The sequence below is a fragment of the Nilaparvata lugens genome, chromosome 9 (genome assembly GCF_014356525.2).
Source record: "Nilaparvata lugens isolate BPH chromosome 9, ASM1435652v1, whole genome shotgun sequence".
Lineage (NCBI taxonomy): Eukaryota > Metazoa > Arthropoda > Insecta > Hemiptera > Delphacidae > Nilaparvata > Nilaparvata lugens.
The window spans coordinates 31,948,729-32,088,728 of NC_052512.1; the positions used below are offsets into that span (position 1 = coordinate 31,948,729).

The window sequence follows — 140,000 nt, forward strand, 5'->3', positions numbered from 1 at the left end:
TATGGATTTAAGAAAACTTAGAAAAATTTCTACATTAACATTATTAATTAATCTAAACTTAGTGTTATTTACAGTACTTTTTACATCCTTATTTATGAAGTTGAGTCTAAACAGAATTCCTTCATGATCAGAAAAGAGAGAGTGAATGATTTCATTGCATATCACAATGTCAGCACATTGGTTATGCTACGATCGGGCTACTGATCAGTACAGCTCTGAAAGCTTCTATTTACTATTTCATTAGCGCGTCAGTCGACCGATGGAACGGATGCGCACGAGCTCGACCGATGGTATTCGTACGCTGTATAAAACGCATGGTCCTGACCGTGCGCATGCGTGCCGTCAGTCCTGCTCTGTACGGATACATGGAATATCTTTGGAAAAGACAAGCCCGACTGAAGTACGCACTGACGGTCGGTAAAGCTCTGTAACCGGCCTTAGTGCTCATCTATATAATAAGAGAGAGAAGGGTTGTGTTTGTTCGAAACAAAACATGTCAACTTATGGATTGCTTACCGGAAAAACGGGAATGGATTAGATCTCAAATTCTGCACATAGATTCTACAAATATAATAATTTTTGTATAGTAGCGCTCATCGAATTTCCATCTAGTTGTTTACCCTGTTTGCAGCAGCAGAAGTCTTCGGGGTGATTTACAGCATTTAATAAGGATTTCCGTTTAATAATAATTATCCATTAATAAGCATTTGAACAAACGTAACTTCCAATTCGTTTACATCGGTAGAATATACTTGAGTGAATGATGTATTTAATGTTGTGCGCGTCATGGTGCAGAAGACAGGTCATCCCCTGGCCGGTTTTTTGTGGCTTGGAGTCTGGTTGGTTTGACGTCATTGAGAAACTGGTCCCAATTCTCCTCATTTTGCCATCTCAAACAAGTGCAAAATGTGACCTGTGACGTCATCAACTTCAAAACGCTTGCAAAAAAACCCGATAAAAGTCTTCTCAAAGTTCGAACCGAGCATCAACTTGAAGCTACGTTTAGGCCTACGCCAAACTTGTCAACAAAACGCTTCGTCTTGCTTCCCTATAGATACTATTAGATTGAACCATAGAGAAAGCATAGGAAGATGAAGAAGAAGAAGAAGAAAATAGGAACCCATGGTATAGGGCGTTTATGTTCTAATTTCACTGTTAACTCAAGACTCAAGCCGATAGTCCACAAAGTTCTTTTTACTTTCCTTGCCCTATTACCATAGGTAAGGAAAGTATTGCTTTCCGAAAAAAATTAAGGTACCCCAATTTCTAAATTTCTATGTGTTTCAAGGTCACCTGAGTCCAAAAAGTGGTTCTTGGGTATTGGTCTCTGTGTGTGTGTGTGTGTGGTGTGTGTGTGTGTGTGTGTGTGGTGTGTGTGTTGTGTGTGTGTGTGTGTGTGTGTGTGTGTGTGTGTGTGGTGTGTGTGTGGTGTGTGTGGTGTGTGTGTGTGTTGTGTGTGTGTGTGTGTGTGTGTGTATGAGTGTATGTGCGTCTGTGTACACGATATCTCATCTCCCAATTAACGGAATGACTTGAAATTTGGAACTTAAGGTCCTTACAATATAAAGGATCCGACACGAACAGTTCCGATCAAATGCAATTCAAGATGGCGGCTGAAATGGCAAAAATGTTGTCAAAAACAGGGTTTTTCGCGATTTTCTCAAAAACGGCTCCAACGATTTCGATTAAATTAATACCAAAAATAGTAATTGATAAGCTATATCAAATGCCACAAGTCTCATACCTGTAAAAATTTCAGGAGCTCCGCCCCATCTATGCAAAGTTCGATTTTAGATTCTCAATTATCAGGCTTCAGATAAAATTTAAACAAAAAATTTTGAGTGGAAAAGATTAAACATGAAAATCTCTACAATTAATGTTCAGTAACATTTTCACTTAAAATTGAAAATAAGCACGAAATTCGATAAAATGTTATTATTTTAATTGCAAACTGTTGGCAACTGTTGATTCTATTAAATGATTCACTATGAAGAGATAGCAGACCTCGTATGTCTCCAGCGTTATTGTCCTGTCACCAGCTGGCTCAGATCTTTTATTTATAAGTAGTAGACTTGAGATGCGCGTGCACACTAGCGTCAGGTGATCAATTTTCATAACGGCAAGGAAAGTTGTGTGAGTGCGCCACACCAGATTTTTCTTGAAGCTATAGCCTACTATGTGACGCCGGTAATCTCTCATACTGTACCGTTCTTACACTCTAAATAAATTATTAATATATAAATCTATACTATAATAAATGAAAGACCTGGCTTATACACGTACGGGATAGGAAAATTATGTTTGACGCATTATCACGTCTGAACTACTCAACTGATTAACTTGAAAATTTGCATATAGATTCTTAATTAACCGAGGATGGTTATAGGCCTGTTTTCAATTCTTCAATTTTTTAGTTTGTCAAGTTTAGAACAGACCCTTGCGGAGCACAGGTTAGCTGCTAGTGTGAAAGAATAAACCTCTGAAACAGAACCCGCTTTACAAGTAACCACGTTTACCAACTAACATCACTCTATGTAGGCTTCAAACATTAGATGATTAAACTACTCAATGTATAATGAGGTCCACGTTGGCAGTGGAGAAAGATAGGAGAACAACGTTGCTGATTCTCTGTCTTGTCGATGCCTTCTATACAGATTTATTGATGAAATATTAACTGTTCACTTTCGTTTAAAATAATCAATTATATTTTATCAAGCAAGAAATTATATTTTCCAATAATTCAATAATTAAGATAAAATATTTTGTTAACTAATCATCAATTCTACATTGTTAAAAGACGATCTGGCAACAGAGCAAAGCGAGAAAGAGATAACACTAACTGATTTGTTGAATGATACACAAGGATAGCAATACCATTGCTGATCAAACACTGCCATTATAACGTGGACCTCACCATAGTCTTATTGACATGTATTTTGTAAGGTATAAATTCAAATAAAATTGTCGAATCAATTTCAATGTAGAACCAAACCTCGACTTAAACCTCTGAAACAGAACCCGCTCTACAAGTAACCACGTTTACTCTATGTAGGCTTCAAATATTAGACGATTATAGACCACTGAACGTAGGCGTCATTACCTGCTCAGTTTCCGATACATTTAATCGAACGCCGATAACAATTTCGGACCAATCAATCCAGTTTGAACACATCTTTGTGCTCTGCACTTCAAAATTATAATTGAACCGGTTCAACAAGTAGAACATAAAAAACAAGAAGCAAATCCAGAATGTAGGTATACTACGATGAAAAAACGACATTTCTACGTCAGAGGTCTTAGATGTAAATGCACTAAAGCCTACCGTTTCCTCTCTTAAGGTCACCACAATAATTATTAAGTTTATATTCATTTGAGAGATTTTTTCAGTGTTCCATTCTGGTAACTTGTTTTGCAAACCAGTTCAAATCCGATATTACTCAAAACAGTTTCTCAAAGTGGATGAATCTTGTACAATTTATCTATACTATAATAAAGGAAAGAACTGGCTCATACACGGCAGGGATAGGGAAATTATGTTTAACGCATCATCACGTCTGAACTACTCAACTGTTCAACCTGAAATTCTGCATTTATAGATTCTTAATTGACCGAGGATTGTTATAGGCCTATTTCCTATTCTTCAAGATTTCATTACGTCAAGTTTTCAGTTTGTACAGTCAAGTTTACGCAGAACGGGTTTCCTGCTAGTCTATAATAATTGTCGGAGTATAGAATCTTTTTTTGTTGATGTAATAATATGGTTTGTGGTGGGGGAAATCAGGATTTATCTTTCAGGTTTCGGGGTAGAGTTGAGCTTTCAAATATTAGTAAAGCTGTATCAGTGACAGTTGTGCATATCAGTTAGTCGGTTGGTCAGTAAGAAGTCAGTACTGTTTTGAAAGTGAACCATCTCTGATCTCTCTCACTCACTCTCTCTCTCTCTCTCTCTCTCTCTCTCTCTCTCTTTCTCTCTTCATTGGATCTGTGCGTTGAGTCGAAGTGTTATGACAATATTATTCTTTAATTATTTGACCCTATAGTGAGGTCCACGTTATAATGGCAGTGTTTAATTAGCAATAGTATTGCTATCCTTGTCTATCATTCAACAAAGCGGATAGCGCTACCTCTTATCGCTTTGCCAGATCGTCTTTCAACAATGAATAATTGATTATTAATTAACAAAATATTCAATCTTGATTATGAAATTATTGAAAAATATAATTATTTCTTGCTTGATAAAATGTAATTGATTATTCTAAACAAGAATGAACAGTTAATATTACATCAATAAACCTGTATCAGCTACTGTCTATAGAAGGCATTGACAAGACAGGATCGGCAACGTTGTTTTTCCATCTTTCTCCACTGCCATTATAACGTGGACCTCACTATAGTTGTATTGCTTTAATACTTCCAGTTATTGAGAGTTCTTTATCCAAATTTTTCTATTTTCAACTCCATTATTTATTGGTGAAAAAGTTCAATTTATTCGGGAACTTGTGTAAATACATTTAGTGCTGTCAGTGTCGTTGAGTGTTGGTCTCTACTGCCTTTAAAATGCCTGAGAATGTGAGTAAATTTATTAATTTTCATGTATATTTATGTAATTATTATTATTAGCGTATGGCTTCGAATGGTGGGGAGACCCAAGGGTAGTTCCACCTCGCCGTATATAGTCCAAAGTTCCCCAATGGGAAACCGGACACTAAGGTTATAGTGAGCACAATACTTTAAATTTACACTTTTCACTTCGGAATAGAGTTCATTTTCATGTTAAAAACACAAAACCACTATATATTTATATATTATTCACTCTATGAAGAAATGATAATTGACGACGATGTTCATATGTTCAAAAATTGAATTTTGATGTCAATTATTTATACATTTCAGAACATCTAAGGGCCGGTTTCTGAGCTCGGGATTTAGTCAAGTTCTAGACTTTGAACAGCTGGAGTCAGGAAATTGGCTTTCCGAAACGGGGCTCAGTAGTAGTTTTTATCACAATCTTTATTTTCTCATTTCTGTAATTGGAAACGTTTTTCCTTGACGGAATGAAACATTCCTAAATAGTCAAAATCAACTCAAACTCTACACTATTTTCTCATTATTCTATTTTGTGTTCAATTTTCTAGTTTCTCGAATTCTAATTTAAACGTGGACTACAACTACGGCCCGTTTCGGAAAGCCAATTTTCTGACTCCAGCTGTTTAAAGTCTAGAAATTAGCTAAATCCCGAGCTCGGAAACCGGCCCTTAAGGCTGTGCAAGGCTAAAAATAAACTTTCTACTCGTGATATTTTTCAAAGTTTTTCGATTTGTATATCATCAAGCTATCAACATGAAAAAGTTTTCTCAGGACAACATTTTTTTCTGATCATTAATTTTTCAGATATGAGCGCCTAAAGTTTAAATTTTTGGGACAGAACATGTCGAATTCTGTGAGAGATGAATCCATGAGATTTACAGGATAGATTCTTCATGGTATTGTTGATCTAGTAAAACGAAAATTTTCTGAAAATATCAATTTTTAAGATAGTTATTCAATTTACTAGGAATAACATTTAGTTGAGTTATTTTTGGTAAATTGAATCAACAATACAGAATCCATCTCATGGATTTATATCTTACCGAATTTGAAATGTTCTGTCCCAAAAATTCAAACTTCAGGCGCTCATATATCAAAAAGTAATGATCGAAAAAAAATGTTTTCCTAAGAAAACTTTTTCATTTTGATAGCTTTATGATATACAAATCGAAAAACTTGGAAAAATATCACGAGTAGAAAGTTTATTTTTAGCCTTTGCACAGCCTTAATGTTGAGTGTGAAATCTCCAGTCTAGTAAAAATGGATCAGAGAAATTTCAATTCAATTCATTTTATAATTGCATCCTTAACATCTGATAATCAGACAGAGGATAAGTAAAAAAAGAGCAACCTTGGGAAGGTTCTCAACACATATCACAATCACAATGATAAAATACTGTAATTATTCATATATCAAAATTTTGATTAAAAACATGGGATAGTGATGAGGACTTTTGAAATGTTTACCACCCAACCATCCTCAAAACGGTGTCAAAAATTGTGTTTCAAACTTTTTTCTTTATCACATTTTGTTGACTAAACTATACACGGAACTGCTAATTTTCATGAAACTGGCCCTAGATGAACGATGCTTATCAATTTAACTTCCTTATGCTAATAAATTTCAGTTTGAAGGTAGAGGTCAACTGGCTCGTTGTGAGCGCAGAGGTTTACCTGTATTTAAACATAATCTGAAACTGGTTTCCATTCACTGATGTTATGGGTAGCTTATTAATTTTAACAGGCATTTAGGTGAATTAAAGTGTTCACATCAACAGATCTCTTTGCTAGAAAAAAACTGGAAGCAAATCTCATGATCAACCCCATAATTGAACGAGCGTTAGCGAGTTCTCACTTGTGACTTACTAGAGGCCAAAGTCGTTGTCCGTCTGTTTGTATGTTTTACAATAACTCTGGAAAGAATTGATCAATCAGCTCAAAATTTTAAACATGTATTCTTTGAACCTTTTTAATGGTCACGTTCGTTAGACAACAAAGTTGACTCACTCCTTCGTCCTTTTGCAGGATATAACTGATAACATTGAAAGTGCATAAGATAAACAATAATAATTGTAGTGATTTAGTTAGCTGAAGAATTCATTGCATGCAATTATAACAGTTTTTCCATTCATTCATCAATATCGGGGACCGAGCTTCGATCTGGAGTACAAAAGCATAAAACATGTATTACGAAAGAAGAAATTATACAGTAATAACATTCATACAGAAATGTTCTATCTAATCACAGTAAGATTAATTCCCAAAGGGAAGGCAAAAATTTCCCTCACAAAGGCTCAGTTGCACAAACGCCGGTTAGATTTTAATCCTGATTAACTTTACGTGAACCAAATCAGAGAAGACCATTTCAAAAAGATGGATCTACTGGAATTAACCAGGATTGAAAATAACTTGCAACCGGCACTAAGTACATGATTGAATGATTACAAAACTTCAACAGCTGAGTCATAATTTTGACATAGTCCACCACACATGATCTCGCCCACTCACTTCCATCACCAACAGACGACAAAATAATTATTATCAGCTGTTTTTCCAAGGATGATTAATAATTATCCTTTCAATGTCCTTCAGCGAGTTTTCCTAGGGATGAGACCTAGTTCAATCGAGTCTTTATATTATAAACCTAATATGTTCTGAATTTTGTAGGATTCGTTAGAGCCGTTTTTGAGATCCGGTGAAAAACAAACATATAAACTTCTAAACATCCAAACATCTAAACATATGAACATGAAAACAGAAGTTGCTCGTTTAATAGTATAGGATAACATCAACTGAGGCTATTTGGCAGCTATCACACATACAGATATTCATGCGCTGACACATGATTTCAGCTGGCTAATATATACAACATAATTACCAAATTTCTAATCAACAAACTGATACGGGTTGAGATATCAATGTGCGGTTTTCGCCATTTATTTTCTCTTGGAACTCTGTATCGAAATCATTTATCACATGACCACCTTCTCATCAAATACATGAATTTGGATCTATCCTATTATATTAAGAGAGCAATTTCTGTATTTTTATATATTTATATCTGGTTATTTATGTTCAACGGATCTCGAAAACGGCTCTAACGATTTCCACGAAATTTGGAACATAGTAGGTTTATGATATAAAAATTCGATTACACTAGGTCTCATCCTTGGGAAAACTCGCTGAACGACATTAAAAGGATAATTCATCCCTAGCTGAAACAGCTGTAGATAGTAAAAAAGTGCTGAGTGGGCGAGTGAGTATATGAGAAAACAAAATATCGCATCCCCGAAATTCATAAGATGACATATAGCCAGCTGTAAAATATAAACACGATCATTTCAGAAAATTGTGTTCTGTTTATCAATAAATAAAAATAACGAGCGAAGCTCGGTGCCCCGATATTATACGTAACTATATTATGAGGGTCAGAGATTTTGAAGCGACAGTGTAATTTTCTATTTCAAATAGAATTCCCAATGGAACCTACAGTCAAATTATTCTTTTTATAGAAATATTCAGCTGTTTCATTGATTTTCATCAACTCTGTATAATTAAAAGTTGCGGGTTTCAAAAGATTACAATACAACAGTTCTTTAGCGAGTTCTCCAGCCCAGTGGGTCACTAGTCGATTCCTTTCAAGTTGAGTCGTACTCTCTTACTCAAATTAACTGATGGGGAAAAGAATGTTCCAAATCTTCTTAGTAAATAATGCAATAATTTAGTGTTATCTGCCATTTGAAGTGATTGGAGGCTGATCTATTTTGTTGACAAGTAAACTATTTATTCTCATTAATACTGCTTTAGGTGACTTATGATTCAAATTAGACATGAAAGAGAGTATTTTTGTAGTTAGACTTTCGCTTTGTAGAAAAACATCTCCGCAGATTCCAGTGGGAAACAGTTATAAATAATTTCAGGCCTAATACAGGCTGTTGGAGGGACAACTCAGATCAAAATTGAATAGAGAATTTAACTATAGTTACAGTTTTCCAAAAGGATTCAAGAGTGAATTTGCATAATTCTCTAGGAACTCTGTATCGAAATCATGTATCACATGACCACCTTCTCATTAAATAATAATGAATTTGGATTTATATATTATGAGGGTCAACGATTTTGAAGCGACAGAGTAATTTTCCATTTCAAATAGGATTCCCAATGGAACCCACTGTCAAACTAGTAGTTCTGTGAACAGTGGACCTCACGCAGTAATCTCATCCACAAGTACATGATTGAAACTATAGACCTTAATATGGAAATACAGCAATAGATTGGCTTCTCCACACATCTGTGTAATCACTTGTCAGCTGATTTATGATGAATAATTCTATAGACTGATTTTTACTCTAATATTGGCTTATGAAGGAGGCTTCTTTTTCCTCTTATATTATCCTTGAAATGCAAAATTTCCAAAAACCTTGTATATTCGTCGACGCGCAATTAAAAAAGGAACATACCTGTCAAATTTCATGAAAATCTATTACCGCGTTTCACCGTAAATGCGCAACATATAAACATTTCAACATTCAAACATTTAAACATTTAAACATTTAAACATTTAAACTTTTAAAAATTTAAACATTTAAACATTTAACATTTAAACATTTAAACATTTAACATTTAAACATTTAAACATTTAAACATTAAACATTAAACATTTAAACATTTAAACATTTAAACATTTAAACATTTAAACATTTAAACATTTAAACATTTAAACATTTAAACATTTAAACATTTAAACATTTAAACATTTAAACATTTAAACATTTAAACATTTAAACATTTAAACATTTAAACATTTAAACATTTAAACATTTAAACATTTAAACATTTAAACATTTAAACATTCAGAGAAATGCCAAACCGTCGACTTGAATCTTAGACCTCACTTCGCTCGGTCAGATTGTCAGATTTGTTAGATAAATATTTAGCTGATATTTTGTTGATTTTGTACTTTTACATTGTTTGTAAAAATGAGAACTCTACTGTCGGCTCGTGACTTGTCTATTGAGGTTAGGACCCGTCTCTTTAGGTGCTATGTGTTCCCTGTTCTCTTGTATGGGTTGGAAGCATGGACACTAAATAGGGAATGTGAGACCAGATTTCAAGCATTTGAAATGTGGATGTGGAGCTACCGGCGGATACTCCGTATATCGTGGACAGATAGAGTCACGAACGTAGAAGTTCTCAGAAGAATGGGTAAGCAACTGGATATTGTGCGTGACATTAAAATACGAAAGTTGACTTATCTTGGACACATTATGAGAGGACCCAAATACATGATTCTGCACCTCATAATCCAAGGTAAAATAGTTGGTAAGCGCTCGGTGGGACGCAGAAGAATGTCTTGGTTGAGGAACCTGAGGGAAGCGTTTAATTGCACAACCAATGACCTATTTAGAGCAGCTGTGATTAAGGTAAAAATCGCCATGATGATTGCCAACCTCCGAAATGGAGACGGTACTTAGAGAAGAAAGATTGTTAGAAAACGATTTGGCAACGTTGCGGAGCTGGAAAAGGGTAGCGCTATCTGCTTCAAAACTCAAAACTCATAGTATTTAGAGCAATTCCGACTGTTTCATCCCATAAAATATCATACTCAGATAAGACAAGAAGAAGGTGATGATGAAGAAAAAGAAGAAGAATTTGAATTGCGCCTTCATGAATGTGTATGGTTTATTGAAATTTTGCATTTTTAAGGATGATATAAGAGGGAAAGGAATTATCTCACATACTCATGAACCATACTCAAGAGGAAGAAGAAGAAGAAGAAGAAGAAGAAGAAGAGGAAATGGAGGAGGAGGAGGAGGAGGAGGAAGAAGAAAGAGGAAGAAGAAGAAGAAGATACAAAGAGTTTTGTGGTAAATTTTCTAAAAGGAGGATGAGAAGGAGAAGAAGAAAACAAGACAAGAGAATGAGCAGAAAACAAGACAGGAGAAGGAGATGGCAAGACAGGAGAAAGATATGGGAGGAGAAGTGGAAGAAGAAGGAGGTGGTGGAGGAGGAGGAGTAGAAGAAGAAGAACGAGGAGAAGAAGTAGAAGAAGGAGGTGGATGAAGAAGAAGAAGAAGAAGAAAAGAAGAAGAAGAAGAAGAAGAAGAAGAAGAAGAAGAAGAAAATGGAGAAGGAGGAGAAGAAGAAAAAGATGAAGAAGGAGACGAAGGTGTAGTTTTTTGGTATATTTTCCGCATGATTCGATAACAAGCCTATCGGATTGATTCTACATACAAATACAATATTATCATTTTTTTATTTTTTTTATTATTGCTTAAGGAAGCCGCCTCAGTTGATTCTTGGTTGAACTGAAATCAACGGAACCGGTTTCTTAAATCTGAACGCAAATTTCTGACATTTGACCAGTTCTGAATTAATACACGTTGTCTGCTCCATGGAGAGGAAATCACAACAATAACTACTATTGAATACAAGAAAAAGTCAAAAATCCAGTTACTTAGGCTATCTATTGCCAGGTCCGTGTTATAATGGCAGTGTTTGATTAGCAATGGTATTGCTATCCTTGTCTATCATTCAACAAAGAGGATAGCGCTATCTCTTTCTCGCTTTGCTCTGTTGCCAGATCGTTTTTTAACAGTGTAGAAGTACTAATTAATTAACAAAATATTTCAACTTAATTATGAAATCATTGAAAAATATAATTTCTTGCCTAATAAAATATAATTGATTTTTTTAAACGAGAATGAACAGTTAATATTACATCAATAAACCTGTATCAGCTACAGTCTGTAGAAGGCATTGACTAGACAGAGAATCGGCAACGTTGTTCTCCTACCTTCCTCCACTGTCATAATAACGTAGACCTCACTATAGCAATTAGGTGGTACTGTGTTTGTCTCCCGGGCTGTCAAATAATTTTTGAATAGCAGCGCTCATCGAATTTCCATCTAGTTGTCAATATTCGCAGTAGCAGAAGTCCTCTGTGTGAATTACAGCATTTAATTAGGATTTTCGTTTAGTAATAAAATTTATGGAATTTTTGTGATTTTGCAGTCAATGTGGATGCCTGGCTGGAGAACGTATTGCTGATTGTGAAGAACTCGATGCTGCGAGCCAAAAGCATGATAGACATCTACCTCACCGCTCACAATGTTGGCCTGCAGATCTTCGGCAACCGAGATGTCAAGCTTCCCGAAATGCAAATGTCCTATGACAATATGTGAGTACAACTCCTATTCTTATCATTGACAAGCGTAAGCGAGTTCTCACTTTTCACTTACTAAATACCTAAGTTGTTGTCCGTCTGTCAGTATGTTCTACAATAACTTTAGAAAGAGTTGATCAATCAATCAGCTTCAAATTTTGAACAAGTAAAGTCGGTTTCCGAGCTCGGGAGTTAGCTAAGTTTTAGACCTCAAACAGCTGGAGTCAGAAAATTGGCTTTCCGAAACGGGGCGTAGTCGTAGTCATAGTCAAAATCACGTTAAAATAAAATTTCGAAAAACTAGAAAATTGAACACAACAAAAAATAAAGAGAAAATATTGTAAAGTTCCAGCTATTCTGAATTATCTAGGAATGTTTTATTATATGTCAAGGAAAACGTTTCCAATATTATAGAAATGAAAAAATCAAGATTTATTTTGCAGCAAACACGCCCCGTTTTGGAAAGCCAATTTTCTGACTCCAGCTGTTTAAAGTCTAGAAGTTAGCTGAATCCCCAGCTCGGAAGCCGGCCCTTAATCTTTTTTGAACCTTTTCACATGTCAAGTTCTTTGGACAACAAAATTGACTCACTCCTTCGACCTTTTTCAGGATATAACGAATTGCATGAGAAAAATAATTTGTTGTGATTCATCATTTAGTCAGCTGAAGAATCATTTCATGCAATTACTACAGTTTTTCCATTCATTTTTCCTCAGCTGAGTCTATTTGGGAACTACCACACAGACATACCTTCATGCGCTGACATATGATTTCAGCTGGTTATATACATCATAGTTTACAACTTTCACATTAACAAACTGATAAGGGTTGAGACATGGCCATCTACAGTGTGTATCTATAGTTCTAGTGAGCTATAGATGGTCATGGTTGAGATATTAATGTGAGGTTTATGCCATTCATTTCCTCTTGGAACTCTGTATCGAAATCATGTATCACAATACCACCTTCTCATTTGAAAAAATGCATTTGAATACATATGAGGGTCAAAGATGTTGAAGACACAGAGTAATTTTTTATTCCAAATAGAAACCCCAATGAAACCTACTGTCAAATTATTCTTGTGAAAGAAATATTCAGTTTTTTTCATAATATTCTCATCAACTCTGCTGAGTATTTCAAAGATTACAATACAATTGTTCCAACAGTTCTTGAGCGAGTTCTCCAACCCAGGAGGTTACTAGTATTGTATAGATGACCTACAGGAGGCGATGGAAATTCTAGGATAAGATTGTTCCAACAAACATGACATACATAGACAAGGAAGGAAGACAGAAATGGATTGAATAAAAGAGAATGTTGAACGTAAGTCTCCGCACACAAACATCGATTCTTGTTTGTATGGAATTCTGCCGTCCTTCAGCCTCTTACACACTTCCAGACCAGACCACAAACAGTCTGAGTCTTGGTCTGGTCTGGAAGTGTGTAGGGCTGTCTTCACACCGATTTATGATTTTCAAAACGTCTGCCGGTCTGCTGACTTGAACCACAGACAACAGACTGTCTGCGCTTCCCGGAACACTATTTTGGTCTGGTCTTGTAGTGTGTAGCGCTGTCTTCAGACTGCAGACGGTCTCCAGTGGCTCATCGGAAATTCAATTTGCGTAAAAATGAAGATAGAGAAATTGTGATTTCAGATTCGGATTCAGCGCCCTCGAATTGATAAAATGCTACTCGAAAATAATCAAAATTGAGGATTTTTTTTTATTGCATATAATAATCATCAAATCACTATAAGGTTAGCAGATTATAGATGTAATAAGTACCGTAATAGAAGTAATAGGTTAGCAGATCATAGAAGTAATAAGTTATAAGTTATAGAAGTAATCAATATTAGCCTCTGCCTTTACAATTTATCACTTTTTCATTAATTTTTTATCATTACTGGCAAGGCACCCATGCTTCGCTACGGGAATTGAAAGGTAGATTATTTTTGAGAGATATTCATGATCAAAATTCAATCAAATCGTTTTAATTGTGTCTCAGATTTACCATGCAATCAAAAGTTGCTTGCTGAATAGAACTGGATTAATAAATCAATTATACAGTTTCGTCACTGTTATAGAACTTTGTATCCGGAAAGGTGCTTTCCCTACATGAAAATTTTAACATATATACATGGGAGATGGAAAGAAGAATGTACATACTATAGGAGCCGAACCGCACCTAGTTTTATTGGCCTATTCCAAACAGTAGACTGCTGAAAACGCAGAGGCAGCCACTAACACAGGGTCTTTGCTTTCATAATTGCCTGCCACATGAGATAATATTTTTTTTGGAAAGCAATACTTTCCTTACCTATGGTAATTGGGCAAGGAAAGTAAAAACAGCCTAAACAATTTAAGGAAGCTCTAAAAAACACCTTTCAGACAATCCACTCTAATTACTGAAGGAATTTCCAGTGAAGAATGTGATTGACAAGTAGCGACTTCCTTGACGTGCCCCTCATCCCTGTGGGGATGGGGAACGTCGATGGTGAAGTAAAAATTTAAAAAAAAAAATGAAAAATGTGCCTCATACAAATACAACAGTTTTTGAACAAGTTCTCCAACCCAGGGGGTCGATAATTTAATATTTATAATGAAATCTGAATAAATTATCTAATTAAAACTATAATTGTAATTTCAGGATGCTGTTCTTCCTACCGGGTCACAATAATGACGGTAGCAAAGTGGCCATCTTCAAGCCGCTGAGCTCGGAGCGAGGAGACCATCTGGACCTGGTGTCAACCATCAAGCGGTGCGTCATGCACCTGGACCTCTGCCTCAAGGAGGGCGTCGACTTCAGCAGCCTCCACATCATCATCGACGCATCCAGCGTCAAGTTGGCACACCTGGTCGCGGCCTTCAACCCGCAGGGCGTCCGGGCGCTCACACTCTGTATGGTTGGTAGCACTTATAAATCACTATCTGTCCAATAAATTTACAATTACACTCTGTATAGTTGGTAGCACTTACTAATTACTATCCGTCCAGAACTTGTTTTCCTTAGCTCTACATACCAGTGTAGCTTTGGCTTCCTCCACAACATTCCTCCAATCTTCTCCATCCTAACTTACATAATTCGTGCAATAAATTTACAATAATTATGGAAGTGGTGGAAAGACAAAACACTTTTTCATCCTCTCCTCCTCCTCCTTCTCCTCGTCTTCCTCCTACTCCTCCTCCACCTTCAACTTCAACTTTTTCTTCTTCTTCTTCTTCTTTCTTCTTCTTCTTCTTCTTCTTCTTCTTCTTCTTCTTCTTCTTCTTCTTCTCCTGTCTTTTATCTTTTCTTGTCTTGCTTCCTTCTTATTCTCCTTCTATCATCATGGTTTCTTTTTTCCTTCTCCTCCCACTCTTTCTAATTCTCCTCCTCCTCCTGACTCCTTATTCTTCATCATCATCTTTTTCTTCTTCCACTCCTCCTTCCATATCATTCTTCTCTCTCGCCTTCTTCACCTTCTCTTGTCTTGTCTTCTTCTCCCCTATCCTTCTCTTGTCTTGTCTTTTTCTCCTCCTCCATCTCTTCTCTTGTTTCCTTCTTCTCCCTCTTCCCCTTCTCATCATTATTTCTATCCTCCTTCAACACCAATGTTCTAATCAAATACTGCCATTCTTCTTATTCTTCTTCTTTCTCCTCTTCTTCTTCTTCTTCTTCTTCTTCTTCTTCTTCTCCTCTTCTCTTCTCCACCTCCTCTTCTCCACCTCCTCTTTCTCCTTCTTCTTCTTCTCCTACACAATCTCATCCTCCTCCTCCTCCTCTACCACCTTCTCCTCCTCCTCGTTTTACTTTTTCTTCTCCTCCTCCTCCTCCTCATAGTGACTGGACTTCAGTCACTAGATTCTAGCTACTATTTCATTCATAAGAGTAGATTATTTAGGGCCGGTTTCCGAGTCCGGGATTTAGCTAAGCTCTAGACTTTAAACAGCTAGAGTCAGAAAATTGCTGGCTTTCCGAAACGGGGCTTAGTAGTAGTCTACGTTTTAATTAAATTTCGAAAAACTAGACAATTGAACACGAAAATAAAATAAAGAGAGAATAGTGTTGTAAAGTTTCAGCTATTTTGAATTATTCAGGAGTGTTTCATTTCATCAAGGAAATAGTCTACGTTCCCAAATTATAGAAATGAGAAAAGAAAGAAAACTATGACTTCGGAAAGCCAATTTTCTGACTCCAGCTGCTTAAAGTCTAGAATTTAACAAAATCCGAGCTCGGAAACCGGCCCTAAATGTAATGAGTTAATATGATATGATAATGGTTAATGCTATTGGACAGTTCACTATTACAAAAAGGACTTCTTGTAATTAAGGCTGTGCAAAGGCTGAAAATAAACTTTTTACTCATGATAGTTTTCAAAGTTTTTTGATTTGTATATCATCAAGCTATCAAAATGAAAAAGTCTTCTCAGGAAAAAATGTTTTTTCTGATCATTACTTTTTGAGATATGAGCGCCTAAAGTTTAAATTTTTTGGACAGAACATTTCAAATTCGGTAAGAGATAAATCCATGAGATTTAGAGGATAGATTCTTCATGGTATTGTTGATCTAGTAAAACAAACATTTTCTGGAAATATCAATTTTTGGAAAAGTTATTCAATTCAACAAAAATAACAAAAAATAACTCAACTAAAAGTTATTTTTGGTAAATTAAATAACTATCTTGAAAATTGATATTTCCAGAACATTTTTGTTTTACTAGATCAACAATACCATGAAGAATCTATCCTCTAAATCTCATGGATTTATATCATACCAAATATGAAATGTTCTGTCCCAAAAATTCAAACTTCAGTCGCTTATATCTCAAAAAGTAATGATCGGGAAAAAATGTTTTCCGGAGAAAACTTTATCATTTTGGTAGCTTGATGATATACAAATCAAAGAACTTTGAAAAATATCACGAGTAGAAAGTTTATTTTTAGCCTTTGCACAGCCTTAATAGGACTATAGGTTTAATAGGACTCATAGGCCTAATAGGACCAATAGTTCACTATTACAATAATATTTTCTTACTTTCTCTATTATTGTGTGTTAATTTGTTGCAGAAAGCCTACCCGGTGAGAGTAGCTCAAGTGAATGTGGTCAATGTCACTCCAAACATCGAGCGCATGGTGGCTTTCTTCAGACCGTTCATCTCAGCCAAAATCATGTCCAGAGTGAGTAATAAATCCGTTTATTATTCACTATTAGTTATTAACTATCCTATACTACTTTTAAAGAAGCAATTCCTGTTTATATGTTTGTATGTCACTGGATCTCGAAAACGGCTCTAACGATTCTCAAGAAATTTGTAACAAAGTTTACGATATAAAAAGTCTATTGCACTAGGTCTCAACCCTGGGAAAACTTGCTGAATTAAAATGATCATTCATCATTTGAAAAACAGCTGAGAATTTCGTCGTCTGTCAATATGGAACACTACACCTCTATAAACAAAGCCATAGTGCAAGACAGGTGGTTGATGGTGACGTCAGCACAGGTAGGGCTCCTACACCAATAAAAACACTAGCTGATATAGATCAGCTGAAATCAACAAATTGTTATTGGTGTAGGAGCCCCACCTGTGCTGACGTCATTTTGTTTATGAAGGTACTGTATGGAAATGAGTGAGCGAGTGCGTGTCTGAGGGACTGAGACAAAATCATGCCTCAGCTGTTGAACTATCCCATTCAATCAGCTGATAATCAGCTCAGTAACTTTTGAAACACTTGTGTCACTTCACATTGGCTTTTCATCAAAGGAGAAGTGATGGGTCATAGTTTTTTTTTCTAGAAACAATTATTTCTGTTCACCAACTTGCCTAATAGGTAGCCTACTGTGACTTTTTACATAATTATTTCCTCACTTAATATTCATATTTCTTTCCACTTTGTAAAATAGGTAGCCTAATGTTAAGCCAGTTACAGACACATCGATTTTTGAACGTACAATTTCTTGCCGTCCTTATAAATTCTAGCAGATTAAACAGAACTTGACAAATATCATCTGTTTTATCCAAAGAATTTATAAGGACGGCAAAAAATTGGACAAACAAAAATCAATGTGTGTGTAGCTATAGTGAGGTCCACGTTATAATGGCAGTGGAGAAAAATATGAGAAAAACGTTGCTGATTCTCTGTCTTGTCAATGCCTTCTATAGATGGTAGCTGATACAGGATTATTGATGTAATATTAACTGTTCATCCCTATTTAAAATAATTAATTATATTTTATTAAGCAAGAAATTATTATTATATTTTTCAATAATTTCATAATGAATTTTCATAATTAGGATTGAATATTTTGTTAATTAATCATTACCTAAATCTACATTGTTAAAATAAAATCTGGCCACAGAGCAAAACAAAAAAGAGATAGCGCTATCTGCTTTGTTGAATGATAGAAATACCATTGCTAATCAAACACTGCCATTATAACGTGGACCTCACCATAGCCTAACTTTGATATATTTCCTTCATTTGTATTTTTCTCTTGGCAGATTTTGTCTGAATATTGTAATTTATATTTTTCTCAATGTTAATTTATTAATTATTTTGACAGGTTGTTGTACATAGGGAACCTCAGATTCTTTTCAAGGACATCAGCAAAAAGACATTACCGAAGGATTATGGTGGCGATGGACCCAGTCTTGAAGAATTGAATGGTGAGTGAGGCTACTTTAGACTCTATAATATTGTGACGGGTAGTACAGGGCCAAGCCACACAAAGCATTTTTTTTCTGACGAGTTGGCAGGACGGACCAGGAAGTTCTCCAATTGGCTGATTGTCAGCTGATTCCTGAACGTTAACTCAATCAGCCAATCGGAGAGCATTCTGGTCTGAAAACGCCTGAAGAAACGCTTCGTGTGGCTTAGCCCCAACAGTCCAGGCAATGATTACCGGTACTCAAAAAACGGTTTAGAGGGAAAAGTTTGGAACTAAATTTTTGATCCCAAATTTCTTTAAAGGAAATTACTTATGGGGTAAACAAGTCCCAACCATTGTTCTGATAAGTGTGTACGGTATCAAAAATTATGTATCAGAAATGCTAACATCAAAAGCTCATCTCGGTCAGCCCGAGTTGAAAGCAGAGAAAGGTCAAGAGAAAATACTATGCTACTTTCAGTTATCAATTGGATGTAATTAATAATCCACGTGACAACTGATTTATTATGAATAATTCTATAGTCTGATTTCTTTGGTATTATTGGTGTTCGAAGGAGACTCATTTTTCTTATGTATTATATCCTCAGAATGCAAAATTTTTAAAAACCTTATATATGTTGACACGTCTTGTTTCAAAGTACTTCTATATCAAATTTCATCCAAATTGGATAATAACTGCAACTGTAACTGCGGTACTTACAAACATACAAAAGCTGATTGAGTCGAAACTAGCCTGACTATAACCTGAAACTTTCAGACTTCAGCTGGAACTAACCTGACTAAACTAAAACTAAACAGACCTTATCTCACCTTTGTTTGATTATTTTTTCTGTAGCTTATTTTTATTGCTGGCTATTGATTGATAATTGATCACTGTAATGCGTTTTTCAGTGATGTCACAACAGCAGCTGGCCTCTGAGAAGAAATACTTCGAGCTGTGCGATTCGTGGAAAACTGACGAGAAGAAGAGAGTCGGCAAAAGCCAATACACCAATGCTGAACTCAGCGACATTGGATCCTTCCGTCAACTAAGCGTCGATTAAGAATAAGCGAAAAATGTGATAAAACGACCGATTCTCTCTATTTATGAACTTAAATCTAAGATTAATTTCTATTTTCTATTTATAAAGGTGTCGACTACTATAGCGGGTCTTGTTTAATTCGAAAAATAGATGACAATAATATAATTTGTTGAAAGATAGGCGAAAAATTGAAAATAATTTTCCCATGTTGTAAGTTTACTATTTGTCTATTTTCTTAGTAGAACCTTGATTGTATTTATTTGATACTCAAATATAAATATTGTTATTTGATCGTGTGGTTTTAAGTGTTGTAATCCATAAAATATCCTATTCCTCCTATTGATTGGTAGGGCCAACAGTATTATTATTCTATTTTACTTGTACCGGTAGTTAACTATTGTGAACAGTAGACATCGCGCAGTTATAAACAACAGCCTCCTCTATTCAATACTGTACATCAGAGTAATAATAATAATAATAATATCGAGTGACCTGGCTGGCTCAGGTCTGGTGACAGAGTTTTCAGGTCGCAACTGATCAATTTCAGGGCCTCTGACATGACCTAACGCCTGCTTTTTAGGCAGCCGGGACCGACGGCTTAACGTGTCCATCCGAAACACAGAAACATCAAAGTAAATATATACTGTAATAAATGTAAGAACTGGCTTATACAGGAACGGTATAGGAAAGTTATGTTTGACGCACCATCACGTCTGAACTACTCAACTGATCAACTTGAAACTCTGTATAAATAGATTCTCAATTAACCGAGAATGGTTAGGACTATTTTCTATTCTTCAAGAAGCAGAGAAAGGTTGGGAGAAAATACTACTCATGTTACTTTTAGATATACATTGCATGCAAGCAATAATCCACTCGACAGCTGATTTATGATGAATCATTCCAAAGTCTGATCTTCATGGTAGGCGTATGAAAGAGTCTCCTCTTCCATTTATATTGTCCTTGGAATGCAAAATTTCAAAAACCTTGTTTTTGTGCCAAAGGGCACTACAAGTTTTTTATATAATGTTTTTATTAATCAATAAGCCTGTATCAGCTACTGTCTATAGAAGGCATTGACAAGACAGAGGATCAGCAACGTTGTTCTCCTATCTTTCTCCCCTGCCTTTATAACTTGGACCTCACTATAGTAAGCTGAATGTATTCTATGGTTTTATACAGATTTTGCAAGCTCTCATGCAGATGCTATCAGCTGGCATAGTCAAATGCATCGTCAAGATCAATAAACTATGTATTTTTGAGAATAATTATTTCATTGAAGATTGGCGAATTCTTGACTTTTTAGCTATGTTCTTGAAGGGTTTTAATTCCTATCTCGTTATGTCAATTCAAATTAAAATTGCCGCAACAAAAGCAGATTTGTTTAGCAATATTATAAACAGTTCTGTAGTAAATTTTGTTTTCTTCAAAAATTGTAATTTATAACTATGCAGAATCCAACTTAAATGAACTGATCAAAAGTTATTGATGGATTAATACAAATGAGTACAATGATAATAATCATCTGTATTTCAAACACAATAGCCTACCTTCTTATTCTAGCAATTTAATCACACAATTTTGTAGAAAATTAAGTTTTTTCAAAAATAATGGTAATGAGCATGATCAAGCTCTGATGAACCGTTTAGCAGTTATTGCATGGCTTACTTTAGATAATAGTAGGCTATGGTTATTGCTGAAAAATTAAACAGCCACCAATCTTTCTCAAAAGCTGTTATCAGCTTTGAAAGCAAATATCAAGTTCAGTAGAAACGGTCCATTATTGAGAAAAAATGTTTTAAATTAAAAATATGAAGCATTATATTTTCCACAATTTTATATTTTGCTGAAAAGGATCGGTTTACAAACATTGCATTAGAAGTTTTCAACATTCAATCTAAGTTTACTTGAAAACAGTCAATTTTCAGGAAAAACACATAGAGCTAAAAATTCAATACAATTTGAAATCTATAGTAAGGACCACGTTATAATAGCAGTGGATAAAGATAAAAGAATAGCGATGCCGATTCTCTGCATTAATTAATTATATTTCTACACTGTCAAAAACATAATTGGCATCGTTCTGAACCTAGAAAAGGATAGTAACACCGGCTTTGTCGAATGATAGACAAGGATAGCAAAACCAAAGTTGATCAAATACTGTCATTATAACGTGGACCTCACTATAGTTGAGGAAAATTGGTTCATAAGTAACAAAATTATGATGACTTAAAGCTATTTTCATTAAACAAATCAGTGAATTCCCAACATTCAATTCAATTTTACTCTTAAACAGTAGACTAAATTTTTCAGGAAAAATTGTTTAAGATTGAAAATATGAAGCTAATAATTCTACACAATTTCAACTGAGGTTTAGTAGAATCGGTACATAAATAGCATAGAAATGATGTGTCAACGATTTTTTGGTGACACAAATATGCGAATCTTTAACATTATATCCAAGTCTTTTCGAAAACGGTAAATTTTTCAAGGAATTGCACAGTACTAAACCCATAGAGCTAAAAGTTCTACACAATTTGAACTATATTCAAGCAAAATCAGTTCTTAAACAACAGAGTGATTATCAAATGTTTGTATCAAATGATAGTATTTTTCAAATAATATTATGTGAACAAAATTTGCAATGCTTTGATTTGAGTGTTTTTTGAAGTTGGCGGTAAATTTAACTTCTACAAAGATGGCGGTCTTGGTGCCATGTTTAATGCGTCCGTTAGATAGGAAGTTACCTTTTTGTTGTATGGCTACTTTCTGTTCTGTGGCAGTATGCAACAATTATTATTAATATATTAGTTGCAGAATTCAGAATTCCTACTAGTTTTCAATTCATGAGTTATCTAATTTATTAGTTTATTCTTGGTTTTGATTAAGGTTTCTACGATATCAACTTCTCAAAATTTACGGTATTCCAATAATTTGCTTAATAAATCATGTTTATTCAATGTAACTAACCTAAAAAAATTATCAATTCATTAAATCACAGGACAGGACAGTACATGATGTTTGCTGCAGAATCTGGGTTACCAACAAATTATTCATCAATATATGTTTATGTTTGCTGAAAATACAACAAAAAATTCACCAAGATGAATGATAAACGGATGACAAACAGTTTTAAAAGCTATGTGGAACTGGACGATGAGGTGAGCTTAAGCTTTTAATTAGGTTATGTTAATACTCGTGGTTGTTTTGTTCTAAATTCTATTTATTCTACATTGATTTGTAAAAATCACCAATATTGCTCCCAGTGTCAAAGTCTACTGTTCAATCTTAAACAACTTTAATATAATAATAATATCGAGTGACCTGGTTGGCTCAGGTCTGGTTTCAGAGTTTTCAGGTCGCACCTGATCAATTTCGATCTAACAACTGTTTTTAGACAGCTGGGACCGACGGTTGAACGTGTCCATCTGAAACACTGGAACCGATAAGGGCTGCTCTTTAGTATATGGGCCGCGGAATCTAGCTTTGAGACCTACATAGATCGATAGAGGAGGTCAAGACGAGATCAACCATGTATAACATTGTTGTCGATTTCCAAGGATTAGCTGAAAAAACATGGCGAAAAGTTAAAAATTTTTATATCAATTTTTATTTTTAATAATTTTTTTCATGGCTACAATATGTTTTAAACTAGTGCAATCTTATGTAAAATTTGACGAGGAATCCAATGAAACTAATTTCAGGTTCGTAACTTTACTAGTTTTTGAAATATTGCAAAAAATGTGCAAAAAAGTGCAAATTTTTGGTTTGAAAGAGGTGAACCCCTTTGCATGGTGATTGATAGGTATTTTAAACTATTGGATTTAGTAGAATGATAAATTCTAAAGAAAAAATGTCCAGTCACTTGATTGCCTAAACTCAAAATTGTTCGAGATATTTGAGCAAATAAAAATATTGCAACTCCATTTTTTGCTAGCCTACCTAGGGAGAACTTAGGTTAGAAAAAAACTTAGATTGGGGAAAGCTTAGGTTAGGATAAGCTAGGGTCAGGAAAAGCTTAGGTTAGGGAAATCTTAGTTTAGGAAAAAAGCTTAGATTAGGAAAAGCTTGGATTAGGAAAAGCTTAGGTTAGGGGGAGCTGGGTCTGAAAAAAGCTTAGGTCAGGGAAAGATGGGTTAGGAAAATTTGCATTAGAAAGAGCTCAACTTAGGAAAAGCTTTGGTTAGGAAAAAGCTCAGGTTAGGAAAAGCTTAGATTAGGAAAAGCATAGGTTAGGAAAGAGTTAAGGTTAGGAAAAAAGGTAAGATTGGGAAAAGCTTAGGTTAGGGAAAGCTTGGGTTAGGAAAAGCTTATATTGGAAAAAAGCTTAGGTTAGGAAAAGCTTGATTTGATTAAATTATTTTTTACAATCTTTTCAAGCTTCTGAATTGCATTGGAAGCTGAATAAAATGTGATCCTAAATATCGGTCTGCACTATGCATATGCAAACATATTGAACTCTTCTAAAGCTAAAATACAACATTTTCTTGTATTTTTTCCAAATATCTTAATAATCTATAAAATGTTCTAACCTCAAATCTATTTTAATGAATTCCCTGCAAAAATCCCAATGAGATTCAGCCAATTTAGTAGTCACTAAAAGTAGTAAAAAAAAAAAAATGAATATGAGAACTGAAGAGTATTGAGTGTGCAATTTTTTTATTTTCCCAAATATCTCGAACAATTTTGAGTTAAGGCTATGAAGTGACTGAACATTTTTCCTTAAAAATTTATGATTCTACTAAATCCAATAGTTTAAAATACCTATTAATCATCATGAAAACAAGTTGACCTTTTTTAAAGCAAAAAATTTGCATTTTTCTGCATATTTTTTGCAATATATCATAAACTAGTGAAGTTACGAACCTGAAATTAGTTTCATTGGATTCCTCGTCAAATTTTACATAAGATTGCACTAGTTTAAAACATATTGTAGCCATGAAAAAATTATTAAAAATAAAAATTGATATAAAAATTTTTAACTTTCCGCCATGTTATTTCAGCTAATCCTTGGAAATCGACAACAATATTATACATGGTTGATCTCGTCTTCACCTCCTCTATCGATCTATGTAGGTCTCAATGCTAGATTCCGCGGCCCATAAACTAAAGTGCCCCCAAGTCTTTATCTTTCAGGAAATTGGTTACTGATTTTATTATTTTTCGGCCCATTTTATGTTGAGTAAATCTATTCATTCTGTTTCAGTCGTTCAGTACAAGTATGGAAGATTCGTTTTGTGATAACCTTAGCCCAAGGATACTTCCAGGTGAGTCAGCCATCTGTTTGTGCCTTGATGTTCTTCCACCTCTCAAGTTATAGGTACTATTTGAGTGCCCACAGACGTGGGTTCGAATCCCGTCAAGCTTCTTATCTTTTCAGATACAAGCACATAGATTGTCGATCATATCATCTTACATCAAAAATAAACTAGTAGGCTATGTCCTCTGGGCTGAAACTGCCTAAGTGATTATTCATAACTTAAATGAATCACTATCAATTTCTATTTAGTGCTGTAGTATAGTTTAGTTTAAATTTTGGCCCAGCTGCTCAAAAGCACGAGAACCAAGTTATTCAATTCAAGTTACTCAAATTGGCTATTTGTGATTTAAGTTGGCTATTGAAGAATTTTGCTAAAATTACGAGATTCAATACTGATCCTGTTTTTGGAAGATATTCCTTCAACAAAAAACAAATTTCATGTTTTACTATAGTGAGGTCCACGTTATAATGGCAGTGGAGAAAGATAGGAGAACAAAGTTGCCGATCCTATATATTATTATTATTATATTATTATCCTTTATATTATTATTATTATATATTATTATAGACGGTAATATAATAATTAATATAATATTGCTTGATAAAATATAATTGATTATTTTAAACGAGAACAAATATTTAATATCACATCAATAAACCTGTTTTTATTCTATTCTGATACAGGTTTATTGATGTGATATTAAATATTTGTTCTCGTTTAAAATAATCAATTATATTTTATCAAGCAATATTATATTCTTCGATAATTTGAAATAAATTTTTATTATTAAGATGAAATATTTTGATAATTGATTATTAGTTATACATAGTTAAAAGACGATCTGGCAACAGAGCAAAGCGAGAAAGAGGTAGAGCTATCCGCTTTGTTGAATGATAGACAAGGATAGCAATACCATTGCTAATCAAACACTATCGAATCAAATTCTTTTATTGCTGTAACATTTTTTCAAAATGCACGCAGATGAGTTAAAACAGTCATAAGATCACAGATTATGTATCACATTATTATATAACAGTTAATTTTTATTGTACCTATGGACATTTTTCAACAAGGAACGTTTTTATTCTATTCTTAAAACATGTAGTCTCTAGACATTTAAAATTATCAGGTAGGTTAAATTATTAAACAGTCTTATGCCATACTCAATAAAACCATTTAGTGTGTATGAATAATTACATTGATACACTCTAAGAGCAGACGCATTTCGAGTAAAATGACTATGAACAGTATTATTCAAAGGAATAAATGCCAAATTCTTCTTTATATAGCCTACATTAAACACTCAAAAGCATAGATAGCAGAGACAGTTAATATTTTCATTTGTTGGAATAGAGGTTTAAAATGTGTCCGACCATGGACATTAGCAATCAACCTTATTTGCAAAACAGTCTCTTAACGTTAGTGTCATTCCCCCAGGCAACTATGTACATACGCATAATAAACAGTAATTAGTACAACTGGGTTAACAATAAATTTCGAACGGTTCAATAAAAATAAACATTTAGATACTCTCTATAATAAGTTTACATGAGTCTCCAACTTAAGATTATCCTGTAAAGCCTGTAACTGCCATTATAACGTGGACCTCACTATAGAAAGCCTCTTTCGTGTTTGTAAGTATTCGTAAAATAATTACCTAATTATTTATCAATTGAAATTGATTGTTTTATGAATTATTGTATTCTATAACTATGTTTTCTGTTGCAGGAGAAATGGTTATAGCCGAAGCCAATTATGTGTTGATGTTTGCGCCGGTTAGTCAGCATAAACATGGAAAATCAGGAACGTTGACAGTTACCAATTTCAAATTATCTTTCGTGACAGCTGATGATAAACAAAAAGAGGTGAGTGATTGCCCGTTATCTAGCTCCTTCATCAACTATAGCCAGGAGGGTCCAGGTTAGACAGATAAGGCGAGTGAAGCGAGTCTATATCTTCTCTACTATAGTTGGGTCCACGTTATGATGGCAGTGTTTGATTAGCAATAGTGTTGCTATCCTTGTCTATCATTCAACAAAATATTTCATCTCAATTATGAAAATCCATTTTGATATTATTGAAAAATATAATTTCTTGCTTAATAAAATATAATTGATTATTTTAAACCAGAATGAATAGTTAATAATTAATAAACCTGTATCTGCTACCGTCTATAGAAGGCAGTGACAAGACAGAGGATCGGCAACGTTGCTCTCCTATCTTTCTCCCCTGCCATTATAATGTGGACCTCACTATAAGCTACTGTACTCTGTATTTATTTTTAATGTATTTTTAAATAGGAACTCTGGTTTTTTCAGTGTAAATGTGTAAATTTTGGTGTCATGATATGACTAGTAATACATAACCTATAGTGACAATAACCTTATAAAGAGAAACAAATCTATAATATAGATTCATAGATTGGTCCGTGTTTTACATTAATCTGTGACTAATCAATGATTAAAATGTTTCTCCTATTTTTTCCCATTACTTAGTATAAAAACTTGAAAGTACTGTTGTAGGCTAGCCCCAAAGTTAGTAGACAGAAGGTTGGTCACTCATCTATAGTATTTGTGTTGACATGCAATTGGAGTGGAGGAACTGCAGCCGTGACGTAGGCTGTAGTACAGAGAAGGCAGAATATAGCATTCTTGAAAATCATACGGTGACGTATAGTCAAATTATATAACACAAACGTTCTCTGATATGAAAGCTTTCTGTTTCTGCTTTACAATAATTATCAAAGCATTTAAATAATACAAGAATTTTGCCATTTAAAAGCAAAAACCCCATATCCTAACCTTCCCTTTCAAACCCTTAAGCCGCGTTTACACCAAAGTTTTTAACAAAATGTTAATAACATAATCCTTACAGATTGTATGAGATTGATTGGAACTTGACAAACACATATGTTCATCATGTGTATGATAAGTTATGTTCAATCCAATAGAATCTATTAAGGATTAAGTTATTAACAAAATGTTGATATTAACAAATGTCAACATAAATAACTTTGATGTAAACGCAGCTTCAAGGTTTCTTCATCTTCTAGGTCGTGTTTATATTTTGTAGTTTGACTATACATCAGCTTGTGAATTTCGGGGATGAGATATTTTGATTCTCGTAGAACATGTGCTCAATACCAGCATATTGTGTTCAGTGCATTTATATGAATGGAATGTAGCGGATTTATCGGGATCGGTTTATCGATTTATTGCAATGCATTGGTTTATCAAGATTTTTTATGGGTTAATCTGAAATTATAATAGTAAAAAGTAAATTCGTATGGCTTTTGTTGGTGGGGAGTCCCTTGCGGGAAGGTCCCACCGCCTGAATATATAATTTAAGCCGTCAATGGGCCTTACGACTGTCATACTTCAGCCGGGACCGACGATTTAACGTGCCCATCCGATAACACGGGAGTGATCTGGTTAAAAAACGTTTGGTATTGAAAGGGTTTGAATCCGGGATCTCTATGCTGCTACGCAAGCACTCTATCCACTAGACTACGGATCACTCCATTATAATAGTATAACGTTGTCTACTAACGCTTTTCCAGCTTATTAACTTTTTCGTGTCACGTTTTTAGATTCTTGAAAAACTTTCTACTCCATTTTATTTCTACAAGTTGAATGAACTTAGATTTCATATTCATTAGAATCGGTGATTCATTCGCTATAAGTACGGAGAATTTTACAGTTCTAGGTCAATCTTGAGGGGATTAAACGACGATGTATTTGAAGATACAGTGAATAAACTCTATGCTCAGTGTAGTTACTCTATCACTTTTTTACTACACGTGACGTCACGCTGACGTTCCCCCCACCACTTTGAATCTTACACCTGTGAGTGATCAACCTTCTGTCTACTAACGTTGGGCGAACCCTACATGGATACTTATCATGTGAGCACGGTTGTCAAGATGACTGTTTGGCAATGAACTGTTTATGAGAAGATAACAAGTAAGTGTTTTATGATGATCGTTCCAAATTGGTTGAGTTCAAAGCCACTGATCGGTGAGGGAACGATGAGATCGGTGAGTGAACGTGGCTCTGAACGAAGTACTGTTTGGTCGTTGAACGATGCATAGACTCACATGCAGCGCTACTGTACTTGCAATTGAAATCGGCCATTGAGGGGACAGCCTGGAAGATTATTACATACCAAAGATCCTAAAGATTTTTGTGATCTATAATATTACAAAAATATATATTCATATTATATAATATCTCGCGCTAAAATACCTCACTGGAACCTTTAATTTCAAGTAAGTAAACATTGGGAAGGCATAGGCATTGTGCGTTTATACCTCTTCAAGGTCTTTGGTCTAACTGATAAGAAAAAAAACGTCATATCCGGTTCGTTCACTGATCAGTTAATCGTACTTTCCACCGATGGAAAAGAACGTAAATAGAGTAGCTAAACGTAAACAGACATGGCTAAATACGAGGTTGTTTGCAAATAATGGACTCCATTATAATGTATTTGGGAGCAGATAAATGCAGGATTACATAAATTCAATAACATTTAAAATATTTTACAAAGCATTTAAAACAACTCCAATCACCTGATGGTTTCCCATTTTAATTGATTACAATGAAATAGGTTAAGTTCTAGTTTTGTTTACAAAATATGATCAATAGGGGAAACATCTGTCAGTCATGACTCATGAGCAACCGTTCAGCCACAGAATACACACAAAATGGAAGGTATCAATCTAACCAAGATTTGAGTGCACCACGACCACTACACATGACTGCATCATCTTGTTAGAAATTAAAACTACTGCTGTATTACAATGCTACACTTTCTTTCAAGATGGCGGATTATGACGTGAAGATACTAGCTGACTTTCCATTCTGTGGTTCATTTGTGATCACTAATCTGTAATCCGGTTTTTTACTGAACGTAAAAAAACCCCGATGGAATTGATCAGTGTCTTTGAACTCAACCATTGATGTACTATTTATTTTTATCTTGCTCATAAATGTAAACTTTTAATTAATAAAGTGTTATTTAGAAAAGCACATTTACAACAGTACTATCAGCTTTGCAATATTTTGCAGGACATGATAAGCCAGGAAAATCTCCTGCTGGGTGAGAACGATGTGTGCCTTTCCAATGTGGACGTTCTCTATTTAGTCGGCGACAAGAAAAAACGTTTGATACCGGGTAAAAATATCTCAGAACGGGTCAAAGGACTGCATGTGGTTTGTAAGGTTAGTATTGTATTCAATTGAGCTATCCACTAATTTACTGATTCAATACGATAATTGACCGAGCGAAGTGAGGTCTAAAGCTGCGTTTACACCGGAGTTAATAACACGAGTTATTAACAAAGTTATCAACTTGACTGAATCGACAAAAATTTCTCTTAACAAAAGTTGAGGTGTAAGTGTACGTCCAGTGCCAAAATATCTGTCATCTAATTTTTGGTTGGGAACGATTTAGTATGTTATTTTGAGCACAAAATCACAAAAAATAAACGGCGTTCACTATTGTTGTTAAAATAAACTAAGTTCAAAGTAGCACAATTTAACATGCATTTAACCTATAAGTAGCAGCTATTTTAATTATTGAAATCATCAAATCATATTCCTAATCTAAGTTTTACTAACCCAGAGCTTTTCCCAACCTAAGCTTTCCTAACCTAAAGCTTTTCCTAACCTTAGCTTCTTATAAATGTTAAATGCATGTAAAATTGTACTACTTTGAACTTAGTTTATTTTAAAAACAATAGTGACCGCCGTTTAATTTTTGTGATTGTGTGCTCAAAATAACATACTAAATCGATCCCAACCAAAAAATTTGATGACAGGTATTTTGGCACTGGACGTACACTCTAGTCAAAATTTCTCTTAACAAAAGTTAATAACTCGTGTTTTTATTGGCAAGATTTGTGTTATCCATCGAGAGTCGTTAAAGATCAAAGGAAATGTGTTATGTTAATAACAAAGCCTCTTTTATCGCATCAACTTTTGTTAAGACTGTTTGGTACACCTTTTTATTTCTATTTAAATTGGTTAATCTTTTTCAATATAATTGTTAAGATCATTATAAGAGTGAGAAAAAGTGGCAACTGAAATTTTTAAGTGGTCTAATAAGCGAGTTAGGGTTGTTGGAAGTGCTAAACTACGTTCTCTTTCCAGATCGTAAATGGTTTCAAATTTTCCATTGGAGTTTTTTTTAATACATTCAGTATATTATAGGCTTTGTTCTAATATGCGTTTTTTCGCGATTAATCCCAAAATAAACAAGTTATCGAATTTACAAAAAATGGTACTTTCTTATTTATGAACGATATGGGGAATAAAATGTTGCAGTTTGGAAAAATATTTTTTTTTAATATAGTCGAAACCGTTCATGATCTGGAAAGAAAACAGAATTTGGAAAATGAGCACTTCAACAACTGTAACAATTTAATTCAAACACCCCGCTCTCATAGGTTATTAATTATTAGAATAGCAGAGTCATCACTTAGGCCACCAAATTGGACTTTTGAACTGGTGAGCTGAGAGAGTGATGACCGTATAGAGGCAAAACTAGAGGGAGAACGATCCGAGACGCGCTAGAGGAAGGTTGTGCGCGAGATAGTGAGATGTAGTTTTCAGTAATGTGATTATATTTAGAGAGAGAGAGAGAGAGAGAGAGAGAGAGAGAGAGAGAGAGAGAGAGAGAGAGAGAGAGAGAGAGAGAGAGAAAGAGAGAGTATAGATGTTTGTTATGCGATTTTTTTAATAGAGTGAGACTGTTTTGGTGAATTGGCGTATTTATTTAATAATATTATCCTATAAAAGTAGCAGGGCCCAGGACCCTAAAAACCTGTTGGTGGTAGCGCTACTGGAGAGCACTGTCATGCTCGCCACGCACGCCACAAGTGGTGACTTGGCGGTGGGATCCGAACTCTGAAAACTTGTTTAAAGTATTTCAACTGTGAACGAACAGTAAAACTTGTCTCCGAAAGATAATATAATTGGTGCCGTGATAGTTTCAAAGTTCATTTTTAAGTGTTACTAAATTTTAATCCGTTTTTGAATATGTGGACTTGATTTTGTTGAACTCTTGATTATGTGTATTATGTGTTCCTGTACTTTGTGAACTTTATTAACTGTTGAATAATGAACAGTATAAATTTATTCCTACATGAATTCGGACAAAGGGCGAAATTTCTTCAAATCAAATTGTTGACGCCGTTTGAATTTAATGGAGTTTGGCGCCTGAGTAGTTAGGTTCAATCTTCCCCGTCTACTGGCGCACTCTAGTGCATAATTGTTTAATTGTTTGTCTTGTACTTTTCAAGTCAGTCGGTTCGCAAAGCTGCCTTCATAAACATGAAGTATACAGCTCGACTCGGTCGTTTATTTGTTTGTATTTCCAATGAAAATTATTAATTGTAATATCGTGTCTCCGATTGGGTGTAATCGCACGTCCAGTGCCAACCCACCTTTCATCGAATTTTTGGTTGGGATCGATTTAGTATGTTATTTTGAACCCAAAATCACAAGAAATAAACGGCGCTCACTATTGTTTTTAAAATAAACAAAGTTCAAAGTTGCACAATTTTACATGCATTTAACCTATTAGAGGCAGCCATTTTGATTATCGAATATCAAAATCAAATTATTGAAAGGTCGATACAGTACATATCGACATACTTTACTTGCGTTCTATCTCTACACAATAGAAATAAAAACTAAAAATTGCTTGAATATGTAGCAGACGTTTAGTCAGTTAATAGAAAATAGTGTATAAATGTGACTAATCATGGCACAAATTGTATCTCAACTATTTTTAAGATACCGACTTATTTTTTTTAATGAGAAAGGAACAAAAAAAATGTGTCTGTACTATAAATTTCAACCTAAGAGCACAATTAAAACATTAAAAAAAATTGAATTGAATTTCTGAAGTGGCACACAACAAATAAGAATGAGGTTATGTTAACAATGAAGAAAGAACAAACCACTCTCGGTCTCAGACAGCTCCGTATCACACATGCGTTAGTAACGGTTTTTTCCCCGTTAGATCTTTGAATGTAACGTTCTTTGTGATGATGGTTACCGAGCTCCGTAACTGGAGCCGTCATTCATTTTGATGAGGATATATTATTATCCAATGATGATTTATCATTAAATTCGATATAATAATCAATATACCATCATCATTTCAATCAATAAAAGAAGAATACTTCCCAATAATATAATTAATAGAATATAACGGTTGTTATTTAACTAATGTTAAAAAAACACTATAACTAAGTCAGCATAATTATTGTAATTTCAAAGGGAAAACCTAACCCCCTAACCACCCCTTTCATATTTAAAACATTAATGAACATAAATCTTTGTAAAAACCTGTAATCCCTTCCAGCATATTGCAATTTAAAAGCAAACTCCTAACTCTCTAACCTATCTTTTCACCTTTGAAATATAAAAAACCATAATTCTACACTTTTCCTGGCCCTTTCTAGCATATTGAAATTTAAAGCAAAAACCTAACCTAACCTCATGAAACATTATTGAATGTAAATTGAAATAACCTAAACCCTAACCCTTTTACATTCAACACTCTGGATTTCAAAGCAAAATCCTAATCCCCTAACCTATCCTTTTATATTTAAAACATTATTAAACATAAATCTTTGTAAAAACCCAACCTAACCTAACCTAACCCAACCTAACCTAACCTAACCTAACCTAACCCAACCTAACCTAACCTAACCTAACCCAACCTAACCTAACCTAACCTAACCAACCTAACCTAACCTAACCTAACCTAACCTAACCTAACCCTTTCACATTCAACACTCTGGATTTCAAAGCAAAATCCTAACCCCCTAACCTATCCTTTTATATATAAAACATTATTAAACATAAAACTTTGTAAAAACCTAACCTAACCTAACCTAACCTAACCTAACCTTACCTAACCTAACCCAACCTAACCCAACCTAACCTAACCTAACCTACCCTAACCCAACCTAACCTAACTCAACCTAACCCAACCTAACCTAACCTAACCTAACCTAACCTAACCCTTTCACATTCAACACTCTGGATTTCAAAGCAAAATCCTAACCCCCTAACCTATCCTTTTATATTTAAAACATTATTGAACATAAATCTTTGTAAAAACCCAAACTAACCTAACCTAACCTAACCCAACCTAACCTAACCTAACCTAACCTAACCTAACCCAACCTAACCTAACCTACCTAACCTAACCTAACCTAACCTAACCCAACCTAACCTAACCTAACCTAACCTAACCCTTTCATATTCAACACTCTGGATTTCAAAGCAAAATCCTAACCCCCTAACCTATCCTTTCATATTTAAAAAATTATTAAACATAAATCTTTGTAAAAACCTAACCTAACCTAACCTTACCTAACCCAACCCAACCTAACCTAACCTAACCTAACCTAACCTACCCTAACCCAACCTAACCTAACCTAACCTAACCTTACCTAACCTAACCTAACCTAACCTAACCCAACCTAACCTAACCTAACCTAACCTAACCCAACCTAACCTAACCTAACCTAACCTAACCTAACCCTTTCACATTCAACACTCTGGATTTCAAAGCAAAATCCTAATCCCCTAACCTATCCTTTTATATTTAAAACATTATTAAACATAAATCTTTGTAAAAACCCGTAATCCCTTCCAGCATATTGCAATTTCACAGCAAAATCCTAACCCTACAACCTATCTTTTCACCTTTGAAATATCAAAAACCATAATTCTACCTGTTTCCTAGCCCTTTCTAGCATATTGCAAATTTAAAGCAAAAACCTAACCTAACCTCATGAAACATTATTGAATGTAAATTGAAATAACCTAACCCCTAACCCTTTCACATTCAACACTCTAGATTTCAAAGCAAAATCCTAACCCCTAACCTATCCTTTTATATTTAAAACATTATTAAACATAAATCTTTGTAAAAACCTGTAATCCCTTCCAGCATATTGCAATTTCAAAGCAAAATCCTAACCCCCTTACCTATCTTTTCACCTTTGAAATATCAAAAACCATAATTCTACCTGTATTTTAGCCCTTTCTAGCATATTGCAAATTTAAAGCAAAAACCTAACCTCACCTCATGAAATATAACTTGAAATAACCTAAACCCCAACCCTTTTACATTAAACACTTTCATGAAAGTGTCAAAGTCGAATTTTATGAAAATCTATTGCTGCATATCACTATAAATGCAGAGCATATAAACATAAATATAAAAAAAACATATAAACATGAATAGAAATAAATACAAAACCGTCGACTTGAATCTAAGATCTCACTTTGCTTGGTCAATTAATCAATAAATTATATTTTTCAATAATTTTATAATTTTACATTGTAAAAAGACGATCTGGCAACAGAGCAAATCGAAAAAAGGCAGCGCTATCCGCTTTGTTGAATTATAGACAAGGATAGCAATACCAGTGCTGAGTAAACATTACCATTACAGCATGGACCTCACTACAGCGTTGTAGTTGGGTTCACTTTCAAAAACATTGACAACGGGCGAATTATAAAATAGAGAATTTAAAATTTGTATAGGCCACGTCATGAGATAATTACATGAATCATTACATATATGATCATACTACATAAAAACAACAAGAAATCATCACACCAAGGTCTTAAAAATTCTCCATATTGAAGGCAAAATATTCATCATTGGTATAAAAACAGTTTCTTATAAGAAAATCCTCAATTTTAAGTTTATATTCACCCACTAGTAAGCCACTATATTCACCCACTATATGTAACGGTAACTGATTATAAAACCTAATTGCACAAGCCCTAAAACTTATATGACTGGTTTTGTACCGAAAATATTCGTTTCTAAGGTTCAACCTATTTCTTGTGTTGTGCGAATGAACATCAAAATGACTGGAGAATGAGAGCAAGTTAGTCTTTACAAATAATAAACATTGTAAAATAGAAATATACGGCAAACACATAATTCTCAATCTAACAAATAGAGGTTTGCAGTGCGTAAGGGGGAGGAACATTATACATGGTTCTTATTGATCTTTTTTGCAACACAAGAAGTGAATGGGAATCACTACAATTGGCCCATAATGTAGCTCCATACAAAAGATGTGAATGCACATAACTATAGTAGACATTTACTAAAATTTTTTGAGACACTATTTCCTTTAATCTTCTCAACATAAAAACACCTCTTGCTACCTTGGGGATAGTGCAGTCAATATGACACTTTCATTCCATATTATTTTGTATATTGTTGCCTAGAAATTTGACAGAATGCCCTGAATTCAAGTTATTATAAGATACAGATAAACTCATAGTTCAATATATCAGATCCGTTCAGTAATATTTTCTAAAAAACGTTGACGTCTCAAAAATGATGCAGCTAGAAAAATTATTAAATTCAATTTTAAGACTGTTGAACAGTGATTTTGGAAAATTATTCGGATGAAATATGAAACCGGGCGCGATTGTTGAACACTGCAAAGCGAAAGTGTCTTGAGTCAGCAGAACGCGGGCAGCGAACCAGCGAAACGTTGAGGTGGGGATTGGCAGAGGTGTGACGAGGGCTTCCTCCAACTTTTGGGTGTTGGCGAATACGTCACCAGGTTCATCGCTCTTCAGGCTACATGACTCCATAGAGACTGTCGCTGTCATTCTACCAGCTGTTTGGCGGATGACAACTGTAATAACATAGATCTATTGTGGCAACTTTTGCGGCATTCTACGATGGAGATGAAGACATCAACAATTAAATTTGGTGAGCAATTTATACAGCTCTTCTTATATTGAAAATATTATTTATATATTTATCGAATTATTGAGTTGGAGATAGACTTCCTAATAAATTAACTTTATGATAAGAAATTGTTAGGTCCACATTCAGTTAATTTAGAGCTCATTTCAAATTATTAATGCTTATTTTATGCTGAATCAATCAGGTCAGATATCAATTTTGTTTATTATAAAATCATATAAGATGAAAAGATTTCAGATCAAAGATGAAATTTTTTAGGTCACTCAGAGCTGATAGATTAAATGTATTGTTTATGAGAGTTATTTATTTATGAAAATGAAAGGTTAATTATAAAAATTTAAAATGGCTGAGAGAGTTAATTTTGAAGGGCAGGAAGTCGAAGTTCAAGCTAAACGTTTATTTACTTCATTTCTAAAACAAGTTTGTAAGTCTATTTTAATCAACCATGGATAGTGAGTGTTTCAAATGCAAAATCCATTTCACCAACATCAAAGAAATCATTGAGTGCTCGGAGTGTAAGAACGTCTACCATCCAACTTGTTCAAAACTACGCACCATTGATAACTTCAAAAAACTTGGAGCACGTAAGGCAACATGGAGGTGTGATTTATGTAAGTGTTAGTCTCAAAGCGAAAAAAACTGAGTGTGATCAACGAGACAATTTAGACTCTTTAAAAGAGTTTTTCACTGAATTTATTAATTGTAAATTTGAGGAACTGAATAATACTATTTCCAACTTAAATAGTATTACTGTTGAATTGAAAAACACGCTTAAGAAAGTCTGTGATGAAAATACCGCTTTGAAAACTAGTTATGATAAACTGGCTATTGAAAATTCAAAACTGCAACGAGTTATTAATGACCTAAAACAGCATTCGTATTCCGATAATCTAGAAATTGTGGGAGTCCCGGAAACCAGAAATGAAGATGTTTATTCTGTGCTACAATCTACAGCCCTGGCAGTAGGAGTTCCATTCAAAAGAGAGGATATTTCCATCGCCCACAGGGTCCCTTCAGCTAAGAAAAAAACTAAACCAATCATCGTTCGTTTCGTTTCGCGGACTACAAAACTACAATGGAGAGATGCTGCAAAGAAAAAGAAAAACCTGTGTTCCACCGATATTCATCCTAATCTATCACCTTAGAATATTTTCATCAACGATCATTTAACCGCGCTCAATAAGATCCTTCTTGGGAAAGCTAAAAACATGGCCAGAAATGGCTAGTTAGCCTATGTATGGGTAAAGGAGGGAAAGATTATGGTTAGGCAGAGGGAGGGTTCACCAGCAAAAAGAATTTCAGATGAGGAGGATCTTTCGAAATTCATGAAAACTTAATAACTTGAGTATTTGTTACAATAAAAACTAAAAATCAGGATAACCAAGAATGAACTTAGAAATAAAATAATAGCAGAAAAAAGCAAATAGACTCTCTTATTATTTCTCTTTGAATTCTATTTATTTCCAGTTTATCATTTAAATTTAGTAGATTTGTTCATACGACTAATTTGATAATAAGGTTGATTGATTTATAATATTATATTGTTTTAATATTTTGTTATATTGTTGTATAATAATTTATAATTTTGTGGCGTCTTGAGGAACCAAGGAGTCGGTTTCAATAATATCTTATTTTCAATTTTTAATCTTAATTTATTTTCTTAATTTATTTCATTTTCTATAACGTTTTTAGTCTCTTCGTTTTATAATCTTTTCTTTTTTCTTTTTTATGGTTCTAGAAACCGATTTTGATGAGCAGATTTCCATTGAATGTTACAATACGATCGAAATAGAGAATATTTCCCAGTGCAAGACAGAGTTGTTTGGTGATAGATTATGCAATTCCTTTCTTAATATAATTCACCTAAATATTAGAAGCTTGAATAAAAACTTTGACGATTTTTCCTATATAATTAGTAATTGCTCAGTTGATTTCCATATAATTATTCTGACTGAAACATGGGTGGTTGATGATGATAATTTCAATTTCAGCTTGAACGGATATTCAGTAATAAATAAGTTGGGTAAAATTAACAAATGTGACGGAGTCTGTATATTTTTCAAAAATAGCTTAATCGTAGACGAGTTAACTTGTGAGATTACTGAAGCAAGCTCTGTCTGCTTGGATGTACAAGTGCCAGGAGTAAAAGATAAGATTACAATTATCGCTGTTTGTAGATCGCCTGCATCGAATGCAGATACGTTTCTGAACAGCTTAGATGAATGCTTGCTATCTCTCAGAAATAGAGCTAATATAATCTTTGCAGGTGACATCAATATTCACTTAAATGATAATAATACCATTTCCAGCGATTATTTTAGCACACTATCCTTGAATGGTTTGAAGTCTTATCTATTAATAAGCCTACCAGATTTCATGGCAGCACAGAATCATGCATTGATCATATTTTTTTTTAAAAACTCTACTTTTAATCCTGATAATGTAATTAGCTCAATTATCAAAACAAGCATTACTGACCATTTTTGTATCAGTATTCATGTTGATCTTTCAATTGATTTTCTTAAAGCCGCTAAACCTGTCCATTCTTATAAGAAAATTGACTATAATAAATTACTGTTATCTATTGGGGAGGAGAATTGGGAAGGTGTGCGTAACCCTAACTTACATGTAAACAAACAAATGCTTTTCTTCACCGAAAAGATAACTAGTTACATTGAACAAGCAACTGTTAAAGTGCATATTCCGCATAAATTTCAATCATTGAAACCCTGGATCACCAGGGGTCTCGTTCTGTCAATTGCTAAACGTGATAAATTATTTAAAAGCCTCTCAAAGCAACCTTTTAATGTTATTTTAAAAAACGAATTTATCGCTTACAGGAATATGCTGAATAAATTATTGAAACAGAGTAAATGTGATTATTATAAAAATAAAATTAGCCAAAATAAAAATAATGTAAAGAAAGTCTGGGACACGTTAAATGAGATGTTGGGAAGAAAACGAAAATCAACTCCTCCCAAAATTGATGCTGATATTTTAAATATCCACTTCGCCGAAGTAGGTAAGAACTATGCTGAAAAATTGAAAAGCGAAAATCCCATCTCATCTGCGGGAAATAAGTTTAGGGATTCATCTATAAGAGATCATGTCTCTTTTTTCCTAACACCTACCACTGAAATTGAAATATCTACTGTGTTAAGTTCTCTAAATGATAACTCTGCTCCGGGAATTGATAGAATAAGCAATAAATGTTTGAAAATTATCCGGCCTCACATTGTAAAACCCTTATCAGAAATAATTAACCGTTGTTTCTTGGAAGGCTGCTTTCCTGATAATTTGAAGTTGGCAAATATTATACCGCTACATAAGTCTGGTGATCATAAAGACCCAACAAACTACCGTCCAATCAGTCTGCTGAGTGGTATCGCTAAACTAATTGAAAAATTGATCAAGTCCCGGCTAGTTTGTTACCTACTTAAACATAATGTCATTCATAAAAACCAATATGGATTTCAGGCGAACAAAAGTACAATTGATTCTATAACCCTCTTAACCCAAACAATTTCAAATAACTTCACTGAAAATAAAAAACAATAGCTACCTTCCTGGACCTAGCCAAAGCTTTTGATACAATCCCACATTCCAAATTACTAAAAAAGATAGAAAAGATTGGCATACGCGGTATACCCCTCAAATTATTTGGCAGTTATTTAACAAATAGATACCAAATCCTTACTATTGGAAATAAAACTAGTTTTGAACAGTTGAATGATTACGGTCTTCCTCAAGGAACTGTTTTATCTCCGATTCTCTTTCTTCTATATATTAATGATTTAATCAAACTTGAATTGAAAAACTGTGTGACACTCGCTTTTGCGGATGATACCGCTTTAGTGTTTACCGGACCGTCTTGGGAGGAGGTGAAGAAAACTGCAGAGTCGGGATTGAAGACTGTTAAGACCTGGTTAGATGAGCACATTCTCACTCTTAATTCGAATAAAAGCGTCTTCATGACCTTTTCTCCCAGTATGGTTGGCCAACCACTTGATCTAGACCACATTCATATTCATGATTTAAACTGTACTCTTTCAATCTCGAACGATAGCTGTGGCTGCTCAAAATTGAAAAGAGAAAATTATTTTAAATATCTAGGCGTTATAGTTGATCAGCATTTGCGATGGGATATTCACATAGATAAGCTTTGTAATAAACTCAAGCACTGGATAAACAAATTTTATAATATCAGCAGGTTGGGTAACATAGCCGTTTTAAAATTAGTTTACTTTGCCTTCACTTCAATAAGATATTCACCATCCAAAAAGCATTATTAAAGGCAATTTTGGGCAAACCTAAACGATTTCCAAGTGACAGTATTTTTATTGAATTGAATGTATTGACGGTTGAGCAGCTGTATATAAAGAATTTGATTATTTACATTAATAAACATAGAGAACTTTTCAACCTCCGTATATCGCCTTACAATCTCCGTCCCTCAACCATTACCTTTGAACCACACAATGCAGTTCTATCCATTTGTAGAAGACAGTTTGATTATATTGTTCATAAGCTTATAAATGTGATACCAACTTTTTTATAACAGATAATTTGAATGGAAGACTTCTGAGAGAGATAGATTTATGGATTGCTTCTTCACATCCTAGGATAAGTGATTTCTTGTAATATTGTAACTAGGATAAGTTCACAATCATTCAAGAATGTCTGCTTTTTTATTTTATTATCTCGTATTTTCTTACTTTTTTTTTACTTTCCTTCTTTGTATTTTTTCAAATTTAGATGTTAATAGGAATCCACCAATTTTATTTATCTTAGAAATAATTTTGTTTTAGTAATAACACTCGGCCCCTGCGCTCAGGTTTTTAACCTTTTCAGGGACTTTCCGTATTTAATAATAATACTATTTTACTTTTACTTATATTGTTAATTGTCAATTGTATTTATGTAATTATACATTCATGTATGCATTGTATGAAGGAAAAATAAACTATTGATTGATTGATTGATTGATTGCCTTTGAAGCGCTTTCAGCTAGATTAATTCAACTTAGTATCACACTAAACGAAACTGTTAACAGAGACCTAAATAGAACAGATACAAATTTAGTAGATGTAGAACTTCATCCCCTGAGCAAAATGTCAAACCTAATTTCGATTTAGTTAGCAGTATTCCAATATTCGATGGAAAGCAGTCAGATCAAATTCATTCTTTTCTTGACACTGTTGATGGGATCTCTCAATTGTGTGGCTGGTCAGAATTTCAAAAGACACAAATTATCAGATTAAAACTTACTGGAAGTGCATTATTGTTTTTCAAGTCAGATGATAGGTGTAGGAATGCAAAATCTGCAGCTGAAATTAGAGCAGCTTTGATTGAGCGTTTTGGTGATAGCCTACCAAGTCGTTATTAATATGAACAATTGGCATCAATCCAAAAAAATAAAGGAGAGTCAATTGAGAAATATGCAGACCGAGTCATGAACATTAGTAGGAAGACGATTAGCGTATCGAATTGTAGAAATTAAATCGAAACTGAATGTAGTATTGAGAGTAAGAGGAAAAAATGTAGTTGTACATGTAAACAGAATAAAACCAGTGTTGTACTAAGAACAAGCTAGAAATGAAGTTAGAGAAGGAAACGATCCAGAAGAAGAGGAACAACAAATAGAAGTCAATGAGGAAAACGAAGAAGAGCAAGATGAAGACGACGACGATAACGATGACGAAGTAAAAGAAGAGGAAGAATAGGATGAAAATTAATCAGATAACGATGCAAACTCGAAACACAAGAGAAAAAGGGAAAAACCAAGAAGATATAACGATTATAGTGTATTGATTATGACCATGATTATTGATATATATTGTATAATAAATGTAAAAGAATTACCACATATGATAGATTATTCATTTATTTTTTTATTTATTATAATATTCAGTAGGAAATTTATTTAAGTTTGTGAGAGTGTGGAAGACAATTCAGATTTAATTTATTTAGAAGATTAGAGGCACAGTTTATTGTAAATTAGAACAATGGCCGGCTGTACTTGGAATGATATCGGCTGACTAACATGTCAGCAGAACTGCTGCCTCAGCGGTCGGTGTCGTCTTCCTGTGTGCCATCCACAACATTTCCCCTGTGTAATTGTCACTCGGAAAGAAAATTAATGTTCTTATTCATTTTCTTTTCGATTGATAATTCCCCGGTGAATCGTTTGAGAGCGCCAGCTTACGGACCAGGTTGCCAAGATGTGGAAAATTTCGGTGAGCTCTTTGTCAGTCAGTGGGCAGCCTTCAATAGTGCAGGACGGGAACCTAGGCAGAAATGTGTGTTGTGACCATACTATTGGGGATAGTGTGTGGTGAGTGGCCAAATTCTAAACGATTTTTCTTACTTTTGACTTGCGTGGGACATTCATAAAAAATTGAGCAACCCATTCTTTTAATTTAATTCTTAAAATTTTCAAAATTTTCTGTGACACCAAAATACAGCCGGCATGTTCTTTTGTGTTAATCAATTAGGTTTATTTGTCTTATAAATTTTTTTAAATTGTCATTTGAAAAAGTCTGAGGATAAATTATAGTATAATATGAAGCTAATTTAGAGAGAATTAAGGAAAACATTTGTCGAAGTAATTTCTTAGGATTAGATTCTAATTTATAGGTTTAGGCAAACTTGCCTAATTTTGTTCAGTTTACTTCCAAATCTATTTTATGATTGACCTGTAGGTTATGATCAATTGGTCATGCGGTCGCGTTAATTTGTTCGGAGCGTTAGGAGTTAAGTTCTTTATTTTGTAAGATAAAGTCCTGGCTTTTTTTTGTAAAGTTTGGCTGTTCAAGTTTTATTTAAATGTTAGTATAGGTTGCAAAATTTTAGATCAATTGTGAATTTTATGATCACTGCGCTATTTAAACGATTATATATATCTTAACTGAAAAATTTGGAATTTAACCCTTTTTTATTTTATGTACCCTAAATGTTTGATTATGTTAAAGTTGGTGAATTGAACATGAACTCAGGAAATGAATTTACTGCTGAACTCAATATAGCTATTCCTTCTTTTAAAATGTACTGAATTCGAATGTATCTAGAAAATCTTTGAAATTTCGTAGAAAACTTACAGTAGATTGATTTTTCCGGTTCTGGCGCAGAGTCGAGTAGTAGACTAAAAGTGTCGGTTCTGGCCCTTCGTAGTTCACAATATATTTTGCATTCATTGATATTTTATCAAATTGAATTTGAACTTACCTAAATCATTTTTGTTGTAATTTTATCATTAATTTAGAGTAGTTTGATTCTGCTGGTTCTGGTGCAGATACAGTTAGTAGTATAATTATTGTGTCCATTCTGGCCCTTAACAATTCCCCATATATTTGGCATTCATTGATCTTCTATCAAATCAACTTAAAAACAATATCAATTTTTTTCTCTTTTAACATTCTTCTTTTGGAAAAATTTCATTTTTTTATATCCAATAATTCTTTTTTTATATATCCACATATAAGTAGCAACTTAACCACTAGGATAAGATTGTGAAGCCATTTGTTATATTGTAGCATTGAGGGAATTAATAGATTTAAGAAAGAATTGGCAAAGCCACCCTTGTGCCCCAGTGGAAGGGCATAGAATATAGTGCCTGATTCGGACATCTGTGTTTTCTCTGCTTTACCACCCCACCTGTATTTCGGTTACAAGTTGGAGTTTATTTTTATTATGTATATTTATTTATTTTGTATCACTTGAAGACAATAACTTTGAATGTTGGTGAGAAAGAATTAAAGCAAGTTTACTAGAGACAGGAACAAAAATAAAGAATTAAAACATGGTGTGAATGATTAGTATGTTGAGTAAGTATGGAGTGTGAAAGTGATGGCCAGTGAATGTTGATGATTGTGGATGAATGATTTGTGTGATTGAAACTAATAATAAGAAACTAAACATGTCCATGGGCAAACCAATGAAACTTTGATTCACTAATTTTGTGAATGGAAACGAAATGCATAATATTCTATTATTGAATAATTTTCATGTCTTGCTTTAATTCACACCAAAGGAACTATGAAAACTTGTAGTATATTTATACCTTATGCTATTATTATATATTAAAATTAATTTAGGAGTTGAAAATTATTTTGAAAGTAAATGTTAGAAGTATGAAGAAACCCACTGTATTCAATAAAGTCATCAGCATTGACTTTGGAAAATCTAATATATTGAAACATGAGAATAATCCAAGTTCAGAGTAATAGGAAATTGTCAATTTATTGCTGTACTCAGTAATAATTATGTACAATAAGTATAAGCTTGATACTGGTCGTAGTTTTTGTGTTGTCTCGCAGGAGTGCCTTTTGCGAACGGACAGAGAGGCCAGAGCAACAGAGCTACAGGCACACCACCATCCGAGTTGAAGGAGGCGGTCACCTCGAAAAGATCATGCAGGAGACAAAATTTGGCAATGACACTGCCTAAAAGTCAACTCAACAGTATCAAAATCGCTGGATGTTCAAAGTGACCAATGTGTGGTGGGGACTATAATGATTAGCAAGTTAAAACTTTATGTGGGAGAACTTTATGGTAGCCTAATGTGTTAAGATGGACTCTGCTTTGCTCTGTGCCAATAATTTATTGTTTGTAAAATTAGACTAGATTCATCATTCAAATGTATAACTATGTAGTCCAGGCAATGAATGCTCAAAAAAGGGTATAGAGGGAAAAGTTTGGAAGACAATTTTTGACCCCGCAGTTCTTTTCAGGGTGGTGAGGAGGTAAACATATCAAAAGTCCCCACCCCTACCCCCTGTGCTAAAGGGGTGGGGGTGGTTCAAAGGTACCATTTTTTGGTTTCTCGCATATAACTAGAAAATTATGCATTTTACAGACATGACTATTCCATAAGGAATTAAAGCTTACAATCAATACCTACAAAATTAAAATTCACCCCCCACCTAGAATCTGCTATAACAATAGAAGGAAAACATTAATTTGTAGAATACGGTAATACATCAAATTGAAGAGAAAACAAAGCTCTACAAATCTACGGTGAGCATTTATTTTTACGATGCATTGTTGGAGAGTTGTTGGCCCTGAAACATAAAAAATAGGATTAACAGCTGTTATTTCAACAATTTTACATATTTAAGAGCGTATATCTCGAAAACTGTTGAAGATATCACAAATCACCACAGAACAAATAATATTGTAGAGAATTTATCAAGCTTTATTTTTGAATAGTTTTCATGTCTTGCTTTAATTCACACCAAAGGAACTATGAAAACTTGTAGTATATTTATACCTTATGCTATTATTATATATTAAAATTAATTTAGGAGTTGAAAATTATTTTGAAAGTAAATGTTAGAAGTATGAAGAAACCCACTGTATTCAATAAAGTCATCAGCATTGACTTTGGAAAATCTAATATATTGAAACATGAGAATAATCCAAGTTCAGAGTAATAGGAAATTGTCAATTTATTGCTGTACTCAGTAATAATTATGTACAATAAGTATAAGCTTGATACTGGTCGTAGTTTTTGTGTTGTCTCGCAGGAGTGCCTTTTGCGAACGGACAGAGAGGCCAGAGCAACAGAGCTACAGGCACACCACCATCCGAGTTGAAGGAGGCGGTCACCTCGAAAAGATCATGCAGGAGACAAAATTTGGCAATGACACTGCCTAAAAGTCAACTCAACAGTATCAAAATCGCTGGATGTTCAAAGTGACCAATGTGTGGTGGGGACTATAATGATTAGCAAGTTAAAACTTTATGTGGGAGAACTTTATGGTAGCCTAATGTGTTAAGATGGACTCTGCTTTGCTCTGTGCCAATAATTTATTGTTTGTAAAATTAGACTAGATTCATCATTCAAATGTATAACTATGTAGTCCAGGCAATGAATGCTCAAAAAAGGGTATAGAGGGAAAAGTTTGGAAGACAATTTTTGACCCCGCAGTTCTTTTCAGGGTGGTGAGGAGGTAAACATATCAAAAGTCCCCACCCCTACCCCCTGTGCTAAAGGGGTAGGGGTGGGGACTTTTGATATGTTTACTTCCTCACCTCACTAAACAGAACGGTGGGGTCAAAAATTGTCTTCCAAACTTTTCACTCGATAACACTTCGTTGACTAATGATACTCTCTCTCCTTGAATTTTTAAAAATGTAATGAATATGAAAATGTATTTACCATATTTAACTATATTGTCAAGATTTAAATTTTATTTGATTTCAACTTAGTTTAAAGATGTGCCAGTAAATGTATATGCTACATCTTTTTCATGCGGAGGGGTGATGTAACAATTCAAACACCCCGCTCTCATAGGTGATTAATTTGAGGTTGAGTGGTAGAGAGGACTTAGAAGTCCTAACTCCGCCTAATAAAGAATTTTTCCATTTCATTTCATTTCATTATTAGAATTAGCGGAGTCATCACTCAGGCCACCAAACTGGACTTTTGAACTGGTGAGCTGAGAGAGTGATGACCGCGTAGAGGCAAAACTAGAGGGAGAACGTTCCGAGACGCGCTGGAGGAAGGTTGTGCGCGAGATAGTGAGATGTAGTTTACTAGTAATGTGATTGAGGAGTGATTATGTTTAGAGAGAGTGAGCGTATAGATGTTTGTTATAGGATTTGTTTAATAGAGTGAGATTGTTTTGGTGAATTGGCGTATTTATTTGAATTATCCTTTAAAAGTAGCAGGCCCAGGACCCTAAAAACCTGGTGGTGGCAGCGCTACTGTAGAGCACTGTCATGCTCACCACGCACGCCACACAACCCATAACTCGCTTATTAGACCACTTAAATTTTCCAGTTGCCACTTTTCCTGACTCTTATAATGACCTTAACAATTACATTGAAAAAGATTATTCAATTTAAATGATAAAAAAGTGTACCAAACAGCCTTAATAACAGGTTCCTATCTTCCCCGCAACCCCCTCGCCCAGCATCCCTACCCTACATCTACAGATGTTCCCTAATAACTGCAGACAAAACACGTGACAACGTTATTAACTTTTGTTGCTAACAAAACTAGCAGCCAAAAGAAAATGTTATTAACATAAGTTAAGAACTTTTGTTATCAACTCTGGTGTAAACGCATTATAATTTGTTTACATTAGATCAGATGAATATCATTATGTTAATGATCACACCTGTTTCAATTTAAAGTATTTTGAAGACAGTTTTTTGCTTTTTATTCCGGCTGTTATATAACATGAATAGTCTCGTTAATGTAATGTAAATGTAATGTAAATGAAATCATATGGAAGTCAATTATATTGGTAACAAGATCTTGTTGATAACAAGGAATTTTCTCTTAGAAACACGAGTTGTTAACTTTTTGACGATTCTGTCAAGTTAATATCTTTTTGTTGATAACTCGTGTTATTAACACCGGTGTAAACGCAGCTTAAGATTCAAGCCGACGGTTTTGCATTTCTCTCTATGTTAATTGAAGAGAAAACTTAATGAATTAAGAATCTATATGAAAAATTTTGAGTTAATCAGTCCAGTAGTTGAGACATAATGATGCGTCAAACATAATTTTCCTATCCCGTACGTTCCTTTATTTCCTTTATTATAGTATAGATCGACAGTTGTAAATGAATCTTTTATGATTGTCTATTTCATTGCAGAATATGAGAACGATGACCTTCAGCTTTAAGTTTTCTCCAGTGGGTCATGGAAAAACGCTGACCAATGCGTTATTGCATCATGCCTTTCCCAGACGTCACCAGCTGCTGTATGCCTACGATTTCAGGTATGTGCAGAATTCTTAATATAATAGAACTATTAATAGCAGTATTTGATTGGCATTTAAACCCTTGTTTTCTATGGGGTTTTTGAAATCCCTTGTTTATGTGAACCGTCCAAGGACCAAGATTTGAAGACCAGTATCAGGGAAGAAATTGCTAACATAATGCCTGGAATTACAAAATTAATCAGTTAACTATCCATGACATCATAAGGAATATCTACTTAGCCTATGCACATGTTCTATTCACATATTGTTTGGAGGTGTGGGGTGGCGCATATGATACTCATTTAAAGAAAGTAGACGAAACGTAGACAATAATTTTGGCAACGCTGTAGTTTATCATTCAGAGTGACTTGCATATCGTTAAGAACAGAATTACAATACATTAAATGTGGGAAGATGAGAGATTGAACCAATAATAATTTAATGTTTCTAGGGAGGATATCGTGCATTTTCTTCAATGCATGCATGGCTGAGAATACCTTTTTACAAGTTTTGTTCACTTGTTCTGACCAGTCAAGAGTATTATTCATAATAATGCCTAAATTTTTAACTGAGCTACAGTAAGGAATGTCATTACCGTCTACACTAATTTTGTGAATCGATTCAAGGTCAATATTGTTTATAAGACGAGAATATCCAATTATAATGGGTTGTGTTTTGATGGGATTAAGCTTAAGGCCATTTTTCTTTGTCCATTCCACTATCGAATTGATATCCTGATTCATTATTCCAACTGTTTCATTAATTTTTGTTATGGGACAGCTTAAATAGATTTGAAGGTCGTCTGCATAAGTATGGAAACTGGAGAATTTGATAATGGAAGAAAGGTCATTAGCATACAAAGTGAAGAGGAGAGGGCCTAAAATTGAACCTTGTGGTACTCCATGCATAACGTTTTTCCAAGTTGACTTTTTGTCACCGACAGATACACATTGTTTCCTACCTAATAGATAGGATTTAAACCAAACTAACGAGTTGTGACTGAAACCAAGAATAGCCAACTTATTCAGAAGGACTGTATGATCAACAGTATCGAATGCTTTAGAAAAATCAAATAGGGTGAGGATGGTGCATTTTCTTTGGTCCATAGCTAACCTTATATCATCAGTGACACGAAGCAGAGCTGTCTCAGTTGAATGGAATTTTCTAAAGCCTGATTGAAAGTTATGAAGCTTACTATTGTTGTCTAGAAATTTTACAACTTGAGCATGAATGAGTCTTTCTAGCACTTTGGACAATGCAGGTAAAATACTGATTGGTCTAAAATCCTCAACTTTATTGGGTGATGGAACTTTATTTAGAGGGCGAACCAGAGCAAACTTCCAGTTTTCAGGGAAAATGCCTTCTTCAAGTGACTTGTTGAAAATGTATGTAATGGTTGGTAAAACAGCAAATAACATCTTCTTGATAAATTTAATAGGAATTTTGTCTACACCCATAGCATTACTATGAATACGTTGAATTGCTCTGAAAGTGTCTTCTTCTGAGATTGGATGGAAATGAAATTGATCAGTGATTGGTAAATCTAAGTTTGTAACCTGCTCTTCAAGATCATCAATGTGATTAGCAATGACAACTTCGTCGCGTTGGTTAGAGTGTGAAACGAAATGGTCATTTATATTATTCAATGGTAAGTCAATTTGTGGATTCGATTTCTCTTTGCCAAGCCCGAATTCTTTTATTCCCTGCCAAAGTGATTTAGAGTCTTGTCTATTGTTTGTCATAAACGAATTCAAGTACCTAATCTTTGAGTTCCGTAATTCCTGTTTAACCCTATTTCTAAGGCTCCTATACTCTATCAAACTGTCCAAGTCAAATGTCTTTTTAAATTTTCTATGTGCTTTGTCTCTACGTCCCATCATCTTAAGTATGTCTTCAGTCATCCACGGTACTCGTCGTTTTCTATTAATCCTCCTTGTCACATAAGGTGCATGTTTGTCATACAAAGTCAAAGTCCAATTCTCGAAAGTCTTGACCATGTCATCAACTGAGGGTAATGCTTCAATTTGATGCCATGGAGTCTGAGCCACATCAGTCAGGAAGGCGGCTTCATCAAAGTTTTTGAAGTCTCTATAAGTGATAATTTTCTGTTCTGGCTTGGGTATCTTATGGGAAAGTACACAGTAGATCAAATCATGTCTAGAAATAGCTGGGACTGAGATTTGGCCTGCTTGAACAACCTCATTGGGATCACTAACAATGAGAAGGTCAATGAGTGTGTCTGATTCATTAGTATGATGAGTTGGATCGAGAGGTAAAATAGTCATGTTTAGGCATTGGAAAATTGTAGTCAGTTGAAAGTAGTCAAAGTTACGATTTGTCATGTTCAAGTCGGTGTTCATATCCCCCATAACTAGTATACGGTTATAACAAGGCATAAGAGAAAGCAAGGCACTTTCGAAATCTGTGAAATGACCTATTTTTGGTGGGCGATAACAGATACCAACGAGTAATTTATCAGTACTAGATAAGGATAATTCAAGTAGCATAAACTCTGGTCTGGAACAATACTCTTGTTTAGATGTGATTAAAACTTTTGTTTTGATACCTTCTTTCACATAAATTGCTACACCCCCACAAGCTTTATTTAATCTATCATTCCGGAAAAGATTATATCCAGGCAATGCAACAAAATTTGATGAAATACTAGGCTTCAAAAATGATTCGGAAATTCCGATTATATTGAAGTCCTGAAAACGGAAGATTGCTCTGAGTTCATCAATGTGGCAACTGAGGGATTGTACGTTAAGGTGAGCAGCCTTGAAAAGTTTTTTGAAAGAGTGGAGCTTATTTGCTAGAAACATACCTGCGTCATTATTACTATTATTGAAATAATCATACCTACTTGAGGGCGAGCGAGCTGACGTGTCAGTGAGAGGCATCATGGAAGCAGCAGACCAATCGTGAACCGACCTCAGAACGACACATGACGGGGAAAATGGGGATGAAACTGATAAAACTTAACCTAAATGAAAAAGTCTCTTGATTCGAGTGCATTCAGCATGCCTTGACAGTTCGGCTCCCTTCACTATTTAAAGCACTAGTTCAAAACAAAATTCACTAAACACAATAAGATGTAGATGTGTGGAGTTCCGGTGATGAATAATCCTAATGGTGAATAAGACGAAGATTGAGGAAGAACTGGTAGTGGGAGATCTGGTCCAAGTGGAGATAGAGCGAGTAGGTATCCAGTAGTGGAAGAATCGGGTCCAAGTGGAGGTAAGCGAGAAGGAATCCAGTAGTGGAAGATCGAGTCCAAGTGGAGACAGAGAGAGATGGAATCCAGTGGTGGAAAATCGAGTCCAAGTGGAGATAGAGAGAGATGGAATCCAGTAGTGGAAGATCGTGTTCATGGTGGAGATAGAGCGAAATGGGATCCAGTAAAAACTGAAAAAGAGAAGAAAAAGCCAGCAGAAAAACGAAAAATCTTTGAAGAAAGTTATCAATTGAGAAAAGATACATAATACAACTGATAATGAATAATATCCCCATAAAATTGAAGAGGAATAGTATGATTCAATGTGGGAAAGAATCGAATATTATATGGATAAATATATGGATATTATAATATAATATATGGATACTAGTAGAAGGTAATCAGATAGAAAGAGAAAAGGTAGGAAGATAAATAGATATAGAAAGAGAAATAAACATTTGAACATGCTGGATAGCTAGTGAAAAAATCACAGGGAAAATAATGATAACAATGGGGAAGAAAAGAAGAGAAAGAAGGAATGTGCACAAATTGAGAAGAACTTATGAAACTGAACTATAGAATAAGAAATAGAACATCGTATTGTGATCTTGAATTAATCAAGGAGAGAAGAAGAAGAAGAAAAGAAGAAGAAAAGAAGAAGAAAAGAAGAAGAAAAGAAGAAGAAAAGAAGAAGAAAAGAAGAAGAAAAGAAGAAGAAAAGAAGAAGAAGAATAGAAAAGAATAATAATCATCATCGCAAACAACAATATTCAAGTAATCATTATAAATATAAGATCAAGAAGAGAAATTAGAAAGAAAAATAAGAAGTAGAGGAGACGATGGAGAAAGTGCTAGATTATTTTAGATGAGTTTTAAATAGGATTGAACGGTGAAGTGTGAAAAATATTATATAGTATTAGAAGTATAATTAACTATTGGGAGTTGCAATAACAATAAAAGTAGTAAATTGAGAACTGTAATATTTTAGTGATGAATGTCTAAGATAACATTAAATGAAACACAGCCCCTATATAAGCATATGAACAGACTACCCACCCCTCCGTTCTATCAATAATTCTTCACACATTTGCTTCTATTGCTCGAGCTGTGGCAACAGTAGGAGATATCATTATGTACACCTAATATAGAAGAGATTACTATCTTTACCTATAGATTACATCCATATCTATAACGTATGTTAATCATCCAATTTATTTGAAATTCAGCATTTCGAAAATTATTAATTATGGAAATAATTTTGGTAAGAGATGTAATAATTATTAGTAAGAATAGAGATAATGATTCTCTAAGTACCCTCTGGAGTATAGTAGTTGATGCATTGAACGTAGTTTTGGGAATTAATATCAAGATAAATTATTAATCAGTATTAACAAATGTGGATCTCCTTAGTTTGAAATAATTGCCTCATACATAATCATAAATAGCAGTGGAAAGATTCATTTATAGAACAGAAAGCCAGCTCATGAAAAATGCCAAGGTATATCTATTGTGAAATGTTTTAATACGAATTTCCTATTTTTGTAGTGAAGGGCACCTTAGTAATCGAATCCTGAAATGATTTAATTTACCTTTATTTTTTGAAGGTCGGTCATCCTCTCGACTGTGTGGACCCTCTTGGATCCTCCCTCGCCGATAGAGATCTTGATCCTCCCGTCCGATGACCAGACATTCCTATGCCCATGACGGTCGGCCGCAGCGTTGAGGATCTTGAGACGCTCCGCAGTCAGATCCTCGCGAATGGTGACGCCGGAACCCTTCAGCTTCCTCTTAGCGTCGAAGATCATCTTCCTGGTCCGGTAGCTGCAGAGTCGAACTATGATGGGTCGGTCCTTGGGTTTAGCTTGCCCTTGTTGAGGTGGTTGACGCCTTCCAACGCGATGCGAGCGGTTGACATCCGCCAGAGTCACGGGCACGTTCAGCTTCTTGTTAAAGACATCGAGCGCCAGCAGGTCCGTGTCTTCTTTGTCACTCTCCGGGATCCCAAAAATACGTATAGAATGTCGGCGCCCATATTGCTCGAGGTCGTCGACCTTCAGGTGACAAGACACCTCCAGCTCACGAATTCTATCGTGCAGCTGTTTGTTCTCCTCCTTCAATGCCTGAAGTTCCTCGAAAATAGATTTCACAGCCATTGATACAGCACTGTGGACAGACTCTTCGATTTGCTGTCGAATAATGAGGAGGGTCTCTTCGGACAATGCTCCAGAAATAGCTGGCTTCGGAGCATTGACCTCATTCTTCGGTGTGCCTCTATTCGGTCGAACCATCGTGTACCGTTAGGTGGATTTACACTTTTATAGGCGAGAAGGTGAACTGAAGATTTAGGAATGTTTTTTCAAGATAAATAAAAAGAGTGTGAGTTAATCAAAAATATAATTTCACTATTGAATTAAGCTCGAGAAACTGAGCGTATAGATGTTTGTTATAGGATTTGTTTAATAGAGTGAGATTGTTTTGGTGAATTGGCGTATTTATTTGAATTATCCTTTAAAAGTAGCAGGCCCAGGACCCTAAAAACCTGGTGGTGGCAGCGCTACTGTAGAGCACTGTCATGCTCACCACGCACGCCACACAACCCATAACTCGCTTATTAGACCACTTAAATTTTCCAGTTGCCACTTTTCCTGACTCTTATAATGACCTTAACAATTACATTGAAAAAGATTATTCAATTTAAATGATAAAAAAAGTGTACCAAACAGCCTTAATAACAGGTTCCTATCTTCCCCGCAACCCCCTCGCCCAGCATCCCTACCCTACATCTACAGATGTTCCCTAATAACTGCAGACAAAACACGTGACAACGTTATTAACTTTTGTTGCTAACAAAACTAGCAGCCAAAAGAAAATGTTATTAACATAAGTTAAGAACTTTTGTTATCAACTCTGGTGTAAACGCATTATAATTTGTTTACATTAGATCAGATGAATATCATTATGTTAATGATCACACCTGTTTCAATTTAAAGTATTTTGAAGACAGTTTTTTGCTTTTTATTCCGGCTGTTATATAACATGAATAGTCTCGTTAATGTAATGTAAATGTAATGTAAATGAAATCATATGGAAGTCAATTATATTGGTAACAAGATCTTGTTGATAACAAGGAATTTTCTCTTAGAAACACGAGTTGTTAACTTTTTGACGATTCTGTCAAGTTAATATCTTTTTGTTGATAACTCGTGTTATTAACACCGGTGTAAACGCAGCTTAAGATTCAAGCCGACGGTTTTGCATTTTTCTCTATGTTAATTGAAGAGAAAACTTAATGAATTAAGAATCTATATGAAAATTTTGAGTTAATCAGTCCAGTAGTTGAGACATAATGATGCGTCAAACATAATTTTCCTATCCCGTACGTTCCTTTATTTCCTTTATTATAGTATAGATCGACAGTTGTAAATGAATCTTTTATGATTGTCTATTTCATTGCAGAATATGAGAACGATGACCTTCAGCTTTAAGTTTTCTCCAGTGGGTCATGGAAAAACGCTGACCAATGCGTTATTGCATCATGCCTTTCCCAGACGTCACCAGCTGCTGTATGCCTACGATTTCAGGTATGTGCAGAATTCTTAATATAATAGAACTATTAATAGCAGTATTTGATTGGCATTTAAACCCTTGTTTTCTATGGGGTTTTTGAAATCCCTTGTTTATGTGAACCGTCCAAGGACCAAGATTTGAAGACCAGTATCAGGGAAGAAATTGCTAACATAATGCCTGGAATTACAAAATTAATCAGTTAACTATCCATGACATCATAAGGAATATCTACTTAGCCTATGCACATGTTCTATTCACATATTGTTTGGAGGTGTGGGGTGGCGCATATGATACTCATTTAAAGAAAGTTTTCATTTTGCAGAAATTTTTAGTCAAAGCAGCCTTGGGCAAACCAAGGATCTATCCTAGTAGGGACGTTTTCCAAGAAATGAATGTTCTCACCATAAGACAGCAATATATAAAAAACTTAATCCTTTCTATTAATAAAACTAAACATTTACCAACAATCCGTGCTCTCAATTACAACACTCGTCCATCGATTACAATGAAATTCATGGTCAGATTCTCCAGACTTTTAGTAAGTAGAAGACAGTATGAACACAACTGCAATATGCTGATTAATATAATTCCCTTAAACTTATTCACCCATAAAATAAAAAAAAAACTTACAAAAGATATTGATGAATGGGTAAAAACTAGAATATTTTTCTAAATAGACTTTTAATCATAAAATTACACATAATAGATTGATTTGGTGAATACCTAAAATAATATTGTGATTTTGTGAATTTCAACAAAGTTCTTTTTTTGTGTTTCAGTCCAAAAAAAAAAAATCTTTCAATGATTTGAACTGAACTCATTGCTAGCGATCAGACACGTGTCTCTGCTAGCAATTATTGCCGGTAAAATGAGTACAACTGGGATTTCAGTTATGTTACAACTAATTTATTTTTATTATTTCTAGAATAGAGTATATTCTGAATTTCTGTAGGATGTACCCAATTATTATGTGAATTTGTAATTGTATAAATTTTGTATATATGGCAAATAAATTGAATTGAATTGAATTCTGGCAGGAGACATGACAAACGCGAGAAATCGTTTTTTTTATTCATTTATTTATACAATGATTGGGTTTCAATTCCTGCAGTACCTGGATTTTATAAGCGTGTAATTTGAGTTTTTTATGTAAAACTTTGTGAACCGTTGTTTTCGGAATACCTAATTCAACGCTTCGACGAGGGATGGACTTCCCAGGACTTCTAATTGCCGATTGTCTAATTTGTTCAACCGTTTCGTCCGGTACACTTGGTCTGCCGGTTGATTTCTGTTTCTGAACTGATCCGGTTTCTTCAAATTGATTAAACCAGCGTGTTATGTTATTTTTGTGCGGTGGATCTCTTCCAAATTCACGTCGGAACGCACGTTGAACTAAAATTACGGATTTTAATTCAGCCATCAATAAAACACACTTTGCTTTATCTTTAACCGAGAACATAGTAACTCACTAAACTCACCGCAACAACAGTACAAGAACTGATGTTGAGGTTAGAACAGCTTATAAACAAACTTTTGGGTTAGAGGCTTTCAGAGATACCAATATAACATTTTAAAATTTCCCTACAATCTTCCTACGAATTACTGAAACCGCACCATTCTTTTATGATAACCCGGTATAATATAACTATTAATAGCAGTATTTGGACATTTAAACCCTTGTTTTCTATGGGGTTTTTGAAATCCCTTGTTTATGTGAACCGTCCAAGGACCAAGATTTGAAGACCAGTATCAGGGAAGAAATTGCTAACATAATGCCTGGAATTCTGGCAGGAGACATGACAAACGCGAGAAATCGTTTTTTTTATTCATTTATTTATACAATGATATGTACATACAATATCATTCACAACTATAAATTTATTTTACTCAGTGTATGGAGAATGGGGGACGTTACCTACCTGATTTGATATCCAAAACTAATTGAAACAAAACTTTATATATGTTGATAATTATTATTAAACGAAAATCCAAATTAAATGCTATAATTCAACCCGAAGACTTCTGCTACTGCAAATATTGACTACAGGGTAAACAGCTAGATGGAAATTAAATAAGCGCTACTATTCAAAAATCATTTGTCAGCCCGGGAATTGAACCCAGTACCTTCTAATTGCCGGTCAGGAATGCTTAACCTTACACCAAACTGACAATCTCTGGATAGCAGCGCTCATTTATACGAAGCCATAGCGGCCAGCCAGTCTACAGATGGAAATTTACTGAGATGTTGCAATTATTCAAATGCTGATGAATTGATAATTATTATTAAACGAAAATCCAAATTAAATGCTGTAATTCACACAGAAGACTTCTGCTACTGCAAATATTGACAACAGGGTAAACAGCTAGATGGAAGGAAATTCAATGCAGTAGCAGAAGTCTTCGGGGTGAATTCAGCATTTAATTTGGATTTTCGTTTGATAATAATATTATCAATTCATCAGCATTTGAACAATATTTGCAACATCTCAGTAAATTTCCACCTTTATATATGTGTCTGCATTACGAAAAAATAAATTCAAACTTTCTGATCCATACAAAGAGTTATATTTACTAAAAAAGGGAGTTTTGCTGCCGCACCCTGTACTTAGTGTTTGTCTCTCTCTGTTCAGGGAGCCGTACTACAAGTGTGAGAGAGACACCAGCATGTTCCGGGAGGCGGGGGAGTGGGGGAGAGAGTTGGCGCGCACCGGCTGTGTGGGCTGGAGGCTCACTGGAGTCAACCATGACTTTCAACTCTCCAACAGGTCAGTCAAACTACAAATATCACTTCTTCTTCTTCTTATCCTTCTACCTCTCCTCCTTCTCCTTCTACCTCTCCTTCTCCTTCTCCTTCTTCTCTTTCTCCTTACTTTACTCATTTGTCATATGGAACAGTTCTGCTTTTATGTTTGTATGTCACCAGATCTCGTAAACGATTATCACGAAATTCGGAACAAATTAGGTTTATTATATAAAAATTCGATTGCACTTGGTCTCATCCCTGGGAAAACTCGCTGAAGGACATTAAAAGGATGATTCATCCTTGGAAAAACAGCTGAGACTTTTGTCGTGCGAGTGCGAGCCTCAGCTGTTGAACTATCGCATTCAATCAGCTGATCTCAAGAGAAATATTACCGAACGTAGTGAGGTCTATGTTTCAACTCGATTTGCTTTTGTCTATCTGTATGTAACGCGATTACGGCCAAACGCGTTGATAGAATTCGATGAGATTTGGCAGTAATATTCCTTTTTCAACTGCGCGTTGATGTATACACAAGGTTTTTTGAAATTTTGCATTTTAAGGATGATATGAAAAGAAAAGGAATTCCTCCATACTCTTATATCTCTATATATACTAGTAGTTCTGTGAACAGTAGACCTCGCGCTCAGTAAGTTACATTGACCTGTTGTTATGTTTTCTCGAAAATTAATAAATAATTCATCAATTTAAAATGTCTACAAAAAATCCCAAATAAACATAGAGCTTTCTGTCCTATCTTACCGTGACGTGTCGTCCCGGAATGTGAGTGTGAGCGCTGTTATTAATCAGGTCTGGCTGCCGTCAATACGCCAACCCAATCAACCCATCAGAAAACATTCTGTGTTGTCGTGTTGGCGAAAAATCGATGTGTTGAAATTAACAAAATAAACTACCATAATACTGATTTCCTAAAAAAACTTCATTTCTCACTTTTCATGATTTTAGACATCAATTTCTTTTCAATAATATTTTTTACAATTTTAATCATCAGATTAAAAAAGAAAAATGTAAAAAATGTTTTCTATCAATATATCCAAACTCCAAACTAGAATCATGGCCTCAGCTTATGGAAAGACAAAGTTAGTAGACAACGGTCTACTAACGTTTGTGGAAAGATACATTTTCAAGATGTTCGATGTTTTTGAACGGGTAGTATTATAGTCCACTAGACAGTTGATTTATGATGAATAATTCTATAGTATGATTTTTACGCTTATATGGGTGTTCGAAGGAAACTCCTTTTTCTTTTGTATTATCTTCAAAATGCAAAATTTTAAAAACCTAATGTATACGTCGAAAAGGAAAATTCGAAAAGGAACATTATTCATGTATATCTATTGCTGCGTTACGCTGTAAATGCGCAACATATAAACATTTAAACATAAAGAGAAATGCAAACCGTAGACTTGAATCTTAGACCTCACTTCGCTCGGTCAATCATCTACTTTGAAGATAGGATCAATCAGACTATAGAATTATTCATAATAAATCAGCTGACAAGTGGATTATTCTTCATTGCATTCATTACACAGATGTCTGGCCGTGTCTATTTCTATAGGGTTTCAATATTTTTCATGAAGCGTGTCCATCAGTATCAATATTCTCACATTTGAAAAACAAATTTAATAGGTGATTGAAAATGAAATAAAAAATGATTAAATGAACTGAATAATGCCGAAGAAATTATAATATTCTTGATTGAAAAAAAATTAAAATAGTTGAGAAATATTTTTATCAGATGGAAAGATTATCACGAAACTGAATAAATCATCATATGGGATACAAATTCAAACGTGAACTGAGTTCATTAACATAAGTGAGTTTTCGATCTTGGAGAAAACAAATAACAGTTTTAAGAGTAAATTATGATTCAACTGAAGCAACTAGAACAGGTGATATCAGATACTTGTGAATGAGAATACTGCTTGAGGTCTACTGTTCACAGAACTACTAGTCGACATGATCAACGATATGATTTTGTTCAAGATTCATTATTTTTTATTCATATTAACAATTATTGTAGCAAACATAGTATATCATTCTAAATATAAACTATAAATAATATATTATAATTTCCTCTTTAAATAAAATATAAATTTTGTATGCTTTTGTACTCCAGAGCGAGGCTTGGTCTCCCGATATTTAATTCATAAATGACGTTTTCCTACAGATACCCTGAAAAGTGACCATTTGTGCACTGATTGCAGGCTGCAAAGAATCACTTTTCCGCACTAGTGCGCAAAGTGAGTACTTTGCGTACTCCAGATTTGCAGCATGACAACGCAAAATAGTTAGTAGGTTATATGGAGCACCAGTGAAGCAAAATCAAAATTAACTTGGTAACAGTGAGTGGGCTGCTATAGTGAGCAGAGGTGCAACCAAGCACAACGCGCTAATTATTAAGTAGATATTATAACCAAGGACAACGACAGCACACACCACACAGCTGCCCCCCGCCATTCAAACACTACTACATTATTCAGGCAATTTTACCCATAATTACCCACTTTTCATATTCAATGGTAACTGTAGGAAAAATTTAATGTGAAATACGTGCGCAAAGTTCGTTTGCTGCACTCAAGAAACCATTCCGCCCTCGCCTACGGCTCGGGCGTAAACGTTTCTTTCGATGCAGCAAACTGTCACTTTGCGCACTAGTTGCACAAATAACTATTACCTTGGTATATCTTGTCATGCCATTTTTTCTCTATAGCGTAACACTCTATTAAGTTTGAACAATCTATTTAGTTGAGGCTTGCAGGTAACCCGTGCTCTGCAAGGGCCTTTTTTAAAACTTGACCTACTGAAATCTAGAATAATTTTAACCCTCGGTAAATCAAGAATCAATATGCAGAATTTTAAATAAATCAGTTGAGTAGCTGAGACGTCTTTCCTATCCCGTACGTGTATAAGCCAATTGTTTCCTTTATTATAGTATAGATTGTCGTTTGTTGTTGCAGTTTGCCGCAGTGGTTAGTGGTGCCGTCCAGCGTGCTCGATTGGCAACTGAGCGAAGCGGCGCGTCACTTCCGGTTGGGGCGCGCCCCCCTCTGGTGCTGGTCCAACGCCCACGGCGCAGCTTTAGTGCGCATGGCCGATCTCCTCCCCACCATCACTGATCGGTAACTATTTATTGACCGAGCGAAGCGAGCTCTAAGAGCTTGTTCACATGACAGCGACTTACGCTCGGTTGGCAAATCGCTCGATTTGCCAGCCTCGTACACATGACAGCGATTCATGAGCGGTTTGCCCTCGGTTAATACTAGGCAAAGGCTGACATTTAACTTTCTACTGGTGATATATTTCAAAGTTTTTCGATTTGTATATCATCAAGCTATCAAAATGGAAATGTTTTTTCAGAAAAACTTTATTTTCCGATCATTAATTTTTGAGATATGAACGTTTAAAGTTTAAATTTTTGGAACAGAACATTTCAAATACGGTAAGAGATTTGGAAGATAAATTCTGCATGGTATTGTTCATTGAATAAAACCAAAATTTTCTGAAAATGTCAATTTTTAAGAAAGCTATTCAATTTATTTAAAATGACCAAACATAGCTCATCATGTACCTAAATAACCTAAAAGATTATGTTTTGATGAATGAGATTGAGTTTACAATTGTTTATACTTTTAAAAATTTGTTTTAACAATAAAAAATCAATTGATAATCAATGCAGTTGCCAATGAAGTGTAAGCAAATACAATCAATATAAAATTAAAATAAAAAATGAAGATTTTTTTTTATATTTGTCCAAGTTATAGCTGTTTGAATTTTAGTGTCCCAAAGTGGGCTAGTTTATCCTACTATGAAATATGATCCTCTACAAACTAACTTACTAACTGAACTGAAAATTTTAATTGAACTGGAATTGTAATAGAATGTGCACTATGTGAACTGCTCTGCTCAAAACCGCTCGGTTGACTGAAGACATGTGTACGCTCTCATGCCTGCTCTAGTATATCGAGCCGCCCGGCAACCGAGCGACAACCGAGCGACAACCGAGCGACAACCGAGCGGTTGGACTGGAGACTACAACCGCCGCGATTCGCCGGCGACTACTAAAACCGAGAGTTGCATGTGTACGGCACCATGTGTTTCCCTTTACCTGGCAACCGCTCGGTTGTTCAACTGAGCGACAACCTAGCGTAAATCGCTCTCATATGAACAAGCTCTAAGGGCCGGTTTCCGAGATCAGCACTTAGCCACAAAGCTCTACACTTTGAACAGCTGGAGTCAGAAAATTGACTTTCCGAAACTGGGCGTAGTCGTAGTCCACGTTTAAATTAAATTAAAAATAAAAAAAACTATAAAATTGAACACAAAAGAAAATAGTGTAACGTTTCAGCTATTTTGAAATATTTACAGTGAGGTCCACGATATAATGACAGTGTTTGATTAGCAAAGGTATTGCTATCCTTGTCTATCATTCAACAAAGCAGATAGTTTGTCTCTTTATCGCTTTGCTCTGTTGTCAGATCGTCTTTCTACAATGTAGAAGTAATTGACCTAGTGAAGTGAGGTCTTAAGGTGCGTACAGATATACGCGCCGCGAACATGAGCAATTCACTACTAGTTCATACACTCCTACCCGGTCAAAACAGTAAAAATCGACAATAATCGACAGTAATCGGCTTGAGATAACAGTAAACGTTGCGACATAAATGCCCTATACCATGGGATATCTACTTACGCTATTGTTTCTCTATGCTTTTAGTCAGCTGACTATATCTGTATTTTTACAGAAACGGTAAGATGCAGATATGAAAAGTTCGGCATCAGCTGATTAAAAGTGAATTGCTCATGTTCGCGGCGCGTATATCAGTACCTCTGTACGCACCTTGAGATTCAAGTCGACGGTTTTGCAGTTCTCTTTATGTTTATAATATGTTTATATGTTGCGCGTCTACAGCGAAACGCAGTAATAGATTTTCATGAAATTTCAATTTCAATTTCAATTTCAATTTTATTTTTCTTTACACACATACATAAAATACAAGTAATATTAAATTACAACAAGAATAAACAACTAGCAAAATTAGTACAAAAAAAAAACAAAAATGTCCGTACAAGATGCTCCTACAGGTACAATTTACAGGTATGTTCCTTTTTGAATTTCGCGTCGACGTGTACATGAGGTTTTTTAAAATTTTGCATTTAAAGTACAATACAAAAGGAAAAGGAGTTTGCTTCGAACGCTAATATTACCGTAAAAATCAGACTATAGAATTATTCATCACTAGCTGGCCCGGCGAACTTCGTACCGCCAAATAGTTGATGCATCACATGAAAAACTTTAGCTGAATGCACACCTGAGGAGGCACGATGCGGCATTTTGCATCCAGGTGCTTGTTGCGTATTGGTTTGAATGGAAGCACTCACACACACTTCGTCAATTGAAGGGACATTGAAACGCCTTGGGTGATGCCCGGCAGGTGTCTTATCAGCTCTGATGACAATTTTGTGGTAATCAGATGGCATGTGGTGGTCTAGTGCAGTCTTGAATGATGCAATCAATGCATTGTGTTGATGGAAAAATATTTGGAGTTGTTCAACAATTGGCCTTTTTACTGAAGTGCTGTGTGCACAACGCTGATTGACTTGTTTTTCTGAATCGCCCATAAAATAAATTTGCAAAAATTGTAGTCACTATCTGTCATTGGCAATGGGGAACCAGTTCGGTGATAAATTTGTCTCTTAATTTTGAAAGTAGGCATAAATCTATCCTGAACAATTTTTGTTGCCTCAAATAATGTCATTTGAAAGCAATTGTTGTATTGCTGGATATTTTTCAAAAAATGTTTGGAGTCTGCTCCATTTCCGGAAACCAATGAATGAAGTGGTGCTGGTGGTAGAGTCAATTGAAACAATTTGACTTGACCACTGGCGCAACACAATCCGGGTGCTTCATTTTTATACTTATATGCCCCACAGTTGAATTGAAAGGTATATCTCCTTGCTGCTGATTTTCCCATGCATATTGTAAATTTACAGAATTTCGAGTTCTATGACCCAAGTTCGGACGTCGTTCGTACCGCGGCATTAATAAGAATTAAAATTTTGTGAATTCGAAAGAAAATTGAAAAACATCGATTAATTGACCGAGCGAAGTGAGGTCTAAGACTCATCTCTCCTATTCTTAATGTTTTATTTGAGAAAGTGAGTAATTTTCGGTTTAATTCTGCATTTGTATAAAATAAACTACTCACATCTATTCAAACAGTCGAACATGTTGTCTGGTATACTGTTTTTCAGTTTTAATCCTTGCCTGATAATTTTGAAAGCTTCTAGAACTTCTTGATCTGACGGATTCTTCTCCTCAGGTTCGTCACAGCCATCATCATCATAGTCAGTGTCAAGAAATGAAATGTGTGACAAAATCAAGAATGGGAAAGTCCAGTCGTTCACCAGCCTGGTCTACAAATGACAAGTTCTTGGAATTCAATTTTCGACATGTGTTTCAACCTCTATTGACTGTCTACCACCCTATCTTCTTCCTACCTGAATTGCCATTATTTTTAGTCTATTGACCTTTCTGCTGAAACTAAACAAGTCCTTGAAAATGACCGTCTGCTTCCTATACACACTACATTTCTTATGTTGGAATCTAGAGAAAACTTTGTTGTTGAGAGGTCTGAAATTCGTTAAATAGAGGTAAATAAGCAGCTAGAACTTAGAATGTCATGGGACCAGGTAAAGATTCGTTGTGTAGAGGATTTCGTTAAGTGGAGGTTCGTTATAGAGAGGTTCGACTGTAGTAGGTAATGGCAGCACACACTTTTGTCTACCATCTACCGACGGCTGTTGGATGACGCAATGATTATAACAACTGATTTTTATTTCTGTGTGTGGCCAGCTCACAAATCTTCTCTCATCCTATACTATTAAACGAGCAATTTCTGTTTATATGTTTAGATGTTTATGTTGGAGTTTCAAATTAAATCAAATCAAATCATTTATTTGCCATACAATAAATACATATCCAAAACATAACAAAAGAAAATACTTAATTTTATAATCAAAAGTATAAAATAATTTAAAAAAATAAAAATTAAGCATAAATAATACCAAAATCATAATTAGATACTTCTCAATGGTAATCCGGCATCACCAGCAAAAGGAATCAAGCCTTGCCCGCTGGTGAGAGTTGCAATCAGCTAGTTACATTGGTTGTTTCCTAGTTTTATACAATAATAGAGAAAAAATAATCCACGCTTAAAAATATGTTTTTAAAAAATTAGATAATGCCTTCAATTGAAAAGAAATAGTTTTCTCTTATCCAATTTTTTAGTATTTTGTAATTAATTTTTGCTTCCAGATCAAAAGGCAAATCATTTATGAATCTTGTACTTGTATAAATGAGCTGTCTCCTAACTACTGTTAGTTCTATTTTATTTTATTTATAGGTTGTATTTGGTCTAAAAGTATATTGAACTAAATCATTTGAGTTTTAATGTTTGAGTTGTTACCTGGATTCGCGTCCATGGTCATGGAAAAAATACGCATAGTTCTTGAGCACTGGAAGCTCTGAACATATTTTTACTGGTAACACTTGACGAGGTGTAAACAAAAATAACGAGGTTTAACCAGTGGCGGCTCTTCAGGGGCAGCAAGTACAGCCGGGCGTACCAAGTTTTTAAAAATAAAAATATCAATTCAATTATCTAGTTGAAGAAGGAAAATAGTGCAATATGATTTCAAATAAATATTGATACATTTAATACTAGTAGTTCTGTGAACAGTAGACCTCGCGCAGTTGAAACGACGTCCCAAACCATAAGCACATCCACACTGATATACTAACTATTTATTTGATCAGATCATGCTTACACAAGATTCAATTATCATATAACGCTTTCCGGAATTTAGCGCGAGAAAACCAGAAGACATCTAGGCGCCCAGACGAGCTGTTATAAATTCTTTGCATCCAATAGTGCATAAAAATTGCATTCAATGAGGCATGCAATTTATAGTCCACACAGCTGCTAATTTTTACCATGTTACATTGAGATATTGAATTGCATGCGTCATAGCATGCAATTTATAGTCAACTCGACAGCTGATTTATGATGAATAATTCTATAGTCTGATTTTCACTCTAATATTGACTTATGAAGGAGGCTCCTTTTTCCTTTTATATTATCCTTGAAATGCAAAATTTCCAAAAACCTTGTATATACGTCGACGCGCAATTTGAAAAGGTACATACCTGTCAAATTTCATGAAAATCTATTACCGCGTTTCGCCGTAAATACGCAACATATAAACATTTAAACATTAAGAGAAATGCCAAACCGTCGACTTGAATCTTAGACCTCACCTCGCTCGGTCAAAAATATCCTTATCTTTATTTGTGATCTTAGAATGTAGTGTAAATACAGTGAAAAAATATCATACAATATTGCTGGTACATTACTGCTTGCTAGCAACACTGCGAATGCATTTTGGTGACAGCACTGTTCGAAATATGACTATTGTATTGCAGCCAGGTACAGCTCCGACTAGCTGGCAGCACCTATGGCTTGGTTGCCATGACAACGGCTTGCTAACTTTATAGCTTCAGTGTGACTAGAAATGATGACTCATAGCCCAGTTACTGCCCGCTTATCGTAGGTTGCCTCTTGGCTGCCCTGGGTCTATCCTCATTATTATAGGTATTCGCTTGGGTCGGTCATCTTAGTACACGTTGAGGACGTTCTCTTTCCACAACTGTCCTATTTCCTCCTGTTGAGGTTATGTTAGATTGTTGGTGGCAACACGCGTGGTGACTGATGCTGTTGTGTTCTCAAAGTTATCAGTGTGAATTGTATAACGTGAAACATGGAGCCTGAAAACGATTTAGTTTGTTTGCTAATTGAAACACCGTTTTCTAAGTAGAAAGAAAAGGACAGAGAAGATTTGTTAGCTGTCAAAAAGCCTCAACCAATTCTTCATACTCAAAATTGGCGCTGACCGAAGAAACTTCCAGCAATCATGGTACAAGAGTAACTCATGGTTATGTAGGAGCTATTATTTAAATAGACTGTTTTGTTTCCGAATCAACAGACCACCAGTTCACATTATTTTTCTGATATACGAGTATGATAATATATGAATTGATTCAGCCATCCGTGAGGGGGGGGGAGTTATCTAATAACAGGGGGGGGGGTCGATTTGGTTATAACTCGCCTATTCCTTGGCCTACTACTTCAGCTGAACCAGTGAATGAATTCAGCACAAATGTTACATTTCTATGGCTTTTCCCACCCTTTTTCCAACAGGGGATGCTGATCTGAGGTCTCCCCGTCAATCAAAGTGACACCATTAGATTATTTCCGACACTTACTCAAGTACAAAGACGAAAGGAACTGGTCAATGTAACTTAGAGAGCGCGAGGTCTACTGTTCACAGAACTACTAGTAATTAATTAACAAAGTGAGTAATTTTCGGTTTAATTCTGCATTTGTATAAAATAAACTACTCACATCTATTCAAACAGTCGAACATGTTGTCTGGTATACTGTTTTTCAGTTTTAATCCTTGCCTGATAATTTTGAAAGCTTCTAGAACTTCTTGATCTGACGGATTCTTCTCCTCAGGTTCGTCACAGCCATCATCATCATAGTCAGTGTCAAGAAATGAAATGTGTGACAAAATCAAGAATGGGAAAGTCCAGTCGTTCACCAGCCTGGTCTACAAATGACAAGTTCTTGGAATTCAATTTTCGACATGTGTTTCAACCTCTATTGACTGTCTACCACCCTATCTTCTTCCTACCTGAATTGCCATTATTTTTAGTCTATTGACCTTTCTGCTGAAACTAAACAAGTCCTTGAAAATGACCGTCTGCTTCCTATACACACTACATTTCTTATGTTGGAATCTAGAGAAAACTTTGTTGTTGAGAGGTCTGAAATTCGTTAAATAGAGGTAAATAAGCAGCTAGAACTTTAAAATGTCATGGGACCAGGTAAAAATTCGTTGTGTAGAGGATTTCGTTAAGTGGAGGTTCGTTATAGAGAGGTTCGACTGTAGTAGGTAATGGCAGCACACACTTTTGTCTACCATCTACCGACGGCTGTTGGATGACGCAATGATTATAACAACTGATTTTTATTTCTGTGTGTGGCCAGCTCACAAATCTTCTCTCATCCTATACTATTAAACGAGCAATTTCTGTTTATATGTTTAGATGTTTATGTTGGAGTTTCAAATTAAATCAAATCAAATCATTTATTTGCCATACAATAATACATATCCAAAACATAACAAAAAAAAAAACTTAATTTTATAATCAAAAGTATAAAATAATTTAAAAAAATAAAAATTAAGCATAAATAATACCAAAATCATAATTAGATACTTCTCAATGGTAATCCGGCATCACCAGCAAAAGGAATCAAGCCTTGCCCGCTGGTGAGAGTTGCAATCAGCTAGTTACATTGGTTGTTTCCTAGTTTTATACAATAATAGAGAAAAAAATAATCCACGCTTAAAAATATGTTTTTAAAAAATTAGATAATGCCTTCAATTGAAAAGAAATAGTTTTCTCTTATCCAATTTTTAAGTATTTTGTAATTAATTTTTGCTTCCAGATCAAAAGGCAAATCATTTATGAATCTTGTACTTGTATAAATGAGCTGTCTTCTAACTACTGTTAGTTCTATTTTATTTTATTTATAGGTTGTATTTGGTCTAAAAGTATATTGAACTAAATCATTTGAGTTTTAATGTTTGAGTTGTTACCTGGATTCGCGTCCATGGTCATGGAAAAAATACGCATAGTTCTTGAGCACTGGAAGCTCTGAACATATTTTTACTGGTAACACTTGACGAGGTGTAAACAAAATAACGAGGTTTAACCAGTGGCGGCTCTTCAGGGGCAGCAAGTACAGCCGGGCGTACCAAGTTTTTAAAAATAAAAATATCAATTCAATTATCTAGTTGAAGAAGGAAAATAGTGCAATATGATTTCAAATAAATATTGATACATTTAATACTAGTAGTTCTGTGAACAGTAGACCTCGCGCAGTTGAAACGACGTCCCAAACCATAAGCACATCCACACTGATATACTAACTATTTATTTGATCAGATCATGCTTACACAAGATTCAATTATCATATAACGCTTTCCGGAATTTAGCGCGAGAAAACCAGAAGACATCTAGGCGCCCAGACGAGCTGTTATAAATTCTTTGCATCCAATAGTGCATAAAAATTGCATTCAATGAGGCATGCAATTTATAGTCCACACAGCTGCTAATTTTTACCATGTTACATTGAGATATTGAATTGCATGCGTCATAGCATGCAATTTATAGTCAACTCGACAGCTGATTTATGATGAATAATTCTATAGTCTGATTTTCACTCTAATATTGACTTATGAAGGAGGCTCCTTTTTCCTTTTATATTATCCTTGAAATGCAAAATTCCCAAAAACCTTGTATATACGTCGACGCGCAATTTGAAAAGGTACATACCTGTCAAATTTCATGAAAATCTATTACCGCGTTTCGCCGTAAATACGCAACATATAAACATTTAAACATTAAGAGAAATGCCAAACCGTCGACTTGAATCTTAGACCTCACCTCGCTCGGTCAAAAATATCCTTATCTTTATTTGTGATCTTAGAATGTAGTGTAAATACAGTGAAAAAATGTCATACAATATTGCTGGTACATTACTGCTTGCTAGCAACACTGCGAATGCATTTTGGTGACAGCACTGTTCGAAATATGACTATTGTATTGCAGCCAGGTACAGCTCCGACTAGCTGGCAGCACCTATGGCTTGGTTGCCATGACAACGGCTTGCTAACTTTATAGCTTCAGTGTGACTAGAAATGATGACTCATAGCCCAGGTACTGCCCGCTTATCGTAGGTTGCCTCTTGGCTGCCCTGGGTCTATCCTCATTATTATAGGTATTCGCTTAGTTCGGTCATCTTAGTACATGTTGAGGACTTTCTCTTTCCATAACTGTCCTATTTCCTCCTGTTGAGGTTATGTTAGATTGTTGGTGGCAACACGCGTGGTGACTGATGCTGTTGTGTTCTCAAAGTTATCAGTGTGAATTGTATAACGTGAAACATGGAGCCTGAAAACGATTTAGTTTGTTTGCTAATTGAAACACCGTTTTCTAAGTAGAAAGAAAAGGACAGAGAAGATTTGTTAGCTGTCAAAAAGCCTCAACCAATTCTTCATACTCAAAAATTGGCGCTGACCGAAGAAACTTCCAGCAATCATGGTACAAGAGTAACTCATGGTTATGTAGGAGCTATTATTTAAATAGACTGTTTTGTTTCCGAATCAACAGACCACCAGTTCACATTATTTTTCTGATATACGAGTATGATAATATATGAATTGATTCAGCCATCCGTGAGGGGGAGTTATCTAATAACAGGGGGGGGGGGGTCGATTTGGTTATAACTCGCCTATTCCTTGGCCTACTACTTCAGCTGAACCAGTGAATGAATTCAGCACAATTGGACACATTTCTATGGCTTTTCCCACCCTTTTTCCAACAGGGGATGCTGATCTGAGGTCTCCCCGTCAAATCAAAGTGACACCATTAGATTATTTCCGACACTTACTCAAGTACAAAGACGAAAGGAATTGGTCAATGTAACTTAGAGAGCGCGAGGTCTACTGTTCACAGAACTACTAGTAATTAATTAACAAAATATATCATCTTAATTATGAAAATTCATTATAAAAAATATAATTTCTTTCTTAATAAAATATAAAATTTATTATTTTAAACAAGAATGAACAGTTAATATTACATCAATAAACCTGTATCAGCTACCGTCTATAGAAGGCATTAACAAGACAGAGGATCAGCAACGTTGTTCTTTATCTTTCTTCACTGTCATAACGCATTTTCGTACTATTTTTCCATAGTTAGAAAAACCTTCAATCTTCCATACTTTATTTGCACAACTTTCTTTTTGTTTTGTTTTAATGTGTATTGTTGTTGTTGTTTGCATCTATTCTTTTCGTTAATCTCTGTATTAAACTTGTATGTGTGTGTGTAAAAAGAAATAAATTGAAATTGAACGTGGACCTCACTATAATATTAAGTGCATTCTCACTTTATAAGTGTTATTAAAATTCCAAGTTTTTTTTAATTAGTGGAAAAGTATGGATATGAAACAACAATTATTATTCATTCAATCAAAAAAAAAAAAAAAAAAAAAATAGAATGATTTTTGTTCGCATGATCAAATAAATAAATATCCTAGTGTAGTATGTTTGTTGTCTACTTATGGAAATTACTGAGATATTTCAGTTGCTAAAATTCTAATGAATTAATAATATTATTAAACGAAAATCCAAATTAAGATGCTGTAAATCACCCCGAAGACTTCTGCTACTGCAAATATTGACAACAGATAAACATTCCTGACCGGCAGTTAGGAGGTACTGGTTCGATTCCCGGGCTGACTAATAGTTTTTGAATAGTAGCACTCACCGAATTTCCATCTATAGTGAGGTCCACGTTATAATGGCAGTGGAGAAAGATAGGAGAACAACGTTGCCGATCCTCTGTATTGTCAATGCCTTCTACATATGGTAGCTGATTCAGGTTTATTTATGTAATATTAACTGTTCATTCTGGTTTAAAATAATCATATATATTTTATTAAGCAATACATAATATTTTTCTATACTCTCATAATCGATTTACATAATTAAGATGAAATATTTTAGCAGTTAAATATTAATTCTACATTGTTAAATGACGATCTGGCAACAGAGCGAAACGAGAAAGCGATAGCGCTATCCGCTTTGTTGAATGATAGACAAGGATAGCAATACCATTGCTAATCAAACACTGCCATTATAACGTGGACCTCACTATAGCTGTTTACCCCGTTGTCAATATTTGCAGTAACAGAAGTCTTCGGAGTGATTTACAACATTTTAACTTGGATTTTCGTTTGATAATAATTATTTCTGTTGTGTTTAGAGTGAAAGAGAACATCATGCTAGAAACGGTACGCAAGAGTCATCCTCTACTCAGTACGCCCGTTGTGATGGAACTCAGCAAGTCACTTCCTTCCACCAAAGACATACAGACGAGTTTCCTCAAGCTCAGAGAACTGTGCGCGCCCGGTAAGATATTTCATTTATTCTCCTCTAATCTATACTTTAACTAGCTGGCCCGGCGAACTTCGTACCGCCAAATAGTTAATGCATCTCATGACAAAATTTAGCTTGATACACACCTGAGGAGGTGCGATGCGGCATTTTGCATCCAGGTGCTTCTTGCTTATATTGGTTTGAATGGAAGAACTCACACACACTGAATCGGGCATGGCGTGGAACGGTGTGATAAGGCAATCTCCATAAGATCAACACTTTGTACCACCAAGCCGCGGCTCCTCAGGTGTGCTTAGCCTTAGCTTAATCTGATGCACTATATTTCTATGAAAATTATCCAACAATCAGTATTTACATTTATATCTCAATATGGACTTTCTATGAGCTTAGTTACCGTTGTTCAGCAGTTTGTATTTTTAGATATAGTTGAATGCAGCTTGCTGGGAAATTGAAAGGTATATCTCCTTGCTGCTGATTTTCCCGTGCATATTATAAATTTACAGCACTTCGAGTTCTACGACCCAAGTTTGGACGTCGTTCATACCGCGGCATTATCATTAAAATTATTAGAATTTTGTGAATCAGTAGAAATAAAATAGAAAAACAGATCTACCGACGGCTGTTGGATGACGCAATGATTATAACAGCTGATTTTTATTTCTGTGTGTGGCCAGCTCACCAATATTCTCCCATAAGGATTACATGTAAACTTTGAAGGACCGTAGGAAAGAGCCCTGAAGTCGGATTATATATTTGATAGACCATAAACCTGGTCCTGAACAAAACGAACAGAACTAAAAAATATCATCAGATTCTGTGCACACATAGAAAAGTTAATGAATGTCAAAATTTGAGGCTCGATTTTTATTTATATTGAAGATAAAGGGAAGAACTGACTTATACACGTACGGGATAGGAAAATTATGTTTGACGCTTCATCACGTCTCAACTACTGAACTAATTAACTTGAAATTGTGCATATAGACTCTTAATTGACCGAGGCTGGTTATAGGTCTATTTCAAACTCTTCAAGATTCTCCCAATGGTCCACAGTATTCAAAGGAAAGATCCACACGCTTAGCGCAGATACACAACAGAAATACCTCCAGACATCGTACTGTTATCATTTATATTCTATTATAATTATACACCGTGATTCAAAAAGAATACCACAACTTTGAAAATTGATAACTCTGCAAAGAATAAACGGAGAGTAAAGCACTATCTGTCATCGATTTGTGGAAGCTCTGAAGTTTTTTTAGTTCCTCATTTAGTCCCATTGGCACTCATCTGTCCGTGCCTATTTGAATGAAAACTATCCGAGGCAATGGATCCGCTGCTAAGCAGCTCGAGACAGAGCACTTCATCACTGGCCTCCAAGAAGCCCTGACCTCACCCCTTGAGATTTTTTTCTATGGGGGTACGTTAAAGATAAGGTGTATCGACCGCCTCTACAAGCTAACATTCAGAAGCTCAAAGAAGAAATAACAGCAGCTATACAAACTTTTACGCCCGATATGCTACTGAGGGTGTGGAACGAGCTCGAGTATCGTATTGATATCACTCGAGTGTCTGGAGGGGGTCACATTGAACATTTGTGAACTTGTTTTCTAGTGGGGAAAAACTTAATTTAATACTCTTCATTATGATTTACAACCTAAGTTTCTATTATGTTTCCTTGATTATATACAGATTTTCAAAGTTGTGGTATTCTTTCTGAATCACTCTGTATTATAAAGTTATCTTTAATATAATAAAAGCGAAATGTCACTGACTGACTGACTGACTGACTGACTGACTGACTGACTGACTGACTGACTGACTGACTGACTGACTGACTGACTGACTGACTGACTCACTCACTCACTCACTCGCATAACTAAAAATCTACCGGACCAAAAACGTTCAAATTTGGTAGGTATGTTCAGTTGGCCCTTTAGAGGCGCACTAAGAAATCTTTTGGCAATATTTTAACTCTAAGGGTTGTTTTTAAGGGTTTAAAGTTCGTCTTTTAGCATGTATATTCTTCTTCTCCCAATCTCTTAATAATAATTATAATTGAAATTTCCATATCATGTTACTATAGAACTATAATCTAGATAGAGCACCTCTTCGAAACAGTTGTTAACTGGCAACTAAATTAATAATTTTGTCAGATTGGCATTAAGTTGAGTTGACTTTGTTAGGTTGGCACCAAGTTGAAGATTTAAATGCATTTATCGCGGAAAAATTGATTGGGCACTGCTACTTCAATCCTGGGAATATTATATTACTAGCCGTCAGGCTCGCTTCGCTCGCCTTATCCGTTTAGCCAGACGTTTAGTCTGGACCCCCGACTGGATTGTCCTAACATATGATAAAAATGCTCAAATGAAAAATGCAGGCGAGCGAAGCGAGCCTGCTGATCTCATTCTTGGACGATCCAGTCGGGGGTCCAGGGGGCGCAGCCCTCTGGCTAGACGGATATGGCGAGCGAAGCGAGCCTGACGGCTAGTCTTTAATATAATAAAGGAAAGAACTGGCTCTTACACGTACGGAATAGGAAAAGTATGTTTGACGCATCATCACGTCTGACCTAATGGACTGATTGACTTGAAAATTTGCATATAGATTCTTAATTAACCGAGGATGGTTAAATACATATTTTCAATTATTCAAGATTTCATTGAAAGTTCTTGAAAATTTGTATGTAGATTCTTAAATAACCGAGGATGGTTAAATGCCTATTTTCAATTATTCAAGATTTCATTGAAAGTTATTGAAATTTTTCATATAGATTCTTAATTAACCGAGGATGGTTATAGGCCTATTTTCAATTATTCAAGATTTCATTGAAAGTTCTCAGTTTGTCAAGTTTTAAAATATAACCTTGTGGAGCACGGGTTTCCTGCTAGTCTAAAATAATAATCATTATGTTATTTTTTTGAATTATGTGGAACTGAAAATATCACTTTTATTTGACCTTGTTTAATTTGTTGGCAGAGAGCGAGAAACAGTTTTGGGTACAGGACAACAACTTTCTGTCGCTAATGGAGAACACAAGATGGCTGCACACGGTCTCTGCATGTCTGTCGAAGGCTGTCGAAACGTCCAGATTGCTTCATAGGGACATCACGGTTGTTCTGCAAGGTTGGTTCATTGTTACATGTTTTTCTAGAATCTAGTTAACTGACAGCTATTTCTTATTACCGAGTCCCTCATGGTATAAGGATATAAGTTTGAAATTTCGAGTCAATAGGTTTTTTAGGAGTTATCGTGTTCAAAATTACTCAAAAATCAATAATGTTTTTGGGCTCAAACGAATAGAAAACATGAAATTGGGGCACCTTAGATTTATTTGCAACTAGCCTTCAAGCTCGCTTCGCTCGCCGTATCTGTCTAGCCGGGGGGCTCCGCCCCCTGGACCCCCGACTAGATCGTCCAAAAATGAGATTAGCGGGCTCGCTTCGTTCGCCTGCATTTTTCATTTGAGCATGCTTCATTCAATCAGAAAGTCAAATACTGAGAAAACGCAGAAAAGCTGAGAAAAACGATAATTTTGGGATGAGATATTAAAGTCACCTCATCACAAAATTTTTAGACCCTAGCAAAACCTCTGTACCAAATTTGAACATTTTCTGTCTATTACTTGATGAAAGAACTGAGAAAACGCTAATTTTGGGCGTATCTTTGGCGTTATTTTAAATTCCTTCTAACACAACATTATTACACCCAAGCTGAGCTTCTGTAGTAAATTTTAACAATCTCTGTTCATTTGTTCTCGATAAAGCTGAGAAAGCGTAAAAAACGCTGGAAAACCGCAGATTTTGGGCGTATCTTTGGCGTTATTTCAAATTCCTTCTAACACAACATTATTAGACCCTAGCTTAGCTTCTGTACTAAATTTGAACAATTTCTATTCATTTGTTCTCAATAAATCTGAGAAAAAAAAAAAAAACAAAACAAAAAAACGCTTTGGATGATAACCATTTCATAGCCCAATAAGGTACATCAAGCAAAGCCATCAATTCTGTGTTATTGGTTCGTTTACAGTCCCCGCATACAGTCTTTCCCTATTTTATGCACTGTGGCGACTAAATGGCACCTAAAGACTGAACCATTGCTCGGTTGATACTGCAACTCAGTGGAGTGATGGTGGGAAAGTTTTGGAATGCATAGGTGACTCATTCACTGACACCACCCCATTCAATAGTTCTGTGCAGCAAAAAAACTGCGCGACTGCCGGAAGGTTAAAGGTTTAGCTGCTAAGAAACGTTTGATATTATTTTTAAAAGTTCCATTCTCCGTATTTCTTTAGGAAGTGAATTAAACAATCTTATGGATAAAAATAGAAATGTTTCCATGTACTAGAATAGGTATACCGATAAGTAGTCAAATTACCCCTATTTCTAGTGTTATGGCTATGAACTACCCCCTGTTCCACAAACTTCTCCAAATTCTCCTCAACATAAATTAGGCTCTTTTGAACATACATTGAAGGTCAATATTGCCAGAAGTTTAAAATGCTCTTCACACTGTGCTCGCTTAGAAAGCCCACAAATCAATCTCATAGCCTTTCTCTGTTTTTTAAAAGTCTACTACTGTAAGCTCTGGAACCCCAAAGTATGGTGCCATATGACAAATGAGAATGGATGTGAGCATAATAAATCACCATTAAAACATCCAAACTGACATATGACCTCAGTTTTCTAATTAAGAAGACTCCCTTATTCAGCTTGCTAGCAACAATGTCAATATGCTGGGACCAACTAAAGCAAGTGTCAAGGGTTTAGCCCAGAAACTTTGCCTCTTTCTCCTCATTCATAGTCAGTCTCCTATCATAACTAATAATCAATATTTGCAGTAGCAGACGTCTTCGGGGTGTTTTACAGCATTTAATTGGGATTTTCGTTTAATAATAATTATTCATTAATTAGTATTTGAACAAATATAATTTATTTCCATCCATTTTTAAGCTGTTCTCCTATTTCTCTCGACCACCATTATAACGTGGAGACCATTATGATTGTGTAGGTGATTGACAAAGTGAATTCTTGACGAAGTGGCACTGATTATTCTCTATAATTATTTATTTCACAGTTGTATATAGGATGGGTGAAAAGTCCGAGAACGGCTTAATATCTCATACAAAAAGGTAATTTGATGGTGGGTGTGATTGGGGATCCTACTCAAATTGAAAATACTACTTTACTATGACTTAAAAAATCTGGTGCGCCATATTGAATGCAACTTTTTTTTAAATAGGAAGGTGGTCATGCGATACATGATTTCGATACGGAATTTCAAGAATAAATGAATGGTGGAAACCGCACATCGATATCTCAAACCGTTCAGAAGATATTCACATTATTAATCAATACTATTCAAAGCAGAAAGGAGAGAAAAAAGTATGAGAACGGCTTAGTATCTCATAAAAGATTGTGATTCCAAGGTGGATGTGATTGGGGATTCCTCTCAAATTGAAAATACTACTTTACTATGACTTAAAAAATCTGGTCCGCCATCTTGGATCCGCCATATTGAATGCAACTTTATTTTTTTAAATTGGATAGTTGTCATGCAATACATGATTTCGATAGGAAATTTCAAGAAAAAATGAATGGTGAAAACCGCACATCGATTTCTCAAACCGTTCAGAAGATATATTCACATTATTAATCAATATCACTTATGTATCTCATTTCTGATATGCATGATATTGATTAATAATGTGAATATCTTCTGAACGGTTTGAGAAATCGATGTGCGGTTTTCACCATTCATTTTTTCTTGAAATTTCCTATCGAAATCATGTATCGCATGATCACCTTCCTATTTAAAAAAATAAAGTTGCATTCAATATGGCGGATCCAAGATGGCGGACCAGATTTTTTAAAGACATAGTTAGGTAGTATTTTCAATTTGAGTAAAATCCCCAATCACACCCACCGTCAAATAACCTTTTTTTGTATGAGATATTAAGCCATTCTCGGACTTTTCACCACTCTGTATGTACACTTTAACAATAGACACCACCATAATTATGCAACAAGAAATGAAAATAGCTTAAGAGTTCATAGGTATCAGCACAGTACATCTCAAAAACTAAATCCCTATATGGCTGTGAAACTTTATAATTATTCGCCTGCCACTTTAAGATCTTTATGTAAAAGCGCTTTTAAGTTGAAAGTAGAGGAAGTTTCAATAGGAAAAACCCCATATAGGAATAGATTTGGGCCAAGCCTGTTGTTCCTTCCTAATCATATTTATATGATTTGTGATTCTGTCCACGAATAAAAAATAAATATAAAATAACCGACTATTTCTCTATAAACTGGAAAATGTATTTATAATTAATATTATAAATGATATATACGTAGTTAATAAGTGATTGGGAAAGATAATTGATACCTAATTTAGAGTGTAATGGATGTATTTAAACTTTGTAAAATGGATTATGTGTGCTTGCTGTTGTAGGTTCATGTTTGCCTTGTATTATTTACTAGAGTTACCAACCATAACGTTGTCTATAATGTGGAAACTCTCTGTGACAATATATATATATATATATATATATTATATATATATATATATATATATATATTTATTTATTGTTTTCAGAGGCGGACGGCAGAGATTTGTGTCCACTGATTGGCAGTTTGGTGCAGCTGATGTTGGATCCGCACCTGCGCACAATACAGGGCTTTCAGTCACTGGTGCAGCGGGAATGGGTCATCATGGGACACCCTTTCTGCACCCGACTGGGTCACGTCTACAGCACTGATGGAGAACAGGTAACACTGCCGTTATTTCATTTTCTATTATCTACGCTTCCATAAAAGCCAATAATATTATTAGGCCCGGTTGCACAAAAGCCGGTTAAATTTCAACCGTGATTAATTCCACGAGAACCAATCGGAGAAGGCGTTTTTGAAAAGACGGCTTCTCTGATTGGTTCTCGTGGAATTAATCAGGGTTGAAATTTAACCGGCTTTTGTGCAACTGGCATTTACGGTTGCGTTGTGTATAGTGTTGTGGTACTTTTTCAATATGAAAACACAAATTGAAATTGTCAACCACTTTTATTATTATACTAGCAGGTAACCCGTGCTCAGCAAGGGTCTATTTTAAAACTTGAATTAATGAAATCATGAAGAATCGAAAATAGGTCTATAACCATATGCATTTTATATGCAAAATTAGAAGTAAATAACTCAGTAGTTGAGACGTGATGATGCGTCAATAGTTATTTGTGCAACTAGTGCGCAAAGTGACAGTTTGCTGCACGGAAAGAAACGTTTACGCACGAGCCGTAGGCGAGGACGGAATGGTTTCTTGAGTGCATCAGAGGAACTTTGCGCACGTATTTCACACTAAATTTTTCCTTCAGTTACCATTGAATATGAGAAGTGGTTGATTATGGGTAAAATGATGGCTGAAATCCATCAAATGTTTGTCTGTATAATTTTGTTATTAATAACAACTTTAATTTATTTTAAACTTGATAATACAATTATAAAAAATTGATAATCGATAATCTATTCAAATAAAACATTAAACTTGATAATACAATTATTGAAAATTAATAATCGATAATCTATTCAAATAAAACATTAAACTTGATGATACAATTATTGAAAATTAATAATCGATAATCTATTCAAATAAAAAATTAAATTAATCCAATTAATTTGAAAATTTGAATAATTTTGAGTAAATCTTAATTTCTGAATAATTTTTCAACCAATCAATATTTATTAATGAAAAAATATTATTTGAAATAATGAATAATTAATAATATTCAAAATGTATAATTAATGAGTTCTCATATTTATTTATTTGAAAATCAGAAAAATATAGATAGAACAGATTCGCATTCAAAATACACGCCAACAGCTATCTTTAGCTGATTGGGATGGCTGCAAGATAATACGCAAAGTATTAAGAGTACGCAAAGTAATACTTTGCGCACTAGAGCGGAAAAGTGATTCTTTGCGTTCTGTAATCAGTGCAGGAATGGTCATTTTCCAAGGTAACTGTAAGAAAACATAATTTTCCTATCCCGTAAGTGTATAAGCCAGTTATTTCCTTTATTATAGTATAGATAATCTATATTAATAAGAGAGAATATGGTTGTGTTTGTTCGCATCAACCCATGCCAACTTTTGGATTGCATATCGGAAAAACGGGATTGATTTAGATCTCCAAATTTTGCAATATCAATCTCGTGCACCTCGAAGCCCAAAATTCAATTTTCCTTCCAAAATTTTCAGAATGAATGTTCAAATTTCATTCATGGGACCTTCGACCATGTATAGGATGGTTATATGTCCTATACATGGTCGAAGCATGGGACATGAATATATTATAATTGAAATGTACATACCATATGTTGATATAGAAATATAATCTAGAGAGACTACCTCTTTGAAACAGATGGTTATAATTGGCAAGTAAATTAATAACCAGTCCAATTTTGTCAGGTTGGCATTAAATTGAGGAAGGTTTCTAAAAAAGATTTGAGTTCTGCCACTTTATTAGGTTAGCACAAAGTTGAAGAACTTTTCTATACTATAATTAAGGAAAGAACTGGCTCATATATGTACGGAATATGATTTTGAACTACCTCGACGAGGCAAGAAGAATGAGCTGTAGTACTATGAGATCCGATCATTGTATCGAAAGTTATGAGTGTTTGAAATTTTGATCCCTATGACAATAATTATTATTAAACGAAAATCCCGATTAAATGTTGTAAATCACCCCGAAGACTTCTTCTTCTTCTTCTTCTTTGGCTGTGCCTTATCCCATTTAAATGGGGTCGGCATTCCTTCCTCTTAGTCTGCCTCTCCACAAAGCCCTATCCAATGCTTCCTCTCTCCTCCAACCACTCTCCCGCAAGTCAGTCTCTATTCTATCTCCCCACCTCATCCTAGGTCTATTTCGTCCTCTCACATCATCCAAAACCAAATCCTGCACTCTTCATCCAACATAATCCTCCTCCCGTCGCTGTACATGCCCAAACCACCTCATCCTTGTCTCCTGCATTTTCTTTCTCAGTGGTCCAACTTTTACAGTGCCTCTGATCAATTCATTTCTTATTTTATCTCTTCTTGTAACCCCACACATCCATCTTAACATTCTCATCTCAGTCACTTCCATCTTTCGTTCCTGTTTCTTTGAAATGGGCCATGTTTCTGTTCCATACAGCATAGCTGGCCTCACAACTGATCTATACACTTTTCCCTTCATTTGACAATTCACTCTCTTTATCACAAACAACACCACTCATTTTTCTCCAGTTCATCCATCCACAATTTATTCTATGCTGTATTTCCACATCAAGCCCTCCATCTCTCTGTACACTTGAACCCAGGTACTTAAAACTTGCAACTGGTTGGAGTTGGTTTCCTTCAAGCTGTAAGGGTAGTCTTCACCCCGAAGACTTCTGCTACTGCAAATATTAACAAAAGAATTTCCATCTAGCTGTTTACCCTGTTATCGATATTAGCAGTAGCAGAAGTCTTCGGGGTGATTACAGCATTTAATTGGGATTTTCGTTTAATAATGATTATTAATTTTTTTTGTGATGTTGTTTCAGAGTCCGGTATTCCTGGTGTTTCTAGACTGTGTGTGGCAGCTGTTGCAGCAATTCCCGACCGAATTCCAGATGAGCGAAACCTACCTGACAACGCTGTGGGACTCTGTCTTCTTTTCTACGTTCGACACTTTCCTGTTCGACTGTGAACGAGATCGACTGCTGGCTGCAGCTGTGAGTATATAGTAAAGTCCACATTAAAATGGCAGTGGAGAAAGATAGGAGAGCAACGTTGCCGATCCTCTGTCTTGTCACTTACTACAGACGGTAGCTGATACAGGTATTAATGTAATATTGGCCTAACTTTTCATTAAGCAAGAAATTATATTTTCCAATAATTTCATAATTAAGATGAAATAGTTTGTTAATTATTAATTCTACATTGTTAAAAGAAGGTCTGGTAACAGAGCAAAGCAAGAAAGAGATAGCGCTATCCGCTTTGTTGAATGATTGACAAGGATAGCAATACTATTGCTAATCAAACACTGCCATCATAACGTGGACCCAACTATAGTAGAGAAGACTGCTCGCTTCGCTCGCCTTATCTGTCCAACCTGGACCCTCCTGGCTATACTTGATGAAGGTGCTAGATAACGGGCAATCACTCACGTCTTTTTGTTTATCATCAGCTGTCACGAAAGATAATTTGAAATTGGTAACTGTCAACGTTCCTGATTTTCCATGTTTATGCTGACTAACCGGCGCAAACATCAATACATAATTGGCTTCGGCTATGACCATTTCTCCTGCAACAGAAAACATAGTTATAGAATACAATTATTCATAAAAAAATGCAATTTCAATTGATAAATAATTAGGTAATTATTTTACGAATACTTACAAACACAAAAGACGGCTTTCTATAGTGAGGTGTTCACGTGTTTGATTAGAAATTGTATTGCTATCCTTGTCTATCATTCAACAAAGCGGATAGCTCTACCTCTTTCTCGCTTTGCTCTGTTGCCAGATCGTCTTCTAACAATGTAGAATTAATAATCAACTAGGCTAGGGCCACACGAGCGCACAAAGTGCGTCTGTTGCAACGTACTTTTTGACGTCCGTTGTAGAAATACATAGAAGTGAATTGGTGACAACACACGAGGTACGTGCGTACCAAGTAATGGAAGTCGTAACGGATATAATGGTCGTAATGGAAGTCGTGATTTTTTAACTGCGCAGAAATGCTACAACGCACGTCAAACATATGCAAAAGTTATTGCTTCGTCTGGTTCCATTGCGTAAATCCAACTGACGTTGACGCAACACACTCAACGCTCGTGTGGTGTCATTGGCGCCGGCCGTCAAAAAGTAAGTTGCAACGGACGCACTTTGTGCGCTCGTGTTGCCCTAGCCTTAGCAAAATATTTCATCTTAATTATGAAAATTCATTATGAAATTATTGAAAAATGATATTTCTGGCTTGATAAAATATAATTGATTATTTTAAACGAGAATGAACAGTTGGTATAACATCAATAAAAGGTATCAGTTACCCTCCATAGAAGACATTGACAATAAAGAGGATCGGCAACGTTGCTGTCCTATCTTTCTCCACTGCCATTATAACGTGGACCTCACTACAGTAGACGATAGAACCGATGAAATTCTGCATATAGATTCTTAATTAACCTATGATGGTTATAAGCCTATTTTCAATTTTTCATTACGTCAAGTTTTCAGTTTGTCATGTTTTAAAATTGACACTTGTGGAGCACGGGTTTCCTGTGATAGTGAGGTCGACTTTTTAAAGGCAGTGTTTGATCAGCAATGGTATTACTATCCTTGTCTTTCATTCAGCAAAGCGGTTAGCGTTATCTATTTCTCGCTTTGCTCTGTTGCCAGATCGTCTTTTAACTGTACAATTAATAATCAATTAACAAAATATTTTATCTTAATTATGAAAATTCATTATGAAATTATTGAAAAATATTATTTCTTGTTTGATCAAAGATAATTGATTATTTTGAACGGGAATAATAATCAATAAACCTGTATATGAATATGAATTCCGGACTACTTCCTCATAGAATCAAGATTAATAGAAAAACTAAACTAGAAATAATAACCTGGACCTACAGTAACATTTTCTCCCATATCGACATATGAGTCTCGAGATTTCTGCTCAAACTACTGTTTGCAAGGCCACTTATTTTAGATACTTCTGTTGAAAGTGGACTCGCTTACAATTTTTGCTCATATATTTTCTCTCTTTTTTCCTACCTTCTCCGATTCTTCCCTTTTCCACTCCTCTTCACCCTTCATTCCTTACTTTTATACCCTCTACCTCCCTATCACATGGGAAACCATAGTTGGCTAGGTATTTTTCCTCCTTTCTTTCTTTTCATCACACCCCACCATGAAGCCTGCTTTTGTATTTTATTAGAAATTATTTTTGATGTGATTTTTGTATTATAAATTCTTTTATGTATATTGTGTTGAATTGAATAAGATTATTGATTGATTGAATTTCAGGAGCCTAATAACCCACTAACCCTACGCCCGGTGTGGGACTGGGGCGAGCAGTTCTTAGACCGCGACGTGATGCTGTTCTCCAACCCTCTCTACGTGCACCCCCCCACATCTGCCACACCAGTTCCGCTTCCGGCCAGCTCGCGACTGCCGGTTTTGCAGCTGTGGAGTCAGTGTTATTTCCGGTTCATTCCGCTGCTAGAGATTGTTGGCGGTGGGAATCCGCAGGTTAGTGACGTCACTCAAACTATAACTTGAAATAAAATTACATTTTCATTCATTTTATTTTCAACTTGGTCCATTTTCACAAGAAAGGCACAGATCGGGAGATAGCTGCACTATTCATTATATCCAGACAAAAGTTACTGTTCAGGCCAGTTTCTTTGTATAGTAGTTTTAGTTTTCCTTTATCGGCTGCAAAGTGCTGAGAAGGAGATTTCGTCCTGCTATCGTTTTCATTCCCACGACTAGAGCCATCTCTCCACTCTATAGTGAGGTCCACGTTATAATGGCAGTAAAGAAAGATAGGAGAAAAACGTTGCCAAGTCTCTCCATTTTGCCACTGAGTGTACACAGCTGTTACTCAATTCATCCCATTAAATTTGATCTAATAATAATTATCATTTCCTTGATTAAATAATCAATTTAATCAAGAAATTTTTTTCCATAATTTGATTAGAAAATTTGTTTTTATAACTGAGATTAGATTTTTATTTTTATACAAACCTGAAATGGCTAATTTAAAAAGCTGTGATACAACAATCTGAATTTCAAAACAACAGAAATTGAGTTATTTGGTAGGTATTCTATTCCAATTATCATTTAAATAGAAAAATAGAAATCCCATTTAAAATAAGTAATATTTCAATGGAAATAGTTCTGAAATAACTTTTCAATATTATTTATACCGGTACGAGTAGGTCTAACCTATACGTGTAGGCTAACTGAAGCATGGATGAAGAATCTAGGATGGTTAGTTATCAACTTTTAAATGTCATTTCAGGTATTTTAATTTGTGTTTCTCATACGGTAATGTCTAAAAATTATTTCATTGTTTCAAAAATACATTTTAAATCAATTATACGACTTGTGTACTCAAGTATTTTGATAGAATGAAGAAAAAAAAATGGCGACTGATAATGAATTGTTTACTTTTGTACAGTCACTGTCAAAAGTAAAAATAAAATATTCTGGCAATATTGCAAAGCTAGAGAGAGATAGCGCTATCTGTTTTGTTGTATGATAGGAAAGGACAGCTACAGTATTGTCAATTGTACACTGCCATTATAACGTGGACCTCACTATAGGCGTGTGCAGCCCGGGGCTCAGCTCAGTTGCAAAACAGATCTCTTCGTCGACAGATCATTGATCCATAATTAGCAACTCCTATTTGTTTAATTTGTTATTTTTTAATATATCATCGTGGGAAATTCGTCCCATTATTATTGTAAATATAATATATTCGTTTCGTGTAGTAATTGACTCTTAACTTGTGCTTGTGTTTGTGGAAATATATTGAGAGTGAAAGCCAACGCCCAAAATCATTTAAAATACTTTGAGTGAAATATATATCCAGTCAGTACAAATGTTTGGGGACTAAGGACCACAGGAGCGGATCACACACCATCGCAGTATAATTAATATTTATTTGTTTTCACACATCTGTCTCCTTCATATTCCTTCTTATTCCAATTTACCACCTGAAACCCTGTTTGTAACAAATCGGTATATCATTACGTCATAGTTTGGTTTGGAGTGAGTGATTTTTCCTATTTTTTGGGTCTAAATAATGGTGTGCTGAATTGGATATATGAATGTATTTATTCGTATCATACAGCCCAACCCAAAAAAAAACAGAGGCAAAAGGCCTATGGATTCATAGTTTTTGTAACAGCTGATACCTTCCTTATACGCGGGATTCTACAGCCTTTCCGGCCGTTTCCCGTACTCAACCACTACCTCCGTAAACAAAGCCGTAGTGCATTCGTGTGAAGTCAGCACAGGTAGGGCTCCTACACCAATAAAAATTCGTCGATTTCAGCTTATCTATATCAGCTAGTTTTTCTATTGGTGTAGGAGCCCTACGTGTGCTGACGTCACGAATGCACTACGGCTTTGTTTACGGAGGTAGTGACTCAACACGCCATCTGCCTCTATCTCTCCATACGTCTTGTTGGGTGCCCCTGCTCACGTTATAATGGCAGTGTTTGATTAGCAATGGTATTGCTATCCTTGTCTATCATTCAACAAAGTGGATAGCTCTATCTCTTTCTCGCTTTGCTCTGTTACCAGATCGTCTTTCAACAATGTGGAATTAATAATTAATCAACCAAATATTTCATCTTAATTATGAAATTTACTTATTTGTATTTATTTTACAATGCAAATGACTCTGATGTAATAACATTGGTAAATAAAATAATAAGGTAGTCCTTGTGCTATTTCTCTTCCAAATTTATAGCTGACAAAGTCCAAGATAAGGCTAGAATTTCATTAATAAAACAATATAAAATCTTATAGCACCCTTTATTTTTAAAAATCTTAAAAATAGTTTAACAACTAGTTTCGGTGATATTAGTTAGAATATCATGTGTACAATATTTATAAAATTTTAGCCCAAAATAAACATGAAAACTACAAATCATTGAAAAATACTATAAATATAATATTGATAAAATAAATTAATATTGCTTAGTAAAATATAATTGATTATTTTAAACGAGAATGAACCGTTAATAAGTATTACATCAATAAATCGGTATCAGTTACCATCTATAGAAAGCATTGACAAGATAGAGGATCGGCAACGTTTTTCTCCTATCTTTCTCCACTGCCATTATAACGTGGACCTCACTATATTATTTTCAAAAAAGGGCACTATAATTATATTTTATTCAATTATCGGTTAACTAATCAATGCATTGTTTGTTTGTCAGATTGATCTGAGCAGCCGTCTCTTGCTATCGCAGATTGACACCATTGAAGAGACATCAGAGGCAGCTGGAGGAGTCGGAGGAGGAGGTGTGGGTCCTCCTCCCCAGGCCCCCCTGGAGTCCCTCAGCAAGATCGGCTCCTTTTTCCCGTTCAGTCGCCGTTCAGACGGCGGTCACGTGTCGGCTGCTCTACTCGTCAGTTCTCTTTCACTCAATCAGAGTTTCCATTCCACCGAAATCATGCTAGACTCGCAGTCCATATTGAACGCTCCTGACTAATTTATCTATTTATTTATTTATTTCTGTTATCTATCTACTTACTGGTACCTTAAGAGTATATCTATCATAAGATGCTTATAGACCTATGCCCCACGAGCAAGCGCATTCCGCACTTCATCAGCTGATGTCCAGCTTATTATAACAGTTATAATAAGTGTATACCTACCATAACCAAGGTCTATAAATACAGGTCATGACACAATCCCGTGATGCATTGCAAAATCGCCATTTTATGGGGTCCTAGTTCACCAATTTTCAAATTTACCAGCTGTTATCGTTATGGATTGAACAACATGATGTGTTATTTTGTAATATTGTTCAAGGAATATTGCTTGGCTTTGAATTGTAAAATAAATTGTTCCGACAGAATAATAATATTCAGATTCCAACTAGGAACTGAATTGTTGATTTTTAGATATAATTGATCGGGAACTTGAAACTCTTTTTGACATTGGCCTCGCATATTTCTGTCTTGTCCCAATGCCTTTTGAATCATAATCCTTGAGTTACAAGAATAAGAACAATTTTTAATGATAAATGAATAAATGAATTATTGAAGCATTTATTATTGAAATGTCATTATTAAAAATTGAAAACCTGAATTCACATATTATCTGAACTAGAATATTGTTTTTAAAATGCTCAATTTTGTTACGAGCAAAATGAATTAGATTGGATTTTCAAATGTACCGCCATAAAGACCCCATATAAGGAGCATGAGTGTCATGACCTGTATTTATAGACCTTGATCAAAACAGCTCATAACTTTGAAGTATAAGTATCGGGGAACCGAGCTTCGCTCTGTAGTACAAAAGCATAGACAATTTATAACACAAAATGGAAAATTATGATATATTTACAGTTTATATTTAGAATGATATACTTAAGTTTGCTACAATATTTGTTAATATACTATGGTTGTATCATTCTACACTAATAGCATCAAGTTACTATTTTGGACTTTTCAGAGTGAACATATAGTTCAACATTCACAACTATGTATTATGAAGTTTTCACTTGAGAATTACTTCTAATTCTACTAAGCAAAAAATGACTGTTATTCATACACTGGTCATTGTCAATACTATGTCTCATCACTTTATAAACAAAAATATCGGGGCACCGAGCTTCGCTCGTTATCTATTTATTGATGAACAGAACACAATTCTTCAAAATGATTGGGGAAGGACAAACAGGCACAGCCCAAAACTATTTCTTTCCCGAATTTTGATTTATATACTATAAATGGTCCAAAAAGTAGGTTATGTTTCATACACTTGAATTCAGGTCCAATTTTCAGTCAAAATATTTAAAAAAAGATAAGTTCTAATTTAGATTCTTTACAAACCAAATTGAATAACAAAATAACACTCACTAATCACTTAAAACTGTAAAATAATGATTAACTTTGAATATTATGATATACTCTAATTTAGAGTGATAAACCATGTCATGTCAACAAATCAGATTATTTTGATAAAATTTCTAGATAATTAATTTATTTCTCGCGAGATAAGGTAAGCTGATTGAATGATTACACAGCTGATCTCCCACACAGGCACACGTAATCGGCAGATTACGAAATTACCTGTTCTTCCAAGGATGAATTATCCTTTTAATGTCCTTCAGCGAAATTTCTCAGGGATGAGACTTATTGCAATCGAATTTTTATATCATAAACCTACTATGTTCCAAATTTCGTGAAAATCGTTAGAGCCGTTCTCGAGATCCGTTGAACATAAATAACCAGGTATAACAATATAAACAGACATACAGAAATTGCTCGCTTAATATAATAGGATACTAAACATGCAAAGGCTAAGAGCCCCCCAGCAGCTGAGTGCATCTGCTAAAAAAGGTTCAGGGTTGAAGGATTAGAAGGAAATTCAACTTTTTTGATGAATTTGGAAACATCGCGAAAATATGTTTTTATTTTGAATATGATTATTATTTTTTATCAATTATGAATAATTTTACCTTTCAAACCATTAAGGTTTCTTCATATTTTAAGTCGTGTTTATATTTTACAGCTGGCTATACGTCAGCTTATGAATTTCGGGGATGTGATATTTTGATTTTCCACAGACGCACTCGCTCAGTCACTTCCGTTATCCACAGACGACGGAAATCTCAGCTGTTTTTACAAGGATGAATATCCTTTTAATGTCGTTCAGAGTTTTCCTAGGGATGAGACCTAGAGCAATCGAATTTTTATATCATAAACCTACTATGTTCCAAATTTCGTGAGAATCGTTAGAGCCGTTTTCGAGATCCGGTGACATACAGACATATAAACAAAAATACAAACAGAAATTGCTCGTTTAATAGTATAGGATTATTATCAAACGAAAATCCGAATTAAATGCTGTAAATCACTCCGAAGACTTCTGCTACTGCAAATATTGACAACAGGGTAAACAGCTAGACGGAATTCGATGAGCGCTGCTATTTAAAAATTATTTGTCAGCCCGGGAATCGAACCCGGTACCTCCTAATTGCCAGTCAGGCATTTATATTGTGAATGTTTAGTCTAGATTAAGTTTAGCAATGAGATAATTATAATGATTTTTCCAAAAAAGCTAGTACTCTAGTAATATTTTTAAATTGAACAAGACGGGTTTCGTTATTTATGTGACTACTACTTACTATGTATTTAAGTAGCTCTAGTAAATAGGTAGCCTACTTTTTTAGGAATTATAATAATTTGTTAACAGTATTATTCTATTAGAAAACTTGGATTTGCATTTTTTGAAGACAACCTATTCAGAGATTCATAATTGAGTGAATTCTCATAGACTCTGGTAACAAATCCTTCCTAAATTCAGAATATGGTTATCTATACTGTAATAAAAGAAAGAAATGGCTTGTAGCCTACACGTACGGGGTAGGAAAATCATGTTTGACGCTTCATCACGTCTGAACTACTGGACTAACTTGAAATTTTGCATATAGATTCTTAATTAACCGAGGATGGTTATAGGCCTATTTTCAATTCCTCAAGATTAAATTACGTCAAGTTACAAAATATACCCTTGTGGAGGACGGGTACCTGCTAGTCGCGAAGAAGAAATAGAGATTCAGATTCAGATTCCTTTATTCATGTGTTTAACAAAACAAAATTCAACTTACGTTCTTGCGTTATAAATATATACCAGTAGCAGTAAAATAACAAGGTGAATCATATCAAACTAAAGATATCCACAATAATATTAAGCTGGAAAAATGATGAAATATACGAAGCTTAAGGTACTACTGTAATGTTTTCACATGAAACGGTGAAGTTTGGACATTAAGAAGTCCATATCGGGGATACCCTCCCCTTCAGCACTTAACTATAGATAAAGAATGTTGAAAATTCAAACGAAATATTATGTCTAAGCGTAAAAAAATTAAGACTAAAAATATCAATAAGTAAAAACCAAATCATAGAAACGATAAATCATTCAGAGTTAAATCAAGATAGCATAAGAAGATATGTCATGGTAAAGAACCGTTATGTTGCAATTTTTCTAAATTATTTGTTCTTGTATCCAGAAAAGAGTAATTAATAATAAGGATAAAAATGAGGAAAAATTAAATCCCTAATAATTAGAAAATCAATAAGATGTGATAATAAGTGGAATAATGAGAGAGTGAAAGCTACTATTAGAAAAGAGATTTGTAGATGTAAATCAAAAAATAATATCAATATGAAAGGGGAATTATCATACAAAAAAGATTTGCTAATGTAAATAACAAAATAATATAATTATGAAAAGTAAATTATTATACAAAAGAGAGGGAAAAGAATATAGAATAGAAATGCTAAGATCCACTCCAGGAAGATTTTGAATAAGTACTAATCTAGAATGTATACACATTTTTTGATGCTAAATTCACATGAATGATAATGCAAAAAACCATCATTTTTACTTGGTAGTGGACGAAAATGATTATAGGATTGAATAAAATGTAGGATTAAATAAAAATAGGATTGGCTAAAATGAAAAGGATTAGGATAAGGATTAAGGAAGGTTCAATTCGAATGTCATGCTGCTCTAGGGTTGGACAGTTTCAGCCATTTGTTCTAAAAGATAATGCCTCAATGTACGGCTGAAGCCTGCTCGACTCTATGGATCTAATTTAATTTGGGAGTGCATTCCATGCACGACAACCGCTAACAAGGAAAGATTTCGTATAAATAGATGTTTGATGATTTGGTATTCTTACAGTACTTTCACCTGTTCTAGTGTGGGAAGCATCAATTCTCCTACCTTCAGAGACAAATTTAAAATCATTTTTGAAATAGATTGGTTTACCATATTTTAAAATTTCCCCAACAAGCTTGATTATTCGAAGCATTCTCTGATCAGGTAGCTTTAAAGTTGAACTGTCAATATGAGCTTGAGTGATTCGTTCATGGCGCTGGAGAGAGTAAACAAACCTGAGGCAATAGTTTCGATATCGCTGAAGTTTATCGTTTATTGCATATCATTGCATACTTTGTATATCATTAAGCACAGAATTACAATACATAAGATGTGGGAATATGAGCGATTTGACTAGTAACAATCTAATTTTTCTGGGAAGATTATCTTGATCTTCTTCAATGAATGCATGGCAGAGAATACAAATTGACAAGTCTTATTAATTTGATCAGACCAGTCAAGATTTTTGTTTATAATAATTCCAAGGTTTTTAACTGAATCACAGTAAGCTATTTCGACACCATCAACATTAATTTTGTTAAGTGAGTTTACATCGATGTTGTTTACTAGTTTTGAATAACCAATTATGGGCTGTTTTTTAGGGGCAAGTTTTAGTCCGTTTTTGTTAGTCCATTCTACTATTGAAATTATATCGTGATTCATTCTATTTACTGTTTCATTAATTTTAGTGATTGGGCAGCTTACATAAATCTGAAGTCGTCAGCATATGTATGGAAGACAGAGGGTAGGTCATAAATAAAATAAAATAAATAGAATTTTATTGTCATTCAACTGATCATAGTTACAGACAACGTCATAATCTAATTCTAATTCAACACACAGCAAATTCGATATTCAAATTCAATACCAGACACACATACATCTAAAGATATTAAGTGAAGTCAGTGAGACCTAGTAATGTGTTGAACATGACCCTGTCTAAATTTACATAATTAGGCCATAATAAAGTAACATTAAAATAGGAAAAATATAAAGTCCATATCTAATCAAAATCACAAGTTATTTTAATTAATTCAATTGAATAGTCGATAATTCCAATATTTTATTCTTACAATTTACTGTCTATCATGACACCCAGAAACTATACACGACCCAGACTACTCTCTGCAGGTATATTTCTTCGAGTGAATCATATTTTGGGGTTTTACTCTCATTGAGTAAAAACCCGTTTGCTCGAAACCAAATCGAAGTACGAGTCAGGGTGTTTTCAGCCATAGCTTTGACAGTATTGTAATCAGAGCTTGCATTCACAAAAGTGGTATCATCGGCATGAAGAATTGAGCTGGTATTTATGTAAGATGATAGATCATTAATAATCAATACACATAATAATGGTCCCAAAACTCTGACCCCTGAGGTACACCACACTTTATATGAACTATTTGCGATTTTTCTTTTCCAATGCACACAATTTGTTTACGATTACAAAGGAAAGATTCAAATATATTTCCTTTTTTGTTTCTGATAATTCTATAATAGATCAGCTTGCTCAGGAGTGGATCATGCTCAACACAATAAAATGCTTTGCTTTGCAAAAGGTGGCCTGCGCAATTTTTTTTCCTCATAAGCCCTAAGCACCTGTTTAATCATTGAATCAATAGCGTGAACGGTTGATTTGCCCTTTCGAAATCCAAATTGGTCATTGTTAGATATTGAATAAATAATACTTTTCATATCAACCAACCATCTTTATTTTTAATACATTCAAGACTAAACTGTTATTAACGTTCTGGTAACTAATGTATTGTAATCATATGCTAATAATAAATATCATCTGTAACATCTCCCTCTTTAAGACATTATATTAGTCGTATATTATCCTATATTCCCCTTTTTATTTTTCGTATATGAATCGTGTTTCTTCGCTGAACACCGCCATTATTGTTTCTAACCAGGAATGAACGTGGTTGTGGTAATTTCTCAATTATTCTTCCTTTTCCCATTCTTTGTTATGAATATTCTGCATATATATCTCCTCTCCAACTACAAAATCTTCGGTGTTTTTAGATACATTACGATCATAGTAAAGTTTTTGAATCGATTGATTCTTTGCCATCTTGTCAATTATCTCATTAGGTACAATTTTTGGATTCAATGCGTAATGTGGTATAGGAATCTTGGTTCTTATATGTCTGCTATTAAGATGCTGTGAAGGTGTGTATCCCAATCCAGCTACGAGAGCATTACGATAATTTAGTAAATTCAATTCCAAATCTTGCTTGTTTGCAGCTGCCTTTTTAAACATCGTTTTGAATATTCCAACTGCTTTTCCTGCTAATCCATTTGATTTTGAATGGTATGGACTTGATGTGGTAATTTTGAATCCCCAATTCTCTGCAAATTGATGCATTTCTCTGCTATTAAATGGCATGTTATCTGCTATTAGTGTTTGAGGTATTCCAAATCTGCTGAATGTTTCCTTAAATTTTTTAATTACGGTGAAGCTGCTTTTGCTAATGATTGGGTATGCTTCAATCCATCTCGAATAATAATCAATTACAATTAAGTAGTTCAATCTATCGACTTCTGCAATGTCCACTGCAATTTTACAAAACGGTTTATCTGGAATGTCGTGATTGATCAGTGGCTCTTTAGTTTTTGATTTTTTAAACCTTTGACAAATGTTACATGATAATATGAAATTGCGAATATCTGAATATATACCTGGCCAATAGTAGAACTGATCAACAAGAGAATTAATCTTCGAACTGCCAAGATGAGTTTCATGTAAGCGACTCATTATAAAATTCCGGAGTTTTAGAGGTACAATTAACCTTGTTCCAAAATACAATAAACCATTACTCAGTTGCAAGTCATTTCTTATTCTGTAGAAGTGTTTCACATCACCGGTTTTCGCGTTCATGTCAGGCCATCCTTCATGCAGAAATGATATAGATAATATTCTCTTAGATTTTCATCTTCTTTGGTTTTTTCTACAAATTCTTTTAGCTTAGGTTCACTTATTTTCACGTCTGTAGATCCCAGCGTGAAAGAATACTTTCTGCCTTACCTATGGTAATAGGGCAAGGAAAGTAAAAATTTTAAATTTTGATATTTTAAAACTAACAACAAAAATATTTCACTCAGATCTCTACAAATTGGAAATTTTTGAGTAATTTTACAAAATTTTGAGCCAGAAAAGAAACCAACTTCACTATTAGCACAGCTGTTTTGTAGGAAAATCATAGATGTCCAAACTGTCAGACGGTTTCAAATTTTTAACTACATCCAATATCATTTCCTGTGTGCCTCTGTAAAATGAAAATCCCCAAGTGGACGATTAACACCGTGCATGATCAAAAGTTCTTACACAGTTTCATGAGGCCTAATTATTCTTTCACAGACCTCATTTACAGATTGCACACAAAAATTATTGAAATAGTTTGGTGTTGTACAGACTATTCTCATTTTTATATCTTCCCCCATCACTTTTGTCTTCCCCATCAGACAGGTTGAGGATCTCACATTTATTATCCATCTCATACCCTTGTCTCCTACTGATATCCAGCTCAGCCAACTCATTCTGTTCCTCCTTGACATTTATGCCAGCTTCACTGGGCAAAATGAAGGTCCCAATTTCAAGTTTTCGTGCTCTCTCCTGCACTTGTCTATATGTCTTGGTGCCAAGTAGTTTAGCCACTTCCTTGGTATAACCACTGGGTCTACCATAAGTTGCAATGTATTCCGTCAGTATATCATCCTCCTCCCTCGACCATTTCGCAGCAGTAGTTTGTCGTCTCAGCCTGCCATTAGGTTCCCTGTTGTCAGAGTGTGCCGCTGCATTGTGTTGTTTTAGGCCTGTCTCTGTCATGAAAGTATGCAAGCAACCCTTGTGTTTACAGGCAAACACATCGATTTTTGTCCTCTTTTGACCAGTACATGTGCGCTGGTGTGCATTTACTGCATTATAGGAGCTGTATCTTCTTGTGGAACACTTGCTGCACTCATATATCACATCAGTTCCAGGATGGGTTGAGATTCCCATAAAGAATGTTCCTTATCTTTAAGTTTTTCTCCAACTAAACTCAATTTATCAAGAGACAATCAACATTTAAGTTGGTGGTCATGTTTCTATATTAGACACGAATTTTAACATCAATAAGGTTTTCCCAACGTTGATCCTCAGAAAAGATCAGACCACTAATAGATTTTAAATTAGTTGGAGTAGCAATTTTTCTAACTTAGGGAATCCCAAACCACCATATCTTTTCCTATAATAGATCAAACCATCTGATGTATTAAGAGGAAGATGTAAAATCCTTCCAATTATGCCTTTCAGCTCACGATCCAATTTAGAAAAAATATTACCACTTGGAATATCATCTATCATGAAATGATAATATCCAGGGAGTACATATTTGGGAATTAAGGCAACCTTTTGCATAGGCTTCAAGCAGAGCTTAGACAGAGCATCAACAGAGTTTAAAATCTCATAATAATTACTTTCATTATTCAGACCAAGATTACCAGTGAAATAGGCTTCCAGATACCAGAAAGGTTCATCAATTTTATATTCTTTAATAATTGTATCGTGAATTTTGATCTTCGAATCAGACTGAATACATGTGTCTCTTCAGGCTTTTAAGCCTAAAGTACCACATTTATCAGGAGAAAGAGATAGCCCTACTTTTTCTAGATAATTAACACTTAAGTCAAATAATTCTTGAAATTCATTATTATTACTACCTAATAGAATTAGGTCATCAGCAAAAGCTAAAATTTGGGATTTTACTACCATTCGATGTCGAAAAACCTTTATTAGAATTATTCAAAATATCAATTAATGTGTCCAAAACGCAATTAAACAGAAGAGGTGAGAGAGGATCACCTTGTTTAACACCCCTTCATATTGGGATGATTTCACTACTACAATTTTTGAGAATGGTTTTCGAGTTTTTATACATTTCTTCAATTATCAATTTAGTTTTATTATCTATTCCCAATCAGGAGAGAGAGCCAATGATAGCTTCATGGGAGACACTATCAAAAGCCTTTGAGATATCCACAGTACCAAAATTTTGTTCTGATTTCTTTCCCAGTTTAATGATATTACTCAAAGCAACAATATTCTCAAACCGACCATTACCTTTCATGAATCCTTTCTGTGCCTTATCTAAGTTAACCATTTTATGCAGCCTTTTATCCAAGCAACTGCTATAAAGCCTACCCAAAAGGTTACCAACAGTGATCGGCCTCCAATTACTAGCCTTGGAAAGATCTTTTCCCTCCTTATGGATGAAGGTAGTAAAATTGACCGACCACTGCTCCGGATAAAATTTATGAAAAATAAGAACATTGAACAAGGCCGAAATATTATTAGAATTCTCAAGAATCAGTTCTCTTCCAATGCCATCTGGACCAGCTGCTCCATTTGGTTTCATTCTTTTAACATATAACTTAATTTCTCTTTCTGATACAAAATTTATTTCCATAGGTGAGCCAACCCCGGTAGAAAAGCCTTTTCCTGTATTCCACAAGCTATCATAAATTTCTTCAATCTCAAGATGTGGTGGTCTAAATAGGAACATTTGAAAGATTTTCCATTCGGTTTTTCTGTCATAAATCAGTTAACGGACCAGGACATTTCCGAAACATTTCCTGGGTATTAGCATACCTCTTCGTTTAGAACTTTTATTGTTATTAGAAATATGTCTGTTACGAGAATTATGTGACCTACCCACCTACGACTCATTCATCCCACCTGAAATTTCATCAGCAATTCTTTTAACAAAAACCGAAATAGCCTCTTTCCTAAGAAACGCATTATTGCTCCATTCATCATAGAGCCATCTGCAAATATCTGATTTAAGCTCAACTTCTAACCAACTATCCCTGACTAAATCATACCAAGAGGTTTGTTGTGGAGAAATAAATCCAATATTATTTGGCTCAGCATCAAAAGAATTGTTAACAATAGGATCTGCAACTGGAATCTCACAAATTACTGGTACTGAGTTCGCCAAGATGAGTTTATTTTGATTCTTTAACTGTTTAACCTTCTCACGTATCTGTACTTTGGATTTAGTTGGAAGAAGCAATGACAGATCATTCACATAATCAATCATGTTCAACCTGTTTCGAAAAAACTCTAGCACAATATTTGAATTTTGGCAACAGACCAAACAGATAATTTAGCACCTCGATTAGAAGGATCCTTTGCTGCAGCTAACCTAGTCTGTTTCAAAATGCGCTTGCTGGGATGCTTATGACGTCAATGCTGAGATAGCCCAATTTTAGAGGCAAATTTGATCTGTCATAAAGTACATTCAAAATTCAATGCAGTATTTAAAGCTATCGGTTTACATTTAGGAATATGACATAAAGCAGCATGAGGTTTTGGGAACTGCTCTTTGCATTTATCTCATTCAAAATTAATACCAACATCAGAATGCATGTTCTTATGTTAAGTAAAAAGAACATTTGTATTTTGAAAAAAATTAGCAAATTTCACAAACACTACCAACAAAATGAATCAAATACAAGATTGAAGTAGCAGCAGCCATGAATAATTATAAGTATTTATAAAATGAAAACAAAAAGCGAAAAAGGTTAATATTTTGTCCTGGAGGCAAGAGACTGAACTGCAAACTTATAACTAGAGCACTCCCCGGACATCACATCATGTGATGACGATCTTCCAGCTCTAATGCAGTACGCACAGTCAAGATCTACTAGACAAAGAACAATTTCCAGCCATATATGTCCCTCCCTACCACGAATTTTACAAACCGATTTGGTAAACCGACAAAATTTAATCGTATGGCCAAAGGCTAGACACTTAAGGCATCAAACCGGTTCAAGCCAATCAGAAACTTTACAAGCTTTCCGCTCTAGGAAATGTGCTTTTGTAATTGACACTTTATTCATTAAAAGTTTACATTGAACAAGATAAAAATAAAAATACAACATCATCTTTGAATATCTCTTATAAAACTTCAACTAGTTATTTACTTGTAAACGTTCGTTGCTAAAACAGTCACCTTGACAACCGTGCTCACATGATATCCACGTATGGCTAGCCTACATCAAAAATATTTCCAATTCTACCATTACACTCAATTATGTAATGATGACCATTCTTATTGAAATTATCAAATTTCTTAATAACTTTTAGCGAATTTGGAATAAGAAATTGTTCCTTCTCTGAATCGTCAAAATTTTGATTGAAAATTACGCTAGCCAAATTATTTTCTTGAACTTCAAGAGGTACATCAAAAACTTTGAGACGAGGCCTACTGGCCTGAAGGCCAACCTTTTCTAATTGTTTATCAGACAGAATTTTATCTGCCTGCTCACTAGACTGAAAAGTTAAAGCAAGGTTTTTTTTTGAAATCAACCTCTTCTTATGAACTATCTGAAATCCAACATTAGATTGTTTGATAGTTTTATGCAACAAAGAAGCGCTAGGAGTCACAAGTACCACCCTCGATAAATTGTCCATATTAATTTCAACACCATCCATCTTATTCCCATTTGCCTGGTGAGTGACTTGAGTAAATTTTCTGAAGCAATGAATTTTCATTGTTGACAAGCGCAGATATATTCTTCATGATATTGGTCTCAACTGAGCCTGCCTTCTTTCAAATTTTGTCATTGAGCTTGAGGATTTCAGAATCCAGGTGGCTACTAATATCTTTGTTGAGGTTCGTCTGTAGATCGTTATTCTTTGAGGCAATAAAATCTTTGATCTTCCTAGTTTCCTTCTCTAAGTTATTATCAATCTTATCATCATTCAGCTCATTCTTAACAATCTCACAAACATTCTCACATGAGAGTACACAAACTGTTGCCAGAATTACTCATTAGCTCTTCGTAATATTTTCTCAATTCAGTTTTGCTAGATTCCTTGATATTTATAATATCTCCTCTTATAGCAGTCAAGAACTCTTTCAACTCATCACTCAACTTATCAGTACACATAACCAACTGCGATTGCATCTGCTTTAAACAACTCTGCTTGAATTCATGCATCTCAAGTGCCAGCTGGTGCATTGATTTCTTAACATCTCCATGACTATAATCGATTTCAACTAAACGATGATTTTGATGCTTAATGGTTGAGTGTAAGACATCGTAGTACTCTTCAATAATCTGATTGAATCATCAATCTCCATTCGTGACTGCTTGGAAAGAGTTTCTGTACCCTTTATCAAATGCATAAAGGACATTCTCAACAATTAATTGATCATTACTCTAGATGGAGTCTGTATTTAGGACAAAGTTCACATCTAATTCTTCAGTATTAAGTGATTTAAGTTCTTCTTTAGCAATTGTAGTCAAATAAACGATGTTATCCATACTATTAGAGGAATCAGCAAGTTTGTCTATCTCAATGTCAGACATAACTAAAGAGATAATTTGAAGCAAACAAAAAAGAAACAATAAAAGGTGCAACTGAGAAGAGATGTTGTTCTTCTTTTAAAAATTGTTCGAAAAAAAACTGATAGAATTGCCAGGGCGATCCAGCCAAGTTCAATGTGAAAGTAAAACACAAGAAAAACCTATTGAATATTAAAGAATCAGATAAAAGACAGTATAAAAGAGAGTAAATGAATAATGCAAGTGAAAATCACAAAGAAAACCAGTCTAAATAGTAATTCATTAATAAATTACTAAAAGAAATGCTAAGGGACTAGAACAAGAGCTCAGGAAGTAGATTTCAAGAAGTATTTACTGTTTCATGACAACCAAGAAAAAAACATTAATTTAGAGATAAACTCAATATTATCATACAGAAAATGGATAAAACCACTCAAAAAGAGAACAAATGATGAAAGAGCAAGTGGAAATCACAAATAAAATCAATTCAAATAGTTATAATTAATAAACTATCAAAAGAAATGCTCAGAAAGTAGAATCCAAGCTTAGGAAGTAGACCTTAGAGAGTATTGAATGTTGTTATGACAACCAAGGAACAAAACATTAAAGTGAAGATAAACTCGACATTTTCGTACAGAAAATGGATAAAATTACTCCCCGTCCAGGTGTTGTTTGGTTTGTTATATTTGAAGCCTTTCCACGCCTCTTCTCCCTAGGATGTTGATGGGAGAAGGAAGTAGCGTGGTGATGAAAAGTTTTTGAGTTGGAGTTAGCATTAGTGACGCGCCATTCAGAAATCCTCCAGCTTTACGGTCTGCGTTGTTGCTGCTGTCGTAGAGCTCCTGTAAGATTCTCACTCTTACTTCATCTCTTGCCAACAAATTCACTACCATCTTAGCGCCACATAGTGGAACAACCACTGCCCCCGCGAATCCAACACCAAGTTGCTGGGCCTGTTGATTGGGGAGAATCAGCAGGGGGCCCCCAGCACCCGCGGTACCAGTTCTTTTTATCACAGCACTGGTCAGCTGGGTAATCCATCCCCTTTGCCACTAAAGGCTCGTTTCGGGTCCATGAGTTCGGCCCAAGAAGCTTACAACTATCACTCACTCTAAGAGTTCACTGTGCACCCATGTCTGTGTCACTCACTCCCCACAAGTCCTCAAATAATTGAGTTATTACAAGAACAATAGCAATACTACAACTAGACTATGTTGGGAGTCTATTATATATATATATATATATATATATATATATATATATTTTTTTTTCTGGAATGATTTTATTTTTTTTCTAGATTTTTAATTCCAATAATAAATTGATTTTTTCCCAATGCAGTATCCTTAAACATAACAACATGATATTGAAGATCCTCAGGATCACTTAAGATTATTGACACTTATTAGAAATAACAAGAAACTATAACTAATTACAAAACACAAATCTAACCAATGTGACCTCTAGCAATGGCGATACCTCTCCTGATTGTTTCCACCACCATATCCTCATGATCTCGGCCTGTTGTCATCCCCAGGGTCAGCAGATTCCTTCTTGATTTCGCCGGAAACACACCTCGCGCCCCCAGGACCACTGCCATCACATCCACTCAGGCCACTCCCATATCCTGCATAACTGCTGGTATGATGGCCCTATACTTGGCTCGCTTTTCCCTAGAGGCATTTGCCAGCAATTTGCCCTGCTCAAATCTAACAGTGACGTCCACCACCCATGCCCTACCCTGTGATTTGATGACAAGGTCAGGGCACAGGGGGCTGGCATCAGCTTCGAAAACCTGCTCCCTAGCAACAGTATAGCCCAGCTCAGTGGTCCTGGCCTGGATTCTGTCAACAACCGCATTATGCCATGCAATATGCAACTTCTTACTGTAAGGACAGTCTCCAAGAATATGCCCCAGCATCTCAATGCTATCCTTATGACATCGCCTGCACAATATGTCTTGGCGTTCCCTGGACCTGTTAACCCAGTTGAGGGTTTCCTTTGTGGGGAAAAGGTTTGTATGCATTTTCAACTGATATATTTCTTCCCCTGGAAATAATATGTCCTGCTTGAGCCAGCAGTTGCTGACTGAGTTACCCCTGAACATGTTCACCCCCTTGCCCTGGGACTCCAGGGCTGCCCATCGGTCCATCTCTTTCCTCTTCTCCTTCTCTTTCCACGTTTTAATTTCAGCCTGTGTAGTTGGCCAGCCTAACCCCATGGAGTCAGCCTTCGCCTCCATTTCCTCTCTTCTTCTATCTGAGATGACCAGGGCCACATCCTCATCATCACCCATTATCATAGAGGTGAAAGCCTTCACACTACCTGCTTTGGAAATGTTCTCAAGCCGAGGTACCCCAAGCCCCCCATCTCTCCTCCGGGCATAGATGAGTCCATCGTTGGTACTCATGGGTAGATGGTAAATGCCCTTGATAACTTCACGAAGCTCTCTATCCATTTCTCGGAGGGTCGTCTGGGATGGTGGGTCCGAGATCAGGAGGTGATAGATGGTCGGAAGTATATGGAACACAATCAGATCCAACTTCTGTCTAGGCTTAAGAGGCAATTTTGCGGCTCGCCTAATGGCCCTCACTATGCCCTGGATGTTCTTTTGATTGCTTAATCCCTCACTTATTGAGAAATAAGCCCCAAGGTATCTGAAGACCTCAGTCGGGCCGTACTCCTTCACATACTGGTTGCCAATAGTTATCTCTGCTCTTGTTGTTTTCCATGACTTATTCATCTTTGCAACCGCTCCCACACCACATTTTTCAGGAGCAAGGCCCAGACCCACACTCTCAAGGTAATCGCCGGTGATGTCCAACATCTTTTGCAGCTCTCTAGCATTCTGAGCCAGCAAGATTAGGTCATCTGCAAACGCCAGCACAGGTATTCTATTCTCCCGTCGTTCAGGAGGGGAAAATCCCAAACCGGATTCCTTCAACCGTCTCAATAAAGGGTCCAATACTATGTTGAAAAGCAAAGGTGATAAGGGATCACCCTGTTTCACCCCTCTCTTGATCTGGATCATAAAATTGCCACAGTTACTGACATTGGTGAATGCCCCCTCATAACAAGCTTTCACACATTCTATCATGTCACGCTTGACCCCCTGTTTAGCTAGTGCTCTAAACATAGCTTCATGTGAGACACTATCGAAAGCCTTGCTGACGTCCAAGACCCCCCAGGCAAGCGAAGATTCTTTGCCTCTCCTCAGGATCTCTCCAAACATCCTGGCATTAATATAGCACCCATTCCCTGGCACAAATCCCCCCTGGACATTGGGCAACGTCACTAAAGATTTTATTCTCTTATCTAGGCAGCCACTATACAACCTTGCCAACAAGTTGCCAACCGTTATTGGCCTCCATCCACTGGCTCTAGACAAATCTTTTCCTTTTTCTACTAGCCCGGTTGCCGTTACTGTGCATTCTCCTTCCTCTCCACTGGTAACCTTCACCATCATTTCTATTGGATATTATCTCTTCTGTCAATCTGGCTACCAGACAGTCCAAGAAACCTTGACTAAGGTGGCCTTCTGTCCATCTTTCATGAAGCTCTATTGCCAGTGGATGGGTCTGTTCCATGTCCAGCCAGACTCTTCTAGGATCAGATGCCCAGGAGCTACCTTCAAACAATACTCTTAGGTCTTCTACCTGTTCCTCTTCTTCATATAGAGCTACTGCTGGATTCTTATCCTCCCGTGGTTGGCCCTGATATCCCTCTGCAGGGACCAACCTTTCTTTCTTAGTATGACAACTCTATTTCTTATTTGTTAAGCGGTCTTGCCCTGGAGAATCTCCACCAGTCCCCCGGTATATGATTGTCCCACGTGAGTTCTGAGGTAATTGATGATGATGTCATCCTCTTCTGCCAACCAGACTTTATAGCGAGTGTTCCTTGGCCCTGTGACATCCTCAGATCTTTCCGCTATCTGCTCCACTGAATGCTTGTGCTGCCTATGTTGTGTAAGACCCATTGATGTAGTGAATCTATCACGACAAAGTTCACAAAGATGTTCACTCATATCCTCTACAGGTCCCCTACATTTAGGCATATGGCACAAAGCAGCATGCGGCTTTTTGAATCTCTTGAGGCACACGGAGCACTCTAAAAAGATGTAAACGTCCGAATGCATTGCCAGGTGATGTTTGAACAAAGCACCTGGCTTTTGGAACCACGCCTTACAGAGGTCACATTCCTTAGGTCTAAAGGTGAAACTATATACAAAGGTCTGTCCACCATCTAGCAATTCATTGGCCATAGTCGGTTTTACTTACACTCATTTTCACTGCTTATTGGTATGCTGGGCAGTCCCTGTCCAGAATGGAATGGTCGTGTTTTTGCCCATAATGTTTACATGCCCCACACACCGCATTCTTAGCCTTGTTTTGACATTCTTTAAAGTCATGCTCCCCCGCACAGTCACTGCAGACCAGCTTTTCCCTACAGTATTTGGCCATGTGCCCATATGCCTGGCATTTGTAACACCTGGCCACATCCGTGTAGTCCTTGATTCTGCAGGAGTTCCAGTCAACATATACTCATTCTTTGGTTTTCAACCACTTCAAACCTCTGCAGAACATTCAACAACCCAGTGTGTCTTATCATTCCTGACCTTCACGCTCTTAACTTTCTTGAAGCCATGGGAAAACTCATCATTTGAAATTTGCCCATCGTGATTCTGCTTCAAGAGGATCTCTAAGACCTCTTCGTCAGTCTTGTCACCTGGAATATCGTAAATCATCACCTTAGGAAGTTCTTTCTTAATCTCCTTGGCTCTCAATCCACTATTCCCTTGTAGGGGTACTACCGCACATACTTTTTCTGCAGATTCTTTGTTGCTAGTCTCGACAAGGACCTCATCATTCCTTATTCTCCTTATGTTTTTACCCAGATGAATTCATCCACTGGCTTAATGACTTTCACTAATTTCTTCCTTGTCTCATCGGATGTTAGCTTGGGTTTTCCCTCTATGTCCCACTCAGGGTATATCAGGACGATGTTCTCCTGCGCCTGAGGGACCCTTTTCAGGGAGGGGGCTCTGGGGATGTCCAAACGTGGCCGTCTAGCAGCCTCAGCAAAGGTCTGCCTAGTCCCTTGCCTAGGTTCTGCAAACTCTCCTCTTAGCGCCTCCTGTAGCTCCTCCCAGACAATCTTTCAAATAGAAGCTTTTAGATCCCCAGAGCCCTCATATCTTTCACCTTTGGCTGAGCCAACCTTTGGAGAGCCCTCACCATTCCAGCTCGTCTTAGTTCGTCCACCATTGCTTTACCCACTTTCAGTTCAATTTTCTTTTGTTTCCTCTTGCAGTTATGGTATCATCAAACCAGTTGTACATCGCTTCAATTTTATCCATCACATCCACCAGCGGGTCTGTCTTGATCTGCTTGTTAGGCTCAGCCTCATCCTCAGATCTTTTCCTTTTGGAACTGGCACTATCCTCGAATGCTGTGTCTTCCTCTTCATTGGCTCCACCTCTAAGCCTTATTTCTAGCCTATGATTAGTCCCTCTTCTCATGGTAGTCCAGTTCCCCAGCAGCCCCCCGTCATCAAGTGCTCTGGTAGTTACTGTATTCAGAGACACTGCATCATATCCACTTGTCCTTGCCCCCATCGAATCCACAGCATTCTGCTTCTCATACTCTTTCAGTCTCTTTGTCTGTTCCTGAAGGTAGAGAATTGCTCTTGCTGCCTGTGTCTTAGATAGTCTCAGCTTGTCGGTATCAATAACAAAAGCTCCCGGCATTCTTTTGTCAATCTGCACCGCCGAGCTGGAGGTACGGCGCTCTAAGTGAGCCTTTAGCTTTTCACCCTCAAGTATAGATTTTGCCCTTTCCTTCATTCTTTGTTGTTCCATCACAGCATTCCCACGGTTGATTCTTTCCTCTACTTGATCAGCAAGGTATCATTGTTCACTATTGTATCTGTCACCTTCCAACTTTCTTAGCATTTGTTCTCTTCCCCATTCTCTATGTTTTTCTGCCCTACCTGAGCTTCCAGCATTACCCGTGCTAGCTATGAGTCGCTCACCGATTTCCGCAAATGCTTCAAATGCTGAGCCTTCACTTCCATTCTTTCGTCTAGTTAATTTTACACTTTCTTCCATCACTCTAACCAGACTCTCACGTTGGGCCTCTTCATCCACTGGCATGTATTGGGCTCTTGGCACGCTTCGTCTGTCATTTGGATACAGTACTCCCACACAAGATTCAACTACATATTTAATTCCAATCCCCATACAGCCAACAGCACTATGCCAATTTCGATTCTCCACACAGTCACTGAAGAAAGAAGCAATGGCCTCCCTGTCCGATAACCTGATGTCCTCCACACACTCCACGTAGTGGTAGGCCAAGTCGTGAATCTGCGCTATGGCATCATCAGAATCAACTGGCTCACCGTTCTCAATAGGGTTGCCAGGGCCCAAATAGTTGTGCCCTGGGAACAATAATGCAATGGGCATCGACCAGCAGTGGCACCTATCCCAGAGGCCCTCACCCCTCGCACAACGAGTGGGGGGGGGGGGTCCCTGCCATCCAACAAACCTCCACTAGTGAGATCCACTGATCCTGCTGTGGTGCGGACTATGACCACCACTACAGACAATGACCCTGAATCCCAGATTAATGTATCCTAATAATCGATAACAGATTAAGGTTCACTAGTTCTAGACAAGACCACAAGGTCTCCAACACAATTACAGGACCCATCTAAGAGAAACAATACAACAGAAAGGCAATATGGCTCATAAACAGGTCTCAGACAAATATTCAAATTCTTCAAGTAACTGTAACTTTGTCCAAACTTATTCGACGGTAATGAAACTCACCCAAGTTGTTTATCACCCAAGCCACCACAACTTGGCAGACGAGGGGAAACCTCTTTCAGGGGGGTAGGTACTTTAGACCAAATTGTGGAAAAAACCACCCCTTTGCGTTGCTCTTATTGGTGCTATATAATGGAAAGGGGTGGGGGGGTGGGATGAGAATTACTAAATAATTAGTAAGGGAATAGAGGGAATTTTTTTTTGATGGGGGGTAGTGGAAATCTCAACACTTACCACAGGGGGTGCCTTCAAAATTTTCAACCGCCCCTAGCTTGGAAACGGGGGGGGACGCAACCTGTGGTGGTTGGAATAATGTGATTTCACAACCTACCACCTAAATCATAGGAGAGAGGTAACCTCTCACCCTCGCAAGTCCAAATCACCCTTTAGGGGTTGAGGGGTAAGATAACGAAAATGGTGGTTGTGGGGTGAAACCAGAAAGTTTCATCATCTCTAATTAGTGAACTATATAGCATTTAACATCATTCTTATACTATATTTAAGATAGAATATATAATTATAAATATTAAGAAATGCACCCTCAAATTAATCTAAAAACAATTAATTAGTGAAAAAACTCCTATCCCATGTATCCCTATTGAACCAAGAAAAAAAAAGAATGAGTGAAATCACCAGTCAATTAACCTTAGAAAGGTTCATCAGTGAAACAATTAGTAACATAAATGTTCAAGACTAGATGAAAATTTCACAAGTCCAAAAACAGCTGACAGAAAAAAAGTCAGCACTCTTAATTAAACTATAAAACATCTATTAGTGAAATGCTTATTTAACTAAAAACTATTTATTAGTGAAATCCAATTAAACTAAAAACTATTTATTACTGAAATCAATCTCAACTGTCCATAAAAATGGCTTGCACTTTTTTTCCCACTATAAAAGAGAATTAAATTGAATTAATTCTACCTCCAATCATTTCCTATCAAAATGCAAGCATGCACTTTTATAGAATAGAGTTGATCAGGCCACTCATTGATTTCCTGTCACTTTCTTCTTACTACTACACTATTATTACTATTTCTTTATAGGTCACTAAATTCACCAGAACTTAAAAAAATCCCCCTGCCCTAAGGGCAAGTACTTAAGGAGTGAGACCAATAACAATTCAAAATAGACCTTAAGTACTACAACATAGTCAAAAACCAAACCGAAATGTACAAACCCACTCACAACACAGGCCAAAAAGCAATTGAGATGATCTTCCTATGCTAAAGCATAGGCTGAGCAAAACTCCAGCACTCAAACACTTATAACTTAGGAACCCTAAGTCCGACTGACTTGAAATTTTGCACAACTTATTCAGCTTTCCAATACCAACAAGATGGTGTAACTCTCAACTCATAATTCCAGAAAAAAACACTTTTTTGTAACCTAACACAGGAGCTCCAAAAAGAGATGTTCATGCCAGCTCTGCCAACTCCAAACTGAATGGCCAAAGGCTAGACACTTAAGGCATCAAACCGGTTCAAGCCAATCAGAAACTTTACAAGTTTTCCGCTCTAGGAAATGTGCTTTTGTAATTGACACTTCATTCTTTAAAAGTTTAAATTGAACAAGATAAAAATAAAAATACAACATCATCTTTGAATATCTCTTATAAAACTCTTCATAAAACTCCAACTTCAACTAGTTATTTACTTGTAAACGTTCGTTGCTAAAACAGTCACCTTGACAACCGTGCTCACATGATATCCACGTATGGCTAGCCTACATCAAAAATATTTCCAATTCTACCATTACACTCAATTATGTAATGATGACCATTTTTACTGAAATTATCGAATTTCTTAACAACTTTTAGCGAATTTGGACTAAGAAATTGTTCCTTCTCTGAATCGTCGAAATTTTGATTGAAAATTAAGTTAGCCAAATTATTCTCTTGAACTTCAAGAGTTACGTCAACGATTTTGATATGAGGCTGTAAGCCAATAGGCCCACTGGCCTGAACGTCAAATCTGACAGTGACATCTATGATGAGACCCGGTGATGGGTAAAGACCCGGTGTTTTAATGACCAGGCCAGGTCTCAAGTGGCCACCGTCAGATTCGAACAATTCTCCCTTAGCTACTGTGAAGCCAGAGTTTAGCATGAATTTTTAGATTTCATCCACTATAAAGTCATGTCCAAATGGGCATTCCCCTAACACATGACCAAGTGTCTCAATTTTATGAAGGCAATGTCTGCATAGAGGATTAACAGTAGTATCTACTCTAGACATGCATTCATTTAATGGAAATACATTAGATCTCATATTTAATAGGTCAATTTCTTCACCTGGATATAAAATATTATCGAACAACCAGCAATTGCCTAATTTATTATTTTTAAAACATTTGACACCTTTACCTTGGGTAGTCTGGGATTCTCATAGAGAATGCTCCCTATCTTTTAATTTTTCTTTGACTAAATTTAATTTATCCAAAGAAACAGGCCAATCAATATTCAAATTGGTGGCCATGTTTTTACATTTTATACGAATTTTATCTTCAATGAGATTTTCCCAACGCTGATCAGTTGAGAAGATCAAATTACTCATGGATTTCAAATGAGCTGGGATAGCTATTCTCTCTAGTTTAGGGAAACCCAGACCTCCATCTCTTTTTCTAGAATATATTAAACCATCTGATGTATTGGAAGGTAAATGCAATATTTTTTTGATTTTGCCCTTCAATTCACGATCTAATTTGGAGAAAATATTCCCACTAGGAAGGTCATCTATCATAAGGTGGTAATTATCCGGGAAGTATAAATTTTGAAATAAGGGTAACCTCCTGCATAGGCTTCAAGCAAAGTTTGGAAGCTCTATCTAATGGATTTAAAATTTCATTGTAATTATTCTCATTATTCAACCCAAGATTGCCTGTAAAATAAGCACCTAAATATCTGAAGGGTTCGTTAATTTTATATTCTTTGATGAATGTACTGTGAATTTTGATTTTTGAGTCACATTGAACCCATGTATCTCTCCAGGCTTTGAAGCCTAGAGACCCACATTTATCAGGAGATAAGGAAAGACCTACTTTTTCTAAATAACTAATACTCAGATCAAAAAGTTCCTGCAATTCATAATTATTATTGCCTAGTAAAATAAGATCATCAGCAAAGGCTAGTACTGGAATTTTGTTACCATTCGGTGTTGAAAAACCTCTATTGGACATATTCAAAATTACAATCAATGGATCTAAAACACAATTAAATAAGAAAGGGGAAAGAGGGTCACCCTGATTTACCTGTTTTACTCCTATCTTTATCGGAATGATTTCACCACTGCAGTTTTTAAGAACTGTTTTTGAATTTTTATACATTCCTTTGACTATTGATCTGGTCTTATTATCTACACCTAAACGTGAAAGAGAGCCTATGATAGCGTCATGTGAGACGCTATCAAAGGCTTTTGAAATGTCTACTATTCCAAAATTTAATTCAGATTTTTTCCCTAATTTGATTATGTTATTTGAAGCAGCAATATTTTCAAAACGGCCGTTTCCTTTCATAAACCCTTTTTGTGCTCTATTTAAATTCATCATCTTACATAGTCTTCGATCCAAACAACTGCTGTACAGCCTACCCAGAAGGTGTCCGACAGTAATTGGTCTCCAATTTGCACCCTTGGTTAGGTCTTTACCCTCTTTAGGGATGAAGGTAGTAAGGTTAAGGGACCATTGATCTGGATAAAATTGATGAAAGACAAGGATATTAAATAAGGCCAAGATATTCTCATAATTGATAGGGTTGTTAAGGATTAATTCTCTTTTAATGCCATCTGGGCCGGCAGCACCATTTGGTTTCATCCGTTTCAAATATGTTTTAATTCCTCTTTTTGATATGAAATTAATTTCTACTGTTTAACTAGGTCCAATTGGGAAGGCAAAGGATGACTCACTTTCTTTGTTCCATAGATTGTTATTAGATTTCATTAACACGTGAACTGCCCAAATAGTAAGGCATTTGCATGCCATTCTGGCCCAAAATTTTTTTTTCATGTAATATGGAAGGTATTGATTGCATAAACTACTGTACATGATCAGAAGTGATTTATTCTACAAATTCATGGAAATAAAACAATTTGAAAATGTGGTGACACATTGACATCACGGGGCCACAAAGGCATCAGAATGTCATTATGGCCCCGTGAGTCCAACATGTCATCACGCTCTTATTCATGAATAAAAATGATATTTGAATGAAGTTTATGTTTGAATAAAACTGAAAACACAAACAATAACCTAATAGGACATAAAAATGAATAATTTACTTGAAATGTCAATCTTTTTCACAAATGTGCTTGTCAAAAAAGCAACTCAAACAATAAAATGCTTCACACACTACACATCTTAGTCTTGTTTGAGGTGTCCTCTTCATTGCATATGCCCTTCCGTTTTCCTTGGAAATTTCTTTCATAACAAATGTGACACCGTCTTCTTCCTTCTCGTGACAGTTCTTCCAATTGGTGCAAATCTATATGCTCTTTGGGTGGATCTGGAGCCGGCTGACCACTAGTCATCAACTTCTCCAATATCTTCTCCTTGAATTGAGTGATGCTTATTCTATTCTCTCCCAGAAGGTTGTAAATGTGGTGGGCGTTTACAATGCAGGTGCCCAGTAAAAGCTCAATTGCCAGCTTGCGGTACCATTTCACCCCCTTCCTCAATGCAGTATTGTAGCTTTTTTGTTGATCTGAAATGTCGATGAAAGTTTTTCCTTTATTGTATTCTAAAATACACGCTGGCTTCTCGATTGAACCGCTCCTCCTATTGATAGTTGTCATTTCACCAGCATGCTTGGTTGATAACATAAGGACATCTCTCCTGTCACCCCACTTCTGTACAACAATTCCATTGATATGGTTTCCCCCTTTTTTAGTTTTTCACTTATAACCTCTTTTGGATTGTTCTTCCTATTTCCTCATAAAGTACCGAGGAGATGGGTGTCCACTTTCAAAAGTTCTTTAGCCAAATTTACAGATGTATACCAATTATCTGTGCATAGCGTACAACCTTTGCCCAGTAGATCCTGCATCAGGTCCATTACAACTTTTGTAGCAACTGGTGACTCAGTATCCCTCTCCTGCCCACAATACACTCGCAGATCATAGGTATAGCCTCCTTGGATGCAGATCTTGTAGAGCTTTATCCCATATTTGTGGCGTTTGTTGGGAATGTATTGCCTGAACAGTAGTCGTCCTCGAAATGGGACCAAAGACTCATCAATACAGACTGTCTCGCCTGGAATTATGGCAGCCTTGAAATTGTTTGTCAATAGTTTTATAAGTGGCGTAATTTTCTTCAGTCTATCAGCACTATAAATGTTCCTTTCATTGTCACTAAAATGAATGGTTTTCAATAATAGTTGAAATCTATTCCTTGACATGATATTTTTCAAATTGTTCTGGTACAGAGCCAGTTTTGACCAGTAGGACTCAATTGTTGGATACCAACAGAGTCCCATCCATAGCAAAATACCAATGAATTGTTCAATTTCTGCAATTGATGTATCCTTTCATCTAGAAAGTCGTGCTCCCTTTGAAATTCCTTTCTGAATCGTTTGTTGGGCGTACCTGTTAGTCTCTTCCACAATTAGTTGCAAACTCTCATTATTCAAAAAAAAATTGTAGATACTATAGGGTGTCTTTTCGGTCAAATTGTCCTTCAATTGTTTAGTCAGTCCTGAATCATTTTCACAACATTTGATTTCGTAGAATTTTCATGAATAGCCCAGTAACGGGGTGCCAAGTTGCAACTGCTGAGTTCATGTTGTCATCATCATCACTTTCCATCAAATCAGCCATAAATTCATTGATTACCGCTTCAATAATACTATTTACAGTCATCAGCATTGGGAAAATCATCAATATCAATCACACTATTTACAGAGTCATCAGCATTGGGAAAATCATCAATATCAATCACACTATTTACAGAGTCATCAGCATTGGGAAAATCATCAATCATACTATTTACAGAGTCATTAGCAATGGGAAAATCATCAATGTTAGGAGTTACTGTGTCACCACCGGCAGTGGGCGAATTGGGTAGTACCCCCCCCCCTGAAGTTCCCGGAGCATCACCCTTACTAACTGTTTGAAGTTTTGCACTATCCGGTTTTCTTTTTTTGTTGATTGGTGGTGATTCTTCTTCAGAAGATGACTGTTCATTTTCAGTATCAGAAGGTTCATATTCATCAGATAGATAAAAGTCTTCACAACCATCACTTTCACTTTCTTCATCAGACATAAGCTCCTGCCATAATTTCAGTATTTGTTTTTGTTGTTTATCATAGCTCCGCAACATTGTAGAAAACAACAACAACACAACTTCAATGTTTCTTATTCAAAAGATACATAAACTCACATATAAAAAACTCATTTGTAAGCAAACTCATTTGTAAACAAACTCATTTGTAAACAAACTCACATAACAACGCTTTCATCACTGAGGAGGTTAGCTCTGACTTTGACCATGCTGGTAAAATAGGCAATGCCAACTGTATCATGACTTGAAAATAACAGTGAACAAAATTTGATAACTAACTGGATAACATTTGAAAAGTATTTCGAGATAAATAAATGGAAGCTCAACAATAACAATTATTTCAGAGCTTTGCTAAGCAGCAAGTCAGTTTTATATTTTTTTCTGTTGTCATATCTCTTATTTGCACAGGCCAAAGGCACATTCACATCGATGTGGCCCATCTCTAAGCATCCCAGTGGAAATAAATAGTAACTGTGATGCTACTGTGATACCACGGGGCTTGAAGTAATGACTAACACTGTGATGCCAATGTGGACTCATGGGGCCAGAGTGAAGCACATGCTGTGATGCCAATGTGGACTCACGGGGCAGTTAACATGTAATTTCGAGACGTGGTGGATGTTCATTAGGAATGTTAAGAAGATTTTCCATTCGATTCTTTCTACATTCAAAGCAAACGTTAACATCAGAGTGCATACTTTTATGATGAATGAAAAGTGTATTCACTTTTTGAAAGAAATTGTTACAAAGTTTACAGGTGCCTTCAACCAGAGGCATCGAATATGATATCGATTCTGTAACAGCCTTAATAAATGAAGAATAAAATTGAACAAATTATGTACTAAAATTAATATTTTGTCCTGGAAGCAAGGGATTGTACAGCGAATTTGTAACTTGGACATTCCCTAGACATTACACTATGTGAAGATGATCTTCCTGCTCTGATACAATTTGCACAAGAATTGACAGAAGAGGAGCAATCTTTGGTTACATGACCCTCCCTTCCACACATTTTACAAATCGATTTTGTCAATCTGGAAAATTTAACAGTGTGGCCAAACACTAAACACTTGAGGCAACGAGCTGGTTCAAGCCAATCAGAGACCTTGCATGCCTTCCATCTAAAAACAAACGGCCTTTACTTATAATATTATCTCTAATTTTTCCATTGCATTCAACTATATAATGAAAGCCGTTTTTATTATAATTCTCGAATTTTCTGACAATTTTTAGTGAAGAGGGTCCAAGGAATTGATCCTTTTCAGCATCATCAAAATTTTGACCAAAGATTAAATTTGCCAAATTGTCATCTTTTACTTCTAGTGGAACATCAAAAATTTTAATGCGAGGTTGCAGGCCAATAGGCCTACTGGCCTGAAGGCCTACCTCTTCCAAACGCTTATCTGAAAGAATTTTTTCCGCCTGTTCTCGAGATTGGAAAGTCAATGCAAGTCCTTTTTTAGAAACTAGCCTTTTCTTACGAATAATTTGGAATCCATCGTCAGATGGTTTAATCATTTTTTGTAGTGTATGCTCGGTTTGTACACTAGACCAATCATTTTCTATAGAAATATTTGGGGTAACAAGTACTACTTTCGATAAGTCATCTGTGTTGATTTCAAACCCATCTATTTTTTTCCCATTTGCTTGACGAACAACAGTTGAATAGCTTTTCTGATGAGATGGTTTTTCATTATTGACTATAGCTGATATATTTTTCACAATATTCGTTTCTACCGAGCCGGCCTTCTTACATATCTTGTCATCCAGTTTTAAAATCTCAGATTTCAAATGGCTGCTAATCTTTTCATTTAAATTTGCTTGTAAATAATTATTCTTCGAAGCAATAGTCTTTAATTTTTCTGGTCTCCTTCTCTAGGTTGTTGTCAATTTTGTCATTTAGTTCATTCCTTACAATTTCCCGCACATTTTCACGTACGCCAACTACTAGATCACCCATTAAGGTGCATAGGCTTTCCCCAGAATTCCTCATCAATTTTTCATAGTATTTTTTTAATTCAGTTTTGCTTGACTCTTCAATGTTGATAATGTCACCTCGTACAGCAACCGGAAATTCCTTTAATTCTTCACTGAATTTTTCAGTATTGATTGATTGATTGATTGATTGAGTACTTTATTTATGTAGATTACAATATATACTGGCTTATACACTTATATACAATAGCTTACAATACAGCAAAGTTATAGATGAATTTACATAATATAGACTAAGAAAATAACTATTGAACTGTATATGATATGAAAAAGCAATTTGTAATATAATAACTATAGATAATAATCATATTGTTATGCATCTACATAAATTGGCGGAGCTTTGGACATATCAATGTCCATTCTTTGGGAAGAATATTAAAAATATCCTCCCCACTAACTCTCTACCAAAACGTTAATTTCGTTATTTAAACTAAGGATTTATTTATTAATGGAAATATTGTAAAGTTTTAATCAATATGAATATTGAAGAGAAAAAAAAACAGAAAATTGATAAAGTAAAATAATTATATAGGTAGATAAGATCAAATAATTGATTAATAAAATGAAGTAGGCTGAAAGTAGATCAGGGTTATCAAATTCAGTAATATACAGCAGTATGCAGTGGATAATTAAATAACATGAGTTTATATATATATATATATATATATATATATATATATATATATACAATTCGTTCTATAACATCGTTTAAAGGTTTATATTGGTGGAATGGGTGAGGGATGGTTGTCATGTGATCGTTCTAGGGCCGGACAGTTTCAGTCATTTGTTCCAAAATATGTTTTTTTAAAGTCAGGTTGAAGCTCGCTCGGCTCTCGATAGACCTGATAGAAACAGGAAGTGTATTCCATGCACGACAGGCACTGACTAAGAAGGATTTTGTGAAAATAGTAGTTCGATGATTGGGTATCCTTAAAGTACTTTCTCCGGTTCTAGTATGTGAAGCATCTATCCTCCTACCTTCAGAGACAAATTTGAAATCATCTTTAAAATAGTTCGGATTACCGTATTTCAAGATATCTCTAACAAGCTTGACTATTCGAAAAAGCCTCTGATCGGGAAGCTTCAATGTTGAACTAGCAATGTGGGCTGGGGTGATATGATCATGGCGTTGGAGAGAGTAGACGAAACGTAGACAATAATTTTGGCAACGCTGTAGTTTATCATTCAGAGTGACTTGCATATCGTTAAGAACAGAATTACAATACATTAAATGTGGAAGATGAGAGATTGAACCAATAATAATTTAATGTTTCTAGGGAGGATATCGTGCATTTTCTTCAATGCATGCATGGCTGAGAATACCTTTTTACAAGTTTTGTTCACTTGTTCTGACCAGTCAAGAGTATATTCATAATAATGCCTAAATTTTTAACTGAGCTACAGTAAGGAATGTCATTACCGTCTACACTAATTTTGTGAATCGATTCAAGGTCAATATTGTTTATAAGACGAGAATATCCAATTATAATGGGTGTGTTTTGATGGGATTAAGCTTAAGGCCATTTTTCTTTGTCCATTCCACTATCGAATTGATATCCTGATTCATTATTCCAACTGTTTCATTAATTTTTGTTATGGGACAGCTTAAATAGATTTGAAGGTCGTCTGCATAAGTATGGAAACTGGAGAATTTGATAATGGAAGAAAGGTCATTAGCATACAAAGTGAAGAGGAGAGGGCCTAAAATTGAACCTTGTGGTACTCCATGCATAACGTTTTTCCAAGTTGACTTTTTGTCACCAACAGATACACATTGTTCCTACCTAATAGATAGGATTTAAACCAAACTAACGAGTTGTGACTGAAACCAAGAATAGCCAACTTATTCAGAAGGACTGTATGATCAACAGTATCGAATGCTTTAGAAAAATCAAATAGGGTGAGGATGGTGCATTTTCTTTGGTCCATAGCTAACCTTATATCATCAGTGACACGAAGCAGAGCTGTCTCAGTTGAATGGAATTTTCTAAAGCCTGATTGAAAGTTATGAAGCTTACTATTGTTGTCTAGAAATTTTACAACTTGAGCATGAATGAGTCTTTCTAGCACTTTGGACAATGCAGGTAAAATACTGATTGGTCTAAAATCCTCAACTTTATTGGGTGATGGAACTTTATTCAGAGGGCGAACCAGAGCAAACTTCCAGTTTTCAGGGAAAATGCCTTCTTCAAGTGACTTGTTGAAAATGTATGTAATGGTTGGTAAAACAGCAAATAACATCTTCTTGATAAATTTAATAGGAATTTTGTCTACACCCGTAGCATTACTATGAATACGTTGAATTGCTCTGAAAGTGTCTTCTTCTGAGATTGGATGGAAATGAAATTGATCAGTGATTGGTAAATCTAAGTTTGTAACTGCTCTTCAAGATCATCTATATGATTAGCAATGACAACTTCGTCGCATTGGTTAGAGTGTGAAACAAAATGGTCATTTATATTATTCAATGGTAAGTCAATTTTTGGATTCGATTTCTGTTTGCCAAGCCCGAATTCTTTTATTCCCTGCCAAAGTGATTTAGAGTCTTGTCTATTGTTTGTCATAAACGAATTCAAGTACCTAATCTTTGAGTTCCGTAATTCCTGTTTAACCCTATTTCTAAGGCTCCAATACTCTATCAAACTGTCCAAGTCAAATGTCTTTTTAAATTTTCTATGTGCTTTGTCTCTACGTCCCATCATCTTAAGGATGTCTTCAGTCATCCACGGTACTCGTCGTTTTCTATTAATCCTCCTTGTCACATAGGGTGCATGTTTGTCATACAAAGTCAAAGTCCAATTCTCGAAAGTCTTAACCATGTCATCAACTGAGGGTAATGCTTCATTTGATGCCATGGAGTCTGAGCCACATCAGTCAGGAAGGTGGCTTCATCAAAGTTTTTGAAGTCTCTATAAGTGATAATTTTCTGTTCTGGCTTGGGTATCTTATGGGAAAGTACACAGTAGATCAAATCATGTCTAGAAATAGCTGGGACTGAGATTTGGCCTGCTTGAACAACCTCATTGGGATCACTAACAATGAGAAGGTCAATGAGTGATTCTGATTCATTAGTATGATGAGTTGGATCGAGGGGTAAAATAGTCATGTTTAGGCATTGGAAAATTGTAGTCAGTTGAAAGTAGTCAAAGTTACAATTCGTCATGTTCAAGTCGGTGTTCATATCCCCCATAACTAGTATACGGTTATAACAAGGCATAAGAGAAAGCAAGGCATTTTCGAAATCTGTGAAATGACCTATTTTTGGTGGGCGATAACAGATACCAACGAGTAATTTATCATTACTAGATAAGGATAATTCAAGTAGCATAAACTCTGGTCTGGAACAATACTCTTGTTTAGATGTGATTAAAACTTTTGTTTTGATACCATCTTTCACATAAATTGCTACACCCCCACAAGCTTTATTTAATCTATCATTCCGGAAAAGATTATATCCAGGCAATGCAACAAAATTTGATGAAATACTAGGCTTCAAAATGATTCGGAAATTCCGATTATATTGAAGTCCTGAAAAGGGAAGATTGCTCTGAGTTCATCAATGTGGCAACTGAGGGATTGTACGTTAAGGTGAGCAGCCTTGAAAAGTTTTTTGAAAGAGTGGAGCTTATTTGCTAGAAACATACCTGCATCATTATTACTATTATTGAAATAATCATACCTACTTGAGGGCGAGCGAGCTGACGTGTCAGTGAGAGGCATCATGGAAGCAGCAGACCAATCGTGAACCGACCTCAGAACGACACATGACGGGGGAAATGGGGATGAAACTGATAAAACTTAACCTAAATGAAAAAGTATATGAAACTAATTGAGATTGCATCTGTTTAAGTCAGCTCTGTTTAAATTCATGCATCTCCATTGCAAGTTTATGCATGGATTTGTTAACATCCTCATTTTTTTCTTTTTCAACTATAAGTAAATTTTGACTTTTGACAGTGGAACACAGTATATTTGTAGTATTTTTCAGTACCCTTAAAGAATCGTCTATTTCTGATCGTGATTGCTTCGACAGAGTTTTGGTACCCTTTGTTAGATGCGTGAGGGCATTCTCAACTACTAATTGAATGTTACTTTCAATCGTATCAGTGTTAATAGTAATGCTCTTCTCTAAGTCATCAGAAGTCAATGATTTTAGTTCTTTCTTAGCAATTGTTGACAGATAAGTGATATTTTCTATACTATTAGATGAATCAGCCATCTTGTCTGATTCAATATCAGACATATTGAAAGAATTGAAACGATAGAAAGAGAACAATGAAAAGTTGCAACTGAGAGAAAAAAAAGCAATTTATTTTCTGTATATTTTTTCTTCTTTCTTTTCTCTTCTAGAGCGTTCAAAGAGGCTTGTTTTGTCAACTCAACCAAGGTAGGAATGGAATAAAACACAAAAGTAAAATTAACTGTTCAAATAGAGAAAGAAAATTAGTATATAAAACAATGCAGAGTAGAATCAAGAAAAATATTAGGAAATAAGCAATAGAAATAACAACTCATTAACTTTCAACTAAAAGAGATCCTTAGAATTTAAAGGAAAAAAATAGTTGAGAAATCTCAAGATTTATTCAATGTTTTTATAACAACTGAGGGACAAAAAAATTGATCTCGAGATTAACCGCATATTATTGCACAGAAGATGAACTGTATCAATCAAAAATGGGATAATAATGAAACACCAATTGAGAATCTTAAATAGAACCAGATTAATTTTTTTATTATTGATTTATCAAGAGAAATGATGTGAAAATAATTTCTAAGTTTTTTGAAGTATATTCTAAAGAATGTCTATAGTAGCCATGTCAATCAAAGAGAAGATAAAGATAAAGATAAAGCAATATTTATTGCCAAAATCATTAAACAAACTTTACAAATGTGAAAAATATAAAAATTTTCATATACAATACATTGCAAAAACTTAAAATTAAAATATTTTATTAAAATAAGGACAGAAAAAAGATATCAGAGGTAGGATTAACCAATAATTTGCTTACATATCCATTAAATTATTCAAAAAGGACTAAGGATTGGAGGGGTAATAAAAAAAGACCAAAATAATAATTTAACCCTCTACTACTACAGATGTGTTTTGTCCCATAACTACTATGGAGCGGTCTGTCAGACCACACTTTGAAAATATTTTTTTTGACATTAACAAAAATAGTGAACAATCTTAAATGGTCTTAACTTTCTTTATAGCTTATTATATAACAATTTAAGACAACAAAAACCAAATATAATTTTTTTATAAAATGTTTTATTCTTTATAAGTTTAAAACTGCTAAACTCAATTCTTATCTAATGAATTTTTTTTTTACAAAACATGTGTTGAAATAATGGTTTGTACCAAGAGTTCTTGTTTTGTTACACATATTTGTAACAAATAATTAATGTATTACAGCTGTTAGTATTCACATGTATTATGTTTTATAGATCGATATTTTATTTCAATTTTGTTGTGAAAGAATCATGTTTTGTGGTTGAATGGAATAAAAAGTAACCCAATTTACTAATGAAAAGGAAATTAATTACATGTAAAATAAAAAAAAATAAAAAGGAAAAAGGCATTGAGAATAAAAATCAATAATAAATGTATGTAAATGCGTGTCTGGTTCAGTTCAATTACTGGCGAGTCGGGATGGTTGGCATACAGTCCACACAAACTTTCTTCGAACACTCGAGGCAAATGGGTCTGGTACGACATTTACATAAGTATATGGTCTTCCTTTTCAGTCTTGGAGGACACATGCTGCATGATTTCTTCACATCCAAAATGTCTGGAATATTGTTTTCTTCTTGAAGATTTTGCTCTTCTACTTTTAGTATTCCCTTGAGGCTCAACTTCAAATCTTGGCTCAGGTACCCCTTTTGAAGTCTTCTGTGCATCAGAGGTGGAACAAGTTTTAGAGCCAGAGATTTCATGAAGTCCAATCTTGTTATAGCAGGCATATTTTTGTAGGCATTGTAGAGGACAAAGGAATTTACTCCTGATGAGATGTTTATCATGGCAAAAAAGATTACCATTGGCTACCTTTGTGTATGCCTGGATGAGGAATAGTTTGAACACATCATATCGATGGTGTCAACTCCACCTTTGGTTCTATTGTAATCCGCGATTATTTCTGGTTTACCAGTAACGTGATCCACAGCCTGACCATGATGCATAGAGGAAACCAAAATCACTGCTCTCAATTTCTTGGGTACGTAAGATAGCAAAGTTATGTTTTCAGTAAATCCATACATCAAACTTTGTTCTTCCTTCTTACTTGAAGGAAAAACTTTCTGGGATCTCAATCTTGTTTTTTTTTCATAGTCCCTACGAAAGTGAGTCCTCTCTGCCTAAGTTCGTTTACTAACTGTATTGAAGTGTACCAGTTGTCAGTTGTCAAGTTTCTTTTGCTATTTTCTATTGGCTTGATTAGGCAGAGCACTACTTGTGTAGGTATAAGAAGGGATTTAACTTGCTGGTCAGTCATACCTCTACTATCACTGTTTTTGCCTGTATATATGTAAGCGTTATAGAGATAGTGAGTCTTTGCATCGGCCAAACATTGAATTTTAATTCCATATTTGGCGGGTTTTTAGGCATGTACATCTTAAAAGATGATCTCCCTTGGAAAGGTACAAGCATTTCATCGATACATACTGCTTCACCCATAGTGTAACAAGCTTGACAGTTTTCTACAAACTTGTAAAATATTTTTGCTATTGCTGCTTCCTTTGTCTCCTTTTTTCTTTCTTCCCTGTCTTCAGGGTTGTCAAACCTGAGCACTTGTAGAATGAAGAGAAATCTTTCCCTGGTCATCACAACCCGGAAAATCTCTCTACCCATACCATCGGAAGCAAATAAGCTGTTTACAGATTTGTTTCCAGCTTTAAATGCAGCGCTATATACTAAAAGCCCAATAAAGCCCTTCAGTTCAATTTCATCAATGTCATGAACAAAAGAAGGAAAGTGCTTTTTGTTATAATTTTGTCTCAAAGTAATAATCTTCACATTTGTCCACTGTATTATTTCACCTAAAATATCATTGCAAAACAAAAGCAGCCAGATCTCTTCAACATCAGGATTGTCCCCAAGACTTTTTGCTCGACTCTTTAGTCCTGGCAGTTGTGTAATAATATTTTCTGATCTGGTTCGGATGGCTTGGTTTGGTGCATTTTTGCGCCATCAGTAAGCCGGTATTTTACTTTTGATCATCTCCTTCGTTCTTCTTCTGTAGTAAAATGAACCATCTCTCACGACATTTGGTGTTGGCGTCACAGTGCTGGTGACTGGCGTCACAGCGCTGGTGGCTGTTGTTACAGTGCTGGTGACTGGCATTACAGCGCTGGTGTCTAGCGTCGAATAGTCTGGCACAGGATCGGTTGGGTTGGGCTTGGTTTTCTTGCTAGTCGTCACAGCGCTGGTGGCTGTTGTTACAGTGCTGGTGACTGGCGTTACAGCGCTGGTGTCTAGCGTTGAATAGTCTGGCACAGGATCGGTTGGGTTGGGCTTGGTTTTCTTGCTAGGCATACCTTTTTTCAAAGGTGGTTGATACTTTCTTATTTCAGGATTATTTCTAGCTATAGTCGACTCACCCACATCAAATCTGTCAGCACTAAGCTCACTTTCGGAATCATGATCACTTACTTCCATATAGTCTGGATCATGGTCACTGTCATCAAAGTCTTCTTGAAGCTCGTCTTCAAATGTATCATAAACAAAGTTACACAAACTTTCAGTGTCTGAAACACACACATCCAAAGGACAAGAACTTTTCCTAACAACCCCCGAACTTGTAGAAGGTTCAGATATTATATCTGAGCTTTTTCGGCCCTTATTCATGACGGTACAGTTAAAAATACGCTAAAAAATACAGTTAAAATATGCTTTACAATATTTACACAGTCCTGATAAAACACACACAACCACTATGGAACGTCTACTGGACCACTGACAAATGGAACACAGCCACTACGGAACGTCTCTTGGACCATGATGGATCAAAAACTCAAAAACCGGTTCACACTGCTCTGGTCCGACTTCACCGCTCAACTAACCACCCAAGGTCAGGAAGGTACATAGGAGTAGGGGTTCCAGTGCTGCACCATGCGGGAGAAATCCCAGTTGAAATTTCCCGCGCGGTCTGTAGTAGTTAAGGGTTAATGATGCTAAAAAATAAATAAAACAGTATCAAAAATTCTCAGAAGATTGTTTATCTAGGTTACTATGGTAATCTAGGTAAATGAAATTTGTTAACAGTTTTATCAATAATTTTGCTTCTAAATCTATGAAATTATCTAAAAAAGGACTAAGGACTGAAGGATAACAGGAATAATCAAAATAACAAGTTCATAGTGGTAAAAAAAGAAAAAAGAACAAAATAAAACAGTATCAGAATCTCTAGAAGCTTGTTAACTTAGGTTACTATGGTAATCTAGGCTGGTTAGAAAATGCCAATAAATTTGTAATAATTTCAGGAAATATTTTATAAAACTCACGAAAATTGCTTAATTCTTAGTTCTTGTGTTCTTGGTTGACAAAATCAAGCGAAAGAAACACACAATTATAAAAATTATACTCCAAAAAATTATTCAGTTTAAAATTTTTTCACAGCACTCTTTGGTGATGTTCACTCTAGGAGATCCCAGTTGCAACTTTTTCTCGTTTAGGTGTAGATAATAAGACCAGATCAATAGTTAAAGGAATGTATAAAAATTCAAAAACAGTTCTTAAAAACTGTGGTGGTGGAATCATTCCAATAAAGAGAGGATTAAAACAGGTAAAACAGGGTGACCCTCTTTCCCCTTTCTCATTTAATTGTGTTTTGGATCCATTGATTGAATTTTGAATAATTATGTCCAGTAGAGGTTTTTCAACGCCGAATGGTAACAAAATTCCAGTACTAGCCTTTGCTGATGATCTTATTTTACTAGGCAATAATAATTATTATGAATTGCCTTTTTGAATCATCAATTTCAGCTCGTGATTGTTTCGATAGAGTCTTTGTACCCTTTGTTAAATGTATAAGAGCATTTTCAACGACCAACTGAACATTACTCTCAATTGCATCTGTGTTAAGAGTGATGCTCCTCTACAAGTCATCAGAATTTAACGATTTCAGCTCCTCTTTGGCAATTGTTGTAAAATAGGTGATATTATCTATACTGTTTGATGAATCAGCCATTCTATCTGATTCAATGTCAGACATATTAAAGGAACAATTGAAACGGATAAAAGAGGAACTATAAAAAGTTGCAACTGAGAAATGTGTAATTTTCTCTTTTTTATCTTCTAAAACGTTCAAATGGAATTGCTTTGTTAACCCAGTCAGGGCAAAGTTGAAATAAAACACAATAAAATAGAATTAAACTGTTCAAACAGGAGAAAATTTGGATATAAAACAGTATAAAGGAGAGTTAAGGAACAATGTGAGTAAAATAACAGAAAACAAACAATTAGCATGGGTCTGGGGCACGATCCCTTAAAGGGGGATGGGAAGTGTGTGGGATCAAAGATAAGGAAGTTGAAGGTTTACATAGGGTTATATAGGAAAGAGAGATGGTTGAAAGTCCAGTTCAGCAAAATGTATCAATCTTCATGCAACACTCTATTGCTGTATCATGGAGTAGTTCTTTTCTGGCTTGTGTATCATCTAGTTGGACAGTATCTTCCTGGCCTTTCTTGGAGCAACTGTTCCAGAGCTTCCTGCCAAAGTGTTACCAAAAGAATTTTGAGGTAAACAACTTTGAAACCAGTCTCTACCAGCAATCCTACTCTCTTCTTCCTACTGAGCTATTCTAGGCTGAATACTTACTATTTTTGCTTTATAAAATAATTTTTTCTACGGACTTGAGTGTAGCTTTAAGAGAAGAACAAGCGTAATCTCTTCCTTAGATGTCAGCATCCGTAATATCTGAAAACCGTATCAAAATCCATAGTATTAAGCTCAGCAGAGAGTGATTAATAATGAAAAACTTTTATTCTCCTATGATTTATTATGGGATGTTAAAATTAAAAAACTAAAAAACTTATAACTCTTCTACCTGTAGCCGGATTTGGTCAAGATTTTGCACACTTATGCATCACAGCAGGATGATCACTTTGATTTATCACACTATTCAAGAATCACTGAAAATACCACCTTTTTGATGCACAGAACAGGTGCCACCACAGAAGCTGCCTACTCACTCGGCTTACCAAGCCTTAAGATTAAAAAAGGGCCCCCTCTCACTCAACAAAATGCTGTGCGAGGGTGAGCCATCTAATTTTATTTTCACCCTAAATAACCACATCTTTTACAGAATAACAAGACTGGTTACAAACAATTTTACAATGTTTAAACGCTACATCTAGGAATACAAACATCTTCATAAGCAAAAAAGCAAACAAAATCTGATTATAGCAAAGATGCAGGGTTTTGCCACCAGCTGACCAGTTTTTTCATGTGGCCAGTATGCAAGTCCTGTGATCCTGGAGGCAGCCACTGTCCTCTACCACTGGTATTGCAGGGAAGACAGCCGCACCACCTCAATGTCCGCCCAAGTGAGCAGGGCAGGTTCTGGCCGGAGGTTCATTTCACCCAATCCCCACCTGCACGACCCCAGGTGGTCGGGGTCCTCCTCACCTGTTTCTCTTCCTCCTCGCCTGTCCAACGTCGTATGCCGTCATCTGCATGAATCTTGTAAAATTCGTGTGGCTCCCCTGGAGAACTCTGGTAGAGATGAAAGTCAGCAATCCTCTGGGGAGTCTGATCACTTGTAGCTGCAGTGCTGACCGCCGACTCCAAATGCCCCAGCTCCAGCTTAGGGTAGCTGTGTTGAAGCGTATCTTCTGGTTGCCAGTGAGGTGGTGTTGTTGCCAGATATTCATTTGCAAGTCAGGGATGGTATCGTACTTCTCCTCCTTCTCCCGGGCAGTTCTATTGAGGGGTTGAGAACCAGAGACCACTTGCACATCTAGTACTCCGGCACTCTCGCCTCTTGCCCAGAAGATATCGGGTTCATGAGGACCAACAGCCATATGATATAAATGCTCCTGCTCCACGAGACATCCCCGCTTCCCAAGCTCCTCGCTTAAGGTCGCCGTGATGGCATTGTGTCGCTTGAGGGTCGCCCTGCTGAACACCTCTATTCATCAGGACTGGGAGTGAGCGAGATCCACGCAGCTCAAGGGAAGTGTGCAAGGCTGCATATAGCCTCGCGATGTAGATGCAGAGCTCTTCAGGGAGGCCTTTAACCCGAAGAGCATGGGCTATTGCTGTGTGGGAGATAAGAGTCATAAGCTTTTGCCACGTCAAGGGATGCCACATGAAGCCCTTTATGAGGGTCTTGCCTGACCTGTCTCAAGAGGGACCCTAAGATAAACACATTATAGGCGCAGCCATCACCGAAGCAATGTTGCCCGAAATATGCTAGGCCATGTTTGTAAAGGCGACCGGCAAGGACTTTATAGAGATGCCAGACCGCCACCGACGAGACAGAAATAGGCCTGAAGTCGGAGGGTCTGCCTTCACCCCCCTTCTTTGGGATGAAGACAGTTCGACTGCCCAGAAGGGACATCGGAAAACCACCCTGGGATAGTACCAGGTTAAAGAAAAGAGATTGGAGGGGGACAGGCACACTTGACCATTGCTCAGGGGTGACCCCATCAGGCCCAGGTGCTGACAAAAGCACTACTTGCTCCCGAACAACCTCTGCAACCGAGACGGGGCCCCCATACATCAGCCAATTGGGCCTGCCTGGGATAACTTGCTCTGGCAGGTAGTGGTACAGACTCCCAACCCATCAGTTCTCTCCAATACTCAAACATACCACCTTGTTCAGGCATCGCAGGTGGGTTGGCGATGGAGGAGCAGGGAACAAAGAGTGGAACCATTCAGAGAGGGCAGATAGAGTCTCTGATGGCTTTGCCCAGCTGCAGAGGGCAGACTGGGCCACTTCAACGAGTTGAAGGCTCTTCCATTCTTCATCTTGCATAACTAAAGGTAGAAGAAGATGAATTGTAGGGAAGAAGGTGTTGTACGGGGGAAGGGACATGAAAGGTATGATGTTACCCTGCAGTTCGTTGGCTCTGGCATCAGGTAGGTCATACTGGATAGGCAATCTGGCTTGAGGAGGAGGTGAGGTGGGTGCACGCTCAGCCAACTCAAAGGTACTGAGCTGACAAGGACGAGCAGGAATTTGGAGTCGGGGTGGTGTTTGGTCAGCACGCCGTGGTAGATTCTCCTCAGCCTGGGCATCCACTTGCTCATAGACTCCCATCAATTCCCTCACATGTCGACCGAGAAGTCAATGTATGGCATGTTGGGTACCAGGAGACCTCTGAGGAGAGCCTGCAGGTCCGGGACGGCAAGGGGAGGCCCGTGCAGCTGCAAGGTCTGCCATGGCCTGCACAACAAGTGCTCGATACTCGAACTTCCTCTGCTGACCTTTGATCCCTTCCAGGGTTCTATCTAGGCGGGATTGTAAGAGAGCGAGGTTGAGGAACTTCTTGCCTGCAGCCATAAAAGTGGCCTCATCCCGGGCCATTAGCCTAACCTCTTCATTGGTCCACCTGATTTTCACATGGGCGGGAAGAGCTGCAAGCTCTGCATCCCGCTCAATGGAATGAGAACTGTGCTTGTGAACGTTCAAGCCCCGGAGGTCTCTAAACCGGTGCTGGCAAAATACACATCAGAACTTGTGGGGAGGGGGCGAGGGTGGGAGGTGATTGGTGAGGATCACTGCTGACCGAAGGTTCAGTTGGCCTCCGCTGCCTGAGGGCTGCAGGAGTTGCGGGACCGGACATTTGGCCTCCACCATCTGAGGCATTTCTTACCGTTTCCTGACCAACTGTGTGGGCTTGTGCTGGGCTGGTAACCCTACACGCCCAAAGCTGCAATGCTTCGGCTGCTACAAAACTCTATCGAATGTATCGAGACATACAGTTTAGCACCCAGGGGGACGCACGAGGAGCAAGCATTTTTGGCACATCCTTCATACTTAGGCCAGACAGAATCACCTGAAGGCTTCTTCTGGCAACCTAGGCTTGCGGTGCAGGAGACTCGATGTTAGAGCCTGCTTCACCACTAGGCATACGGAGGTTAGCCCCCCATTAAGGGGACCCCGTAAGGCCTATGTTTGCAATGTTAAATTGATCTACTTCACATAACTCATCAACAACTATAGATATTCAATCAAATCTTTCGCCATTTTTTTCCTTATTTTTCTCCCTATCTATGGATATATAGATTTCATTATAAGTTGCTCAGCTGAACTATTATGATTTTTTTCAAAAGTTATTCAATTATGCAAATTTTTTTCTCTAAAAAATTCAACTAAGAGTAAACAATGCAATCTATCATGAAACCTATTTATCTATCAATTCAGCTTGAGAATACAAACAAATTGAAAAAAAATCAAGTTGATATCTCAGCTAGTTCTTGAGAAAAGTGTTCCTAAAGTTGAAAAAACAAGTTTTTCGAGAAATGCGATATAAAATGTACTGTTACATGGAAATCCACTTACAGTGAGTTTTAATAGTGTCCTGCTGCATATGATGGCTCATCTGGATCCTCTTGAGCCTCATCGATCTCCTCAAGCCTCCTTTTATCTTTGTTGTGTCTTCTCTGAGCTTTTTGATACATTTCATGAATAATTTTCTCAGCATTACGCACTCGTTCTTCGTCCAATCTACAAAGCGCTTTCTTACAATTTGTCCCTATTCTCATCCCCATTGCTTCATATACCTTACATTTGGTGATGTTCCCACTGTTGAAGCAAGAGACTGCATCATACACCCCGAATTCAAGTGTTGGAAGAGTCACAAACACATTTTTTGGTATCCTAGTCCAAATAACATTATTGACATGCCAGTCCATAATATGTTGTAATGTCCTTCATAGCATTTTCAGTAAGGCGGTTTTTACCTGATAGCCCACATCCATCTGCTAATTTTGTAGAATTTGATTTTGCCTTAGCTTTTCTCAGGCGGGTGCCCATACGTTTCTGTACATGTCCACAACATTCAAGCTTTGTCACTACACAGTCATCACCATAGGGGCTATCAGCAACAACAGCATTGAAGGCTTTGCTGTCGCCATCACCAAGATAGTTCACATACCTAACATCGTATCTTGATAATGATCTATTGAAGATTTGCCTAGCTCCTTCCACTTCCTTCCCACCACTCACTCCCTTGTAATTTGCTACACAGTTCTGTTCATGAATGTTCTCGCTCCTTTGCTTACACCTACAATATTTACTGTGAATTGAAACATCAACCACCTTTCCTGTATCCAGAGATGTAGCAGTTACTACACCATTCAATGACTTGAACCCACGCTTTTGCCATGAACCATCTAATGCTACACTCAAGTCCCTGCTGTAATCATTCATTTCTATAGCCTCTTCAATTGATTCTTTCATATTCTTCATACAGATCTCTTTTGTAGCATTACCCAATACAGCTACATACCTTTCCATTCTTGTAGGTGGGCTTGGCAAGTTCATCATCCCACACAACATCTTTGATGCACTATCACCCCTACCAATAGACCGAAGTGCATAACATAACCTCACATTTATATCAAAGAGATCTTTACTACCTTTGGAAGTAGAATCTCCTACATTGTCAGAGCTTGAATATTTTGTTTTCACTTCACATTCTTTGCAAAAAAAGTCTAGCTGGAAGGCAAGACCAGTTCTTTTTTGTAATTTCAGCAGACAATGGTCCATGGCAATTTTTACAAACAGCAATAGAGTATAACAAATCTAAGAGTTTGTCCAAGTCCAAAACTTCATAACATAAATGAGAATTAGATGCACTATCATATGATTCAGATACATCTCCAAGTTTTTTTTTTAGAAGTACTCATCTTTCACTGGAGGAAGCAGTTCTGTAGAAGTACTAGGCCTACTTGGGCTAGCATAAATATCATTAGAAACAACACTTTTCACTGGTATACCTTTCTTCCATGGATTTTTCCTCTTCTTGAAAGTAGGTTTTGATCGTGGCATTGTGTAATTCCTTTATAAATTCACTAAAAACTGAAATTTATTTACCGAAAAAACATAACCAACAAACCAACAACAACAAATTAGCACGAACTGGTATCGAACATCAAATGATCGATTATCAACTAATTTTATTGAATATCGAACATCAACTATTAACTAGTTATATCGACAATGAAGCTATCAAAATATCGATATAAAATACATAGAAGTTGAGCGGTTATTTCAAAAGATATGGAATGTTGAAGTTGAGATTTTTTTACCTTTCCAAACATCAAAAAGTGTAGAAAGTTAGTCATGACTCTTATCCATTTATTTTATTATTTCCTATAGGGTAGAATCGTCCTACTAAAACATATTATATATCAATTTATTCAGAAAATAGTGTAGTTTCAAAAAAGAAAAAAAAAACGAAAAATTGAACTAGTTACTGGGTTAGTTTTTTAAGCAAGCCACAATGTCCCTGAATGGGTGAGTTTTTGTTATTGTATTATTGGGCATTATTCCTCCATCAAAGGAGTGGCCCTTAGAAATCAAGTTATTATTATTATTTTTTTTTTTTTTTTTTTTTATAACTTTCCCATCATCTAATCAGTGACGCGCTATAAAAATCCAGATAAATTAAGTTTCAGACAAAAGAATTTGAATTAAGGATAAAATTCAGTGATAATACAGCAAATTAATCTAAAATAAGTATTCATAAGATTGATTAGTAATACAATTTTTTGGATAACGAGACTCTCAATGGATACCAATCTACTATCTGCGCCTTGAAAAAAAAAATAAAAAAATAGAAGGGCAACCACTGCCACCACGAGGCCAACCTCTTTCATGTTGGGACCACTGGATAGGGCAGAACCAGTGGTGGGCTTCCCAACACCCGTGGTACCTAGTTATTATCACAGCTAGGTCAGCCGGGTTCCTGCCCTGTTGTCTGAAAATAGGCTTGGGGATAATTTGATAGCCAAAACATTGTCAATTCCAATAGAAATTTTGAAATTTGAATTATGGATCAGAGTAAGAAGATTAAGTTAAGTAATTAATTGATAATTTTGAATCAAAATGAAAGCCAAAACATTGTCAATTCCAATAGAAATTTTGAAAATTGAATTATGGATCAGAGTAAGAAGACTAAGTTAAGTAATTAATTGATAATTTGAAACAAAATGAAAGGGGGCCTCTGAAATTAAAAGAAAACAATTAAGAAAAAAAAGATAAAATTAAATATATGAAAAATCATCAATCACATTTAGTATTCTAAAATGAGATATAAAACAGTAATTATCTATAATAATCAATGTTATAATTCGAAATAATAATAGGGACTATCCACCATCAAGATGCATCCGGCAGATAGAAATAGACCTATGCAAAATTTGAATAATCCAATTTTTTATAATTTTTGTGTCAGTGATAGATTTTTAATTGTCTTATTTGGAAGGTAAAACTTCCACATTATTCACTTCAAATTTTGATTTAACAGATTCAGAAATTTGTAGATATTTTTCTTTTTTCTCTCAAAAGGCTTCTGTTAGGGAATTATCTTGTTCAAATCTGACGGTGACATCTATAATGAGGCTCTTGCCTGGTGTTTTGATGACCAGGTCAGTTCTCAAGAGGCCACTATCAGACTTGAACAGTTCTTCTTTCGCCACTGAGTTTGACATTAATTTTTCAACTTCATCTACTATAAAATTGTGCCTTGATAACCTGGCTCCTTTTCCAAAGGGGCATTCTCCTAAAACATGACCGAGTGATTCAATTTTGTGGTGACAATGCCTACATAGAGGATCAACTGTAGCATCAACTCTGGACATACATTCATTAAGCGGAAATACATTCGACCTCATTTTTAATAGGTCTATTTCTTCTCCCGGATATAAAATATTATCTAACAGCCAACAATTGCTAAGTTTATTATTTTTGAAACATTTAACACCTTTACCTTGGGTAGTCTGGGATTCCCATAGAGAATGCTCCTTATTTTTTAATTTTTCTTTTACTAAGTTTAATTTATCCAAAGAAACAGGCCAATCGATATTTAAATTGTTGGCCATGTTTCTACATTTTATACGAATCTTATCTTCAATGAGATTTTCCCAACGTTGGTCAGTTGAGAAAATTAAATTACTCATGGCTTTCAAATGAGCTGGGATAGCTATTCTTTCCAATTTAGGGAATCCCAGACCTCCATCTCTTTTCCTAGAGTAAATTAAACCATCTGACGTGTTAGATGGTAAATGTAATATTTTCTTAATTTTGCCCTTCAATTCACGATCTAGTCTGGAGAAAATATTCCCAGTAGGAAGGTCATCTATCATAAGATAGTAATATCTGGGAAGTATAAATTTTGAAATGAGGGCAACCTTCTGCATAGGCTTCAAGCAGAGTTTGGAAGCTCTGTCTACTGAACCCAAAATTTTGTTATAATTTATTCTCGTTATTCAATCCGAGGTTGCCTGTAAAATAAGCACCTAAGTATCGAAAGGGTTCATCAATTTTGTATTCTTTGATGAATGTACTGTGAATTTCGATTTTCGAGTCACATTGAACCCACGTATCTCTCCAGGCTTTAAAGCCAAGACAACCGCATTTATCAGGGGATAAGGAAAGGCCTACTTTTTCTAAATAATTAGTACTAAGATCAAAAAGTTTTTGCAATTCATTATTGTTATTGCCTAGCAGGATGAGATCATCTGCAAAGGCTAGCACTGGAATTTTGTTACCATTTGCCATTGAAAAACCTATGTTAGACATATTCAAAATTTCGATCAATGGGTCTAATACACAATTAAATAAGAAGGGGGAAAGAGGGTCACCCTGCTTTACCCCTCTTCTGATTGGAATGATTTCATTACCGCAGTTTTTAAGAACAGTTTTTGAATTTTGATACATACTTTTAATTATTGACCTGGTCTTGTTATCTATTCCTAAATGCAAAAGACAGCCTATGATGGCGTCATGTGAGATGCTATCAAAGGCTTTTGAAATATCTACTATTCCAAAATTAAATTTGACTTTTTCCCTAATTTAATTATGCTATTTAAAGCGGCAATGTTTTCAAAACGGCCGTTTCCTTTCATAAATCCTTTTTGCGCTTTATTTAAATTTACCATCTTACGTAGTCGTCGATCCAAACAACCACTGTAAAGCCTACTCAGAAGGTTGCCGACAGTGATTGGTCTCCAATTTGTTCCTTTGGTTAAGTCTTTACCCTCTTTAGGGATGAAGGTGGTATGGTTGCAGAGGGACCATTGATCTGGATAAAACTGGTGAAAAATTAGAACATTAAATAAGGCCGAAATATTTTCATAATTGGTAGGATTTTTGAGGATTAATTCTCGTTTAATACCATCTGGGCCGGCAGCACCATTTGGTTTCATTCGTTTCAAATATGTTCTAATTTCTCTATTTGATATGAAATTAATACTAACTGCTGGACTAGGACCAATTGGGAAAGCAAAGGACGATCCACTTTCTTTGTTCCATAGATCATTATAAATTTCATAAATTTCAAGATGCGGCGGGAGCTCATTAGGAATATTGAGAAGATTTTCCATTTGGTTCTTCCTACATAGGTCTGCAAGTCGATTAGGACATTTCCAATACATTTCTTGAGTATTAGCATACCTTTTTCTTTTGGAACTTTTATTATTATGAGAGGAACGTCTATTACAAAAATTTTGTGATTTTTTCTTCAAAGGTTCATTAATATTGTTTAAAATTTCATCAGTTACTTTATTGACTAATTCCGAAATTGTTTCCTCAGTTAAAAATTCATTATTATCCCACTTGCTGAACAACCATTTACAAACGTCAGATTTATGTTTGGTGTCTAGCCAGCTGTCTCTGACTGAATCACACCAGGAGACATGAGGTTGAGTTATAACGTTGACAATAGCCTGTTCAGAAGTGGAAGAATTATCAAGAATAGGTTCCTCAACTGGAATTTCATGAATAGCTGGAGTGGAATTTGCCAGAATTAATTTATTTTGATTTTTTAATTGTCTACCTTTTTCTCGTAATTGCACTTTAGATTTTGTTGGAAGGAGTGATGAAAGATCATTCACATAATCAGACATAGTCGATCTCGTTTGAAAAAAGTTCAATAAAATTTCAATTTCAGAAGCAGACCAAATTGATAATTTTGCGCCCCGGTTGGAAGGGTTTTTAGTGGCAGCTAAAAGTGTTGGTTCCAAAATTTGTTCACTAGAATGTTTGTGCTGCTTGTGTTGGGATAATCCAATTTTCGTAGCAAAATTATTGTTACAAATAGCACAATTAAAATTCAATAGAATATTTGAAGTGGAAGGATTGCATTTGGGCACATGACATAAGGCTGCATGCGGCTTGGGAAATTTTTTATTGCATTTATTACACTCAAAATAAACATCAATATCAGAGTGCATATTTTTGTGGAGAAGAAAAAGTGCATTCGCTTTTTGGAAGAAATTGTTGCAAAGTTTACAGACATTTTCGACCAGAGGAATCGAATATGAAATTGATTTTGTAAAAGCCATAATAAAAAAGGAATAAAATAAAACAAATGATATATTAAATTAATATTCAGTCCTTGAAGCAAGGGATTGTACAGCGAATTTATAACTCGGACATTCCCTGGACATTACATTATGGGAAGATGACCTTCCCGCTCTGATACAATTCGTGCAAGAGTTTGCAGAAGAGGAGCAATCTTTAGTAACATGACCCTCCCTTCTGCACTTTTTGCAGACTGATTTTGTTAATCTACAAAACTTGAGTGTGGCCAAACGCCAAAAACTTTAGGCAGCGAGCTGGCTCAAGCCAATCAGAGACTTTGCATGCCTTCCATTCCAAAAACAGACGGCCTTTATTTATGATATTATCTCTTATTTTACCGTTACATTCAATTATATAATGAAATCCATTTTTACTATAATTCTCAAATTTTCTGATAATTTTCAGTGAAGATGGTCCTAGGAATTGTTCTTTTTCAGTATCATCAAAATTTTGGCAGAAGATTGAATTGGCCAAATTATCATCTTTAACTTCAAGTGGAACGTCAAAAATTTCTATACGAGGTTGCAGGCCAATAGGCCTACTGGCCTGAAGGCCTACCTCCTCCAAACGCTTGTCCGAAAGAATTTTCTCCACCTGTTCTTTAGAATGAAAGGTCAATGCAAGTCCTTCCTTTGAAACCAGTCTTTTTTTACATATAATTTGGAAACCATCGTCAGATGGTTTAATCATTTTTTGTAGGGTATCTTCTGTCTGTACACTAGACCAGTCATTCTCAATGGAAATACTAGGTGTAACTAGAACTACTTTTGATAGATCGTCAGTGTTGACTTCAATTCCATCAACTTTTTTTCCATTTACTTGTCAAACCACAGTTGAATAGCTCTTCTGTTGGGATGGCTTCTCACTATTGACCAAAGCAGAAATATTCTTTACTATATTCGTTTCTACAGAACCAGCCTTTTTACATATTTTGTTGTCCAATTTTAAGATTTCAGAGTTCAAATGACTACTAATTTTCTCGTTCAATTTTTCTTGTAAGTCGTTACTTTTGGATGCAATAAAGTCTTTTATCTTTCGTGTTTCTTTTTCCAGATTATTATCTATTTTGGCATTCAGCTCATTTTTTACAATCTCTCGTACATTTTCTCGTACACCAACTACAAGATCGTTCATCAGGGTACAGATGCTCTCCCCAGAATTGCTCATCAAATTTTCGTAATATTTCTTTAACTCCATTTCACTTGATTCTTTGATATTAATAATATCACCTCGTACTGCTACTGAGAATTCGTTTAGTTCCTCACTAAATTGTTCTGTATATGCAACCAATTGCGATTGCATTTGCTTCAGACAGCATTGTTTGAATTCGTGCATCTCTGTTGCAAGTTTAAGCATTGTTGTATTAACATCTCCATTATTTTCTCTATCAATTAGAAGTGAATTTTTGTCGTTTTATTGTGGAACATAGGATATTCGTGGTATTTTTCAGTATTCTGAGTGAATCATCTATATCAGACCTTGACTGTTTCGATAGGGTTTTAGTGCCTTTTGTTAAGTGCAACAGAGCATTCTCAACCACTAATTGGATATTACTCTCAATAGTATCAGTATTCATAGTTACACTCTTTTCTAAATCATTAGAAGTTAATTCTTCTTTAGCAATAGTTGATAGGTAGGTAATATTATCAATACTGTTGGATGTATCTGCCATTTTGTCTGATTCAGCATCAGACATTGTGAAAAAATTGAAACAATAAAAAGAACGATAAAAAGTTGCAACTGAGATAAACAAATAATAATTTATTTTTCCTATACTTTCTTCCTCTTCTTTTTCTTCTAAAACGTTTAAAGAGTCTTGTTTTGCCAACCCAATCAAGGTAGGAATGGAATAGAACACAAAGTAAAATTAAACTGTTTAAACAAAGAAAGAAAAATTAAAAAAAAAAAACAAGATATGAACAATACAGAGTAGGGCAAGGAAAAATTTCATAAAATGAACAATAAAATAACAAATCCCTAATGTAATTGAAAGAGGTCCCTTGAATTAGGAGGAAAAAAAATAAAAAGGTAATTGAGAAATCTCGAGAATTATTAAATGTTGTTAGAACAACTGATGGATAAAAAAAACTAATCTCGAGATTTTACAGATATTATTGTACAAAAGATTATCAATAAATAACTTATAAATCCATTAATTATCTAAAAAAAGATTAGAGACTGGAGGGATGACAAAAAAAAGCCAAAATAATAATTAATGATGTTAGAAAATAAAAAAAAACAGTAACAGAAAAAAAAATCTCAAGAATTTGTTTACCTAGGTTACTATGGTAGTCTGGGTAAATGAAACTTTTTAACAGTTTTATTAATAATTTCGCTTTAAATCCATAAAATTATCTAAAAATGGACTAAGGATAAGAGGATTAACAGGAAACATCAAAATAATAATTATTAATGAGAAAAAAAAACAAAATAAAACAGAATCAAATCCCCTATAAGCTTGTTAGCATAGGTTGCTATGGTGATCTAGGCTAATTAGAAAATGTCAATAAATTTGCAATTATTTCAAGAAATAATTAATAAAACTTACAAAAATTGTTCAATTCATGGTTCTTAGTGTTCCTGGGTGACAAAACAAGTTGAAGAAACATTCAATTATAAATGTTATACTTAAAAAATTATTCAGTTTGAAAAATTTTTCACAGCACTCACTAGTTGATGTTGACTCTAGGAGATCTCAGTTGCAGACTAAGAGCGTCATAGTTACTCCCGCCGTTTACCCGCACTTGCTTGAAAACAAAAACAAAAGCTTTTTTGACTAGACGATTTTTCATTATTAACGAGAGCAGATATATTCTTAACTATACTTGTCTCCACCGAACCAGCCTTTTTGCATATCTTATCATCAAGCTTTAGAATTTCGGAATTTAGATGGTTACTAATTTTTTCATTCAGGTTTGTCTGTAGATCATTGTTTTTTGATGCAATGAAATTTAATTAATTTTCTAGTTTTCTTAATTTTTCTAGTTTCTTTCTCCAAATTATTGTCAAATCTATCATTAATTCGTTCCTGACAATTTTGCAAACTTTTTCACGGACGCTGACAACTAAATCTCCCATTAGAGTACATAAGCTTTCTCCAGAATTATCTTCATAGTACTTTTTCAACTCAATTTTACTGGATTCTTTAATGTTAATGATATCTCCTCTCACAGCAACAGGAGATTCTTTCAACTCATCACTGAATTTGTCAGTATACATGACTAACTGGGACTGCATTTGTTTTAAACAGCTTTGTTTAAACCCATGCATTTCAACCGCAAGCTCATGCATAGACTTTTTTACATCTCCATTTTTTTCATTTTCAATTAGAAGCAGATTTTGATGCTTGATAGTTGAGCATAGTATATTAGTAGTGCTCTTCAGCAGCCTTTTTGAATCATCAATTTCAGCTCGTGATTGTTGCAAGAGAGTTTTTGTATCCTTTGTTAAATGTATAAGAGCATTTTCAACGACCAACTGAACATTACTCTCAATTGCATCTGTGTTTAGAGTGACGCTCCTTTCCAAGTCATCAGAATTTAAAGATTTAAGCTCTTCTTTGGCAATTGTTGTTAAATAGGTAATATTATCTATGCTGTTTGAGGAATCTGCCAGTCTATCTGACTCAATGTCAGAAATATCTGAAGGTATAATTGAAACGGATAAACGAAGAACTACAAAAAGTTGCAACTGAGAAATGTGTAATTTTCTCTTTTTTTATCTTCTAAAACGTTCAAATGGAATTGCTTTGTCAACCCAGTCAAGGCAAAGTTGAAATAAAACACAATAAAATAGTATTGGACTGTTCAAACACGAGAAAATTAGGATATAAAACCGTATAAAGGAGAGTTAAGGAACAATGTGAGTGAAATAACAGAAAACAAACAATAAAAATAACAATTAAATAACTGGTTACTAAAAGAAATCCTTAGGAAGTAGAATGGGAGCTGAGGAAGTAAATCTTTAAAAGTATTTAATGTTGCCATGACAACCAAGAGACAAGAAATTAAGTACAACACTATCATCAGGTTCAGAGTATCTCCATTTTTATCTGTTTAAATTATTTTTTAAATTCTATGTTTCAATATACATTCCACTCTCAAGTCGTCATAATATTTAAAGCTTCATATAAAAAGGCTAAAGCATGCACAGTATGACTATATAGCTTTATACATAAAATTTAACAAATAAACTTAAACTAAATAAGCAAGCTCTGGCGGGTGGCAAATCAGGGAATGCACTCATCTTGAGGCCATATCAATATGGTCGAGTGTCAGCTTGAGTGTTGAGGTCATAGCATCCAGTGCCATAGCGCTAAGCCCTCGTTTGTTCTCAATGCCAAGCATTTTGAGGGCTGCCAAAGTTTCAATAGGCAGCGCTCCACGTGCTCCTATAACAATAGGAAGCACTTTCACTTCAGCCGTCCGGAATACACTGCCCACAACATCCCTGATTGGATTATATTTGATTCTTTTCTTTTCAGCTGCATCAGATAATGATGCTCCATTTTCCTCACGTACAGTGATGTCAATAATGAAGGTCTTTTTGCCATCACTTGCAATTATATCGGGTCTCAGTCGCTCACCCTCACCACTGACGAAACTCTGCTCCACAGCAACCTTCATATTTTTATTCACAGACTGAATGGTGCGAACCAGCTTCTCCTTGATTGTATCATGTCGTCTGATACGTTGGGAGTTTCCCCAAGGACAGCGGCCAGATATATGTCCAAGTGTTTCTATTCCATGACCGCATCTTCTGCATTCAGTTGGACGTGCTGGTTCTTCTCTGTGCAGCGCCTCACGCGTACCCAGCATATTAACCCTCATCTTAAGCGCATTTATGAAGGTTGTGTCTTTCAAGATGTTCGGGCGAAACAGCCATATGTTACTCAATCGGGAGTTCTTGAAACTCTTCGCACCATGACCAGTGGGTCCAAGCTCAGCCCATTTATCAAGCTCATTATCCTTGAAGCGCTGCTTCGCCTTCTCAATATCAATTGGTTTGGGTTCACAATCAATGGGAATTTGCATCATTCGCATTCTGTCCTCAACGTTGTTCCATCCACGCTTATCGTTTTGCTTGAAATATTCAAACACTGGATGTTGCAAACGCCTCAGCTGCCATGCAGCCCTCACCACACCAAGTGGAATTTGATTTTCAAGACGGGGTAACCCCAATCCCCCATCTCTCTTCCTGGCATAAAAGAGTGGGTTCGGTGTACTGCGGTGAAGCTTTAATGTGTCCTTCACAATCATCCTTAAGTCATTATCAGCAGCTACCAATGACATTTTACTTGCTTCCCCAATGTACAGTGAGTGGTAGAAACGTGGTAATATATATGCAAATATCAGATCAATTTTCTGCCTGGGCTTCAACTTCAAGCGTCGTGTACGCAAGGCAGTCTCCCTCATCCGAATTTAAAGATTTAAGCTCTTCTTTGGCAATTGTTGTTAAATAGGTAATATTATCTATGCTGTTTGAGGAATCTGCCAGTCTATCTGACTCAATGTCAGAAATATCTGAAGGTATAATTGAAACGGATAAACGAAGAACTACAAAAAGTTGCAACTGAGAAATGTGTAATTTTCTCTTTTTTTATCTTCTAAAACGTTCAAATGGAATTGCTTTGTCAACCCAGTCAAGGCAAAGTTGAAATAAAACACAATAAAATAGTATTGGACTGTTCAAACACGAGAAAATTAGGATATAAAACCGTATAAAGGAGAGTTAAGGAACAATGTGAGTGAAATAACAGAAAACAAACAATAAAAATAACAATTAAATAACTGGTTACT

The 140,000-nt window shown here is 35.6% G+C and overlaps 3 protein-coding genes across 3 annotated transcripts; 2 read left to right on the plus strand and 1 right to left on the minus strand.

Annotated features, from left to right (window-relative positions):
* Positions 1–9,709: 9,709 nt before the first annotated feature.
* On the plus strand, positions 9,710–19,709 carry LOC120348886. Its single transcript, XM_039435306.1, has 6 exons — positions 9,710–9,896; positions 11,583–11,766; positions 14,398–14,653; positions 16,797–16,907; positions 18,292–18,394; positions 19,288–19,709. The coding sequence occupies exons 1-6, from the start codon at positions 9,710–9,712 to the stop codon at positions 19,437–19,439; spliced, it is 993 nt and encodes a 330-aa protein (XP_039291240.1). The 3' UTR covers positions 19,440–19,709.
* A 2,468-nt stretch (positions 19,710–22,177) lies between these two features.
* LOC111047062 (myotubularin-related protein 10-B) lies at positions 22,178–87,657 on the plus strand. Its single transcript, XM_039435247.1, has 14 exons — positions 22,178–22,579; positions 24,625–24,685; positions 26,408–26,544; positions 29,746–29,898; positions 48,052–48,176; positions 52,849–52,870; positions 57,592–57,704; positions 60,661–60,822; positions 71,661–71,806; positions 74,777–74,923; positions 78,395–78,567; positions 81,375–81,545; positions 83,844–84,068; positions 86,777–87,657. Exons 1-14 carry the CDS (start codon positions 22,523–22,525, stop codon positions 87,050–87,052), a joined length of 1,968 nt encoding a protein of 655 aa, XP_039291181.1. The 5' UTR covers positions 22,178–22,522; the 3' UTR covers positions 87,053–87,657.
* A 37,633-nt stretch (positions 87,658–125,290) lies between these two features.
* Positions 125,291–125,689, minus strand: LOC120352952. The gene has a single exon (XM_039435307.1). The coding sequence runs from the start codon at positions 125,687–125,689 to the stop codon at positions 125,291–125,293; it is 399 nt and encodes a 132-aa protein (XP_039291241.1).
* Positions 125,690–140,000: the final 14,311 nt, after the last annotated feature.

Bases quoted from the DNA above. Each gene is read 5' to 3' on its own strand.
- LOC120352952 (XM_039435307.1), bottom strand. From the start codon at position 125,689: ATGGCTGTTGGTCCTCATGAACCCGATATCTTCTGGGCAAGAGGCGAG.
- LOC120348886 (XM_039435306.1), top strand. From the start codon at position 9,710: ATGTGGATGTGGAGCTACCGGCGGATACTCCGTATATCGTGGACAGAT. The intron at 11,767-14,397 runs GTGAGTACAACT...TTGTAATTTCAG, and splicing joins CAAATGTCCTATGACAATAT to GATGCTGTTCTTCCTACCGG. The intron at 18,395-19,287 runs GTGAGTGAGGCT...TGCGTTTTTCAG, and splicing joins CAGTCTTGAAGAATTGAATG to TGATGTCACAACAGCAGCTG.
- LOC111047062 (XM_039435247.1), top strand. From the start codon at position 22,523: ATGAATGATAAACGGATGACAAACAGTTTTAAAAGCTATGTGGAACTG. The intron at 26,545-29,745 runs GTGAGTGATTGC...AATATTTTGCAG, and splicing joins CTGATGATAAACAAAAAGAG to GACATGATAAGCCAGGAAAA. The intron at 71,807-74,776 runs GTAAGATATTTC...ATTTGTTGGCAG, and splicing joins CAGAGAACTGTGCGCGCCCG to AGAGCGAGAAACAGTTTTGG.